Below are 144179 nucleotides of genomic sequence, written 5' to 3'. Positions count from 1 at the left end.
TCCCCAAACAGCACATGATGCAAAGAAAAAAAGAGGCGCAATGAGGTAGCTGTGTGACTAAGCTAAGCGACACAAGTGGCCGACACAAACACCTGGCACATCTAGGAGTGGCACTGCAGTGTCAGACAGGATGGCACTTCTAAAAATAGTCCCCAAACAGCACATGATGCAAAGAAAAAAAGAGGCGCAATGAGGTAGCTGTGTGACTAAGCTAAGCGACACAAGTGGCCGACACAAACACCTGGCCCATCTAGGAGTGGCACTGCAGTGTCAGACAGGATGGCACTTCAAAAAAATAGTCCCCAAACAGCACATGATGCAAAGAAAAAAAGAGGCGCAATGAGGTAGCTGTGTGACTAAGCTAAGCGACACAAGTGGCCGACACAAACACCTGGCACATCTAGGAGTGGCACTGCAGTGTCAGACAGGATGGCACTTCTAAAAATAGTCCCCAAACAGCACATGATGCAAAGAAAAATGAAAGAAAAAAGAGGTGCAGGCATCGCAACCGACACAATTGGACTCTCCTTGGGGATTTGTGATTTAGAAGAACGCACAGTTCTTTGCTGTGCTTTTGCCATCTTAACTCTTTTAAGTTTTCTAGCAGGAAGATGAGTGCTTCCATCCTCATGTGAAGCTGAAACACTAGCCTTGAACATAGGCCAGGCCCTCAGCCGTTTCTTGCCACTCCGTGTCGTAAATGGCACATTGGCAAGTTTACGCTACTCCTCAGACGATTTTGATTTAGATTTTTGGGTCATTTTACTGAGCTTTATTTTTTTGGATTTTACATGCTCTCTACTATGACATTGGGCCACGGCCTTGGCAGACGACGTTGATGGCATTTCATCGTCTCGGCCATGACTAGTCGCAGCAGCTTCAGCACGAGGTGGAAGTGGATCATGATCTTTCCCTATTTTACCCTCCCCATTTTTGTTCTCCATTTTTTAATGTGTGGAATTATATGCCAGTAATATATCAATAGCAATGGCCTACTACTATATATACTGCGCACAACTGAAATGCACCACAGGTATGGATGGATAGTATACTTGACGACACAGAGGTAGGTAGAGCAGTGGCCTATTGTACCGTACTGCTATATAGTATATACTGGTGGTCAGCAAACTGTGCAAAACTGAAATGCACCACAGGTATGGATGGATAGTATACTTGACGACACAGAGGTAGGTAGAGCAGTGGCCTACTGTACCATACTGCTATATATTATATACTGGTGGTCAGCAAACTGTGGAAAACTGAAATGCACCACAGGTATGGATGGATAGTATACTTGACGACACAGAGGTAGGTAGAGCAGTGGCCTACTGTACCGTACTGCTCTATATTATATACTGGTGGTCAGCAAACTGTGCAAAACTGAAATGCACCACAGGTATGGATGGATAGTATACTTGACGACACAGAGGTAGGTAGAGCAGTGGCCTACTGTACCATACTGCTATATAGTATATACTGGTGGTCAGCAAACTGTGCAAAACTGAAATGCACCACAGGTATGGATGGATAGTATACTTGACGACACAGAGGTAGGTAGAGCAGTGGCCTACTGTACCGTACTGCTATATATTATACACTGGTGGTCAGCAAACTGTGCAAAACTGAAATGCACCACAGGTATGGATGGATAGTATACTTGACGACACAGAGGTAGGTAGAGCAGTGGCCTTCTGTACCGTACTGCTATATAGTATATACTGGTGGTCAGCAAACTGTGCAAAACTGAAATGCACCACAGGTACGAATGGATAGTATACTTGACGACACAGAGGTAGGTAGAGCAGTGGACTGCTGTACCGTACTGCTATATATATAGTTATACTGGTGGCCAGCAAAATTCTGCACTGTCCTCCTACTATATACTACAATGCAGCACAGATATGGAGCGTTTTTCAGGCAGAGAACGTATAATACTGGTGGTCACTGGTCACTGGTCAGCAAAACTCTGCACTGTCCTCCTACTATATAATACTGCTGGTCCCCAGTCCCCACAATAAATTAATTAGCACACTGAGCACAGATATTTGCAGCACACTGAGCACAGTCAGATATGGAGCGTTTTTCAGGCAGAGAACGTAGATATTTGCACTTGCAGCACACTGATCACAGATATTTGCAGCACACTGAGCACAGATATTTGCAGCACAATTTGCAGCCCACTAAACATAGAAACTGAGAGGACGCAAGCCACGTCCTCTCACGATCATCTCCAATGCACGAGTGAAAAATGGCAGCGACGCGCGGCTCCTTATATAGAATACGAATCTCACAAGAATCCGACCGCGGGATGATGACGTTTGGGCGCGCTCGGGTTAACCGAGCAAGGCGGGAGGATCCGAGTCTGCCTCGGACCCATGTAAAATGGGTGAAGTTCGGGGGGGTTCGGATCCCAAGGATCCTAACCCGCTCATCACTACTTTTGTGGAACTGCAAGTACAAGCAGATGACCTAACAGTAGATTTTAGGGAATAGCAGGTGTGTCTACATATACAACAAAATCAGTGTAAATTGTTTATTATCACGGCAAGAGCTGTTAGCAAGACATTAAGTGCATCAGACATAGGGGTTAATTCAGACTGGATCGCTGCAGCGGCAGCGACCGCAGTTTGAATTTTTTTGTGAAATGCGCATGCGCACCCCGGGAGTCCAGTGAGATGCTAAAAGCATCTCTGGGCTGCGATCGCCTCTGCCTGATTGACAGGCAGAGGAGGACACAGGGTGGGAGGGGGCGTGCCAATGGCGTTAGAACGCCGTTGGCGGGGCACGGTCTGGACAATGGAGGCGTGTCCAGATCATTGGGAGGTGGGCCGTGGCGACTGCGTGATGTCATAAGCAGCCGCTGCGACCCGGGACGCGGTGAGTAGTGACCTATCAGTGCACAGGAGCTGTGCTGGCAGGGAGCTACTCACCAGGTACAAAAGCATCGCCGTTGTGTGATGCTTTTGTACCTGTGCGGTGGGGTAGGGCCTGACATGCGGGGTGGACTAACCCTGTACCGGGCATTCCCCTGAGTAAGTGATCGTAGATGTGCTAAATTTAGCACATCTACAATCAGATCTGAATGACCCCCACAATTGCTTTTTGTGTTAGAAATTAAATAAGTTTTAATTCCATTAATATAATGAATCAATATTGTTTTATGTTTGTAATTTAAAAAAAAAACTGAATCTAATTTTTGAATAATTTGTTTTGAAGAATGGACTTAATGAGAGGAGGGGGAAAAAGTTAAAAAAAATATGGAACAAGGGGGAAAGGGGGATTCCAAAAACATTTGCAAATCACAAATTTGAAACATTATTTTTTTATGATATTGCTATTTATTAAAATGTAATTGTTTTTTAGTCAATGCTTATTAAATTGTTCACTCATTTGTTGCAATGTATCTATTATGCACATTTCTGCTTTAGCTTTTACAATGCTATTGAAAATGTATAGCATTTGAGATCTAACATTATGGTAATTGATATCATTAGCATTAGACATTCACAGATTGGCATCAAATTTGTTTAAATTATGATCATGAGAGTAATCTGAAAATCAAATTTTTCATAAAATAAAATATTTTTTTTTTCCAGTGTACATTTATTACATAGTGTTTAGTCAGAACAATTTATCAGTAAGGCATATTATGTATGTGTTTTCAGTAGTAATTATGAATTTGAATACATTCAAGTCCTTAATCAATCATGTGCATTTGCTATTTATTTCCAATTGTGCGTGCATATATTATTTTTCTAGAGATGAGCGGGTTCGGATGTAACGCCAAAATGAATGCCAGTTCGGGTTTTATCCGGATTTTTCTTATTGGCTATCCAAAACACGTGACATCCGTGAGCCAATAAGAAGCCGTTTTGAACACCGAGTAAATCCGAGTAAAACCGAACCCACTCATCTCTATATTTTTCATCACAGTTATGTTTATTGTATTTTTTTTCCAATTGACTTGATGTTATACATAGGAAAAAAAGTTTTTTATTAACTAATTTTATTCTTTAACATAATTCTTTGGGTCTGTTTTCTTCTCTCTATTTTTGAAGTGAAAAAGTGGAGTACCCCTATATAAATTATAACCAGTTAAAGCCCTGAAAAGGCAGGGTCTTAAGCTTGTAAGCTAGGAAAATATGGAGAAAGAAATGTGAATTCTCACTAACTCCTTGGAGCACCACCAACCTATTTTATTTGGTACAGTTTTGAAAACAAAACTAAATGAAAAAACAGCACTTAATATTTTAATTAATGCATATTTTTAATACTGAAACAAAATTCATGTACCAGTAAAATTACATATGCTAAAATTCATGGAAAATGGATATGGGCAACTGGGCAGGCAAATTAACAGTCACAAATTCCATATACCCCCAGGATGTAAGTAGATAATATCACTATTTCTGGAGAACCAGCCTTGGTTTGGAGGGCAAGGGGTGTGTTATAGTGAATTAGTTAAAGTCAATTCTGATGTTCCAGTATGCAGTTAATAATTAATATTAAATGACCAGTTTGTAGAAAAAATAGATCATATAAGTCATTTAGCAAACAGTCCTTACCATATACAGTATGTCTGATGGTATTCTATAACTGGTATAAGATGAAGAAACTCCTGCACTGGTCCAGATGGTCAATGGCATAAATTACATTTGTTGTCACAGTTGTGCTGAGCTTGATATATTTCACTGAGACATCAGCTTCCTCAGAAACTATTATTGTTCTCATATGTACTACCTCTTAAACACATTGAAACTTAGGACCTGATAATGAATTATTTTGTTATTTTTAAGCTAGGAAAAGAAGCAAGAATAACAAGAGGTGGTAACTGCCTTACCTCAGTAGCAAACCTGTATGACATGCATGGATTCCACACAATCTAGGCTGGCACCATGACTTTGTGCAAAACCTTGGGACTACCACATGATCAAAAGTGTCAGCCTAATTCATTTTAGGAGAGTGGAACTTCATTGTACCATTGTTACATGGGTAATTATGTGGGCTATTAAATGCTATGCTGATTGCATAAGTAGAAAGGATGGCATACAAAAATGTGTGGTCCCCTGTAGTAATTATAACCAACCCGAGCACTTATAAGCACTGGCACTCTTCGAAGCTATCCTGTTATAGTGAAGGAAAGGAAAAAAGGACTCACACGAGGGTGACCACTGTGCAATGAGCAAGGTCTATAAGATTTCTGACCCATTCCATGAAGTATGTCACGTGTCGGGCGCTTGCTTGGTGGGTATATAAGGTGTGCAATAGGCCGCCTGCACACATATCACTCGTTGCTATCATGGGTCAAAGGGGTGATTTATCCAAGTTGCAAAAATGGATGATTATCAGATTTCAAGCCAAGGGTGGCAGTATTTCTGAAACAGCGCAGTTTAACTGACGTGGAAACTGCAGAGCCCCACGTGCCACTGATATGAGAGGTGAACGTCGGCTTTGATGGTGTGTGAGGGCCAACCAACATGCTAATATGGAAAAGCTCACCATCAAAATGAACCTGGGGGTTACCAGATGTGTGTCTAAAACAACAGTTCAGCCCATCTAGCTGTGGTTACTCTGGCTATTAGCTGGTGGTCATAATAATGTGGCTCAAGACTCAGGCGATTGACAGTCTCAGCAAATAGCAGACATAGGGGTCTATTCAATTGATTCGATAAGTCATAAAAACTGCATTTTCAGACTTTTTTAGGTCGGATCTGGATTTGACCTATTCAAGTCAGTTGCCATTTTTCCAACCTGTCGGTTTTGCTGACATTTTCAACAGGTTTTTGGCCCATTTTCGACAATGCCGATTTGGCTTTAAAAAAAACCTTGCTAAACCTGCCCAGAAATCCAATAATGCAGTGTTGGATCCTCTCCATCGGAGAGGATCCAACAACAAATGAATAAACCCTATAATCATAGTAACATAGTATCTGAGGTTGAAAAAAGACAATTGTCCATTGACTTCAACCTGTTAGTGATCGCCTACACTGTAATATTTTTAAGACTAATGTTAGCTATGGTGAATGTTTAGACATTATGTCAAGTACTATTTTTTTATTATTATATTTTCTTTTATTACTATAGTGCATGATTTACCCACCATATCCCTGTGGGTGTGGTTCGTTTTATCGACAGTGTCTAGGTCGACAATGTTTAGGTCGACCACTATAGGTCGACAGTCACTAGGTCGACATGGATGGAAGGTCGACAGGGTTTCTAGGTCGACATGTGCTAGGTCGACAGGTCTAAAGGTCGACATGAGGTTTTTGTGGGTTTTTTGTGTCGTTTTCTTCGTAGAGTGACCGGGATCGCAAATTAGTGCACCGCGTCCCCTCGCATGGCTCGCTTCGCTCACCATGCTTCGGGCATGGTGCCTTCGCTCCGCTACCGCTTCGCTCGGCACACTTTACCGTTCCAATCGTAGTCCACGTGGATCGTTAAGTATGAAAAAATCCACACAAAAAAAAATAATTAAAAAACTCATGTCGACCTTTAGACCTGTCGACCTAGCACATGTCGACCTAGAAACCCTGTCGACCTTCCATCCATGTCGACCTAGTGACTGTCGACCTATAGTGGTCGACCTAAACATTGTCGACCTAGACACTGTCGATCTTCAGACCGGATCCCATCCCTGTATATCCTTATCCATTAGGAATTTATCTAGCCCATTCTTAAAAGTAATAACCGAATCTGCCATTACTACAGTACTCTCTTAGGCAGGGAATTCCAAATACGCATTGTCCTTACTGTAAAGATACCTTTCCATCTCTGTGTGCGAAATCTCCTCTCCTCTAACCTAAGCGGGTGTCCACGTGTCCTTTCTGATGATCTTACCAAAAACATATCCCCTGCTAACTCTGTGTATTGACCCCTTACTGTATATATTTGTAAATGTTAATCATGTCCCCTCTTAATCTCCTTTTTTCCAGTGTAAACATGCCTAGCCTATCAATCCTTTCCTCGTATTCTAGCGTCTCAATCCCCATAATCAATTTGGTTGTCCGTCTCTGCACCTTTTCTAGCTACAGGATATCCTTTTCGTAGTAAGGTGCCCATAGTGGTGCGCAGTTTTAGAGATGTGGCCTCACTAATGATTTATATAATGGGAGTATAACACTCTCATCCCTTGCATCAATTCCCCGCTTTATACATGCTAATATCTTGTTTGCCTTTTTTGCTGCATTCCTACATTGGGTACTACTGCTAAGTTTTGTTATCTAATACATTGATGCTGTGAAATATTTGTGACACATACTTTGATTACTTATACCCATAAAGTGTGATAGAAGGATCACAAACTTGGAAATCCCTGAACTAAACTTTATGTTTGATTCTAAGTATAATTTAGAACATAACCTTATTATTTGTACTGTTCGAAAAGAAGTATCTTTATAAGCAGTTTTACATTTGGGAAGTTTATGAACCGTATATAATTATCTACTGAATTAGATATTAAATACTGTATCTCTTTGTTTCTGGGTCAGCATACTCAATATTATGAAAAAAATCACCAAGCCCAATGTTTGTATTTAAATAAGTTTTTCAATTTTATTTTATTTTATTTTGCCAGTGTTGAAACTCAAATCTGCTTCTATCTTGCCAATAAAGAAATATTTTTTAATGCATACTGTACTAATTAAAGGTTATATTTGAAATACACTTTTGAGCACATCTGACCTTAGACACTTTGAAAGGTGCCCCCAGAAAAGAGTCTTCTTTTTCTCCAGTGTATATAGAGATAATACCCGCAACATTTTTGTCCATCCCATGTGGCAAATAATATTTGAGAAGCTTTTATTAATGTTATTACATGTTTTGATATTTTTTTTCATCAAGTATATTTCATTAGATTTTGTATAATGGTTAAAAACTATATAATACGTTTTGCAAAAGACCTTGTACCACCACAATACCTGTCATGTTAATCAAAATATCAATATATATTAATAACAAAAGAGGGGGGATGGGGGCGCCAGCGACCAACGGTGTCCAGTGGTTTTTTTATATAAAATATGAAGAAGTGGCTGGATACGTTCAGATTAAATTATAAAATTCAATTTAATTTATAAAAGAAAAGGGTGGGATAAAAGTTTACAAGCATAAGGCATTATTTAATAATACATCATAAAAAAATAAAATAAAAATGGATACACAAAATATGAGAATAAAAAACATCAATATTCTAAAAAGATAAAAAACACAATGCTTATCTTTTAAAATGGAGGGTCAGTTTTGGGTGTACCTCTAAACTGACCCTCCATTTTAAAAGATAAGCATTGTGTTTTTTATCTTTTTAGAATATTGATGTTTTTTATTCTCATATTTTGTGTATCCATTTTTTAAAAACATTTTTATGATGTATTCTTAAATAATGCCTTATGCTTGTAAACTTTTATCCCACCCTTTTCTTTTATAAATTAAATTGAATTTTATAATTTAATCTGAACGTATCCAGCCACTTCTTCATATTTTATATAAAAAACCACTGGACACCATTGGTCGCTGGCGCCCCCATCCCCCCTCTTTTTTTATCTCTAAATCTTAGGCAGTTTATCCCTGCCTAATCTGTTTGGAGGCTAGCTGACACCTTTACCTATAAAGGAGTGTCTACGTTTGGGTCTATTGTTATAACCCTATATATAATCCACCTACATAAACCTGTGGCACCGTACTACCACTATTTCATATATTAATAACAGTTTAAATTCATTTAAAACATTTTATTACTTTAATAAGTATTTTATTAAATAATGAGAGCTTTTAAATATTTGTTACATAAATATTTTTAAATAAATGTAATCGGCACCTGCTTAGCTTTTGATATCAGGAGCGTGTGAATGAAGTGCAGCGAGGGAGTACTGGGCAGATGAAAAACATTTCATATGTGTACCTGCCTTCTAAATAAAAAGAACTGATCCCTATTATTGATATATTGCCAGTACACACAGGCCTTTTTATGTGAGAAAAACATATTTTATATATATATATATATTAGAGATGAGCGGGTTCGGTTCCTCGGAATCCGAACCCGCCCGAACTTCAGTTTTTTTTACACGGGTCCGAGCGACTCGGATCTTCCCGCCTTGCTCGGTTAACCCGAGCGCGCCCGAACGTCATCATCACGCTGTCGGATTCTCGCGAGGCTCGGATTCTATCGCGAGACTCGGATTCTATATAAGGAGCCGCGCGTCGCCGCCATTTTTCACACGTGCATTGAGATTCATAGGGAGAGGACGTGGCTGGCGTCCTCTCCGTTTATAGAGATTCGAGAAGAGAGTGAGACAGAGAGAGACACAGTAGTAATTTGGGGAGCATTAGGAGGAGTACTACTACTACTAGTACTTGCTGAAGTGATAGAGAGAGATAGTGTGACTGTATTATCTGACTTGTGGGGGAGACACTGACAGTGGGGAGCAGTTAGAGTCTGAGAGCAGGACTCAGGACTCAGGAGTACATATAACGTACAGTGCACACTTTTGCTGCCAGAGTGCCAGCCACACTGCCATTGTTTGTGACCACACTGACCACCAGTATAATATATATTGTGATTGTCTGCTTAGGACTCAGGAGTACTACTTGCAAGTTGCTGATAGTGTGACCAGTGACCTGACCACCAGTTTAATAATCACCACCAGTTTATGAGTTTAATATATATATATATATATATATAATTGTATATAATATATATATAATATTGTATACCACCTAGCACCTACCCGTGTTTTTTTTTTTTTTCTTCTTTATACATACTACTATAGTAGCTTACTGTAGCAGTCTGCGGTGCTGCTGAGCTGACAGTGTCCAGCATGTCCGTCATCAGTCATTACATAATAAATATATAATATATACCTGTCCGGCTGCAGTACTAGTGATATTATATATACATATATATTGATTTCATCTCATTATCATCCAGTCTATATTATCAGCAGACACAGTACGTTAGTCCACGGCTGTAGCTACCTCTGTGTCGGCACTCGGCAGTCCATCCATAATTGTATACCACCTACCCGTGGTTGTTTTTTTTTTCTTTCTTCTTTATACATACTACTATAGTAGCTTACTGTAGCAGTCTGCGGTGCTGCTGAGCTGACAGTGTCCAGCAGGTCCGTCATCAGTCATTACATAATAAATATATAATATATACCTGTCCGGCTGCAGTACTAGTGATATTATATATACATATATATTGATTTCATCTCATTATCATCCAGTCTATATTATCAGCAGACACAGTACGTTAGTCCACGGCTGTAGCTACCTCTGTGTCGGCACTCGGCAGTCCATCCATAATTGTATACTACCTACCCGTGGTTGTTTTTTTTTCTTTCTTCTTTATACATACTACTATAGTAGCTTACTGTAGCAGTCTGCGGTGCTGCTGAGCTGACAGTGTCCAGCAGGTCCGTCATCAGTCATTACATAATAAATATATAATATATACCTGTCCGGCTGCAGTACTAGTGATATTATATATACATATATATTGATTTCATCTCATTATCATCCAGTCTATATTAGCAGCAGACACAGTACGGTAGTCCACGGCTGTAGCTACCTCTGTGTCGGCACTCGGCAGTCCATCCATAATTGTATACCACCTACCCGTGGTTGTTTTTTTTTTTCTTTCTTCTTTATACATACTACTATAGTAGCTTACTGTAGCAGTCTGCGGTGCTGCTGAGCTGACAGTGTCCAGCAGGTCCGTCATCAGTCATTACATAATAAATATATAATATATACCTGTCCGGCTGCAGTACTAGTGATATTATATATACATATATATTGATTTCATCTCATTATCATCCAGTCTATATTAGCAGCAGACACAGTACGGTAGTCCACGGCTGTAGCTACCTCTGTGTCGGCACTCGGCAGTCCATCCATAAGTATACTAGTATCCATCCATCTCCATTGTTTACCTGAGGTGCCTTTTAGTTGTGCCTATTAAAATATGGAGAACAAAAATGTTGAGGTTCCAAAATTAGGGAAAGATCAAGATCTACTTCCACCTCGTGCTGAAGCTGCTGCCACTAGTCATGGCCGAGACGATGAAATGCCAGCAACATCGTCTGCCAAGGCCGATGCCCAATGTCATAGTACAGAGCATGTAAAATCCAAAACACCAAATATCAGTAAAAAAAGGACTCCAAAACCTAAAATAAAATTGTCGGAGGAGAAGCATAAACTTGCCAATATGCCATTTACCACACGGAGTGGCAAGGAACAGCTGAGGCCCTGGCCTATGTTCATGGCTAGTGGTTCAGCTTCACATGAGGATGGAAGCACTCAGCCTCTCGCTAGAAAAATGAAAAGACTCAAGCTGGCAAAAGCACCGCAAAGAACTGTGCGTTCTTCGAAATCCCAAATACACAAGGAGAGTCCAATTGTGTCGGTTGCGATGCCTGACCTTCCCAACACTGGACGTGAAGAGCATGCGCCTTCCACCATTTGCACGCCCCCTGCAAGTGCTGGAAGGAGCACCCGCAGTCCAGTTCCTGATAGTCAGATTGAAGATGTCAGTGTTGAAGTACACCAGGATGAGGAGGATATGGGTGTTGCTGGCGCTGGGGAGGAAATTGACCAAGAGGATTCTGATGGTGAGGTGGTTTGTTTAAGTCAGGCACCTGGGGAGACACCTGTTGTCCGTGGGAGGAATATGGCCATTGACATGCCTGGTGAAAATACCAAAAAAATCAGCTCTTCGGTGTGGAAGTATTTCAACAGAAATGCGGACAACAGGTGTCAAGCCGTGTGTTGCCTTTGTCAAGCTGTAATAAGTAGGGGTAAGGACGTTAACCACCTCGGAACATCCTCCCTTATACGTCACCTGCAGCGCATTCATAATAAGTCAGTGACAAGTTCAAAAACTTTGGGTGACAGCGGAAGCAGTCCACTGACCAGTAAATCCCTTCCTCTTGTAACCAAGCTCACGCAAACCACCCCACCAACTCCCTCAGTGTCAATTTCCTCCTTACCCAGGAATGCCAATAGTCCTGCAGGCCATGTCACTGGCAATTCTGACGAGTCCTCTCCTGCCTGGGATTCCTCCGATGCATCCTTGAGTGTAATGCCTACTGCTGCTGGCGCTGCTGTTGTTGCTGCTGGGAGTCGATGGTCATCCCAGAGGGGAAGTCGTAAGCCCACTTGTACTACTTCCAGTAAGCAATTGACTGTCCAACAGTCCTTTGCGAGGAAGATGAAATATCACAGCAGTCATCCTGTTGCAAAGCGGATAACTGAGGCCTTGACAACTATGTTGGTGTTAGACGTGCGTCCGGTATCCGCCGTTAGTTCACAGGGAACTAGACAATTTCTTGAGGTAGTGTGCCCCCGTTACCAAATACCATCTAGGTTCCACTTCTCTAGGCAGGCGATACCGAGAATGTACACGGACGTCAGAAAAAGACTCACCAGTGTCCTAAAAAATGCAGTTGTACCCAATGTCCACTTAACCACGGACATGTGGACAAGTGGAGCAGGGCAGGGTCAGGACTATATGACTGTGACAGCCCACTGGGTAGATGTATGGACTCCCACCGCAAGAACAGCAGCGGCGGCACCAGTAGCAGCATCTCGCAAACGCCAACTCTTTCCTAGGCAGGCTACGCTTTGTATCACCGCTTTCCAGAATACGCACACAGCTGAAAACCTCTTACGGCAACTGAGGAAGATCATCGCGGAATGGCTTACCCCAATTGGACTCTCCTGTGGATTTGTGGCATCGGACAACGCCAGCAATATTGTGTGTGCATTAAATATGGGCAAATTCCAGCACGTCCCATGTTTTGCACATACCTTGAATTTGGTGGTGCAGAATTTTTTTAAAAACGACAGGGGTGTGCAAGAGATGCTGTCGGTGGCCAGAAGAATTGCGGGACACTTTCGGCGTACAGGCACCACGTACAGAAGACTGGAGCACCACCAAAAACAACTGAACCTGCCCTGCCATCATCTGAAGCAAGAAGTGGTAACGAGGTGGAATTCAACCCACTATATGCTTCAGAGGTTGGAGGAGCAGCAAAAGGCCATTCAAGCCTATACAATTCAGCACGATATAGGAGGTGGAATGCACCTGTCTCAAGCGCAGTGGAGAATGATTTCAACATTGTGCAAGGTTCTGATGCCCTTTGAACTTGCCACACGTGAAGTCAGTTCAGACACTGCCAGCCTGAGTCAGGTCATTCCCCTCATCAGGCTTTTGCAGAAGAAGCTGGAGACATTGAAGGAGGAGCTAACACAGAGAGATTCCGCAAGGCATGTGGGACTTGTGGATGGAGCCCTTAATTCGCTTAACAAGGATTCACGGGTGGTCAATCTGTTGAAATCAGAGCACTACATTTTGGCCACCATGCTCGATCCTAGATTTAAAGCCTACCTTGGATCTCTCTTTCCGGCAGAAACAAGTCTGCTGGGGTTCAAAGACCTGCTGGTGAGAAAATTGTCAAGTCAAGCGGAACGCGACCTGTCAACATCTCCTCCTTCACATTCTCCCGCAACTGGGGGTGCGAGGAAAAGGCTCAGAATTCCGAGCCCACCCGCTGGCGGTGATGCAGGGCAGTCTGGAGCGACTGCTGATGCTGACATCTGGTCCGGACTGAAGGACCTGACAACGATTACGGACATGTCGTCTACTGTCACTGCATATGATTCTCTCACCATTGAAAGAATGGTGGAGGATTATATGAGTGACCGCATCCAAGTAGGCACGTCACACAGTCCGTACTTATACTGGCAGGAAAAAGAGGCAATTTGGAGGCCCTTGCACAAACTGGCTTTATTCTACCTAAGTTGCCCTCCCACAAGTTTGTACTCCGAAAGAGTGTTTAGTGCCGCCGCTCACCTTGTCAGCAATCGGCGTACAAGGTTACATCCAGAAAATGTGGAGAAGATGATGTTCATTAAAATGAATTATAATCAATTCCTCCGTGGAGACATTGACCAGCAGCAATTGCCTCCACAAAGTACACAGGGAGCTGAGATGGTGGATTCCAGTGGGGACGAATTGATAATCTGTGAGGAGGGGGATGTACACGGTGATATATCGGAGGATGATGATGAGGTGGACATCTTGCCTCTGTAGAGCCAGTTTGTGCAAGGAGAGATTAATTGCTTCTTTTTAGGTGGGGGTCCAAACCAACCCGTCATTTCAGTCACAGTCGTGTGGCAGACCCTGTCACTGAAATGATGGGTTGGTTAAAGTGTGCATGTCCTGTTTATACAACATAAGGGTGGGTGGGAGGGCCCAAGGACAATTCCATCTTGCACCTCTTTTTTCTTTCATTTTTCTTTGCGTCATGTGCTGTTTGGGGAGTATTTTTTGGAAGGGCCATCCTGCGTGACACTGCAGTGCCACTCCTAGATGGGCCCGGTGTTTGTGTCGGCCACTAGGGTCGCTTATCTTACTCACACAGCTACCTCATTGCGCCTCTTTTTTTCTTTGCGTCATGTGCTGTTTGGGGAGGGTTTTTTGGAAGGGACATCCTGCGTGACACTGCAGTGCCACTCCTAGATGGGCCCGGTGTTTGTGTCGGCCACTAGGGTCGCTTATCTTACTCACACAGCTACCTCATTGCGCCTCTTTTTTTCTTTGTGTCATGTGCTGTTTGGGGAGGGTTTTTTGGAAGGGCCATCCTGCGTGACACTGCAGTGCCACTCCTAGATGGGCCCGGTGTTTGTGTCGGCCACTAGGGTCGCTTATCTTACTCACACAGCTACCTCATTGCGCCTCTTTTTTTCTTTGCGTCATGTGCTGTTTGGGGAGGGTTTTTTTGGAAGGGACATCCTGCGTGACACTGCAGTGCCACTCCTAGATGGGCCCGGTGTTTGTGTCGGCCACTAGGGTCGCTTATCTTACTCACACAGCTACCTCATTGCGCCTCTTTTTTTCTTTGCATCATGTGCTGTTTGGGGAGGGTTTTTTGGAAGGGCCATCCTGCGTGACACTGCAGTGCCACTCCTAGATGGGCCCGGTGTTTGTGTCGGCCACTAGGGTCGCTTATCTTACTCACACAGCTACCTCATTGCGCCTCTTTTTTTCTTTGCGTCATGTGCTGTTTGGGGAGGGTTTTTCGGAAGGGACATCCTGCGTGACACTGCAGTGCCACTCCTAGATGGGCCCGGTGTTTGTGTCGGCCACTAGGGTCGCTTAGCTTACTCACACAGCTACCTCATTGCGCCTCTTTTTTTCTTTGCGTCATGTGCTGTTTGGGGAGGGTTTTTTGGAAGGGACATCCTGCGTGACACTGCAGTGCCACTCCTAGATGGGCCCGGTGTTTGTGTCGGCCACTAGGGTCGCTTATCTTACTCACACAGCTACCTCATTGCGCCTCTTTTTTTCTTTGCGTCATGTGCTGTTTGGGGAGGGTTTTTTGGAAGGGACATCCTGCGTGACACTGCAGTGCCACTCCTAGATGGGCCCGGTGTTTGTGTCGGCCACTAGGGTCGCTTATCTTACTCACACAGCTACCTCATTGCGCCTCTTTTTTTCTTTGCGTCATGTGCTGATTGGGGAGGGTTTTTTGGAAGGGACATCCTGCGTGACACTGCAGTGCCACTCCTAGATGGGCCCGGTGTTTGTGTCGGCCACTAGGGTCGCTTATCTTACTCACACAGCTACTTCATTGCGCCTCTTTTTTTCTTTGCGTCATGTGCTGTTTGGGGAGGGTTTTTTGGAAGGGCCATCCTGCGTGACACTGCAGTGCCACTCCTAGATGGGCCAGGTGTTTGTGTCGGCCACTAGGGTCGCTTATCTTACTCACACAGCTACCTCTTTGCGCCTCTTTTTTTCTTTGCGTCATGTGCTGTTTGGGGAGTGTTTTTTGGAAGGGCCATCCTGCGTGACACTGCAGTGCCACTCCTAGATGGGCCAGGTGTTTGTGTCGGCCACTAGGGTCGCTTAGCTTAGTCATCCAGCGACCTCGGTGCAAATTTTAGGACTAAAAATAATATTGTGAGGTGTGAGGTATTCAGAATAGACTGAAAATGAGTGGAAATTATGGTTTTTGAGGTTAATAATACTTTGGGGTCAAAATGACCCCCGAATTCTATGATTTAAGCTGTTTTTTAGTGTTTTTTGAAAAAAACACCCGAATCCAAAACACACCCGAATCCGACAAAAAAAATTCGGTGAGGTTTTGCCAAAACGCGGTCGAACCCAAAACACGGCCGCGGAACCGAACCCAAAACCAAAACACAAAACCCGAAAAATTTCAAGTGCACATCTCTATATATATCTCAAGATAAGCTTCTGTTAAACTGGGTGCAATGACGCCCAGGGGTTCTGCTGGGCAATTTACAAGGGTGCCACAGGTCATTGCCCAGGACAAAATCAAATATGTATGGTCAATTTAGTAGGCAAAACCAGATTTGGTGGTTGCCAATCATAAAATATATGGACAACCACAAGCACAATCCTGTCCACCAAGACATTACTGAACCTAATGCTAGTCATACAGTACATCAGGAAGATATGGTTCCAACCAGCCAACTAGTTGTCTGTTTGGAAGTGTGTGGTAGCAGATGATAATCACTCATTTGCATAGGTGTGCACAGGGGGGGTGCCTGGTGCGCACAGGCACCCCCTAATGTCTGGCACCCTGATCTCACATGCCTGATGCAGTGATCGCCAAGCAGGCTGATTACTGTCCCCTCTGTGTTGCACCCTGTCAGGACTGTATTACTGACCGGACACCTGGGTTAATCAAGGGTGCCACTGACACCGGCTTTCAAATTCCCAGCTCCACATCCATGTACAAAAACAGCGTGATGTGACGTGATTACGTCATGCTGCTCGCATGCCCACCCGCCACATACACAGTTCTCTCCTTCTATGCTATGCCAACGCCAGCCACTGATGAGGATCAGCATGCAGCCAGCGTTCCTCTTAGGAAGACAAATGTAATACTGGCAGATGGCCGGCAGTAGCATTGACACGTCACTCATTTTTCCAGCAGCAGCAGTACTAGTCTGCGACTGTCAGTGTCAGTGAGTGAGTGACTTGTAAGTAAGCTGCTGCAGCTTGCAGGGGAAAGAGAGGGGGAGCCAGACCAGGCTGAGGAGGAGCAGTGTAATTGCAGTGAGTGCCATCAGGGGTGTTTGTTTGGTGCACACCACAACATCTGACAATGTATCTGCTTTATTAGAATTGGTACAAAGGTGGATATTTTATATGTGTTGACCATCAGTAGATGGTGCTAGACACGCCCAAAAGGCGGTTCTAGACACACCCCTCCAACGGTGCACCCCCTAATAAAATGTTCTGCGCACGCCAGTGCTCATTTGACCCCAAAAAAACCATCCAAAAATAGTTGTTCCATTTGGTTGTGAAAATCAAACATGTTTTGATTTCGCAACTAATCATTATAGTGTAGGGAGAAAGGTTCCAACATTCCTCCAACTGAACTATAAGTATCTGGTCACTGGCTGGCAGTGTCCAACTACTTTTTGATACTTTGCTCTTTTCCATCTCCTCCATCTTACCCTATCAGCCCGGGATTCCTGGCACCGGTGACGGTGGTGGTGGCATCCGGAGGAGCTGGAGGAGGCTCGGAATGATCATTAGAAGAAGGAAGATCAGATTTGGTGCTGCTGGTGAATGAGCGGCAGAGCACTGCCCCCAGGTGGCCTAGTGGGAGGAGGATATCTGTGCAGCTGCTGGAGCATCTCTGCTACTGCTGCATGTCCCCTCTGTTCCTAGCACTGACCCAAACCACCGTCACCTCTATACTCTGACCCCAGCTGGGTTCCCTGGGCACATTCCACTCCATCCTCTGGGCTCATACCACTGCTTGCTGAAACTGTGCTGCATAAGGAAATCTCCTTACGCAACAAGCAAGCTACATTATGCACAGTATGACAATGCGTGTCCCATCACAAAGTTTACAGACTATAAAAAAAGTACTCAAAATGAAAAAAACAATGCAAAAAAAATATATAAATTTATGAATGCTACTAATATCCACCAGCCTGGCTGCAAAGCTTGCCCATTACAGTCTAGTCTGCTTAGATAATTATACATAAGTGACATCTGCTCTATTTCATGGCAATATTTGAATTGTACAAATAAAGAAGATAATATTTATGGATGAAAGAAGTGGGTATAAATGCAGCCATATAAAACTTTTGCTACTCTTAGCATGTTGTATAAGGAAACTGAGGCAGGCATGTTCTGTTCTATACCACCCAGGTAAATACAGGATTTCTCACTATCCATAGTTTTAATGCAGAAGTGATAAATATTTTTGTGTAAATTTAAAGCGTGAAAATTAATATTTACACAAGAATTTACTATTACACTTATGCCAGGAGACAGGCTCTGATTAGAAACAAATATAATAAGACTGCGCTGGTGAAGGAGTGATATTTAATTAACCAAAAAAAAAAAGATATTAAAACCATTAATATGATAAATCACCAGCCAGTATTTTCACAGACAAACAATACATAAAATCAATCAAAAACTGGATACAATTAGCTCCTATGTGTCCTCAACATACTGACCAGAACATAAGTATCGATATGGACATGTTTATCAGGAATAGCAGTCCATTTAGTTGTTTTCTTGTTCGTGTTGGGTGAGGGTGACCGGCGGTTGGGATAACGCTGGTCACCATACCCAGTGGTGTTGATAGAGGGGGGAGGGTGTACAGGTTACCAGGGCCCAGGCATGCCGGAGTCATTTTGTTGGTGGGATAATTTATTTTCTTTATTATAAATCAGTGGGCAGGCATGCGAGCGCTGGGTCAGACTGCCAGGAGAGGGGATGTATGTGTGTGTCACCTGGTTGTTTATCCCTTATCATGGATGTCCCTCACAGCCACTTCCAGCTGTCGCACCACTGCTAGGATCTCGTGAGGTAATATCATCATCTCACGAGTCAATCTCTGCAGCCGGCTCTGGATGGTCTCTTCAGAATCAGCAAGCTCTGGGAGGTGGGCAGGGACTGGGAGAGGGAAGGCATGCAGTTGGCTGGGTGTGGCCCATGTGTTTAAAAAGTGGCTCTGCTCAGCTCAGCTGTAAGAATCAGCAGCAGGGCTGTCACCTCGTCGGTAGCTAGTTTGTTAGGCTGCAAAACTGTGAGCTGAGAACTGTGCGTGACAGACAGCACTGTGGCTTATAAATTCTATATAAATATTCTATAATACATGCATCCATACATTACCACTAGTGTTAATATTTTATATATATATATATATATCCAACTCAGCAAAATCCCTGGCACTCCGGTCTTACATGCACCTTGCTCCGGTGCCCTCCCTGCAGCACATTGTCCATCTATATTCTCCTTTGAACGGGCGGCACTCAGAGACTTGAAAACAATCGTTAAAGTGCAAAAAAAGCCCCACCGGGCTGCTTTAATAGTGACGTTTCGGGGTATTACTCTGAGGAAGGGGAGTAATACCCCGAAACGTCACTATTAAAGCAGCCCGGTGGGGCTTTTTTTGCACTTTAACGATTGTTTTCAAGTCTCTGAGTGCCGCCCGTTCAAAGGAGAATATATATATATATATATATATATTAGATATATATTTCTAGATAGATCTATATATTTACAAGAATATATACAGCTATATATATTTACAAGAAAAGAACCAATTTCGCTCAGTGTATAGCCTTGTGAAATACTTGAATTAAAAAAAATTCTGATTTTTATGTATAGTCAATGAATATTCTCCAAAGGTGTGGGTTTTTGTAAATGATGTCACCTGTAAGTATACCCTCACACCAGAAGTACACCTGAAAAGAATGGCCAATGGCCTAGTTAGACATGATACCAAACTTATTTATTAAAAAGTACATGATAAAACTTCATACATTCACATGAACATCATAAAAGAATACATCAAGATATAGCCAGGGAATACTGTCAGTTTCAACAGTTGGAAAGGTCCACTCTCACCATTGTGGGTGTGAGCTCAACAGGGTGTGGTGACAAACTGAACTGGAGACCGTAGCTGATTCAACCCAAAGCATTTCGTCAGAATGACTTCCTCAGGTGTTTATATATGGTATCACTATAAAATAAGACGGGTGGTAAGATAATACTGAAAGCGTTTACATACAAAGGGAGCAGGAGGAAAAAAATACATACCAGAGAAAAGAAGAAAGAAGGAAAACCTTCATAAATGAGGACATCCATATTCCATATATAATAAAATATTTCAATTAGAAAGTTAAATGGTCCACCCAGAGTAGTTATAGGGCAATGTAACCTATAAATATTATTAAAGTTAATGTTTAGACATATTTTTACTGGGCGCTATCAGATACGGTGTCCCTTAGATAATTTATACATACCAAGCATAAACAACTTTCTTTATAACTATTCGGCTCTTTGCACTGAACCTGATTGCAATCACAGATATTCTCTCCGGACAGTGTCTTTATAATAGTGCAAAAGATTATAATATAAAAAATATATATATAAATTGAATGAGTATATAATACTTATTAGTAATGAGAAATAAGTTGTATCATAATCTATGTACAATACAATTAATTAAGAGTGTATAATAAATAAACATGTTACATACATACAGTAAACTATACCAAATACATAAGGTTTTGAACCGTGCATCCAAAACGGAGAGTATACTTATTGCAGCCATTAGGAAAAAACTCATGCAGCAACCAGGTTCAGATTAATCAAACAGGAACCTGTGGCTGATATTTATTTACCCCAGCACTGACCTCACTTCCTGTAATTAGAGGTCTAATTAGAGTGTTTTCTAAACAGAAAATACTCTTAATGGAACCCTGTTTAGATTTCTAAAGGGCAGAATTAATGTTTATTTATTTAAATAGAGATCTGATACACAGTGATATCTATTATACTATAGATCAAGGCTTAAATATCCATTATATAATTAACAGGTGCACAGAGATCTATTTCCTGTATGTGCTCCACCTCTTATTAGGTGGAACACATACCGACAGGGAAGAATCATCCACACAAACATAGGAAGCTATGAGCACATTTTGTGTAAAAGAACAAGCATATCTATCCGTATGGATTACAGGGCTCAAAACCCCATATAACACATTACATCAAATACTTTTTCTATAGTATATACAGATCAATAATTTAAAGTTATAATTCACAAAAAACTATGTAAGCTATTTGTAAGATATCAATAAACATATCACATGATATTATTGGATCCTGATATTATTATTTAGTAGTATCAGAAAGTAGAAAATACATAATAAAAATACATAAAGAGGGCCTTCTCTTAGGTAAAAACCTAACAGGACCCAAGCAGACAAAAGGAGGAAGGAGAACAAAGGAACAATAAAAAAGCATTATAAAAAAAAGAAACCATATCAATATTCTCATTTAGCCCTTTTGGTGCTAGAGTATTTAGACTATAAATCCAATATGTCTCTATTTCCTCCTCTATCTCCTAATTTTACACACTCCAAAATCGTGACTGAGAATCCTTTCAGATCAGAATTGTGACATTCGATAAAGTGTTTAGGCAGATTATGACTTAACACTTTATTCTTAATACTATGCATATGTTCTTGAAATCTCAGTTTGGCAATATGTTTCGTCTTACCAATATAAGACAAATTACAGGTGCAATTAATTCTGTAGATCACAAACTCTGAGTTACAGTTCACCATATCCCTTAGTCTATATTCGGATCCGTCATCCAATGTCCACACAAATGTTTTTTTTCCATGTGTTTGCCACAAATGCAATGTCCACAGGGAAAGCAGCCTCCTCTTTTTCTCAATGAGAGAAAAGTATTCGGCTCAGGAATTGATGTTTCAATAGGTCTGCATTTACTCGGGGCCAGGATACTTTTTAGGTTTTTCGCTCTTTTGAAGATACAGTAACTATTGGTTTTAGAGGAAGACTCAGTTCTAAGACCGGGTCCTTCAATAAAATATCCCAATGTTTCTCTAATGTCTTTCTTACTATCCAATTTTCTTTATTATATTGGGTAATGAAAGGCCAGCATTTGAATTGTTTATCAGATTTCTCTCTAGGTTTATTTAATAGAAGAGACGATCTATTCTGTTCTAATGCTTTGCTAATCGCCTACTCTATTTTCAAAGCATCATAGCCTCTTGACAGAAAATGTTTCTTAAGTACTTCAGTTTGATCTAAAAAGTCCATCACATCACTACAGTTTTTTTCGATGCCGTAAAAATTGTGCATAGGGAACACTATTAATCCAATTTCGATGGTGGCAACTGGTAGATGGTATAAAGCTATTAGTGTCCACCTCTTTGAAAAAGGTTGAGGTCTTAATGTATTCATTGATGGTACTTTCCAATTTGATGTCTAGATAGTCCATTACAGAGTTATCTGTCTTGTAAGTAAACTTCAGATTAAACTGATTTTGGTGAATGGTTTCCACAAAAGAAGTTATACTTTGTAAATCACCATTCCACATAAATATCAAGTCATCGATATATCATTTATAGAATCTAATGTTTTATGAAAAAAATGGGGTACCATAAACAAAAAGGTCCTTTCACTCCCCCATCAGCAGGTTCGCTTATGATGGGGAAAATTTTGATATGATACAACGTATTTCTCATCACTAATAAGTATGATATATTCATTCAATTTACGTATATTTTTTGCATTGTGAAATATTATTAACCATTATGTTGGAAATATGCACTTTAATGTCTAGCTATTCTGGATACTATATAAAAGTAGTGTGTGAATGTAAATGGATGTATTACACATTAAATCCAGGATATGACAGTTTTTTTATATATTTTTTTACATATTATAATCTTTTGCACTGTTAATTATATAAGAATAATGGGGTATATTTACTAAGATCCCGATTTTGACCGAGATGCCGTTTTTTCTTCAAAGTGTCATCTCGGTAATTTACTAAACTCAAATCACGGCAGTGATGAGGCCATTCGTATTTTTTTGGAAGTCCAAGAAAAAAATTACGAATGAATACACCATCGGTCAAAACGCGGCTGTTTAAGTATGAATCTCGGTCATTTACTAAGAAGTGCAAAGCAAAAAAAAAAAAAAAACACTGCCGTGAAAAATTACAACTCGTAAAAAAGTGCTAAAAAAAACAGACCTGCTTTTTTTTACCGTGATTGGATAGGCATGCACGGATCCATGAGATCCGTGCATGTATATCAGTGGGAAGGGGTGGGAAAGTGGTTATTTCCCAAAAAAAAAAATGCGTGGGGTCCCCCCTCCTAAGCATAACCAGCCTCGGGCTCTTTGAGCCGATCCTGGTTGCAGAAATATGGGAAAAAAATTGACAGGGGTTCCCCCATATTTAAGCAACCAGCATCGGGCTCTGCGCCTGGTCCTGGTTCCAAAAATACGGGGGACAAAAAGAGTAGGGGTCCCCCGTATTTTTAAAACCAGCACCGGGCTCCACTAGCTGGACAGATAATGCCACAGCCGGGGGTCACTTTTATATAGTGCCCTGTGGCCGTGGCATCAAAAATCCAACTAGTCACCCCTGGCCGGGGTACCCTGGGGGAGTGGGGACCCCTTCAATCAAGGGGTCGTCCCCCCCAGCCACCCAAGGGCCAGGGGTGAAGCCCGAGGCTGTCCCCCCCATCCAATTGACTGCGGATGGGGGGCTGATAGCCTTTTGTGAAAATGAAAAGATATTGTTTTTAGTAGCAGTACTACAAGGCCCAGCAAGCCTCCACCGCATGCTGGTACTTGGAGAACCACAAGTACCAGCATGCGGCGGAAAAACGGGCCCGCTGGTACCTGTAGTACTACTACTAAAAAAATACCCAAAAAAAGACAAGACACTTTCTGCTCAGCGGTGAGGTCACTTTCGGTCAACCACAGGGCAGAAAGTTCCCACCATTGGTTACAATGGAGCGCATAGGCGCTACATTGTAACACTGCCATGTGCTGCCTGTCAGTCAGTACAGGAGCACACAGCCGATCAGGAGGGTGCCACAACGTGGCGCTCCCTGATTGGCTGAAGAAACCCACTTAGACAGAAGTCAGAGTGGGTTTCTGGCAGTCGGGGAAAGGGGACCCATGTGAAAACATGGGTCCCCTTTCAGTGCGTGGCTCGGGTGTCCGTTTTTTTATTTTAATCAAGTACGTGGATTACAAATGGATTCGCCGAGGAGCCTGGGACCCTGGAGCTGGTGAAGAGGACCGACCTGCGTGGGGCCATAGGTAAGTATGTATGTATGTTTGTGTGGATGTATGTAATAAATCTTTACTTTCAAGGTGTGTGTGTCTTGTCTCTTTTTGGGTATTTTTTTAGTAGTAGTACTACTACAGGTACCAGCGGGCCCGTTTTTCCTCCGCATGCTGGTACTTGTGGTTCTCCAAGTACCAGCATGCGGGGGAGGCTTGCTGGGCCTTGTAGTACTGCTACTAAAAACAATATCTTTTCATTTTCACAAAAGGCTATCAGCCCCCCATCCGCAGCCAATTGGATGGGGGGGACAGCCTCGGGCTTCACCCCTGGCCCTTGGGTGTCTGGGGGGGGACCCCTTGATTGAAGGGGTCCCCACTCCCCCAGGGTACCCCAGCCAGGGGTGACTAGTTGGATTTTTGATGCCACGGCCGCAGGGCACTATATAAAAGTGACCCCCGGCTGTGGCATTATCTGTCCAGCTAGTGGAGCCCGGTGCTGGTTTTAAAAATACGGGGGACCCCTACTCTTTTTGTCCCCCGTATTTTTGGAACCAGGACCAGGCGCAGAGCCCGATGCTGGTTGCTTAAATATGGGGGAACCCCTGTCATTTTTTTCCCCATATTTCTGCAACCAGGGTCGGCTCAAAGAGCCCGAGGCTGGTTATGCTTAGGAGGGGGGACCCCACGTATTTTTTATCTCCGTTTTACAGTGTTTATTTAAAAAAAAAAAATGAACCCCAGCACGGATCACACAGATCCGGCCGAGATTCATTTTGAAAAAGTCGGCAGTGTTTTGCTAATCACTGCCGTAAAAAAGGTAAAAAAAACACGAATGACATCGACATCGGAACAAATGAAAATGCAGAATACGACAGCTTAGTAAATTAGTCGTAATAAATTCAAAAAGTTGCAATTTTACACTTTCGATGTCATTCGTGATTGAACTTTGACCTTTTTTTCCGAAAATTACGAATGTTAGTAAATTTACCCCAATGTGTAGTAGAATACTTATAATACAGGCTTTTTTACCCACCAATAATTATGCAAGCTTATAGCCTTTAAAGATGAAAAGAGGTTTAAAGTTTATTTTATTTTTCTTTAAAGAAAAAGGTTTCTTTATAATTAAAAATGCATTGGAAATCATACTGAGCAGTGACATATCAAAGGGAAAATAAGGGTTCAAATTCTAATGACATAATAATGAAAGTCATATCCAAATTAGAAATCTTTACACAATTCCTGAAAAATATAAAAGCTTGACGAGTGAGCCCACCCTCATATCCTGCATTACACGTTGAAGTTGTAACCTGTTATTTAGGTAGACAATAGTTTTTACTTTTTATTTTTTTTCTGTTGTTTACAATTTTATCAAGTGGTAATTTCTGTATAAACATAATTAGACAATGTCCGAAAATGCTAACCTACCTGTACCCATGTGTACCCATGTGGTATGCAGCACCGGAAACACAATATTAGTGAGTGCTTTAAATTCATCTTAGACTGCCTCTGGTGAGAAGTGACTAACAAGTGACTAGCACAGTGGTTCCCAAACTGGGTGCCTCAGGACACTTGTAGGGGTGCCTTGCATTGGTGGTCCAGGACCAATTAAAATTATTTATGGTAAATGTAATAGGCAAAACCAGTGCTACACTGGTTTTGCCTATTACATTTACCATAAATAATTTATCTTGTCTCTTACTACACAATTGAACTTATGGATGACATATAAACACAATTTACTTCATTTAATATTTCTTTTTAAATTTCTCAATGAGAAGCATTTGGCCTGGAGGTGCCGTGAAAAAAATTCTGATGCTCTAGGGCACCATGATTCCAAAAAGTTTGGGAACCACTGGACTAGCAAGCGTCACTGTAAACTTATTTAATTCATGAGAGGCAAGCTCAGGGCAAGGGAGATCCATTCCAGGTCTCACTATTGTTTAGTGCAGGCATTACCAACCATGGTCCTCAAGGCACACTAACAGTGCAGGTTTTAGTGATATCCAGGCTGCAGCACAGATGGTTAAATCAAAATAACTGAGGTGCTAATTAAGTCACCTGTGCTCAAGCCTGGATATCACTAAAACCTGCACTGTTAGTGTGCCTTGAGGACTGTGGTTGGGAATGCCTGGTTTAGTGAGCTATTGCTAACTGGTGTGATCACTGCCAATATGGTTCCCTTGTTAAATTAAAAATATAAAAGCTGACAAAATGTAGCCCAAAATGTTTGTTTTTCAAGAGAGAACAGAATCTGATTGTTATGATATTATTTCATTTTTTTTTTTTTTTTTTGCAGAGCTGTTGTCATTAGTTTCTTTCAATTAAAGCTGCATCAAATAAGCTGGAAAGTCAGCCAGCCAGTGATTGACTGTTCATGTTTAGCAGTGGTGGTGCACACACAACATTGTGGCTACCATATTTTAATGATGTTTATAAACATATTTTGCAGAATATTTACAACAATAAAAAAAAGAATAGCACATAAAATAAATGTATATCTGAAGCCAATGTCATTTTCCTGGCCTAGACCCCTGTGTGTGCTACTAATACCTGACTTTAGCTTTGATCTCACAATCTGTCAGTGTCTCCTTTAAATAGACATTCCATACTTTCCCTTTAAATTGGAACACTTAAGAATTCCACAGGTTCTGTGGATGGCTGACTTCAAGCCTGAATTTTACCTGGTTGTAATCAGCCACAGAACCTGTGTAATTCATGAGTGATCGTTCCCCTTTTAATTTGATTGGTAGTGTTCATTGCTATGCTAATGTAAGTTTTGCATTGTGTCACTTAGCTGGGCATTGTTAGACATACAGTAGGTATGCAGGCAATGAGCTAATTAGAATTTAGCAGACGGATTGTTCTAACAGCTGAAGCTTGTGTGGGAGAGGTTTTGGGGAAATCTCAATTCCTTTGCTCACCGGGGAGTTGATTGTTCCAACTAGTAATCTGTTGGAGAAACACTGTGCCCTCTGCTTGTTGGAAAACCTGCTGCAATCAGTATTGTTATCTAGACAGCAGCTGAGCAGGCTCCAAATAACTTATTTGTGTCTTCATGCAAAGTATTTATGTGCCTGGCAGACTGCGGCTTATTGCAATTGTAGTCACCCAGCCTAGCTGTGGGAATGTTTCACACACTGCTCTAACAAATCATCAGAGTTCTTATTATAAAAATGCTGACAATATGCATGTTATATGATAATAGAAATATAGTGAGTATTATTGCAGTGCCAGAACTAAGTTTTGCGCTGGAACAGGCGGCTTTGCAGAGGTATGCTTATTGCTTATATTATCTATATGTTTTCATTTTATATGTAAATTTGCATTAATCAGAACTTAAAGTCATAGAGCTCACAATAAAATTTAACTTCAAGATGTTTAAAAAGGTTCGCTCTCCGTGAATGCTACAGGCCAGATGGAGAAGTATAAAATAACCTTGATTGATAACGTCAAATGTTATATGCACTATGGGGCTAATTCAGACCTGATAGCTGCCTTGCGTTTTCACACAGTGGGCAATCAGGTCTGAACTGTGCATGTGCCAGCGCCGCAGTGTGCCTGCGCATGCCAGAGATTGGCATCTCTGCCCAGCGATCGCCTCTGCCTGATTAACATGGATCTGTATCTGTACAAAGAGAAAAAGTATGACTCTTGTTTGGGCGCACTCTTATTAAATTTTCTTAAATGATGATCAGTAAGTGATAAGTCTACAGAGTAATGATGTCGTCTTTAGCTAGTACCCTTCTCCACACATAAAAAATCCAGAACAAGATACATTCAACATAAGTACTATGATTATACAGTGTGGGAAATATGAATGGAAAAAGGAGTTTTATAGTTTCAAAATGTATGTAAAATGTTCAGATCTTAATTATACCTGGATAAATGCATATAGGAAAAGTAGCTACATCTCAAGCTGCCTCCGTCTGCCAAAGATCTGTACAAACTTTGTTTGTATTAATGCGGCCCTAAGTGGGGTTAAATGCGCGAATGGGAGAACCCACACACCGTTTAACAATTCTAATAGTCTGCCACTATCATTGATAAATAAATCGTCACAATTAGAGAATGAAGAAGTAGTGGGATTGAGTATAAGTGGTGATACTGCTGTTGGCGTTTTTACTATAGGGAAGGAAAACTTCCTACTTCACCAGGTATTCCCTAGCAGTCGCCTGTCTAGGTACTGACCCAGCCCACCTTCGTTTAGCTTCCAAGATCGGACGAGATTGGGCGTGAACGTAGGGGTATGGTCGTAGGGAGAACTTTCCCCATATCACCAATGAGAGTGCACCGAAACGGAAGGATTGAATCCTTCTTCGGAGAGAGAATGAGTGTACAAAGTGTATTGTAGGATAGGGTAGGAAGGGGTAGACGGATAGGTGTGAATCTGCTGTCCACGTTAGACTGGAGAAACGTGTCCTTGAGGGAACACGTTCTCCAGAATCATGGATGAGAGTTCACAGAAGCTCCTAGACGTTAGAGGCTAGAGTATTTAATGGAACCAGTCACTGACAGGCGGCTGCTGTGCTGTCTGCCTATAGGGGGAGCTGCAGCGAAAGTGCGCAGCTCCTCTCAGGCAGAACATTGGGCTTTATGACAGAGCCTGGTGAGGCAGGCAGTAGCTGTCTCTACTATTATCAGCCACTCTGCACTGCAGCAGCCAGGTGAAAGAGGGGCCAGTAGTCTACATGATGTCCCAATTACTGTGAGTAGCATGTGGATGGGTGGAGGAGCTGTGATTTCTGTTAATGGTGTGTTTGTAAACTCTATGCATGTATGCTGTATGTGTATGTTTGGCATGTATGTGTGCATGTATAGTGTGTGTGTGTGTGTGTGTGTGTGTGTGTGTGTGTGTGTGTGTGTGTGTGTGTGTGTGCTGTGTACATGTATACTGTGTCTGTGTCTGTGTGCATGTATACTGTGTGTGTCTGTGTGCTGTGTGAAAAAGTAATGGTAAAGCTGAAGAAAATAATATTATTAGTGGCACCTGTAAAGAAAAAGTTTGTTAGATAAATGTTTACAGCCCTTTTAGGGTAATGTGGAAGGAGCCTATCACTGACCTGGTTTGGAAGTGTTGTGGACTCGGGGTTTCTTCCGGTGACCGGGAAGAGGAACCGCCACTGGGTCGCAGTAGAGATGGCCGAATGTAGGTTTTCCTCATGCAGGATTAGGACGGTAGGCAGAAGGCACGGGTGGACGCTTGAAGGTCTCTTGAAAGACAAGACTTGCAAAGGTGCTGATGAATTGGTAAAGAATACCATAAGCTCACTGAGAGCGATACTGAGGTGCTAGAGGCACTGAGGTGCTAGAGGCATTGAGGTGCTTGAAGGCGCTGAAGCGCTTGAAGGCGCTAAAGCGCTTGGAGATGCTGAGGTGCTTGGAGGCACGGAGGTGCTTGGAGGCACGGAGGCGCTGGAGGCACGGAGGCGCTGGAGGCACGGAGGTGCTTGGAGGCACAGAGGTGCTGGAGGCACAGAGGTACTGGAGGTTCGTCTGGAAGTGCTGACGCCACAGGGATACGGGAGCTCTGGAGATCACAACTACAGCAGCAGTAACGATGATACTCAAGCGTCGGAGCTCTGCCCGGCGTTTGAATTTGTACTTCCCACCAGCACCTGATTGGGGAAGCGCCGATGACGTCACCCATCTCCCAGTGGACGCCGGGCGCACCCGCGACTTCCACACTACGAGCGCCGGACGGAGCGCCGGGTGCCGGAGACCGCCAGAGAGGACGGCCGCCCGTAGAGACAGTACCCCCGGAGAGGCAAGTACGGCGGCCGCGACGGTGGCATGACAGTACCCCCTCCTCTAGGAGTGGCCCCTGGACACTTTCCTGGTTTCGTAGGGTGTCTAGAATGGAAAATCCGGATTAGTCGAGGAGCCGAAACCTCAGAAGCCTTTATCCAACTTCTCTTCTCAGGACCATACCCTTTCCATTCCACCAGATACTGCAGATTCTTGTGAAGGTAACGAGAGTCCAGAATAGTTTTGATCTCGAAGTCTGTTCATGTTTCAGTTTCCACTGAGGTGGGACTAGAGGACTTTGAATGAAAGCGATTAAGGACGAGAGGACGAAGAAGAGAAACATGGAAAGCATTTGGTATACGTAGGTGAGAAGGTAAACCCAATTTACAGACCACAGGATTCAGGACTTGTAGCACAGGGTAAGGACCGATGAATCTTGGAGCAAACTTCATAGTGGGCACCTTCAACCGGAGATTACGTGTGGACAGCCATACCCTATCACCAACCTTGTATTGAGGAGCGGCTCGCCATTTCTTATCTGCGAAGAACTTGTATCGGACTGAAACCTTGTTAAGACTAGCATGAATCTTACTCCAAATTTGTCTGTAGTGTAGTAGATTGGACGTTACAGCTGGAACCTCTTCTGTCGGAAGACTTGGTAATTCCGGAACTCGTGGGTGGAACCCATAGTTGACGAAGAACGGAGACTCACCAGTGGAAGAATGAAATGAATGGTTATGGGCAAACTCCGCCCAAGGCAACAACTCCACCCAGTTGTCCTGTGAAGGGGAGAGATAAAGGCGGAGGAAAGTCTCTAGATCTTGATTGACTCGTTCCGTTTGTCCATTCGTTTGGGGATGATAAGCAGACGAAAACTTAAGTTTAATCTGTAAGGCCGAGCAGAGAGCTTTCCAAAACCTTGCGGTGAACTGTACCCCTCGATCAGAGACTATTTCCTGAGGCAACCCATGCAATCGAAAATGTTCTCGGATGAATAATAGAGCTAGTTTAGGAGCTGTCGGCAGACCAGTCAATGGAACGAAGTGCACCATCTTCGAAAAACGGTCGACGATCACCCAGACAGTGTTGCAACCTTTGGAACAGGGCAAGTCAGTGATGAAGTCCATGGAAATGTGAGTCCAGGGTTTCATAGGAATGGGCAGAGGACGAAGCAACCCAGCAGGAGGCAGGCGAGGAGATTTAGGTTGTGTACACTGTGGACAAGAATTAATGTAATCCTGTACATCCTTCCTCATGGTGTCCCACCAGTAAGATCTTTGCAGAAACTTGTACATCTTCTGGGCGCCGGGATGACCGGAAAACTTGGAGATATGGGCCCACTGTAGTATTCTCAGCCGGAATTTAGCTGGTACGGACATTCTTCCGGGGGGAGGAGCTAGAGTAGTTGAGGCAGCAGAGACAGAAATTGGATTTAGAATTAAACTCTGCTCGAAAGAATCATCTTCGTCTGTGGAAGTTTGTGAACGGGACAGCGCATCCGCTTTAGTATTGAAAGTCCCGGCCCGGTACTTGATAACAAAAGAAAATAGAGTGAAGAAGAGTGCCCATCTAGCTTGGCGAGGATTCAAGCATTGTGCGGTTTTGATGTACAACAAATTTTTGTGATCAGTGTAAATGGTAATCACATGTTTGGCCCCTTTTAAGAGATATCTCCACTCTTCCAAGGCAGATTTAATTGCCAAAAGTTCCTGGTCTCCAATAGTGTAATTTCGTTCAGCCGGAGAGAATTTATGAGAGTGGAAGCCACACGGATGTAATTTCTTATCTGAGGAGTACTGAGAGAGAACGGCCCCAACTCTGACCGAAAATGCGTCAACTTCTAGGAAGAAAGGTTCTTCGAAATTTGGTTGTTGGAGTACTGGAGCGGACATGAAAGCTGATTTCAAGTGGGAAAAAGCCTCAATGGCTTCGGGAGGCCACAAACTCGGGTTAGAGCCCTTTCTCGTCAAGGCAGTAATGGGCGCAACAATGGTGGAGAAACCCCTAACGAATTTCCTGTAGTAATTCGCAAAGCCCAGGAATCTTTGTATTGCTTTCAAAGAGAGAGGCTGAGTCCAGTCACGAATGGCAGAGAGCTTCTCCGGATCCATGCGAAGCTCCATCCCCGAGATGATATAACCGAGGAACGGAACCAATGTCACTTCGAAGGTACACTTGGAGAACTTAGCTTAAAGACAATTCCTTCGTTAACGGTGGAGCACCTTTTTGACCTGAGTCCTGTGTTCAACAAGATCTTTGGAAAAAATCAGTATGTCGTCTAAATATACCACAACACTTAGATATAACATGTCTCGGAAGATTTCGTTGACGAATCCCTGGAAGACGGCAGGAGCGTTATTAAGGCCAAACGGCATCACCAGGTATTCGTAATGCCCATCCCGGGTATTGAAGGCGATCTTCCATTCATCCCCTTCTCAGATGCGTATTAGATTGTAAGCTCCCCTCAAATCGAGCTTGGAGAAAACGCGGGCGCCACGAACCTTATCAAATAACTCTGTGATTAGTGGCAAGGGGTATTTATTCTTGATGGTGATATCGTTTAAGCCGCGGTAGTCGATACATGGTCTCAACCCCCCGTCCTTCTTCACGAAAAAGAAGCCTGCTCCAGCAGGGGAGGAAGAGGGGCGAATGAATCCCTTGAGCAGATTGGACTTAATATAGTCCGACATAGCTTGAGTCTCGGGAAGTGACAAAGGATATGTGCGGCCACGGGGCAGCATCTTCCCTGGGATAAGGTCAATAGGGCAGTCCCAAGGCCTATGAGGAGGTAACTGTTCAGCCGCCTGTTCCGAAAACACATCCTTGAACCCCTGATACGCCTCCGGAATATGCTCTTCATCCGAATTAGAAGAGACACAGAGCGGACAAACGGGAGTGAGACAGTTAGCGTGACAAAAAGAACTCCAAGACAGAATTTGAGAAGACTTCCAGTCAATGTGGGGATTATGAATTTTGAGCCAAGGCATTCCGAGGACCAGATCATGATGCATTTCCGGAATCACCAAGAATTCCAGACATTCTTGATGTAGAGCCCCGACCTGCAGCTTAACTGGCTCCGTGAGCCACGTTATGAGACCCTTGGAAATTCTAGTACCATTGATAGCAGTCAACGAAATAGGCCGCTCGATAGGCCGTACCTTTAAATCCATGCTTTGGACACAGGAAGAAGAAACGAAGTTCCCCGCAGCTCCGGAATCCAACAGGGCCTCACAATACTTGGAGACTGACTTGGTGATTAAAGACACAGGAAGTAAACAATCCAAAATCGGAGAAGATTTAGTCGTGACCCCCAACTTGACTCCTCCAGAACAAGCTAGGCCTGCCCGTTTCCCGGACGAGATTTACAAAACTTGAGGAAATGATCTGTGGCTCCACAGTAAAGGCAAAGTTTTCCCTCACGACGACGCTGTCGTTCCTCCGGAGACAGTCGGGACCGGTTTGATTTGCATGGGTTCGTCCGAGCTGGGCACAGCCGCTGGCCTAGGAGGAGGATGCCGGAACCTGGAACGATCTGAACGACTACGTTCTCCTCCACGCTCCTGCATCCGAAGATCCACCTTGACGCAAAGGGAGATCAACTCTTCTAATGGATCCGGCAGAACCCTAGTGACCAACTCAACTTTCAGCCGGTCGGAGAGACCATTCCAGAAGGCAGCCCTCAGGGCGTCATTATTCCAGCGAAGTTCAGAGGCAATGGTCTGGAAATTAACCACGTACTGACCCACGGAGCGGGAGCCCTGACGAACACGGAGCAAGTCAGAAGAAGCAGTGGTCATCCTGCCGGGCTTGTCGAAGATTCTTCGAAAGGACGTAATGAAGTTGCTGTAGTTGGAAACCATGGGATCAGATCGTTCCCATAATGGAGACACCCAATCCAACGCTGACCCTTCAAGCAGGGAAATGATATACGCTACATTAGACCGATCCGTAGGGAAATTATGAGAGAGAAGCTCGAAGTGCACCTCGCATTGGTTTAGAAAACCACGGCAATTCTTTGGATTCCCATTATAGCGGGAAGGAGTAGGAAGCTGAAGGCGTGACCTGGTACCGGCCGGAGGTTGGACGTTACTGGAAACGGCAACTGGAGCAGTTACGGGAACTGAAACCGGAATTACGGAAGCTAAAGATGCTTGAATTTGATCCAATCGGCCGGACAATTCCTGGAGATATTGCATCACCTGGCCCTGTGTCGCCTCCTGAGTCTTAACTCGGGAAGCCAAACTTTGGATGGCGCTCGACTCTGTGTTCCGATCCCCCGGGTCCATGTGGCCTGAGTATACTATCACTGACCTGGTTTGGAAGTGTTGTGGACTCGGGGTTTCTTCCGGTGACCGGGAAGAGGAACCGCCACTGGGTCGGAGTAGAGATGGCCGAATGTAGGTTTTCCTCATGCAGGATTAGGACGGTAGGCAGAAGGCAAGGGTGGACGCTTGAAGGTCTCCTGAAAGACAAGACTTGCAAAGGTGCTGATGAATTGGTGAAGAATACCATAAGCTCACTGAGAGCGATACTGAGGTGCTAGAGGCACTGAGGTGCTAGAGGCATTGAGGTGCTAGAGGCATTGGGGTGCTTGAAGGCGCTAAAGCGCTTGGAGACGCTGAGGCGCTTGGAGGCACGGAGGTACTGGAGGCACGGAGGTGCTTGGAGGCACGGAGGTGCTTGGAGGCACGGAGGTGCTTGGAGGCACGGAGGTACTGGAGGTTCATCTGGAAGCGCTGACGCCACAGGGATACGGGAGCTCTGGAGATCACAACTACAGCAGCAGTAACGATGATACTCAGGCGCCGGAGCTCTGCCCGGCGTCTGAATTTGTACTTCCCGCCAGCACCTGATTGGGGAAGCGCCGATGACGTCACCCGTCCCCCAGTGGACGCCGGGCGCACCCGCGACTTCCACACTATGAGCGCCAGACGGAGCGCCGGGTGCCGGAGACCGCCAGAGAGGACGGCCGCCCGGAGAGCCAGTACCCCCGGAGAGGCAAGTACGGCGGCCGCGACGGCGGCATGACAGAGCCGGTATACCAGAGTTTGATAGTGGTTCAGGTTACCTGTCCCTACCTTACCCTCAGGGCCAGATTAACAATGGGGCAGATGGAGCTACAGCTACAGGCCTCCACATAAAAATAGGCCCATCATCATAGCAGTATGATGTTCACTAAGCACCAACTGGCTATAAATCATAACTATTATGATGGCATTTCTATCTTTCTCATGAAATTATGCAATTGTTTTATATTTTTACATATTTAGGGACACATCGGAGCTGATAGTGTAGGGTATGTACACGCCCACATGTCTCTGGCCACACCCACTGATTACACCTCCCCCATTTGTCAAAATAGGCCCTTGAATATTTTCAGCTCCAGGCCCATGAAGCCCTTAATCTGGCCCTGCTTACCCTAATGGGGACCTTTTCCTCCGCTGTCCGTTAATGCATTGTCTTCAGGTGCATCTAGCCGTGATCGGCAGTTGTTGATGATGTCACCTGCTGGTCCCGTGAATCTGCTCCATGTCGCGGCTTGGCAGTTGCCGGACGCCTTCCATGCTGCGTGTGTATGTTTGCTGTGTGCATGTATAGTCTGTGTGTGTGTGTGTGTGTGTGTGTGTGTGCTGTGTGCATGTACACTGTGTGTGTAAGTATGCTGTGTGCATGTATACTGTGTGTATGTATGTGTACTGTGTGCATGTATACTGGATGTATGTTTTGTGCTGTGTGCATGTACACTGTGTGTGCATCTATATTGTGTGTGTGTGTGTGTGTATGCTGTGTGCATGTACACCGTATGTATGTATGTATGTATGTATGTATGTATGTATGTATGCTGTGTGTGTTTGTAAGTATGCTAATGTATGTGTGTACGGCACTCCTTTGACATACAAAATGATACTCAGGTGCACTCTGTATTTTTATTTGAATCCAAGTAAAAAAGGCAGGGGCCTGTAGTCCCGACACGTTGGTATGCTGTGATCTTGCATCATTATTGTTTTTTTTATAAAATCCTAAAGGCCCCTGGCTTTTTTTACCAGGAAAATATATGTATGTATATTTACAGTTATAGTTACCCCAGTATGTATATTTACATACATGTACGGAAACCCCCCCATGAAAATTCTGCGTTTGCCACTGGACTGTGAGCGATAACGCAGGACTTGTTCTACACATGCACAGAACATGTCCTGTACATGCACAGACCTCAGAAATGTACACAAAGGATTGGGTTTACATACATCTTTGAAGCAGTTCCAAAGACTGGATTATCTCACATTTGCGCCTTGCTAGCCATGCTAGTCTAGAGTACAGACCTTTTTAAGTACTTAAAGGGTTACTACTTGTGATGTTAGTGTAATAGAATGCTTAATATTTGTAGACACTCCCTTACTAACATGTGTAAGCCTGAATCTTCAGTGATGGTCCCTGGGACCAGGGGGATGCTGGGAAGTGGGTTGTCCAGTGTGCAGTGTGCCTGGAGTTGGTGATGGAATAAACAGCACAGCAGTGAACTCACATGTCTCTGTGTCCTGATGACTGGATTTACAAACATATGAACAAAACACTACTGATTGCAAAATGTACACTGGGAAATGGCAACATGACGAATTCCATATAATTTTGACTGTATTATAGTTATGTGTAGTTATGGGTACTGCTATTTGTCTTGTCTGTGTTTTTTTTATTCTGTCAGAAATGATGCTAATGCTATTCTGATACAATCATAGGATTCCCTAGTGCAAATGTCCCATATGCATAAATAAACGCTTGCTCTGCAAGGAAAAAATAACATTTGCTTGCAGCAGTATGGTACATAGTTGTTTATATTCAATGTAATAACACACAGAGTATAGACAGAACTCTTTGAAGAGTTGTATCAAAACCTGGTCTAGTGGAAAAAAGAAATTAGAATTCTAGCGATGCTATTTCTGTGCAATGCAGCATTTCCTCTTACTGCAAATTACAAGTAGTGACTTCAGGCAATGCTATACAGCTCCTGATGCACTGAGAGGCCTAATTCTTTACAGTTGTATACTCTACATTATCTATCTTGAGATTTACGCAAAAAGAGATCTAAATTATGTCATGACAATAGGTCTCATTCCCTCTAATATGGAAAAGCGTATCTATTATTATTTAAATTAATATCAACATTTATATGTAAAGCACTTGCATATTCCTTAACACTTTGCAATTAGGAACAAACACAGTAATAATATAATACTTGGTATTAACAGGCAGTGGTGTCGAGAGAGGGGGGGAGAGGGTACAAATTACCCAGGCCCTGGTCTTATGGAGGGGCTCAGTGAGGCCCTGGGCCCCCTCCCCCTTACCTGGCAGCAGCAGCTTTTATCCTCAGCCCATCACAAGCTGCTGTGTGCTGGGCCGCAGTGTGGCCATGGAGGTGCTTTAAATACCATTTTTTTCAGTATTACTTTCTAAGGGTGCATGGTCACGCCTGCTGTGATTAGGCCATACATCCTGAAAAGAACCTGGGCCCGGCCAGGCTCTCTACTGCCCTGTTAAGAGACCGTAAGAGGTCACTGTTTGTGAGCTTAAAATCTGTTGAGATCCAAGGGGAAAAAGTGACACAGCAATGTTGGGAAGAGATGTATGTTGGTGCAGTTTGTTAATGGGGAGGCAATTACGTGACCGGCGGTCAGGAGACCGCCAGTCACAATACTGATGCCGGAATCCCGCCCCTTACAGTCCCAACAGTCGGCATGCTGACTAACAGGGACAATTTCCACTCGTGGGTGTCCACAACACCCATAGAGTGGAAATATAACCTGTGGCAGCTTGCCACTGAGCCCGCAGCATGGCAAACAACGCGAGCCCGCAGGGGGCTTCGTTCCGCTTGCCCCCCACACACACACACACACACCCCAACCAGCCATATAAAAGACGGGATTCCCGCATCGTAAGGTGACCAGCGGTCTCATTAACGCTGGTCACGCATACCAAACCCTGTTAATGGCCTTGTATGATACAGTAGTAGAGGCCGTGGGGTATTTATAATGGGTGCAGTGTGTGCAGTGGTCCCCCCGGGATCCAGGGAGGCCCACACTGCATACCCTGCATCCAATATTTTTAATACTTACCCTTTGGAGTCTCACGTTGGCAGCAGCAGTGCTGCAGGAATCACCAGGAAAATGGTGTGGTGGCCATTTAGCCGGCATTTGGTGCATGCGCAGTAAGAAAGTGGCCGCCACACCATTTTTCCGGAGACTTGCGCATGCATCTTAGACTCTGGAACAGTGCTGCCAGGGACATGCGGTGAGGTAAATGGTTCAGGAGGCACTGCCAAGTACCAGAGCCATATTTACACACAATGGGGTAAATTTACTAAGCTCCCGATTTTGACCGAGATGCCGTTTTTTCATCAAAGTGTCATCTCGGTAATTTACTAAACACTAATCACGGCAGAGATGAGGGCATTCGTAATTTTTTGCAAGTCCAAGTAAAAAATTACGAATGAATACACCATCGGTCAAAACGCGGCTGTTTAAGTATGAATCTCGGTCATTTACTAAGAAGTGCAAAGCAAAAAAAAAACAAACACTGCCGTGAAAAATTACAACTCGTAAAAAAGTGCTAAAAAAAAACAGACCTTATTTTTTTTCCCGTGATTAGATAGGCATGCACGGATCCGTGCATGTATATCAGTGGGAAGGGGTGGGAAAGTGCTTATTTTTTCAAAAAAAATTGCGTGGGGTCCCCCCTCCTAAGCATAACCAGCCTCGGGCTCTTTGAGCCGATCCTGGTTGCAAAAATATGGGGGGAAAAATGACAGGGGTTCCCCCATATTTAAGCAACCAGCATCGGGCTCTGCGCCTGGTCCTGGTCCCAAAAATACGGGGGACAAAAAGAGTAGGGGTCCCCCGTATTTTTAAAACCAGCACCGGGCTCCACTAGCTGGACAGATAATGCCACAGCCGGGGGTCACTTTTATATAGTGCCCTGCGGCCGTGGCATCAAAAATCCAACTAGTCACTCCTGGCCGGGGTACCCTGGGGGAGTGGGGACCCCTTCAATCAAGGGGTCCCCCCCCCAGCCACCCAAGGGCCAGGGGTGAAGCCCGAGGCTGTCCCCCCCCCATCCAATGGGCTGCGGATGGGGGGGCTGATAGCCTTTGTTGTAAAAGAAAAGATATTGTTTTTAGTAGCAGTACTACAAGTCCCAGCAAGCCTCCCCCGCATGCTGGTACTTGGAGAACCACAAGTACCAGCATGCGGCGGAAAAACTGGCCCGCTGGTACCTGTAGTACTACTACTAAAAAAATACCCAAAAAAAGACAAGACACACACACCGTGAAAGTATAATTTTATTACATACATACACACATACATACATACATACTTACCTTAAGTTCCCACGCAGGTCGGTCCTCTTCTCCAGTAGAATCCAAGGGGTACCTGTTGAAGAAATTATACTCACGAGATCCAGGGGTCCAGGCTCCTCGGGAAATCCAGGGGTAATCCACGTACTTGAAAAAAATAACAAAACGGTGTCCCGACCACGAACTGAAAGGGGACCCAGGTGATCTGATTGGGAGAGACTGCATTGAGCCGGTTTTTGATCTCTTGGATACTGCAGATCCTGAGATTGATACAGCACCTGGAAAGATCGAGAGGATCCCTGGTATAAGTAATATGCTGTTTAGGGTGGACATTTCATGACACCCCACGGAATCCGGTACGCATTTTAACCCAGTCTTTTGTGGATTGCTGTATATGCATTTAAGTTCATTTTAACCAATTGTGGGAAATCTATAAATTTTAAAATTTCTTGAATAAAAACAATATTACACTATATTTTCCTCTTTCTTCTGTTTTTGGGTTCCATATGAAATTGGTTGCCCTTTTTTGGAGAAAAGCGAGATTAAGAGAACAAGAATTTGGCCATTTTGAAGTTGGAATCCACTCGTGGAAATTATATTTGGACTATATTGCCATAATACCCCAGCAAACTAAGGGGAGAGCGGGACATTGTGGATAATTTTTGATGTAATTTTATACCTGTTAATCCCGTTACCCATCTCGGTTACCAAGAGGGTGCGCAGGGTGGTCCACATTTGTTGTTATTTGTCTTGAACGTATTTTGGTGAGTGGGATCACCGGGACCACCATTGCTGCACTTTTGAGTTGGGGCGCTGTTTTTAACAAACTTGTATTGAAAGGGGACCCATGTTTGCACATGGGTCACCTTTCCACGAATGCCAGAAACCCACTTTGACTTCTGTCTAAGTGGGTTTCTTCAGCCAATCAGGGAGTGCCACGTTGTAGCACTCTCCTGATCGGCTGTGTGCTCCTGTACTGAGTGACAGGCGGCACACGGCAGTGTTACAATGTAGCGCCTATGCGCTCCATTGTAACCAATGCTGGGAACTTTCTGCCCTGCGGTTGACCTAAAGTGACGTCACCGCTGAGCAGAAAGTTCCCAGCATTGGTTACAATGGAGCGCATAGGCGCTACATTGTAACACTGCCGTGTGCCGCCTGTCACTCAGTACAGGAGCACACAGCCGATCAGGAGAGTGCTACAACGTGGCACTCCCTGATTGGCTGAAGAAACCCACTTAGACATCAGTCAGAGTGGGTTTCTGGCAGTCGGGAAAAGGGGATCCATGTGCAAACATGGGTCCCCTTTTAGTGCGTGGCTCGGGTGTCCGTTTTGTTATTTTTTTCAAGTACGTGGATTACACCTGGATTCCCCGAGGACCCTGGACCCCTGGATCTCGTGAGTATAATTTCTTCAACAGGTACCCCTTGGATTCTACTGGAGAAGAGGACCGACCTGCGTGGGAACATAAGGTAAGTATGTATGTATGTGTGTATGTATGTAATAAAATTATACTTTCACGGTGTGTGTGTCTTGTGTTTTTTTGGGTATTTTTTTAGTAGTAGTACTACAGGTACCAGCGGGCCCGTTTTTCCGCCGCATGCTGGTACTTGTGGTTCTCCAAGTACCAGCATGCGGGGGAGGCTTGCTGGGACTTGTAGTACTGCTACTAAAAACAATATCTTTTCTTTTACAACAAAGGCTATCAGCCCCCCCATCCGCAGCCCATTGGATGGGGGGGGGACAGCCTCGGGCTTCACCCCTGGCCCTTGGGTGGCTGGGGGGGGGGACCCCTTGATTGAAGGGGTCCCCACTCCCCCAGGGTACCCCGGCCAGGGGTGACTAGTTGGATTTTTGATGCCACGGCCGCAGGGCACTATATCAAAGTGACCCCCGGCTGTGGCATTATCTGTCCAGCTAGTGGAGCCCGGTGCTGGTTTTAAAAATACGGGGGACCCCTACTCTTTTTGTCCCCCGTATTTTTGGAACCAGGACCAGGCGCAGAGCCCGATGCTGGTTGCTTAAATATGGGGGAACCCCTGTCATTTTTTTTACCATATTTCTGCAACCAGGATCGGCTCAAAGAGCCCGAGGCTGGTTATGCTTAGGAGGGGGGACCCCACGCAATTTTTTTTAAAATATTTGACAGTGTTTAATTTAAAAAAAACAAAAAAAATGAACCCCAGCACGGATCACACAGATCCGGCCGAGATTCATTGTAAAAAAGTCGGCAGTGTTTTGCTAATCACTGCCGTAAAAATAGAAAAAAAACCACGAATGACATCGACATCGGAACAAAAGAAAAACCCGAATACGACAGCTTAGTAAATTAGTCGTAATCAATTCAAAAAGTTGCAGTTTTACACTTTCGATGTCATTCGTGATTGAACTTTGACCTGAAACGGGAAAATACGAATCTTAGTAAATTTACCCCAATGTATGAGCCAAAGGGTACATGTGGACATTATATAAGGTGCAGCAGTATATACTGCTGGAAATTTGGGGAGTTTTGATCAGAGATGTTTGGAAAAGGTAGACAGGGGAGACACTGCCTCAACTCTCATAGACTTTTTACTCCAGAGTTTTGACTATAAAAATTACTAGAATAATACAAAGAAGATATATGTAATATGTTCTTTGTATTTTTCATATACTTTATACAAAAAAAACTCTGGCATACACGTAAGTATGGCAGGAAAGGCTCTACCTCACCTACCTCACCTCATCACATGTCATTGATGCTAGGGTACCTAGTGACCCTAGTGCCCAGAGTCTACAGCACTGCCGACAAGAGAGGAGAGGGCCCAGACAGTTCCTGCACACAGGCCTCCTCCTCTCTTGAAGACTTGATTAAGTACAGTGAGTGTAGTGACTGACAAAGCAGAGTAACTGTAGCAGAATATTGTAAACAACAATTACTGTAGCTGCTGCATTCAAATAGATTCGAAGGGAAGACCAGTAAGGAAGGAATTGCAATTGTCAATATGTTAAGAAACAAGTGGATGAAACAGGATGCGGTTATGTGACCAATACCGATGCTGGGATCCCACGCGATGAATAGCCCGCCTGTCAGCATGCCAACCAACAGGGACTATTTCCACTCATGGGTGTCCACGATAGAGATGTGCGGCGGGCACTTTTCGTATTTTGTGTTTTGGTTCTGGTTCCATGCTTGTGTTTTGGATCTGGATTGGTTTTGCCAAAACCACCCTTTCGAATTTTGGTTTTGGTTTTGGATCTGGGTGATTATTAAAAAAAACATAAAAACAGCTAAAATCACACAATTTTGGGGGTAATTTCTAGGGATGAGCGGGTTCGGTTCCTCGGAATCCGAACCCGCCCAAACTTCATGTTTTTTTACACGGGGCCAAGCGACTCGGATCTTCCCGCCTTGCTCGGTTAACCCGAGCGCGCCCGAACGTCATCATCCCGCTGTCGGATTCTCGCGAGGCTCGGATTCTATCGCGAGACTCGGATTCTATATAAGGAGCCGCGCGTCGCCGCCATTTTCACACGTGCATTGAGATTCATAGGGAGAGGACGTGGCTGGCGTCCTCTCCGTCTATAGAGAAGAGAGTGAGACAGTAGAGAGAGACACAGTAGTAATTTTGGGGAGCATTAGGAGGAGTACTAGTTACTTGCTGAAGTGATAGATAGTGTGACTGTATATATCTGACTTGTGGGGGAGACACTGACAGTGGGGAGCAGTTAGAGTCTGAGAGCAGGACTCAGGAGTACATATAACGTACAGTGCACACTTTTGCTGCCAGAGTGCCACACTGCCATTGTGACCACACTGACCACCAGTATAATATATATTGTGATTGTCTGCTTAGGAGTACTACTTGCAAGTTGCTGATAGTGTGACCAGTGACCTGACCACCAGTTTAATATATATATATATATATATAATTGTATATAATATATATATAATATTGTATACCACCTACCCGTGGTTTTTTTTTTTCTTTCTTCTTTATACATACTACTATAGTAGCTTACTGTAGCAGTCTGCGGTGCTGCTGAGCTGACTGTGTCCAGCAGGTCCGTCATCAGTCATTACATAATATATATACCTGTCCGGCTGCAGTACTAGTGATATTATATATATATATATATATTGATTTCATCTCATTATCATCCAGTCTATATTAGCAGCAGACACAGTACGGTAGTCCACGGCTGTAGCTACCTCTGTGTCGGCAGTCGCTCGTCCATCCATAATTGTATACCACCTACCCGTGGTTTTTTTTTTTTTCTTTCTTCTTTATACATACTACTATAGTAGCTTACTGTAGCAGTCTGCGGTGCTGCTGAGCTGACAGTGTCCAGCAGGTCCGTCATCAGTCATTACATAATAAATATATATACCTGTCCGGCTGCAGTACTAGTGATATTATATATATATATATATATATATTGATTTAATCTCATTATCATCCAGTCTATATTAGCAGCAGACACAGTATGGTAGTCCACGGCTGTAGCTACCTCTGTGTCGGCAGTCGCTCGTCCATCCATAATTGTATACCACCTACCCGTGGTTTTTTTTTTTTTCTTTCTTCTTTATACATACTACTATAGTAGCTTACTGTAGCAGTCTGCGGTGCTGCTGAGCTGACTGTGTCCAGCAGGTCCGTCATCAGTCATTACATAATAAATATATATACCTGTCCGGCTGCAGTACTAGTGATATTATATATATATATTGATTTCATCTCATTATCATCCAGTCTATATTAGCAGCAGACACAGTACGGTAGTCCACGGCTGTAGCTACCTCTGTGTCGGCAGTCGCTCGTCCATCCATAATTGTATACCACCTACCCGTGTTTTTTTTTTTTTTTTTTCTTCTTTATACATACTACTATAGTAGCTTACTGTAGCAGTCTGCGGTGCTGCTGAGCTGACAGTGTCCAGCAGGTCCGTCATCAGTCATTACAAAATAAATATATATACCTGTCCGGCTGCAGTACTAGTGATATTATATATATATATATATATTGATTTCATCTCATTATCATCCAGTCTATATTAACAGCAGACACAGTACGGTAGTCCACGGCTGTAGCTACCTCTGTGTCGGCAGTCGCTCGTCCATCCATAATTGTATACCACCTACCCATGGTTTTTTTTTTTCTTTCTTCTTTATACATACTACTATAGTAGCTTACTGTAGCAGTCTGCGGTGCTGCTGAGCTGACAGTGTCCAGCAGGTCCGTCATCAGTCATTACATAATAAATATATATACCTGTCCGGCTGCAGTACTAGTGATATTATATATATATATATATATATATATATATATATATATTAATTTCATCTCCTTATCATCCAGTCTATATTAGCAGCAGACACAGTACGGTAGTCCACGGCTGTAGCTACCTCTGTGTCGGCAGTCGCTCGTCCATCCATAAGTATACTAGTATCCATCCATCTCCATTGTTTATCTGAGGTGCCTTTTAGTTGTGCCTATTAAAATATGGAGAACAAAAATGTTGAGGTTCCAAAATTAGGGAAAGATCAAGATCCACTTCCACCTCGTGCTGAAGCTGCTGCCACTAGTCATGGCCGAGACGATGAAATGCCAGCAAAGTCGTCTGCCAAGGCCGATGCCCAATGTCATAGTACAGAGCATGTAAAATCCAAAACACCAAATATCAGTAAAAAAAGGACTCCAAAATCTAAAATAAAATTGTGGGAGGAGAAGCGTAAACTTGCCAATATGCCATTTTCCACACGGAGTGGCAAGGAACGGCTGAGGCCCTGGCCTATGTTCATGGCTAGTGGTTCAGCTTCACATGAGGATGGAAGCACTCAGCCTCTCGCTAGAAAACTGAAAAGACTCAAGCTGGCAAAAGCACCGCAAAGAACTGTGCGTTCTTCGAAATCCCAAATCCACAAGGAGAGTCCAATTGTGTCGGTGTTAGGGTCTCCTGCCCTGTGCTGCCACGTCGTCATGGCAACCGGGAGACAAGTGCTAGTGGAGTAACCTGAGCGCAGCTGATACTCCGGTTCGGGTCTTTTGCTGTGCAGTGGTTATAGGCTCTGTGCACGGCAGGGGATCCGGTGCTGGTTTTTGTGCTCACAGTCTGTGAGGTCTGAGTGGGGCGTGGACAGCACCTGCTTTATAAGGCCTCTTTTCAGGGTAAGCAGATGCTGCTGAATCTTTGTTGGTTAGTCAGTTCATGAAAGTTAGCCAGTACTGTGTAGCTTTGTATTTGTTTGTTGCTTACTGCAAATAGGCCTGGGGATTTGGTATTACACTCTGCCAATCCAGACCTAGCAGTAAGACTGGAGTCAGTCGTTTAGCTTGCTGGGGTTCTGTTACTACTCTGTGAACTTAGCAAGTTTGCGGCTGTATTCTAAGACTTGCCTGTCTAATCCTGTCTCACTGTGCTAGGTGTCAGGGGTCAGTTTAGTGGCAGTAAGCTAAAACCTGTGCACTGCAAGTGAGAATCAGGATTGTGGAGTCTCTCCTTGTGTCTATCATTCCATCTCTGACCAAGGAGTTTACTGCCACACCCGTTGGTAACCCTTTAGGGTTTTGCTGTTGCCCTTAGCAACAGCATTTCGGGTTCTCTACGTATTAAAACACAACATCTTGCTATTTCCATCTGAGCAGTTCTAATACAAGGGAGATACCCAGTTCCTTAGCCTCTGGGCTTCTCTGTTCACTTTGTGTGTATTTTGTTACCCTATCACCTTCTGTGTACGTTATGTCATATTCCCCAGTTTGTCTGTGAGTCCATTTGTTTTGCATAACAGTTCAAACACCAGTACATTCCTGCAGACACTGGAGTGCATAACAGTTCTGACACCAGTACTTTCCTGCAGGCACTGGTGTGCATAACATATTCAGCAGCCTAATACTCCTGTTGAAATTTTGTGGGAATATGGAGCATACCCCTCAAAATACATTGCAACAGGTTGTCGATCAGGTGCAGGTCCTGACTCGACAATTTAATGATTTGTCCATTAAAATGCACACCTCCCAGGCTGCTGGCGGAGCTCCCGCAGCAGCAGCACCTGCAGGGGTTAAGGAGCCGAAAGTAAATCTCCCGGATCGTTTTTCTGGAGATCGCTCGCTGTTCTTTTGTTTCAAGGAGAGCTGCAAGCTATACTTCCGGCTTAGGCCTCAGTCTTCTGGGTCGGAGATTCAGCGGGTGGGCATAGTGATTTCCTTGCTACAAGGAGACCCACAGGTCTGGGCATATGGGTTGCAGCCTGACTGTCCGTCGCTTAAAAGTGTTGATGCTTTTTTTACGGCACTGGGCATGTTGTATGATGACCCTGACAAGACGGCCTCAGCCGAGGCTCAGATTTCGATCCTTAAGCAAGGGCGAAGGCCAGTTGAGGTTTACTGTACGGAGTTTCGGAGGTTGGCCCATGATACCCAGTGGAATGACCCAGCCCTGAGACACCAGTACCGAAGAGGTCTTTCTAACCAGATAAAGGACCAACTGGTACAATATCCCTTGCCTGATAGCTTGGATCAGCTCATGCAGTTATCCATCCGGGTGGATAGACGGCTGAGAGAGCGTAGGCTTGAAAGGGAGACTGAGATTTCCTTCCTTCCCAAGGGAACCTCAGACTCTGAGGAATTTTCTGAGGAGCCTATGCAGATTGGGGCTACCCGCCTCTCCTCGCGTGAGAAGACGCGGAGGAGACAGCAGGGCTTGTGTTTGTACTGTGGGAATAAAGGTCATGTGGTAGTATCATGCCCAGAAAAGCCAGAAAACTTCAGGGCCTGAGGGTGATGGGAAATATCCTGTCAGGCCAGAAGTCAGAATTTCCCAAGAAGACTTTTATCATTCCGGTGACCTTGAAGATCCTCGGTCAAACTGTCAAGACTGAGGCCTTTGTGGACAGTGGGGCCGACGGGGTTTTTATGGACCGCCAATTCGCCCTGAAACACTCTGTTCCCTTAGTACCCTTGGCATCGGAAATTGAGATTTGTGGGTTAAACGGGGAACCATTATCCCAAGGTAAAATTACCTCTTGCACTAGCCAGATTTCTTTGTTTATTGGAGCCACACACTCTGAAAAATTGTCCTTTTATGTGACTGTCTGTACTTTTGCCCCATTGGTGTTGGGGTTACCCTGGTTAAGGGCCCACAATCCTCAATTTGACTGGGTCTCTGGGGAGATTCTTAGTTGGGGTACTGATTGTTTCAGGAGTTGCTTGAGCCTTCCAGTCAGGCTCTCGCAGCTAAGTTTGCCAGGATTGCCAGGGTGTTATGCAGATTTTGCGGACGTGTTCTCCAAAAAAGTTGCAGAGGTACTACCTCCCCATCGCCCCTATGACTGTGCCATTGATTTGTTGCCAAATGCTAAGCTTCCCAAGAGCAGGTTGTACTCCCTGTCACGTCCTGAGACTCAGGCTATGGCAGAGTACATTCAGGAGAACTTGGCTAAGGGATTTATCAGACCTTCACAGTCTCCAGTTGGGTCGGGGTTCTTCTTCGTGGGTAAAAAGGACGGTTCGTTGCGACCCTGCATCGACTTCAGGGAATTGAACCGTATCACGATTAAAAACTCATACCCACTGCCTCTCATTTCGGTCTTGTTTGACCAGCTTCGTACTGCCACCATTTTTTCTAAGATTGACCTACGCGGTGCGTACAATCTAATCCGAATAAGAGAGGGGGATGAATGGAAGACTGCCTTTAATACCCACTCAGGGCATTATGAATATTTGGTGATGCCTTTTGGGCTCTGTAATGCCCCGGCAGTCTTCCAGGATTTCATGAATGATGTGCTCAGGGAATATTTGGATAGATTCTTAGTTGTATACTTAGATGACATCCTAATCTTCTCCCATTCCCTGGAGGAACATCGGAAGCATGTACGCTTAGTCCTCCAGAAACTCAGAGACCACCGGCTTGGGGCGAAGCTGGAGAAGTGCGAATTTGAAGTTCAGCAAATCGCATTTCTAGGATATATTATCTCCCCAGAAGGTTTCCAAATGGAGGGTTCCAAGGTACAGGCAGTCCTGGATTGGGTGCAGCCCACTAGTTTGAAGGCGCTTCAGCGTTTCCTGGGCTTTGCAAATTTTTATAGACGATTTATCGCTGGATTTTCGTCTATAGTGGCGCCCTTGGTGGCACTCACTAAGAAAGGGGCGGATGTTGCTCACTGGTCTTGTGAGGCTAAAGCGGCTTTTGCCCGTCTCAAAAGGGCATTTGTTTCGGCCAAGGTGCTGCGACACCCAGATCCAGAGCATCCTTTTGTGGTGGAGGTGGATGCCTCTGAGATGGGTATTGGGGCAGTGCTTTCTCAGATGGGAGTGTCTGATAATCGCCTTCATCCCTGTGCTTACTTTTCCCGTAAATTTTCGCCTGCCGAGATGAATTATGACGTGGGTAACCGGGAATTGTTGGCTATTAAGGATGCACTCGAGGAGTGGAGACACTGGCTTGAGGGGGCTAAGTTTGTGGTCTCAATTCTCACTGACCATAAGAATCTGGCATATTTAGAGTCAGCGAAGCGTCTCAATGCCAGGCAGGCACGATGGGCTTTGTTTTTTGCTCGCTTTAATTTTTTGATAACATATCGCCCTGGGTCAAAAAACATCAAGGCTGATGCGCTCTCGCTGAGTTTTGCTCCAATCCAGGAGACCACCGAGGAGCCGTTGCCCATTGTTTCCCCATCATGTATTAAAGTGGGCATTACCCAGGACCTCTTATCATTAGTCCTTAGAGCACAGGAGCAGGCTCCTCCAGACCTTCCGGTAGGTCTTTTGTTTGTGCCTCCTAGGTTAAGACAGCGAGTGTTCCTGGAATTCCATGCCAAGAAGTCGGCAGGTCACCCGGGTATTGCCAGAACTCGGGAGTTGCTATCTAGGGCGGTGTGGTGGCCCTCGGTGGCTAAGGATGTGGATCAGTGGGTTCGGGCATGTGACATCTGTGCCCGAAATAAGACTCCTAGAGGGGTTCCTGTTGGCCCATTACATCCACTCTCTATCCCATCTAAGCCATGGACCCACATTTCAATGGATTTTGTGGTGGACTTGCCCAAATCCTCGGGGATGACAGCCATCTGGGTTGTCGTTGACAGGTTTTCGAAGATGGCGCACTTCGTTCCACTGGTTGGGCTGCCATCAGCCAGACGCCTGTCTGAATTATTTATGCTGCATGTTGTGCGTCTCCACGGGTTGCCACTTGATGTGGTCTCTGACCGCGGATCCCAGTTTGTGGCCAAATTCTGGAGGGCATTTTGTTCCGATCTCCAGATTTCTGTCAGCTTGTCGTCAGGCTACCATCCGCAGTCTAATGGGCAGACTGAAAGGGTGAACCAGTCCTTGGAGCAGTTCCTCAGGTGTTATGTCTCCAAGTGTCAGACTGACTGGGTTGCTCATCTGTCCATGGCGGAGTTTGCCTATAACAACGCGGCTCACTCTGCTACAGGGATCTCTCCCTTCCTTTGTGTGTATGGGCATCATCCTAAGGCCAATTCTTTTGACCCCCTGGACTCCACGCCTGGTGGTTCCTCTGTGGTTTCGGTCCTTAGAGGTATTTGGCGGAAAGTGAAGAAAGCCCTTGTGTCTGTGTCATTAGTGACCAAAAGGGTTTTTGATAAGCGGAAAAGACCCTGCAGCTTCAAATTAGGAGACTTCGTCTGGTTGTCAACCAAGAATTTGAAGTTGAGACAGCCATCTCATAAGTTAGGCCCCCGGTTCATCGGCCCTTATAAGATCACCAGGGTTATCAATCCGGTGGCATTTCAGTTAGATCTGCCCCGTTCTTTGGGTATCAATAAAACATTTCATTGTTCCCTTTTAAAACGGGCGATTAGTAATCCTTCTTCCAGTGGAAGACCTTCCCCTCTTCTGATATGTGGCCAGAGGGAGTTTGTTGTTGAAAGGATTCTTGACTCCAAGGTGGTTCGGGGTCGGCTGTCATTTTTGGTGCACTGGAAGGGGTATGGCCCGGAGGAGCGGTCGTGGGTGCGCAGTTGTGATCTTCATGCCCCCAGACTGATACGCTCTTTCTTCTTGCAGTTCCCCGATAAACCCGGTGGTAGGGGTTCTTTGACCCCTCGTCAGAGGGGGGGTACTGTTAGGGTCTCCTGCCCTGTGCTGCCACGTCGTCATGGCAACCGGGAGACAAGTGCTAGTGGAGTAACCTGAGCGCAGCTGATACTCCGGTTCGGGTCTTTTGCTGTGCAGTGGTTATAGGCTCTGTGCACGGCAGGGGATCCGGTGCTGGTTTTTGTGCTCACAGTCTGTGAGGTCTGAGTGGGGCGTGGACAGCACCTGCTTTATAAGGCCTCTTTTCAGGGTAAGCAGATGCTGCTGAATCTTTGTTGGTTAGTCAGTTCATGAAAGTTAGCCAGTACTGTGTAGCTTTGTATTTGTTTGTTGCTTACTGCAAATAGGCCTGGGGATTTGGTATTACACTCTGCCAATCCAGACCTAGCAGTAAGACTGGAGTCAGTCGTTTAGCTTGCTGGGGTTCTGTTACTACTCTGTGAACTTAGCAAGTTTGCGGCTGTATTCTAAGACTTGCCTGTCTAATCCTGTCTCACTGTGCTAGGTGTCAGGGGTCAGTTTAGTGGCAGTAAGCTAAAACCTGTGCACTGCAAGTGAGAATCAGGATTGTGGAGTCTCTCCTTGTGTCTATCATTCCATCTCTGACCAAGGAGTTTACTGCCACACCCGTTGGTAACCCTTTAGGGTTTTGCTGTTGCCCTTAGCAACAGCATTTCGGGTTCTCTACGTATTAAAACACAACATCTTGCTATTTCCATCTGAGCAGTTCTAATACAAGGGAGATACCCAGTTCCTTAGCCTCTGGGCTTCTCTGTTCACTTTGTGTGTATTTTGTTACCCTATCACCTTCTGTGTACGTTATGTCATATTCCCCAGTTTGTCTGTGAGTCCATTTGTTTTGCATAACAGTTCAAACACCAGTACATTCCTGCAGACACTGGAGTGCATAACAGTTCTGACACCAGTACTTTCCTGCAGGCACTGGTGTGCATAACAGTCGGTTGCGATGCCTGACCTTCCCAACACAGGACGTGAAGAGCATGCGCCTTCCACCATTTGCACGGCCCCTGCAAGTGCTGGAAGGAGCACCCGCAGTCCAGTTCCTGATAGTCAGATTGAAGATGTCAGTGTTGAAGTACACCAGGATGAGGAGGATATGGGTGTTGCTGGCGCTGGGGAGGAAATTGACAAGGAGGATTCTGATGGTGAGGTGGTTTGTTTAAGTCAGGCACCCGGGGAGACACCTGTTGTCCGTGGGAGGAATAGGGCCGTTGACATGCCTGGTGAAAATACCAAAAAAATCAGCTCTTCGGTGTGGAAGTATTTCACCAGAAATGCGGACAACATTTGTCAAGCCGTGTGTTGCCTTTGTCAAGCTGTAATAAGTAGGGGTAAGGACGTTAACCACCTCGGAACATCCTCCCTTATACGTCACCTGCAGCGCATTCATAATAAGTCAGTGACAAGTTCAAAAACTTTGGGCGACAGCGGAAGCAGTCCACTGACCAGTAAATCCCTTCCTCTTGTAACCAAGCTCACGCAAACCACCCCACCAACTCCCTCAGTGTCAATTTCCTCCTTCCCCAGGAATGCCAATAGTCCTGCATGCCATGTCACTGGCAATTCTGACGAGTCCTCTCCTGCCTGGGATTCCTCCAATGCATCCATGCGTGTAACGCCTACTGCTGCTGGCGCTGCTGTTGTTGCTGCTGGGAGTCGATGGTCATCCCAGAGGGGAAGTCGTAAGCCCACTTTTACTACTTCCACCAAGCAATTGACTGTCCAACAGTCCTTTGCGAGGAAGATGAAATATCACAGCAGTCATCCTGTTGCAAAGCGGATAACTGAGGCCTTGACAACTATGTTGGTGTTAGACGTGCGTCCGGTATCCGCCGTTAGTTCACAGGGAACTAGACAATTTCTTGAGGCAGTGTGCCCCCGTTACCAAATACCATCTAGGTTCCACTTCTCTAGGCAGGTGATACCGAGAATGTACACGGACGTCAGAAAAAGACTCACCAGTGTCCTAAAAAATGCAGTTGTACCCAATGTCCACTTAACCACGGACATGTGGACAAGTGGAGCAGGGCAGGGTCAGGACTATATGACTGTGACAGCCCACTGGGTAGATGTATGGACTCCCGCCGCAAGAACAGCAGCGGCGGCACCAGTAGCAGCATCTCGCAAACGCCAACTCTTTCCTAGGCAGGCTACGCTTTGTATCACCGGTTTCCAGAAAACGCACACAGCTGAAAACCTCTTACGGCAACTGAGGAAGATCATCGCGGAATGGCTTACCCCAATTGGACTCTCCTGTGGATTTGTGGCATCGGACAACGCCAGCAATATTGTGTGTGCATTAAATATGGACAAATTCCAGCACGTCCCATGTTTTGCACATACATTGAATTTGGTGGTGCAGAATTTTTTTAAAAACGACAGGGGTGTGCAAGAGATGCTGTCGGTGGCCAGAAGAATTGCGGGACACTTTCGGCGTACAGGCACCACGTACAGAAGACTGGAGCACCACCAAAAACTACTGAACCTGCCCTGCCATCATCTGAAGCAAGAAGTGGTAACGAGGTGGAATTCAACCCTCTATATGCTTCAGAGGTTGGAGGAGCAGCAAAAGGCCATTCAAGCCTATACAATTGAGCACGATATAGGAGGTGGAATGTACCGGTCTCAAGCGCAGTGGAGAATGATTTCAACGTTGTGCAAGGTTCTGCAACCTTTTGAACTTGCCACACGTGAAGTCAGTTCAGACACTGCCAGCCTGAGTCAGGTCATTCCCCTCATCAGGCTTTTGCAGAAGAAGCTGGAGGCATTGAAGGAGGAGCTAAAAGGGAGCGATTCCGCTAGGCATGTGGGACTTGTGGATGGAGCCCTTAATTCGCTTAACAAGGATTCACGGGTGGTCAATCTGTTGAAATCAGAGCACTACATTTTGGCCACCGTGCTCGATCCTAGATTTAAAACCTACCTTGGATCTCTCTTTCCGGCAAACACAAGTCTGCTGTGGTTCAAAGACCTGCTGGTGACAAAATTGTCAAGTCAAGCGGAACGCGACCTGTCAACATCTCCTCCTTCACATTCTCCCGCAACTGGGGGTGCGAGGAAAAGGCTCAGAATTCCGAGCCCACCCGCTGGCGGTGATGCAGGGCAGTCTGGAGCGACTGCTGATGCTGACATCTGGTCCGGACTGAAGGACCTGACAACGATTACGGACATGTCGTCTACTGTCACTGCATATGATTCTCTCACCATTGAAAGAATGGTGGAGGATTATATGAGTGACCGCATCCAAGTAGGCACGTCAGACAGTCCGTACTTATACTGGCAGGAAAAAGAGGCAATTTGGAGGCCCTTGCACAAACTGGCTTTATTCTACCTAAGTTGCCCTCCCACAAGTGTGTACTCCGAAAGAGTGTTTAGTGCCGCCGCTCACCTTGTCAGCAATCTGCGTACGAGGTTACTTCCAGAAAATGTGGAGAAGATGATGTTCATTAAAATGAATTATAATCAATTCCTCCGTGGAGACATTGACCAGCAGCAATTGCCTCCACAAAGTACACAGGGAGCTGAGATGGTGGATTCCAGTGGGGACGAATTGATAATCTGTGAGGAGCGGGATGTACACGGTGATATATCGGAGGATGATGATGAGGTGGACATCTTGCCTCTGTAGAGCCAGTTTGTGCAAGGAGAGATTAATTGCTTCTTTTTCGGTGGGGGTCCAAACCAACCCGTCATTTCAGTCACAGTCGTGTGGCAGACCCTGTCACTGAAATGATGGGTTGGTTAAAGTGTGCATGTCCTGTTTATACAACATAAGGGTGGGTGGGAGGGCCCAAGGACAATTCCATCTTGCACCTCTTTTTTCTTTCATTTTTATTTGCGTCATGTGCTGTTTGGGGAGTGTTTTTTGGAAGGGCCATCCTGCGTGACACTGCAGTGCCACTCCTAGATGGGCCAGGTGTTTGTGTCGGCCACTAGGGTCGCTTAGCTTACTCACACAGCTACCTCATTGCGCCTCTTTTTTTCTTCTTTGCGTCATGTGCTGTTTGGGGAGTGTTTTTTGGAAGGGCCATCCTGCGTGACACTGCAGTGCCACTCCTAGATGGGCCAGGTGTTTGTGTCGGCCACTAGGGTCGCTTAGCTTACTCACACAGCTACCTCATTACGCCTCTTTTTTTCTTCTTTGCGTCATGTGCTGTTTGGGGAGTGTTTTTTGGAAGGGCCATCCTGCGTGACACTGCAGTGCCACTCCTAGATGGGCCAGGTGTTTGTGTCGGCCACTAGGGTCGCTTAGCTTACTCACACAGCTACCTCATTGCGCCTCTTTTTTTCTTCTTTGCGTCATGTGCTGTTTGGGGAGTGTTTTTTGGAAGGGCCATCCTGCGTGACACTGCAGTGACACTCCTAGATGGGCCAGGTGTTTGTGTCGGCCACTAGGGTCGCTTAGCTTAGTCATCCAGCGACCTCGGTGCAAATTTTAGGACTAAAAATTATATTGTGAGGTGTGAGGTATTCAGAATAGACTGAAAATGAGTGGAAATTATGGTTTTTGAGGTTAATAATACTTTGGGATCAAAATGACCCCCAAATTCTATGATTTAAGCTGTTTTTTAGGGTTTTTTGAAAAAAACACCCGAATCCAAAACACACCCGAATCCGACAAAAAAAAATTCGGTGAGGTTTTGCCAAAACGCGGTCGAACCCAAAACACGGCCGCGGAACCGAACCCAAAACCAAAACACAAAACCCGAAAAATTTCAAGTGCACATCCCTAGTAATTTCGATCCTACGGTATTATTAACCTCAATAACATTCATTTCCACTCATTTCCAGTCTATTCTGAACACCTCACAATATTGTTTTTAGGCCAAAAGGTTGCACTGATGTGGCTGTATGACTAAGCTAAGCGACACAAGTGGGCGGCACAAACACCTGGCCCATCTAGGAGTGGCACTGCAGTGGCAGATAGGATGGTAGATTTAAAAATAGGCCCCAAACAGTACATGATGCCAAGAAGAAAAAGAGGTGCAATGAGGTAGCTGGATAGCTAAGCTTAGCAACATAAGTGTGTGGCACAAACACCTGGCCCATCTAGGAGTGGCACTGCAGTGGCAAACAGGATGGCACTTAAAAAAAATAGTCCCCAAACAGCACATCATGCAAAGAAGTAAAAAAGGTGCAATGAGGGGGGGCGTGGCCTAACCTGCAGCCTGAGAAGACGTGCCTTCCATGAGCTCCTGCCGGCCCTGCATTTAAAGTGGATCTACCTCCGGTTTTCCCCCCTGATTCTCTCCCCCGGCGGGTGCCCATCACGTCCGAGACCCGGGGAGGCTGGAGTGGTGCCCTCTGGCACTTTTTTAGAGCTGAGGCCTACGTCCCGTCCCGAGGCCGGCACCTCGAGTTTGGGGCCGGCGCGGGCTCCGGGACCGGAACTCGGCCGCACCGGGACCCCTGGCGGCTCCCCCCTGCCTCCAAACCAGCCCATCCACTGCCCCTTACCTTCCCCAGACCATCGGGGACGGCGGCGGGGATCAGACTCCCGCTCCCTGCCCTCCAGAGCCGCGGCTGCGGCCTCCTTGCTCCTGCACCCCTCACGGTGGCGGCCATCTTGCTACACCCGCCCACCAGTCGGCTGCATTCCCCCGCTCCCACGGGCGTAGCCTGTTCCTCCTGAGCCCCCCTGCCACATAAATACCCCCTCCATAGGGAAAACGAGGGGTCTACTGCTTTTTTGAGGCCCCAGGGAGTTGAGGCCTACACCAGATCCGGGATCCGGGGCCTAAATTAGCTGCACACACCCGTCTGATTTGCCCTGCCAGTGTGGTGGCCTGTTAATAGCCACCTACCCCCCCTTGCAGCTGTGGATGGACTGGCTTCTTCTCTGGGCTCCCCCTCATGCTCTTTGACCCTGCACAGTAACGCGGGAATTTCCCTGGAGGGGAGAGTGATTGCCCAGGGAGGCACGGTCTGCCCGACCCCTGTGACGCTGTGCTGCTACCTGTTTTCTGGGTGCCTGGCTCCCCCTCTCCCTTGCTCGCTGGAGACCTGCCCCATGGGCACTGCTGGAGGGTAATGACCGGATGCCGGGCCTCTGGTGATGCCGTTCTTCTGATGTAGTCCACACCATGATGTGTAGTTTACACACCACCACCTTTGGCCTCTATGCTTATCTAACCTTTCGCCTTATATTCTCCGGGATCCGTGGTCTCTTCAGCGCTCTTGCCTAGCCTACGGAATAACATCTCTTCAGAATGCCTCCGAAAAAGGTTAAAGAGGTGCTGCCTCCTAGAGTATCTTTTCCATCTCAGAAAGCGGCTCCTGCCCCCTCTACTGCACGGAAGTCCCCTGTGGCCACTTATGCGACAGACCCTCCCTGCAGCCCTGCTTCTGTACCGGGTTTTGACCCGGAATCCAACGCCTCTCTCACGGTCAAAACTCTGTATCAGGCTCTATCAGCGTTTAAAACAGAGTTGACTCAAGATCTCACAGCGGCTGTCCGAGAGGTTAAGACGGAATTGCATGCTATAGGGGAACGTACCGACCATCTGGAACGGAAAGTCGAGGAATTGGTCTCGTCTCACAACGACCTCATAACGGCCCATGATCAACAGCAGAGTGACCTTGAGGCGTTTAAACTTAAGATTGCGGATAACGAGGACAGATCTCAGCGTAATAATATCAAGGTCCGAGGCATTCCCGACTCCGTGCAAAATTCTGAGCTGGAGGACTACGCCACCGCGTTATTTAGGAAGCTTTTGCCCTGTGCTGACCCCAGGGAGCTGCTTATAGACAGAATCCATAGACTACCTAAACAGCGCTCTGTTCCTCCCTCGCTCCCGCGAGACACGCTCATGAGAGTGCACTTCTTCACGACGAAAGAACGCATCCTGAAGGCAGCAAGAGACTCGGATTCTGACATGCTTGGTGGATTACAACTTTTTCCGGATTTCTCTGCTTTGACTTTGGCTAAAAGACGATCGTTTATCCCTGTTACCCTGGCGCTTCGTGACCAAGAGATCACTTATCGATGGGGTTTTCCGGTAAAGCTCATCATCTCGTATGAAAATAAATCCTACACAGTTGCCTCGTTGGAAGCTGGAGTCAAGCTGCTATCGGAGTGGGATATTCCTGTCACGATGCCGCCTGGATCCAAGAAACAGTCAACTCTTCAATCGGAGTGGTTCGTCGCCTGAAGTCGTCACTTTGAATTTGGACTTTGAATATGGACGTTACTTTGTACCGTTCTAACGGATGGGTCTCAGCTATTCGTTTTGATGCGGTCACGTGAGTTACCCTGTTAGTAGTTATATTGCTGGAGTCCCGGCTCCGTGCTCATGGTTTAGTTCATGCGTATATGTTCTCTGTTTTCTTTACATGGTTGGTAGGCATATTTGTATCTGTACATGTCTCTTCTTTTTTTTCCTCATCTAGGTTCATAGGTGGTGGTGGCGTTAGGCCACATGTTCCCCCCTGTTAATGTACTACTGCATTTTTTTGCTTTCCTTGCAGTAGTTATACCGACCCGATGTACTGGGTCGTTTTGGTTTGTTCTTACCCATTCTTCCCCCGTTATTCCCTACCTCCCCCCCCCCCTCTCGTAACACTGTAACTAACTGTATGAGACAAAAAAACATTTTCTTGTTTGTATACCAAAATGTCTTACCACTCATGGCGTGCTTTAGACCGTCTCGATGCTCCAGGTTCTGTCCATGAACGTTAAGGGGTTAAACTCCCCAAACAAGCGAAGGTTAGCATTGGGCTATTTTGCTAGGCACAAGGCGGATGTTGTTGCGCTGCAGGAGACACACGTTTCATCCTTAGCGCCCCCTGTGTTTAAAGACCGCAGGTTCCCTATCGGTTATTTTGTAAACGGCCCTTTTAAGAGTAATGGTGTAGCTATATTTTTTAAAAACTCTGTCTCCTTCACTTTACACTCCCAGGTTGCCGATAAAAATGGCCGCTATCTTATCTTGAGTGGCCTTTTAGATGACATACCGGTTACCCTGGTTTCAGCTTATGCCCCTAACTCAAATCAAGTGGCTTTTTTACGTAAACTATGTTTAGTTATCCAGAGGAACCGTACAGGCTCGCTCCTCCTCATGGGGGACTTTAATTTGGTCCTTGACCCCAGGTTGGACAATTCCCCAGGCCCTTTTCTTCCCCTTTAGCCTCCTCTAACGCCTCATGCTTAGCCTTCCGCAATCTCCTGGCTGAATTTGACCTCTACGATATTTGGCGAGTGCAAAACCCTACAGGCCGTGAGTACACATACTATTCTCCCGTTCAAAACTCCTATTCCCGTATTGATTTTTTGTTTTCTAATAAATGGACCCTCCAATTTGCTAGATCCGCGGATATGCTTCCAATAACTTGGTCAGATCACGCCCCGCTGATTCTTAAATGGGATATTAATAGTCAGCATGCCCCGCCCCGACCTTGGAGACTCTCTCCTCACTTACTGTCCAACCCCATATCTAAAAAATTATAGTAGACAGCATCATGTCCTACTTGGAATTTAATTCTCCTTCGGACACGTCCACTCTGAATTTCTGGTGCGCACTGAAAGCCGTTGCTAGAGGGGCGGCAATACAGACAGGAGCCCACCTTAAGAAACTACATCAACAACGTTTGAATGATTTGGAGCATAAATTAAAGGAACTGGAGGAGAAAAATCAAGCTCGACCCTCGAGATCCCTCCAGAAACAGTTAGCTGACATTAGGTCCCAGCTTCAGACATTGCTTATGGTGCGCACCCAGGCTTCATTAAACAGGATGCGTCAGAAATTTTACCTGGCGGGGAATAGACCGGGAAAATTGCTTGCTCGTAAGCTTAGAGCACAACAAGCTAGGAACAGAATTACGCTTATTATGTCCCCAACAGGCGCCAAAATATCTAACCCTTTGGAGATATCAAATCAGTTTGCTGACTTCTATTCCCAACTTTATAATCTCTCAACTGACCCTTCTACCCCGCAGCCTACTCTTTCCTCTATCAACTCCTTTCTCGCTGATTTGAAACTTCCTTCCATTACCGACGACCAATTAGAAATGCTGAATGCCCCCTGGTCCACCACGGACATGCTAAGGGCGATTAAATCCCTCCCTAAAGATAAGGCGCCAGGCCCAGATGGCTTTATTAATGATATCTATGTTTCACTCCAGCACCTCCTGGCTCCATCTCTGGTAACAGTTTATAATGAAATCACTTCTCAGGGCACTCTCCGAACGGAGATGCTGGAGGCTCGCATTGTCACGATCCCCAAACCAGGTAAGGACTTGACTTCTTGCCAAAACTACCGCCCCATTGCGCTGTTAAACGGAGACATTAAAATATATGCTAAATTAATAGCTTACCGATTGAACGCCCTCCTTCCCTCCTTGATACACCCCGACCAGGTCGGATTTATCCCTGGTCGACAAGCGTCTGATAATACCCGTAGGGTATTCAACCTCGTAGACTCCATAGCGCGTGAAAAGGGCCTTCTCCTGTTATCCTTAGATGCGGAGAAGGCTTTTGACCGCATAAACTGGACCTACATACAGGAAGTATTATTGAAATTTGGCTTCCGCGACCGAATCCTGTCATCCATACTAGCCTTGTATAGCTCGCCCTCGGCCCAGGTCTTTAGTAATGGTTTTCTGTCTTCCCCCTTCCCAATTTACAATGGCACGCGTCAGGGCTGCCCCCTCTCCCCTCTCATTTTTGTCCTGGCGATTGAACCTTTGGCAGCTAAGATTTGGGCGGACCCACAGTTCCCAGGACTCTGACTCGGTACCGTCTCCCATAAACTATGTTTATTTGCCGATGATGTTCTTTTATTTGTAACCGACCCCTGCACCTCACTCCCTCATTTAAACAATATTTTAGATAGGTACTCTGCAGCGTCCTATTACAAATTAAACACAACTAAAACTGATGCCCTGCCTATTAATCTCACTCACTCCATGGTCCCTTTGCATGCTAAATACCCCTACAATTGGCAATCGACCTCAATATGGTATTTGGGTATCTATATCCCCCCATCCTCCTCTTCTGTATTTGACGTTAACCTCCCCCCTTTACTGACCGCGCTACAATTGTCCACCAAATCGTGGCTTAACTATGAGATATCATGGCTGGGACGTCTGGCCGCCTTTAAAATGTCGTTGCCTCCCAAATTAATGTTTCTGTTTCGCACAACCTCCTTTGTCTTCCCCAATAAATATTTAGATAAGGCTACTACTATCCTCACCAATTATGTCTGGTCTTCGCGACCGCCTAAATTGTCCCGCGCCAGGATGTCATTGCCTAGGAGAGTTGGTGGCCTCGACATGCCTAATCTTTCCCTATACCAAGAAGCCTGCCTCTTAGCCCAGATTAATGCTCTTTCTAGTGATGCCCATACGGAGTGGACGTGTTTGGAGGGACTAGCCTGCCCTAGGTTCCCCCTGAGGGATCTTTTTCGGCTACCCAAATCTATGTGACCTTCAGATCTACGCCTTCTCCCCTCAACCCGAGCCACCCTACAGGTCTGGGACAGACTGACCATGGGCTTATCTTCTCCCTTTCATACCTTGCCTCAAATTTCTCTACGCACAGTAGCCACCCTAGTCCCTAATCTCAATTTGGCAGGTTGGCGTTCTAGGGGGATTGGTCTACTGGGAGACCTGTTCAATGGGCCCGTGCTTAGCTCCTTCTCTGCCATTCAAGAACGCTTTGCTTTACCTGACTCTGAGAGGCTCAGATACTACCAAATACAACATTGGTGGAACAGCCTCCACCTTGCCCCCTCCCCATTGCACCCTCCTATGTCTCAGGTCCTGGGTCGTCTTTCTAAGGATGCTTCTGCAGGTGAGATCTCCTTCTGGTACAAAACACTACTAGCATTGGTTCCCGTTCTTAAAACTAGAGCCCAAATCAGGTGGGAGGTGGATATTGGCTGTACCCTTACCAACCCCAAATGGCAACACATTTTTACGTCATCCTTTACTATGTCTAAATGCTTAAATCATTCTGAGATGCATGTCAAGTTACTTCATAGGTTATATCTCACACCCGATAGTTTGCACACGATTTGGCCTGCATACTCGAAGTTTTGCTGGCGCCTCTGCGGCGAGGTGGGCCATCTTTATCATATTTTTTGGACCTGTCCCTCTATTAAGTTGCACTGGGTCGAGGTGTTTGGGCTGATTAATAAAGTACTTGGACTCACTCTGTCCCCCACCCCCCTCATTGCTTTACTAAATGTCTACCCGCGCACCGTAGGTGCTAATTTACAGTACGTTTTAGGTCATATTTGCCTTGCAGCTCGTGCAGCCTTAGCCCAGAATTGGAAACAATCCATACCCCCCCCCCTTAATGAAAGTCATACATAAAATTCAGAAGCAATTCTTGATGGAGACTGAGTATATGCCTTGCTCCCTTTCTGTCAAGTCCCCTCTAGTGCGTTGGAAGCCTTGGCTGCTCTTTGCCACGGAGGGCGAGGGAGCCAATTTAGTACTGCGATCCTCCTCCCCGGACATTCACCCTCACACCCATCCCCTAGATGGAGACCCCTCCTCTTCCTGAGTCTGGGATCGCTCTGTGCTCATGGTTGCAATTTGCATTATTGTGGACTCAGTGTCTTTTTTTTTTTCATAAAAAACCCCTTACTACATTACGTCCACTGTAGTTCTTCTGATATACATACAACTCAAAATCAATCAAACATGTGTAAGTATACATATTGTCTCATCTATGTATTTACTGCTTTCCCCCCCCCCCCCCCTCCCTACCTTTTCTTCTTTCTGTACCCCTGTTTTGCATAACAAAAAATTGAATAAAAATTATTGATGATAAAAAAAAAGTGCGATGAGGTAGCTGTATGACTAAGCTAAGCGACACAAATGTGCGGCACAAACACCTGGCCCATATAGGGTTGGCATTGCAGTAACATTGCACTAATGGCGGATACCGGACGCACGTCTAACACCAACATAGCTGTCAAGGCCTCAGTTATCCGCTTTGCAACAGGATGACTACTGTCATATTTCATCTTCCTCGCAAAGGACTGTTGGACAGTCATTTGCTTAGTTGAAGTAGTACAAGCGGTCTTCCGACTTCCCCTCTGGGATAACGATCGACTCCAGCAGCAACAACAGCAGCAGCAGTAGGAGGAAGTGGTTCTTGATCTTTCCCTATTTTATCCTCCAAATTTTTGTTCTCCATTATTTTTCTGGAGTTATATAACAAAATGCAGCAAAGGATAGCATACCTCTACACCAGACAGGGAAAACCCTGTAAAAATTATTTGGATTAAAATATTAATAACCCCTTTATTTGTAGTAAATAATATACAGCACAGTACAGCACCACTGAATTTATATGGCAGCACTACTGGACTTATACGGCAGTACCACTGGACTGGATTTATACGCCAATACCACTGGATTTATAAGCCAGTACCAAAGGACATATACAGCAGTATCACTGGATTTATATGGCAGTACCACTAAACATATATGGCAGTATCACTGGATTTATACGGCAGTATCACTGGACTTATACGGCAGTATCACTGGACTGGATTTATACGCCAGTACTGTTATGAACCACAAGCAGTGGTTCATTCCTGTTCATGTATTTTATGTTTTAGTTCTCTTGCAGGCCAGGATTTCCCTTTGCTCTGGTTTAGAAGACTCTTGTTTGATGCCAGTGGTGAGTCTGTGTAATTGCAGCCTGTTTCCATGTGTTTAGCCTCACCTGTCTGTTAATTGCACCTGTCAGTTGTGCAGCAGGGCAGCTGCACAACATAATTAATTAGGTTCTCTGCAGCTATTGGAGGGCTGCCTGTTATATTCTGTCTCAGTGCATTACACAGAAGCCGGTGATAGCTTCTGTCTAGCCTTGAAGCATTCCTGTCCAGGAGTCCTGTGTCTGATCCAGTGTCTGATCCCATATCCTGTTCCTTGGTGTCCACTGCTCAGTCGTTGCAACTCTGCCTGTCCTCCGGTCCTGAGAGCCTTTGTCAGCTACATTGGGGGTTCCTGTCCGGTTGCCAGTATTTGTACCGGTTTCGTGAGTAGCGGCTTTGCCGCGTTCGTCGGCCAATGCTGCTGTATTCTTTAGTTATACTAGTTACTGGTGTTTTGCTGAGGGTTCTGCATATGCTGTCACCGCCGGTACACAACAGTATTGTGTCGGCGTGTGGACAGCATTTCCTTTGTTGTTGTTTATCCTGGTGGCTGTGCCGCATATACGTTTAGTTTTAGGTCTCTTTGTAGCGCCTAGCTCTCAGTTTGGTTTAGTTAGAGGTCCCCTTGTTATCATCCCGTCTCGGTTTACGCCTTGTCTCACATTAAGACCTGGGGGCATTGGAGTTGGGCAGACCTAATCTGCCCTTCAAACGCGGCTGCCGTAGGCCCAAGAAACCACAGTCTCGCAGGCGTAAACTGACCACGCGGGTGAAACAACTGAGGTAGGTAGGTAGGAGGTAGGCTATTACTACACCTTGCCATCATTTCAGCGTCACATTCTTGTGCTCTGGACTTACTACGCAATACCTCTTTCGTTCTGAGCACCAAGAACATAACAAGTACCACTGGATTTATACGGCAGTACCACTGGACTTATACGGCAGTATCACTGGACTGGATTTATACGGCAGTACCACTGGAATTATACGGCAGTACCACTGGATTTATACGGCAGAACCACTGGAATTATACAGCAGTACCACTGGAGTTATATGGCAGTAACACTGGAATTATAAAGCAGTATCACTGGAATTATATGGCAGTATCACTGGAATTATATGGCAGTATCACTGGAATTATATGGCAGTATCACTGGAATTATATGCCAGTACCACTGGAATTATATGCCAGTACCACTGGAAGTATATGGCAGTATCACTGGAATTATACGGCAGTACTACTGGACTTATTCGGCAGTACCACTGGAATTATACGGCAGTATCACTGGACTAGATTTATACGGCAGTATCACTGGAATTATACGGCAGTACCACTGGACATATACAGCAGTACCACTGGACATATGTGGCAGTATCACTGGACATAAATGGCAGTATCACTGGACTGGATTTATACGCAAGTATCACTGGATTTATATGGCAGTACCACTGGACATATACGGCAGTATCACTGGAATTACATGCCAGTACCACTGGACATATACGGCAGTATCACTGGATTTATACGGCAGTATAACTGGACATATATGGCAGTATCACTGGAGTTAAACAGCAGCACAGGGACACCACCACTGGACTGATGCAGGACAATACTACACCACTGCAATGGACTGGACCTATAGAGCAGCACTGTGTCATGAACCGATCACTCACCGCTTCGGGTTCTGGGGTCCGTCCATTGCCAGTGCAGTTGCTCGCGGTGCTGTGTGGCTGTGTGGGGACGCGGCGTGGTTGGCGGCAGAGATGATGCAGGTTCTGGGAGTCGGGAGTGCGGGGACCGAATGTCCAGAGGCACCTCTGTGTGTCTGCAGTTCAGGAGGTGGCCATGTTGGAGACCAAATGCCGCACCAGTGGGTAAGTGTCCTCCAATCTCATGTTTGTGCTGCCTATAAGTAGGCTGGGATTATTTCACTCTTGACCGGTGCTTTGTTGTAGCTACTCTATACCCTAGCTCTGTGCTCTCCCTGTGGATTCTGTGTGATTCCACTGGTCCTGATATCGCCTCCACTACCAAAGGCCTGCCTGCAGCCTTTACCATAAGAGATCCACCAGCTCCCTGCTGTGCTGTCAGTGAATTGCTCTCCAAGTGGCAACAAGTGGATTCCTGAAGGCCCGTGAGAGGTTACCCTGTTTGTTCAGTGACTGCCTTGCTTCAATCACACAGCCTATGGAAGTTTCTACTTAATCCTGGTTCTCATTTACTCAGCTCTCAGCTTAACCCATTCCTCACCACTGTAGTCTGCTACAGCTTTTAGCTGTTACGAGTATTAACTTCACAACCTGCAAGTATTCCTTTCTGAATTGTATCTTCATTTTTGCATCATTCAAAGACAGCTCTACACAGTTCTTCAGTACAGCCTTTAAGCATCGATAACAAGTCTTCTCAGTTATTCATCTATGTCTACAATTTCCAGTTAACACTTCTTACAGTTTGGCACCAATCATTGCTTTATATTGGACAATTTTTCATTAATCTTCAGGCACGTTTTATCTTATTCATATGAACATTTCTTCAATGCATCTTTAATGCTGATCCTGCATTTCTTTATGCCAGTCATTACAATACGTCAGTTTATATATGGTGACTAATGATTGTCATTTAACTCCTTATTGGAACTGTTGTCTATTAATAAATATATTAGACGGAACTATCTTTGTCCTCCCTGTTTTCACCATACTCCAGCACCTACACTTTCGGTTGGTCTACGGTTAATGGATCCACAACATCAGTCAGTCCTGACAGTAAGAACTGGCCCCATGGATCTGTTGGGTGACCAATTCGCAGGAGGCGGTGCTAGGGCAAATATTCTTTCCCATCTGGATAATCAGGAGTCCATACAGACACAAATAGTTCAGTTCATGCAAACTATGGTGGATCATCTGGAAGCTCTTCATACAGCTATGACACCACCAGTTCAAGTTCCAACTCCAGTGGTCTCTGCTTCCGCAGTGGTTCCTCCAGTGATGGCGCCTATGTCTTATCTACAGTTACCTTTGCCAAGCAAGTTTGACGGGACTCCAAAGCTTTGCAGAGGATTTCTGAATCAATGCGAGATTCAGTTTGAACTGTTGTCTGCTAGTTTTCCATCAGCCCATTCTAAGATCGCATATATCATTGCCCTCCTGACCTGTCCGGCTTTGGAGTGGGCGTCGCCACTTTGGGAGAGGGGAGACCCTATTCTTTCTAATTATAATGAATTCATATCATCTTTCCAGAAAATCTTTGATGAACTGGGAAGAACCACCTCACTGTCTTTGGAGATTCTTCGTTTACGTCAAGGCTGACGTCCTGTTAGTCAATATATTATCCAATTTCGCACTTTGTCTTCAGAATTAAACTGAACAATGAGGAGGCCCTGGTCTCAGCATTCTGGAATGGACTTTCAGATAGAATCAAGGATGATTTAACCATTCGTGATGTGCCAACTAAACTGGACGAATTAATTTCCATCTGCAATAAACTTGATCTACGTTACAGAGAGCGTTGTTTAGAGAAATCCAAGGTTGAGCGATCTGACCCATGTCTTCAACCCAGACCTCGGCAACACAGACCTCAGTCTCCTGTGATGACAGAAGAGCCTATGCAGATCAGACGCTCTGGCCTAACAGAAGAAGAACAAATTCATTGTCGACAGGGTAACCTCTGCATGTACTGTGGGTCCTTCGAACATTTCTTTAAGTCTTGCAAACTCCGGCCAGGAAACTCTCGCTGCTAGCTTATACAAGAGAGGTTAAGCTAGGAGTTACCATGGAATCATGTTAGGGAAAGGAGCCAACATTGTCTGTTTGTTTAGAAGTTCCGACTTCTACAGCTACTGTTTCAGCTCTCTCAGATTCTGGTGCAGCCGAGAACTTCATCACTTCAGCCTTTGTCATACGGTCTAAAGTACAAACCCTGCCTTTGGAGGTTGCAGTTTCCGTTACAGCAGTGGAGGGAAGTCGAATTCCTGAGGGCATAGTTACTCATTGAACCGTATGTTTTAAGATGAAAGTTGGTGTCATTCGGAATACATTTCTTTCCTTGTGATTCCCAAACTCTCATGATGTGATACTTGGATTACAATGGTTGCAGAAACATAATCCACAGCTCATTTGGCGAACCATGGAGATTCTTTCATGGGGTGAATCTTGTACCAAGGATTGTTTAGCTTCAGTTTAACCCCTCTGGTCAGTCGGTCTTCCTGAGTTACATTTGGTCTACCAATCTTTTGTGGATGTCTTCAGTAAACAAGCAGCTGACACCTTGCCCCCTCATCGCGAATGGGACTGCCTAATCGATTTGGTGCCGGGCAAAATACCTCCTAGGGGTCAAATTTATCCGCTGTCCTTTCCAGAGGCACAAGCTATGTCTGATTATATACAAGAGACCTTATCCAAAGGGTTTATTAGACCATCTTAATCATCTGCAGGAGCCGGATTATTTTTTATTAAGAAGAAAGACGGTGGCTTACGACCGTGCATAGATTATTGCGGACATAATGAGATCACTGTGAAGAACAGGTACCCACTGCCCTTAATTTCAAAACTATTTGACCGGGTAAAGGGAGCTACAGTTTTTACGAAATTAGATCTTCATGGAGCCTACAGTTTAATTTGTATCTGTGCAGGGGAAGAATGGAAGATAGTCTTTAATACCCAGGATGGGCATTATGAATACCTTGTAACGCCTTTTGGTCTTTGTAATGCCCCTGCAGTTTTCCAAAGCTATGTGAACGAACTTTTTCGAGATCTTCTTTACAAGTGTCTAGTAGTGTACTTGGATGATATCTTAATATTCTCCAAGAATCTGAAGTCTCACCGTCTCTAAGTTAAAGAGGTACTGACCCATCTGAGGAAGTATCAACTACATTGTAAGTTGGAGAAGTGTACCTTTAAAGTGTCTTCTATACTGTTCCTGGGATATATAATTTCCGGATCAGAGCTACGTATGGATCCTGTTAAGGTACAAGTTATCCAAGACAGGTCTGCTCCTACGACTCTTAAGGGGATTCAGCGATTCCTTGGTTTTGACAATTTCTATAGGAAATTCATAAAAAATTATTCTACGTTGGTTGCTCCCATCACAGCTTTGACACGTAAGGGAGCAAATCCTTCAAATTGGTCTCCTGAAGCAACTAAAGCCTTTTCTGATTTAAAGCTGTTAGGGTCTCCTGCTCTGTGCTGCCACGTCGTCATGGCAACCAGGAGACAAGTGCTAGCGGAGTAACCTGAGCGTAGCTGATACTCCGGTTCGGGTCTTTTGCTGTGCAGTGGTTACAGGCTCTGTGCACGGCAGGGGATCCGGTGCTGGTTTTTGTGCTCACAGTCTGTGAGGTCTGAGTGGGGCGTGGACAGCACCTGCTATATAAACCCTCTTCTCAGGTTAGGCAGATGCTGCTGAATCTTTGTTGGTTAGTCAGTTCCTGAAAGCTAGCTAGTACTGTGTAAACTTTGTATTTGTTTGTTGCTTACTGCAAATAGGCCTTGGGATTTGGTATTACACTCTGCCAATCCAGACCTAGCAGTAAGACTGGAGTCAGTCGTTTAACCTGCTGGGGTTCTTTTGCTACTCTGTGAACCTAGCAAGTTTGCGGCTGTATTCTCAGACTTGCCTGCCAAAATCCTTTCTCACTGTGCAAGGTGTTCAGGTGTCAGTTTAGTGGCAGTAAGCTGAACCAGTGCACTGCAAGTGAGGACTAGGATTGTGGAGACTCTCCTTGTGTCTATTATTCCATCTCTGACCAAGGAGTTTACTGCCACACCCGTTGGTAACCCTTTAGGGTTTTGCTGTTGCCCTTAGCAACAGCATTTCGGGTTCTCTACGTATTAAATCACAACATCTCGCTTCTTTCCATCTGAGCATTCCTAATACTAGGGAGACACCCAGTTTCTTAGCCTTTGGGCTTCTCTGTTCACTTTGTGTTTATTTTGTTACCCTTTCACCTTCTATGTATGTAATGCCATATTCCCCAGTCTGTCTGTGAGTTAATTTGTTTTGCATCCCTCTCCGTTCAGACACCAGTACATTCCTGCTGGCACTGGTGTGCATAACATATTCAGCAGCCTAATACTCCTGTTGAAATTTTGTGGGAATATGGAGCATACCCCTCAAAATACTTTGCAGCAGGTGGTCGATCAGGTGCAGGTCCTGACTCGACAATTTAATGATTTGTCCATTAAAATGCATACCTCGCAAGCCGCTGGCGGAGCTCCCGCAGCAGCAGTGCCTTCAGGGGTTAAGGAGCCGAAAGTAAATCTCCCGGATCGTTTTTCTGGAGATCGCTCGCAGTTCTTTTGTTTCAAGGAGAGCTGCAAGCTATATTTCCAGCTTAGGCCTCAGTCTTCTGGGTCGGAGATTCAGCGGGTGGGCATAGTGATTTCCTTGCTACAAGGAGACCCACAGGTCTGGGCATATGGGTTGCAGCCTGACTGTCCGTCACTTAAAAGTGTTGATGCTTTTTTTACGGCACTGGGCATGTTGTATGATGACCCTGACAAGACGGCCTCAGCCGAGGCTCAGATTTCGATCCTTAAGCAAGGGCGAAGGCCAGTTGAGGTTTATTGTACGGAGTTTCGGAGGTTGGCCCATGATACCCAGTGGAATGACCCAGCCCTGAGACACCAGTACCGAAGAGGTCTTTCTAACCAGTTAAAAGACCAACTGGTACAATATCCCTTGCCTGATAGCTTGGATCAGCTCATGCAGTTATCCATTCGGGTGGATAGACGGCTGAGAGAGCGCAGGCTTGAAAGGGAGACCGAGGTTTCCTTCTTTCCCAAGGGAACCTCAGACTCTGAGGAATTTTCCGAGGAGCCTATGCAGATTGGGGCTACCCGCCTCTCCTCGCGTGAGAAGACGCGGAGGAGACAGCAGGGGTTATGTTTGTACTGTGGGAATAAAGGTCATGTGGTAGTATCATGCCCAGAAAAGCTGGAAAACTTCAGGGCCTGAGGGTGATGGGAAATATCCTGTCAGGCCAGAAGTCAGAATTTCCCAAGAAGACTTTTATCATTCCGGTGACCTTGAAGATCCTCGGTCAAACTGTCAAGACTGAGGCCTTTGTGGACAGTGGGGCCGACGGGGTTTTTATGGACCGCCAATTCGCCCTGAAACACTCTGTTCCCTTAGTACCCTTGGCATCGGAAATTGAGATTTGTGGGCTAAACAGGGAACCATTATCCCAGGGTAAAATTACCTCTTGTACTAGTCAGATTTCTTTGTTTATTATAGCCACACACTCTGAAAAATTGTCCTTTTATGTGACTGTCTGTACTTTTGCCCCATTGGTGTTGGGGTTACCCTGGTTAAGGGCCCACAATCCTCAATTTGACTGGGTCTCTGGGGAAATTCTTAGTTGGGGTACTGATTGTTTCAGGAGTTGCTTGAGCCTTCCAGTCAGGCTTTCGCAGCTAAGTTTGCCAGGATTGCCAGGAAGTTATGCAGATTTTGCGGACGTGTTCTCCAAAAGAGTTGCAGAGGTACTACCTCCCCATCGCCCCTATGACTGTGCCATTGATTTGTTGCCGAATGCTAAGCTTCCCAAGAGCAGGTTGTACTCCCTGTCACGTCCTGAGACTCAGGCTATGGCAGAGTACATTCAGGAGAACTTGGCTAAGGGATTTATCAGACCTTCACAGTCTCCAGTTGGGTCGGGGTTCTTCTTCGTGGGTAAAAAGGACGGTTCGTTGCGACCCTGCATCGACTTCAGGGAATTGAACCGTATCACGATTAAAAACTCATACCCACTGCCTCTCATTTCGGTCTTGTTTGACCCCCAGGACTCCACGTCTGGTGGTTCCTCTGTGGTTTCGGTCCTTAGAGGTATTTGGAGGAAAGTGAAGAAAGCCCTTGTGTCTGTGTCATTAGTGACCAAAAGGGTTTTTGATAAGCGGAAAAGACCCTGCAGCTTCAAATTAGGAGACTTCGTCTGGTTGTCTACCAAGAATTTGAAGTTGAGACAGCCATCTCATAAATTAGGCCCCCGGTTCATCGGTCCTTATAAGATCACTAGGGTTATCAATCCGGTGGCATTTCAGTTAGATCTACCCCGTTTATTGGGTATCAATAAAACATTTCATTGTTCCCTTTTAAAACGGGCGATTAGTAATCCTTCTTCCAGTGGAAGACCTTCCCCTCTTCTCATACGTGGCCAGAGGGAGTTTGTTGTTGAAAGGATTCTTGACTCCAAGATGGTTCGGGGTCGGCTGTCATTTTTGGTGCACTGGAAGGGGTATGGCCCGGAGGAGCGGTCGTGGGTGCGCAGTTGTGATCTTCATGCCCCCAGACTGTTACGCTCTTTCTTCTCGCAGTTCCCCGATAAACCCGGTGGTAGGGGTTCTTTGACCCCTCGTCAGAGGGGGGGTACTGTTAGGGTCTCCTGCTCTGTGCTGCCACGTCATCATGGCAACCGGGAGACAAGTGCTAGCGGAGTAACCTGAGCGTAGCTGATACTCCGGTCCGGGTCTTTTGCTGTGCAGTGGTTACAGGCTCTGTGCACGGCAGGGGATCCGGTGCTGGTTTTTGTGCTCACAGTCTGTGAGGTCTGAGTGGGGCGTGGACAGCACCTGCTATATAAACCCTCTTCTCAGGTTAGGCAGATGCTGCTGAATCTTTGTTGGTTAGTCAGTTCCTGAAAGCTAGCTAGTACTGTGTAAACTTTGTATTTGTTTGTTGCTTACTGCAAATAGGCCTTGGGATTTGGTATTACACTCTGCCAATCCAGACCTAGCAGTAAGACTGGAGTCAGTCGTTTAACCTGCTGGGGTTCTTTTGCTACTCTGTGAACCTAGCAAGTTTGCGGCTGTATTCTCAGACTTGCCTGCCAAAATCCTTTCTCACTGTGCAAGGTGTTCAGGTGTCAGTTTAGTGGCAGTAAGCTGAACCAGTGCTCTGCAAGTGAGGACTAGGATTGTGGAGACTCTCCTTGTGTCTATTATTCCATCTCTGACCAAGGAGTTTACTGCCACACCCGTTGGTAACCCTTTAGGGTTTTGCTGTTGCCCTTAGCAACAGCATTTCGGGTTCTCTACGTATTAAATCACAACATCTCGCTTCTTTCCATCTGAGCATTCCTAATACTAGGGAGACACCCAGTTTCTTAGCCTTTGGGCTTCTCTGTTCACTTTGTGTTTATTTTGTTACCCTTTCACCTTCTATGTATGTAATGTCATATTCCCCAGTCTGTCTGTGAGTTCATTTGTTTTGCATCCCTCTCCGTTCAGACACCAGTACATTCCTGCTGGCACTGGTGTGCATAACAAAAGCAAGCTTTGTGTCAGCTCCCATTCTTCAACAGCCAGATTTGAACTGTCCCTTTCTCGTGGAGGTAGACGCATCCACGGAAGCAGTGGGAGCCGTGTTGTCGCAAGTCTTTGAAGATAAAAAAGTCCATCCCTGCGGATATTTCTCCTGTAAGTTTCTACCGGCTGAACGTAATTATGCTATTGGGGAGCAAGAATTACTTGCTATCAAATTGGCGTTTGAGGAGTGGAGGTACCTTTTAGAGGGAAGCACAACATCCCATCACAGTATGTACTGACATAAGAATCTTCATTATCTGCAGTCGGCTCAGTGTTTGAATCCACGACAAGCTCGATGGGCCCTTTTCTTCACCCGATTTAATTTTAAGCTCACCTATCATCCAGGGTCTCAAAACAAAAAAGCGGATCGGTCCTTCAATTCTTCTGAATCAAATTATGCTACCACGAATCAAACCATTGTGAGTCCTCCGTCCTTTTTAATTACTCAAACTTCTCCGTTCCCGGTCCCTCCGCCTGGCAAATTTTTATCGCCCCAAATCTTCAAAAACCACTACATACTTGGGCTACCTCTTCGTCTTTCATGGGTCATCCTGGGGTCCTAAAGACTCTTAAATATATTCAACGGTCCTACTGGTGGCCACGTCTTAAAGCTGACATTCAGGAGTTTATAGCAGCATGCCCCAAATGCGCCCAACATAAGAATCCAAAAGGTTCTCCTCCAGGGTTGTTACATCTATTATCTATACCCAAACGACCTTGGACTCATATCTCAATGGATTTTGTGACCGAGTTACCTCCATCAAAAGGGCACAATACCATTTGGGTGGTAGTGGATCGAGTTTCAAAAAATGACGCAATTATTCCATTAACAGGATTACCATCAGCTCCTTCACTAGCCAGATTATTCATTTCTGAGATCTTTAAGTTGCATGGCCTTCCTCAAGAGATTGTTTCTGATCATGCAACATAATTTGTAGTCAAGTTTAGGAGGTCACTTTGTTCTTCATTAGATTTTAAGTTGAATTTCTCTTCTGCATATCATCCCCAGATAGATGGACAAACTGAAGGAGTAATCAAGATCTTGAAACTTTCCTCTGGGTATACATATTAGAGATGAGCGGGTTCGGTTCCTCGGAATCCGAACCCGCCCGAACTTCAGCTTTTTTTACACGGATCCGAGCGACTCGGATCTTCCCGCCTTGCTCGGTTAACCCGAGCGCGCCCGAACGTCATCATGACGCTGTCGGATTCTCGCGAGGCTCGGATTCTATCGCGAGACTCGGATTCTATATAAGGAGCCGCGCGTCGCCGCCATTTTACACGTGCATTGAGATTGATAGTGAGAGGACGTGGCTGGCGTCCTCTCCGTTTAGAGAAGAAATAGATAGGAGAGTGAGAGTGAGACAGTGACACTTCATTTACTGGAGCTTAGGAGGAGTACTCAGACAGAGAGTGCAGAATTTTGCTGATAGTATTAGTTAGTTATACTAGTGACAGAGTGAGACAGTGACACTTCATTTACTGGAGCTTAGGAGGAGTACTCAGACAGAGAGTGCAGAATTTTGCTGATAGTACTAGTTAGTTATACTAGTGACTGACCAGTGACCACCAGTGCAGTTTTATATTATTTAATATAATCCGTTCTCTGCCTGAAAAAACGATACACAGTGACTCAGTCACATACCATATCTGTGCTCAGCCCAGTGTGCTGCTGCATCATCTATGTATAATATCTGACTGTGCTCACACAGCTTAATTGTGGGGGAGACTGGGGAGCAGTTAGGTTATAGCAGGAGCCAGGAGTACATATTAAAAAATTAAACAGTGCACACTTTTTTTCTGCAGGAGTGCCACTGCCAGTGTGACTGACCAGTGACCTGACCACCAGTATATAGTATACTATATTGTATTGTGAATGTCTGCCTGTAAAAGTTAAACACACGTCGTGTGACTTGTGTGGTGTTTTTTTATTCTATAAAATAAAAAACTCATTCTGCTGACAGACAGTGTCCAGCAGGTCCGTCATTATATAATATATACCTGTCCGGCTGCAGTAGTGATATATATATATTTTTTATATCATTATTTATCATCCAGTCGCAGCAGACACAGTACGGTAGTTCACGGCTGTAGCTACCTCTGTGTCGGCACTCGGCAGTCCATCCATAATTGTATACCACCTACCCGTGGTTTTTTTTTCTTTCTTCTTTATACATACTACATCTCATTATCATCCAGTCTATATTAGCAGCAGACACAGTACAGTACGGTAGTCCACGGCTGTAGCTACCTCTGTGTCGGCACTCGGCAGTCCGTCCATAATTGTATACCACCTACCCGTGGTTTTTTTTTTCTTTCTTCTTTATACATACTACATCTCATTATCAACCAGTCTATATTAGCAGCAGACACAGTACGGTAGTCCACGGCTGTAGCTACCTCTGTGTCGGCACTCGGCAGTCCGTCCATAATTGTATACCACCTACCCGTGGTTTTTTTTTTCTTTCTTCTTTATACATACTACATCTCATTATCATCCAGTCTATATTAGCAGCAGACACAGTACAGTACGGTAGTCCACGGCTGTAGCTACCTCTGTGTCGGCACTCGGCAGTCCGTCCATAATTGTATACCACCTACCCGTGGTTTTATTTTCTTTCTTCTTTATACATACTATCATCTCATTATCATCCAGTCTATATTAGCAGCAGACACAGTACAGTACGGTAGTCCACGGCTGTAGCTACCTCTGTGTCGGCACTCGGCAGTCCGTCCATAATTGTATACCACCTACCCGTGGTTTTTTTTTTCTTTCTTCTTTATACATACTACATCTCATTATCATCCAGTCTATATTAGCAGCAGACACAGTACAGTACGGTAGTCCACGGCTGTAGCTACCTCTGTGTCGGCACTCGGCAGTCCATCCATAATTGTATACCACCTACCCGTGGTTTTTTTTTCTTTCTTCTTTATACATACTACATCTCATTATCATCCAGTCTATATTAGCAGCAGACACAGTACAGTACAATAGTCCACGGCTGTAGCTACCTCTGTGTCGGCACTCGGCAGTCCATCCATAATTGTATACTAGTATCCATCCATCTCCATTGTTTACCTGAGGTGCCTTTTAGTTGTGCCTATTAAAATATGGAGAACAAAAATGTTGAGGTTCCAAAATTAGGGAAAGATCAAGATCCACTTCCACCTCGTGCTGAAGCTGCTGCCACTAGTCATGGCCGAGACGATGAAATGCCAGCAACGTCGTCTGCCAAGGCCGATGCCCAATGTCATAGTACAGAGCATGTCAAATCCAAAACACCAAATATCAGTAAAAAAAGGACTCCAAAACCTAAAATAAAATTGTCGGAGGAGAAGCGTAAACTTGCCAATATGCCATTTACCACACGGAGTGGCAAGGAACGGCTGAGGCCCTGGCCTATGTTCATGGCTAGTGGTTCAGCTTCACATGAGGATGGAAGCACTCAGCCTCTCGCTAGAAAACTGAAAAGACTCAAGCTGGCAAAAGCACCGCAAAGAACTGTGCGTTCTTCGAAATCCCAAATCCACAAGGAGAGTCCAATTGTGTCGGTTGCGATGCCTGACCTTCCCAACACTGGACGTGAAGAGCATGCGCCTTCCACCATTTGCACGCCCCCTGCAAGTGCTGGAAGGAGCACCCGCAGTCCAGTTCCTGATAGTCAGATTGAAGATGAAGATGTTGAAGTACACCAGGATGAGGAGGATATGGGTGTTGCTGGCGCTGGGGAGGAAATTGACCAGGAGGATTCTGATGGTGAGGTGGTTTGTTTAAGTCAGGCACCCGGGGAGACACCTGTTGTCCGTGGGAGGAATATGGCCGTTGACATGCCTGGTGAAAATACCAAAAAAATCAGCTCTTCAGTGTGGAGGTATTTCAACAGAAAAGCGGACAACAGGTGTCAAGCCGTGTGTTGCCTTTGTCAAGCTGTAATAAGTAGGGGTAAGGACGTTAACCACCTCGGAACATCCTCCCTTATACGTCACCTGCAGCGCATTCATAATAAGTCAGTGACAAGTTCAAAAACTTTGGGCGACAGCGGAAGCAGTCCACTGACCAGTAAATCCCTTCCTCTTGTAACCAAGCTCACGCAAACCACCCCACCAACTCCCTCAGTGTCAATTTCCTCCTTCCCCAGGAATGCCAATAGTCCTGCAGGCCATGTCACTGGCAATTCTGACGAGTCCTCTCCTGCCTGGGATTCCTCCGATGCATCCTTGCGTGTAACGCCTACTGCTGCTGGCGGTGCTGTTGTTGCTGCTGGGAGTCGATGGTCATCCCAGAGGGGAAGTCGTAAGCCCACTTGTACTACTTCCAGTAAGCAATTGACTGTCCAACAGTCCTTTGCGAGGAAGATGAAATATCACAGCAGTCATCCTGCTGCAAAGCGGATAACTGAGGCCTTGACAACTATGTTGGTGTTAGACGTGCGTCCGGTATCCGCCGTTAGTTCACAGGGAACTAGACAATTTATTGAGGCAGTGTGCCCCCGTTACCAAATACCATCTAGGTTCCACTTCTCTAGGCAGGCGATACCGAGAATGTACACGGACGTCAGAAAAAGACTCACCAGTGTCCTAAAAAATGCAGTTGTACCCAATGTCCACTTAACCACGGACATGTGGACAAGTGGAGCAGGGCAGGGTCAGGACTATATGACTGTGACAGCCCACTGGGTAGATGTATGGACTCCCGCCGCAAGAACAGCAGCGGCGGCACCAGTAGCAGCATCTCGCAAACGCCAACTCTTTCCTAGGCAGGCTACGCTTTGTATCACCGCTTTCCAGAATACGCACACAGCTGAAAACCTCTTACGGCAACTGAGGAAGATCATCGCGGAATGGCTTACCCCAATTGGACTCTCCTGTGGATTTGTGGCATCGGACAACGCCAGCAATATTGTGTGTGCATTAAATATGGGCAAATTCCAGCACGTCCCATGTTTTGCACATACCTTGAATTTGGTGGTGCAGAATTTTTTTAAAAACGACAGGGGCGTGCAAGAGATGCTGTCGGTGGCCAGAAGAATTGCGGGACACTTTCGGCGTACAGGCACCACGTACAGAAGACTGGAGCACCACCAAAAACTACTGAACCTCCCTGCCATCATCTGAAGCAAGAAGTGGTAACGAGGTGGAATTCAACCCTCTATATGCTTCAGAGGTTGGAGGAGCAGCAAAAGGCCATTCAAGCCTATACAATTGAGCACGATATAGGAGGTGGAATGCACCTGTCTCAAGCGCAGTGGAGAATGATTTCAACGTTGTGCAAGGTTCTGATGCCCTTTGAACTTGCCACACGTGAAGTCAGTTCAGACACTGCCAGCCTGAGTCAGGTCATTCCCCTCATCAGGCTTTTGCAGAAGAAGCTGGAGACATTGAAGGAGGAGCTAACACGGAGCGATTCCGCTAGGCATGTGGGACTTGTGGATGGAGCCCTTAATTCGCTTAACAAGGATTCACGGGTGGTCAATCTGTTGAAATCAGAGCACTACATTTTGGCCACCGTGCTCGATCCTAGATTTAAAGCCTACCTTGGATCTCTCTTTCCGGCAGACACAAGTCTGCTGGGGTTGAAAGACCTGCTGGTGAGAAAATTGTCAAGTCAAGCGGAACGCGACCTGTCAACATCTCCTCCTTCACATTCTCCCGCAACTGGGGGTGCGAGGAAAAGGCTCAGAATTCCGAGCCCACCCGCTGGCGGTGATGCAGGGCAGTCTGGAGCGACTGCTGATGCTGACATCTGGTCCGGACTGAAGGACCTGACAACGATTACGGACATGTCGTCTACTGTCACTGCATATGATTCTCTCACCATTGAAAGAATGGTGGAGGATTATATGAGTGACCGCATCCAAGTAGGCACGTCACACAGTCCGTACTTATTCTGGCAGGAAAAAGAGGCAATTTGGAGGCCCTTGCACAAACTGGCTTTATTCTACCTAAGTTGCCCTCCCACAAGTGTGTACTCCGAAAGAGTGTTTAGTGCCGCCGCTCACCTTGTCAGCAATTGGCGTAAGAGGTTACATCCAGAAAATGTGGAGAAGATGATGTTCATTAAAATTAATTATAATCAATTCCTCCGTGGAGACATTGACCAGCAGCAATTGCCTCCACAAAGTACACAGGGAGCTGAGATGGTGGATTCCAGTGGGGACGAATTGATAATCTGTGAGGAGGGGGATGTACACGGTGATATATCGGAGGATGATGATGAGGTGGACATCTTGCCTCTGTAGAGCCAGTTTGTGCAAGGAGAGATTAATTGCTTCTTTTTTGGTGGGGGTCCAAACCAACCCGTCATTTCAGTCACAGTCGTGTGGCAGACCCTGTCACTGAAATGATGGGTTGGTTAAAGTGTGCATGTCCTGTTTATACAACATAAGGGTGGGTGGGAGGGCCCAAGGACAATTCCATCTTGCACCTCTTTTTTCTTTAATTTTTCTTTGCGTCATGTGCTGTTTGGGGAGGGTTTTTTGGAAGGGCCATCCTGCGTGACACTGCAGTGCCACTCCTAGATGGGCCCGGTGTTTGTGTCGGCCACTAGGGTCGCTTATCTTACTCACACAGTCAGCTACCTCATTGCGCCTCTTTTTTTCTTTGCGTCATGTGCTGTTTGGGGAGGGTTTTTTGGAAGGGCCATCCTGCGTGACACTGCAGTGCCACTCCTAGATGGGCCCGGTGTTTGTGTCGGCCACTAGGGTCGCTTATCTTACTCACACAGTCAGCTACCTCATTGCGCCTCTTTTTTTCTTTGCGTCATGTGCTGTTTGGGGAGGGTTTTTTGGAAGGGCCATCCTGCGTGACACTGCAGTGCCACTCCTAGATGGGCCCGGTGTTTGTGTCGGCCACTAGGGTCGCTTATCTTACTCACACAGTCAGCTACCTCATTGCGCCTCTTTTTTTCTTTGCGTCATGTGCTGTTTGGGGAGGGTTTTTTGGAAGGGCCATCCTGCGTGACACTGCAGTGCCACTCCTAGATGGGCCCGGTGTTTGTGTCGGCCACTAGGGTCGCTTATCTTACTCACACAGTCAGCTACCTCATTGCGCCTCTTTTTTTCTTTGCGTCATGTGCTGTTTGGGGAGGGTTTTTTGGAAGGGCCATCCTGCGTGACACTGCAGTGCCACTCCTAGATGGGCCCGGTGTTTGTGTCGGCCACTAGGGTCGCTTATCTTACTCACACAGTCAGCTACCTCATTGTGCCTCTTTTTTTCTTTGCGTCATGTGCTGTTTGGGGAGGGTTTTTTGGAAGGGCCATCCTGCGTGACACTGCAGTGCCACTCCTAGATGGGCCCGGTGTTTGTGTCGGCCACTAGGGTCGCTTATCTTACTCACACAGCGACCTCGGTGCAAATTTTAGGACTAAAAATAATATTGTGAGGTGTGAGGTATTCAGAATAGACTGAAAATGAGTGTAAATTATGGTTTTTGAGGTTAATAATACTTTGGGATCAAAATGACCCCCAAATTCTATGATTTAAGCTGTTTTTTAGGGTTTTTTTGAAAAAAACACCCGAATCCAAAACACACCCGAATCCGACAAAAAAAATTCGGTGAGGTTTTGCCAAAACGCGGTCGAACCCAAAACACGGCCGCGGAACCGAACCCAAAACCAAAACACAAAACCCGAAAAATTTCCGGCGCTCATCTCTAATACATATCTTCCTCACAGGATGATTGGATAGACTACCTTCCATTGGCAGAAATTGCTCATAATAATCTATTTAATTCATCTTCAGAGTCTACACCATTTTATACTAACTTTGGTTATCACCCTTGTGTGCCAGAGTTCCATCCTTTGCCAGCTCAGGAGGTCCCAGCGGCAGATCAAGTGCTTCAACATTTGTCTAAAATCTGGAGTTGTGTGCGCAAATCATTGATTGAATCTTCTGCTCGTTATAAATCTTTTGCAGATAGAAAATGTAAGGTTTTACCTGACTAGGAGACCAAGTTTGGATTTCTACTTGCAATCTCAAGTTCACAGTTCCTTCTAAGAAGTTTGCTCCCAAGTTTATTGGTCCATTTCCCATAGAAAAGGTACTCAATCCTGTAGCATACAAAGTCAGGTTGCCACCTTCTTTTAAAATTCCTAACGCTTTTCATATATCTCTGCTGAAATCTTTGATCCTCAATAAGTTTTGTGCTGCCCTGCCCAAACCTCCTATTCACTCTTTGCAGGATGAGGAATTTGAGGTTAAGGAGATTGTGGGCTCACGTTGTCGATATGGACGTCTGCAGTTTCTTGTTGATTGGAAAGGTTATGGTCCGGAGGAGAGGTCCTGGGTTTTTGCCGAAGATGTTCATGCTCCAAGACTGGTTCAAAAATTCTACTCCAAGAATCCTGACAAAGTTCAAAGGTGTCCTGAGTCCACCCTTACAGGAGGAAGTACTGTCACGAACCAATCACTCACCACTGCAAGTTCTGGGGTCCGTTCGTTGCCGGCGCGGTTGCTTGCGGTGCTGTGTGGCAGTATGGGGATGCGGTGCGGTCGGTGGCAGAGGTGATGCAGGTTCTGGGAGTTGGGAGTGCGGGGGCCGAATGGCCAGAGGCGCCTCTGTGTGTCTGTAGTTCAGGAGGTGGCCATGTTGGAGACCAAATGCAGCACCTGTGGGTAAGTGTCAGCCAATCCCGTGCTTGTGATGCCTATAAGTAGGCTTGGATTATTTCACTCATGGCCAGTGCTTTGTTGTAGCTACTCTGTACCCTAGCTCTGTGCTCTCCCTGTGGATTCTGTGTGATTCCAGTGGTCCTGATATTGCCTCTGCTCCCAGAGGCCTGCCTGCAGCCTTCACCGCAAGAGATCCACCAGCTCCCTGCTGTGCTGTCAGTGAATTGCTCTCCAAGTGGCAACAAGTGGATTCCTGGAGGTCCGTGAGAGGTTACCCTGTTTGTTCAGTGACTGCCTTGCTTCAATCACACAGCCTATGGAAGTTTCTACTTAATCTTGATCCTTGTTACATCAGCTCTGAGCTTAACCCATTCCTCACCATTGTAGTGTGCTGCAGCTTTTCACTGTGTTACGAGTATTATCTTCACAACCTGCAAGTATTCCTTTCTGAATTGTATCTTCATTTTTGCATCATTAAAAGACAGCTCTACACAGTTCTTCAGTTCAGCCTTTAAGCATCGGTAACAAGTCTTCTCAGTTATTCATCTATGTCTACAATATCCAGTTAACACTTCTTACAGTTTGGCACCAATCATTGCTTTATATTGGACAATTTTTCATTAATCTTCAGGCATGTTTTATCTTATTCATATCAGGGCAGAAACTATGATTTTTGGCACCCGGGGCAAAGCAGTAATTTGGTGCCCCCCATGCACACACACACTCTTTGAAACCATGTTAAAAACACAGTAATAAACTGTTGGCAAAGTGACAATCAGCACCGTCAGGGTGCATCCAGCACACATTCCCTAGGAAAATGGATAGGAACACCAAAAAAAAACTAATCTCAGATACAGTATTATGGAGGACTCTGACTGGCCAACTGCTGTAGGACTACAAAGCCCAGCATGCCAGTCAGGACCTAGGGCCAATTCAAGAGGAGGGGTACCAACTTTCTGGGGAGGGGGCACACACAATGTGGGTTATCCTGGCTGCAGAGAGGAGTCCCTAGGACTGGCTGGTGTAATATATCTGATATAAGCCATGCAATCAATGTATCACACACACTGGGGGGGAGGGGCGCCAACTGCTGTAGGACTACAAAGCCCTGCATGCCAGTAGGTACCAAGGACCACTCTTTGGGAGGCAACAGCTGTCCTGGCGAATAGAGACCTCATCTCAGTGCCCATACTAATTATCAGCTGCTGCTGTTTCCTCTCGCCCTGTACTCCTCTGGTGGAGGTGTCGTGCAGGAAGGGGGAGGCCCTGAGGAACATGGCCGAGGGCAGACATAGTTTACACAGGCACAGGAGTGTGTGAGTGGCCATGGACCAGCGCTTGGGAAATGAAAGGGGGCAGCCCTTAGGTCTGAAAGGAAGGAGGGGAGGCAGAGTGCCCATCTCTACGCCCTCTCAGATTCTGCACCTGGGGTGCATGCCCCCTTAGCCCCCCCCCCCCCCCACCCCCAGTTGCGGCCATGTTCATATGAACATTTTCGTCAATGCATCTTTAATACTGATCCTGCTTATCTTTAAGCCATTCACTGCAAAATGTCAGTTTATATATGGTGACTGATTGTCATTTAACTCCCTATTGGAACTGTTGTCTATTAATAAATACATGAGACGGAACTATCTTCGTCCTCCCTGTTTTCACCATACTCCAGCAACTACACCTTCGTTTGGTCTAAGGTTAACGGATACACAAATCAGTTGGTCCTGACACACTGGATATATAGCAGCAGAGGACACCACCACTATGACTGGACTGATGCAGCACAACACAGCACCACTAACAGGAGCACTGGACATATAGCAGCAGAGGACACCACCACTGTGACTGGACTGATGCAGCACAACACAGCACCACTAACAGGAGCACTGGACATATGGCAGCAGAGGACACCACCACTGTGACTGGACTGATGCAGCACAAGACACTACCACTGTACTGATGCAGGAAAACACAGCACCACTGCAATGGACTTATACAGCTACGCTGGACATATGGCAGCAGAGGACACCACCACTGTGACTGGACTGATCAGCACAAGATAGCACTGGAATCGCCACCCCACTTTCACTCCCGCACAGACACTGAGGATGGAGACACAGCCTCTCGCTACACTCTCCAATGCCGGAGTGAAAATGGCGGCGATGCGCAGCTACTTATATGGTATCCTAAACTCGCGAGAAACCGACAGCGGGATGATGATGTTTTGCCTCATTCTGGTTTTCCGAGTCAGGTGGGAAAACCCGAACCAGGTTCGGATCTGGGCTGGGGTAGTGAAGTTCCGGGGGGTTCGGTTCTCAGGGAACTGAACCCGCTCATCTCTAATCCACAACACCCATAGAGTGGGAATAGAACCTGTAGAGAGCGCAGCAAGCCACCGAGCCCGCTGCGTTGCACCACACGGTCACACGAACCCAACCCAATGAAACAGCTACTATGTTGTTAAGTTAATCTTGTTACTAATATAATCCAATGTAGCAAGTTTGCTAAATGTAAATCAGGAATGTGTATACTAAATAACTACCATAATATTGAAAATATTGTCAAGCTAGTCCTATATGTCTGTATTCTAGGCTCAAGTTATATACGTTTTCTATACATTGATACATTCAGTGTAAATGTCTCTCTATGGCGGAGATGTACTAAGCAGTGAAAAGAGTGGAGAAGTGAGCCAGTGGAGAAGCTGCCCATGGCAACCAATCAGCTGATCTGTATAATTTTATAGTATGCAAATTATAAATGTTACTTCAATGCTGATTGGTTGCCATGGGCAAACTTCTCCACTGGCTCACTTCTCCACTCTTTTCACTGCTTACCACATCCCCTTCTATACATAGTCCCCCTGCAGGTGCACTGTTAGGGCTGGTATAACACTGATGGTACATTCCCTGTAATTAGTATTTTCCTGATATGCTAGACAAAAAGTAATGCTACACTTGCGTACATAGGGGGTCATTCCGAGTTGTTCGCTCGGTATTTTTTTCTCACAATGGAGCGATTAGTCGCTAATGCGCATGTGCAATGTCCGCAGTGCGACTGCGCCAAGTAAATTTGCTATGCAGTTAGGTATTTTACTCACGGCATTACGAGGTTTTTTCTTCGTTCTGGTGATCGTAATGTGATTGACAGGAAGTGGGTGTTTCTGGGCGGAAACAGGCCGTTTTATGGGTGTGTGCGAAAAAACGCTACAGTTTCTGGGAAAAACGCGGGAGTGGCTGGAGAAACGGAGGAGTGTCTGGCCGAACGCTGGGTGTGTTTGTGATGTCAAACCAGGAACGACAAGCACTGAACTGATCGCAGATGCTGAGTAAGTGTGGAGCTACTCAGAAACTGCTAAGAAGTGTCTATTCGCTATTTTGCTAATCTTTCGTTCGCAATTTTGATAAGCTAAGATTCACACCCAGTAGGTGGCGGCTTAGCGTGTGCAAAGCTGCTAAAAGCAGCTTGCGAGTGAACAACTCGGAATGACCCCCATAATGCACAATTCACACACATACATTATCATAAAACATACAGTTAGTACATTAGAGTGAAGCAGTGCAGGCAGCGAATGCCAACACACATTACTCTAGTCTGCTTTATCAAGGTTTAACGAGGTGAGTGACAAAGTTGGTAGTGGCAATGTTTTAAGCTCCAAATCACAGAGCTATTGTCACAACTGCTACATCATCATCATCATCATCATCCTCATCATCATCATTATATTTATTGTCACTGTTGGGCTGCATAGTTAGGGATATTTCAGGAGGATTTTCAGATTCATAGCATAATTATTCCCTTTCATAGCTTCCTATATGGGATGAGAATCAGGATGCATCATGAATTGACATTCACTAGGATTTCAGTAGTCCCCAGTTAGTGGTCTTGAATGTTCCATAAGATAATTATTGATGGGCTTTTGTTATTTCATCAAGTTGCACAGCCATATTGGAAGTGCTTTTCCAGCTGGGGATCTGTTTTCGGTTTATACAGTAACTATTTGCACCTAATCAGATGTGATACTCTGCATGATAATAACTGAGGCAGAATGTAATTCCAGGGCAGGACCTGCCATAAATGGACAGAACAGGTAGATTTGAAGATTCTGCAGAAAAAGGCTTCTGATTTATTGACATACAGGTAGCAAGACACATATAGTAACAACAGCATATCTGTATATCTAAAGGTCAAACCAAAAATATGTAGTCAGCAAGGCAGGAGTTAAATGAAAAACAAGGCACAGACATCAGGTTAGATGGAGGCACGAAAAATACAATGATAGGGAAGGGAAAGGTTGTGCTAATCAATACACAGCTGAATAACAAAGTCCCTGCTCTCTGTTGCCTATATCAGCTGCCTTTCTCCTTGGGACTGCTCTTTGATGCTCTCATGATTTTAAATGTCATGAGGGATAATAGAATTACAGCAGTGCAAACTGATATCAGCAGGACCATAACAGCAAGATAGCAACAGTAATAGGACAAGTGAGACTAAGGAGGGTAAATAGCGAAACTGGGCAAACTCGTATACACATGGGGGGTCATTCCGAGTTGATCGCTCGCTGCCGATTTTTTGCAGCGCAGCGATCAGGTAAAAAAATGGCAAAACTGTGCATGTGTATGCACCGCAATGCACAGGCGCGTCGTACAGGTACATAGAGGATCGGTGCTGGGCGATGGATTTAGCAAAGATTCCATTCGCACAGCCGATCGCAAGGAGATTGACAGGAAGAAGGCGTTTATGGGTGTCAACTGACCGTTTTCTGGGAGTGTTTGGAAAAACGCAGGCATGTCCAAGCATTTGCAGGGCAGGTGTCTGACGTCAGACCTACTCTGAAACTGCACAAAATGTTTTTGTACTGTTCGGCTGCAAAGGTGTTCGCACACTTGCAAAGCGAAAATACACTCCCCCGTGGGCAGCGACTATGCATTTGCATGGCTGCTAAAAGTAGCTAGCGAGCAATCAACTCGGAATGAGGGCCCTGACACAGAAGAACTGACACAAGGGGGTAAATTTACTAAGATTCGTATTTTCCCGTTTCAGGTCAAAGTTCAATCACGAATGACATCGAAAGTGTAAAACTGCAACTTTTTGAATTTGTTACGATGGATTTACTAAGCTGTCGTATTCGGGTTTTTCTTTTCTTCCGATGTCGATGTCATTCGTGTTTTTTTTGTGTTTTTTACGGCAGTGATTAGCAAAACACTGCCGACTTTTTTACAATTAATCTCGGCCGGATCTGTGTGATCCGTGCTGGGGTTCTATTTTTTTTTTTTTTTTTTTAATTAAACACTGTAAAATTTAAAAAAAAAATTGCGTGGGGTCCCCCCTCCTAAGCATAACCAGCCTCGGGCTCTTTGAGCCGATCCTGGTTGCCGAAATATGGGAAAAAAAATGACAGGGGTTCCCCCATATTTAAGCAACCAGCATCGGGCTCTGCGCCTGGTCCTGGTTCCAAAAATACGGGGGACAAAAAGAGTAGGGGTCCCCCGTATTTTTAAAACCAGCACCGGGCTCCACTAGCTGGACAGATAATGCCACAGCCGGGGGTCACTTTTATATAGTGCCCTGCGGCCGTGGCATCAAAAATCCATCTAGTCACCCCTGGCCGGGGTACCCTGGGGGAGTGGGGACCCCTTCAATCAAGGGGTCGTCCCCCCAGCCACCCAAGGGCCAGGGGTGAAGCCCGAGGCTGTCCCCCCCCCATCCAATGGGCTGCGGATGGGGAGGCTGATAGCCTTTGTTGTAAAAGAAAAGATATTGTTTTTAGTAGCAGTACTACAAGGCCCAGCAAGCCTCCCCCGCATGCTGGTACTTGGAGAACCACAAGTACCAGCATGCGACGGAAAAACGGGCCCGCTGGTACCTGTAGTACTACTACTAAAAAAATACCCAAAAAAAGACAAGACACACACACCGTGAAAGTATAATTTTATTACATACATACACACATACATACATACTTACCTTAAGTTCCCACGCAGGTCAGTCCTCTTCTCCAGTAGAATCCAAGGGGTACCTGTTGAAGAAATTATACTCACGAGATCCAGGGGTCCAGGCTCCTCGGGAAATCCAGGGGTAATCCACGTACTTGAAAAAAATAACAAAACGGTGTCCCGACCACGAACTGAAAGGGGACCCATGTTTGCACATGGGTCACCTTTCCACGAATGCCAGAAACCCACTTTGACTTCTGTCTAAGTGGGTTTCTTCAGCCAATCAGGGAGCGCCACGTTGTAGCACTCTCCTGATCAGCTGTGTGCTCCTGTCCTCACTGACAGGCAGCACACGGCAGTGTTACAATGTAGCGCCTATGCGCTACATTGTAACCAATGCTGGGAACTTTCTGCTCAGCGGTGACGTCACTTTAGGTCAACCGCAGGGCAGAAAGTTCCCATCATTGGTTACAATGTAGCGCATAGGCGCTACATTGTAACACTGCCGTGTGCTGCCTGTCAGTGAGGACAGGAGCACACAGCTGATCAGGAGAGTGCTACAACGTGGCGCTCCCTGATTGGCTGAAGAAACCCACTTAGACAGAAGTCAAAGTGGGTTTCTGGCATTCGTGGAAAGGTGACCCATGTGCAAACATGGGTCCCCTTTCAGTTCGTGGTCGGGACACCGTTTTGTTATTTTTTTCAAGTACGTGGATTACCCCTGGATTTCCCGAGGAGCCTGGACCCCTGGATCTCGTGAGTATAATTTCTTCAACAGGTACCCCTTGGATTCTACTGGAGAAGAGGACCGACCTGCGTGGGAACTTAAGGTAAGTATGTATGTATGTGTGTATGTATGTAATAAAATTATACTTTCACGGTGTGTGTGTCTTGTCTTTTTTTGGGTATTTTTTTAGTAGTAGTACTACAGGTACCAGCGGGCCCGTTTTTCCGTCGCATGCTGGTACTTGTGGTTCTCCAAGTACCAGCATGCGGGGGAGGCTTGCTGGGCCTTGTAGTACTGCTACTAAAAACAATATCTTTTCTTTTACAACAAAGGCTATCAGCCTCCCCATCCGCAGCCCATTGGATGGGGGGGGACAGCCTCGGGCTTCACCCCTGGCCCTTGGGTGGCTGGGGGGGGGGACCCCTTGATTGAAGGGGTCCCCACTCCCCCAGGGTACCCCGGCCAGGAGTGACTAGTTGGATTTTTGATGCCACGGCCGCAGGGCACTATATAAAAGTGACCCCCGGCTGTGGCATTATCTGTCCAGCTAGTGGAGCCCGGTGCTGGTTTTAAAAATACGGGGGACCCCTACTCTTTTTGTCCCCCGTATTTTTGGGACCAGGACCAGGCGCAGAGCCCGATGCTGGTTGCTTAAATATGGGGGAACCCCTGTCATTTTTTTCCCCATATTTCGGCAACCAGGATCGGCTCAAAGAGCCCGAGGCTGGTTATGCTTAGGAGGGGGGACCCCACGCAATTTTTTTTGAAAAAATAAGCACTTTCCCACCCCTTCCCACTGATATACATGCACGGATCTCATGGATCCGTGCATGCCTATCCAATCACGAATAAAAAAAAAAGGTCTGGTTTTTTTTAGCACTTTTTTACGAGTTGTAATTTTTCACGGCAGTGTTTGTTTTTTTTTTGCTTTGCACTTCTTAGTAAATGACCGAGATTCATACTTAAACAGCCGCGTTTTGACCGATGGTGTATTCATTCGTAATTATTTACTTGGACTTGCAAAAAATTACGAATGCCCTCATCTCTGCCGTGATTAGTGTTTAGTAAATTACCGAGATGACACTTTGATGAAAAAACGGCATCTCGGTCAAAATCGGGAGCTTAGTAAATTTCCCCCAAGGATGCAACAATCTTAGAGCAAAACATTCAATGAGAATCTGGACACAGTGACAGACACAAAATGTATTATACCTGAGTTTACTGTATAAGAGCAAACAGTTTAGGGAGAATGGACCACAGGAGCACACTGGGATGATATGGACTTCATCCTGACATCTGACAGATATTGACATTTGGATGCTTACCAGTATTAGCATAAGGAAGAAAAATATTGCTGCCATGGATGTCCACACATGCAGCCAAGTCTAGATGCTTGCTGACAGCATCAAAACAGCAGATGCATCACATTAATTTTAATCACACTTACCTACTCTCCCGGAAGCTGCGGGAAGGCTCCCGATTTTTGGGGTAGCCACCAACACCCCCGTAAGAGTGGGCAGGTCTCCTGCATCTTGCTCGCACCCTAGTGATGCGGGCATGATGGAGAGATAATCTCCCATATTTGCGGGTCCGTCGGGTGGAGAAGGGGTTAAAATGACGCAAATCGCGTCATTTTAGCTCCACCCCCTTCCCGCTGACCCGCAAATCGTGGCATTTTCCGATGTGGGGGCGGGGCCCTGCCCCTCGAAGACTCCTGCAGCGTCTCCTCTCCGGGCTTCTCCCTAAGAGGAGAAATATCATGTAGGCAAGTATGATTTTAATGCTTAAATATTAGTCACTGACTGTAAGGGGTGGATTTAGCAAGGTGAGAACTGGGTCCTGGGAAACAATAGCATACATTGGCCAATAGAGAACGTTAGTTGTTTTAAGGGGAGTTTTCCAAAAAGTTCATTAATGGGTTCAATGATGTGAGACAGGTAGGTGGAGGTGTGTAGGGTGATGGGAGAGGAGTTTTTGAACTTGCATATGGGAGCCAAAAAGTGTTTATTCAGTTTACAGACATTTTTCTGTTCCATAGAATGCAGGAAAGATTTAATATGATGCAAAACACTTGCATGCTATCATTGGGGGTAATTCAGACCTGATCGTAAATGTGCATAAAAATTAGAGTTGTGCACCGGAAATTTTGCGGGTTTTGTGTTTTGGATTTGGTTCCGCGGCCGTGTTTTGGATTCGGATGCGTTTTGGCAAAACCTCCCTGAAATTTTTTTGTCGGATTCGGGTGTGTTTTGGATTCGGGTGTTTTTTTTTAAAAAAAACTCAAAAACAGCTTAAATCATAGAATTTGGGGGTCATTTTGATCCTATAGTATTATTAACCTCAATAACCATAATTTCCACTCATTTCCAGTCTATTCTGAACACCTCACAATATTATTTTTAGTCCTAAAATTTGCACCGAGGTCGCTGGATGACTAAGCTAAGCGACCCAAGAGGGCGGCACAAATACCTGGCCCATCTAGGAGTGGCACAGCAGTGTCAGACAGGATGGCACTTAAAAAAATTGGTCCCAAACAGCACATGATGCAAAGAAAAGAGAAAAAGAGGTGCACTTTGGTCGCTGGACGGCTAAGCAAAGCGACACAAACACCTCAATATCACAGGAATTATTTGTTCTAATCAATGGTATTATTGGTCCAAATCACTGGAAGAAAATGACAAAATCACTGGAATTAAATGGCAGTAATGTCAGGAATTATATCAAATGGCCGTACCACTGGACAGTGGACATATACGGAAGTGTCAGACAGGATGGCACTTAAAAAAATTGGCCCCAAACAGCACAGGATGCAAAGAAAAGAGAAAAAGAGGTGCACTGTGGTCGCTGGACGGCTAAGCTAAGCGACACAAACACCTCAATATCACAGGAATTATTCGTTCTCATTAATGGTATTATTGGTCCATATCACTGGAAGAAAATGACAAATAATCACAGGAATTATTCGTTCTAATCAATGGTATTATTGGTCCAAATCACTGGAAGAAAATGACAAAATCACAGGAATTATTCGTTCTAAACAATGGTATTATTGGTCCAAGTCACTGGAAGAAAATGACAAAGTCATAGGAATTATTTGTATTAATCAATGGTATTATTGGTCCAAATCACTGGAAGAAAATGACAAAACCACAGGAATTATTTGTTCTAATCAATGGTATTATTGGTCCAAATCACTGGAAGAAAATGACAAAATCACTTTAATCATTTGGCAAGATCACTGTAATTAATAATTAATTATAAATCACTGATATTAATTGGTAAAATCTCGCTATCGCCTGCCTAGTGAAGTGGAATCTAGATGGGATTTTGTACCGGGGACACAATAACTTCATCAATTGTCTAAATCCCAATGCACTAATGGCGGAAAACGGGCGCACGTCTAATAGCGCACTGATTATACTGAGAACTGATTACACTGATCAATCACTGATTATACTGAGCACTGATGATACTACGGAGAACTGACACTGAGCAGCGAGAACAGCACTGGACTATTGTACTGTAGTATACTGGTCACCACAATGCTGCACTGTACTACTATATATACTGCTCACAACAATGCAGCACAGATATGAATACTTGCAGTGACACGGAGCTGCAAGATATAGCAATGACCTACTGTACTGTACAACTATATACTGTTGGTCACCAAAATGCTGCACTGTACTACTATATATACTGCTCACAAAAATGCAGCACAGATATGGAATGGATACTTGCAGTGACACGGAGCTGCAAGATACAGCAATGGCCTAATGTACTGTACAACTATATACTGTTGGTCACCAAAATGCTGCACTGTACTACTATATATACTGCTCACAAAAATGCAGCACAGATATGGAATGGATACTTGCAGTGACACGGAGCTGCAAGATACAGCAATGGCCTACTGTACTGTACAACTATATACTGTTGGTCACCAAAATGCTGCACTGTACTACTATATATACTGCTCACAAAAATGCAGCACAGATATGGAATGGATACTTGCAGTGACACAGAGCTACAAGATACAGCAATGGCCTACTGTACTGTACAACTATATACTGTTGGTCACCAAAATGCAGCATACTGAGCACAGATATTTGTAGCACACTGAGCACAGATATTTGCAGCACACTGAGCACAGATATGGAGCTTTTCAGGCAGAGAACGTAGATATTTGCAGCACCCTGAGCACAGATATTTGCAGCACACTGAGCACAGATATGGAGCTTTTCAGGCAGAGACCGTAGCCACGTCCAGGCCCAGCGCTACCCGCTCAGCGAAGGGATGCAGTGCAGGGAGGCGCTGGGACGGATAGGCGCTTCCACTGCTCTGCATCCCTTCCCTGCTGCGCCGTCCTGTCCCCCCTGCTGCTGCTGCCACTGCTGTGTCTGTCACTGTATGACAGGCACTGGCAGCGGGCACCTGCAGCATGATGCGCCTCCTCCCTCCCCTCACCTCATCTCATCTGTGTGACTATGAGAGCGCCGAGTACGGGACAGAAGGGGGCGGAGCTACACGGGACGGTAGGGGGCGTGGCTAAACGGGCCATAAGGGGGCGGAGCTACACGGACCTGGCTGCTGTACAGAGGGAGACTGGATTAGGTAAGTGGAGGGTGAGAGAGAAGTGTGTGTGTGTGTGTGTGTGTGTGTGTGTGTATATATGTGTGAAGTGTGTGTGTGTGTGTGTGTGTGGTATGTCTGTGCGCGCGCTCTATGGACGCCACTACTGGGGGGGCATTACGTATAAGGACGCTATTACTACAGGGGGGCATTACGTGTAACAACGCTACTACTGGGGGGGCCATTACGTGTAAGGACGCTAATACTACTGGGGGTGCACTACGCATAAGGACGCTACTACTATTGGGGGGTATTACGTATAAGGACGCGTTTACTACTGGGGGTGCACTACGTATAAGGACGCTACTACTACTGTGGGTGCATTATGTATAAGGATGCTACTACTACTCGGGGGGCATTATGTATAAGGATGCTACTACTACTGGAGGGGCATTATGTATAAGGATGCTACTACTACTGGGGTGCATTACATATAAGGACGCTACTACTACGGGTGGGGCATTACGTATAAGGACGCTACTACTACGGGTGGGGCATTACGTATAAGATTAATAAGATTGTGCTACATTGTGGCGTAATTTTAAATGGGGGTACTACTGTGTGGCCATGCTCCTTACTTGTGAGACCACACCCCTTTTCCCGGCGCACGCCAAAGGAATATGGGAGGGCGCAAATTTATAGTTTGCAGGGGGGCGCCGAACACCATAGCACCGGCCCTGGCCACGTCCTCTCCGTTCAATCTCCAATGCACGAGTGAAAATGGCGGCGACGCGCGGCTCTTTATATAGAATACGAATCTCGCGAGAATCCGACAGAGGGATGATGACGTTCAGCCGCGTTCGGGTTAACCGAGCAAGGCGGGAAGATCCAAGGCTGCCTCGGACCCGTGTAAAATAGGTGAAGTTCGGGGGGGTTCGGATCTCAACGAACCGAACCCGCTCATCTCTAATAAAATTCTTTGACGTGCGGGGGGCCCATTGTACCACCATTAATTGCAAGTGCAAAACTCATCCATTTGACACCTCCAGGACTTTCCTTATGGCCACTAACAGCCTTGTATATGATTCTTCTATCTCAGTTGCCACTTTATGGGGGTCCAGGATGCAGTGGCGTGCGGTGAGGTCAGTGGCTGGTGAGGCACTGCAGCCATAATGTCCGCCGAGTCCCACCAACCACCCCTACCGCCATCGAGCCAATGTACGCTACCGCCCTTGAGCCGATGCCCACTAAAATGGCTAAAACACAGTTGGAGAAAGAACCTCTGACGTCACCAGCGCCGAACAGGGAACCCGAAATGTACCCTTGCTGGCTCACTTAATTTGCCGTGCTTTGGGCACTGTGGCTCGCTCTGCTCGCCACCAGGTTACTAAAGGGAGTAGTTGATGGCGTGCATAGTGAAAGAGCTGTCCCGCTGGCCTAGCTCCTCCCCCTGACATCAGAGGTCCTTTAGAACACTTGGTTCTAGCATCTACAATGCCCACTACTGCCACTGTCCCTGCATGTGTGAAAGGCACACAAGCTCTCGGAAAACAGGGCGTAGTCTTGCAATGAGGATGTAACCAAACAACAAGTCCTCAATGGGAATGCTGTATCCATATGACGAAGGAGAAGGTGATGCCTTGGAAAGGCAGAGGGTGACGAGAGATGGTGATGGGTAGACAGTGATGCAGGGGAGATGCAGTGGGTGACGGAGAGAGGCAGTGGGTGACGGGGAGAGGGTGACAGGTAAAAGGGTGATGGAGAGAGGCAGTGGGTGACAGGAAGAGGGTGATGCCAGGGTGCTGGTGACAGGGAAAGGGCGACAGCAGTCGGTGCCAACTGCAGGTGACAGGAAGAGGGTGACGCCAGGGATAGGGTGATGCTAGGGAGAGGGTGACAGCAGTGGGTGACAACGGAGTTTGCTGCGCTATTTAAGAAACTGTTAATAAATAAATACTATGGAGAGCACATTACTATCCCACTCTGTTCCCAGTATAGCATGGAATATAAGCAGTACAGCCCGGTCCCCGGTGAGCTTAGACCATGTCAAATTAAAGTATCCGCCACTCTCCCACGCAAATCCTGGCCAGCCGCTGCTGCAGCTGGTAACAGAGATAGGAAACAACAAACCTGCTCCCTGTGGTGGGGCTGCTCTTCCTCCAGCACTTCCTAGCTCCACAGGTACAGGGCCGTGTCTGGGAGCAGGGCTGGTGAATGGTGGCACTGCGCCCTAGGATACATTTTAGCCTACCACCCACCCTTCCTCAAAAACCCGCACAAGTGACTTTTGGGAAAAGCTGGCGAGTAGACTCTAGGACAGCACCAGAGTCTACTCATACCCCTTTCAGACCACCACCTATGAACACGGGTTATTGGCACATGAACGCACATAACCCGTGTTCAGGTGCGGTGTGAAAGGTGCAAGGGTTAAAATACTGGGTCGAGCGACTCGGTATTTTAAACTTGGTTGCAAGCAGGGTTGAACTCGTGTTCAACCCGGCTCACTGTGCGGTATGAACGAGAGCCAGGTCGATGCGATCTGTTTCTCGTTCACTGTGTGTGTATATGGGCTGCGTTTGGAGATCATGTGATCTCCAAGCGCCGCCCCTGCAGCGTCACCACTGACATCACCAACCCAGCAATATGCCGGGTTGCAGACAGCAGTGGCGAGGGGCCTGCAGCGGGTTGCACACTGTGAGCTCCTGTATCAGGCTCTCGTGTGCGACCCGCCTCAGGCGGTCAGAAAGTGGTATTACTTGTACCGCTGGCTAGATAAGGGGGCCCGGATAAAGACGGCACATTGACCCCTCTTTGCTGAAAACACCTGGCTGTGTGTGTGCGCAGATTAAAATAAAACCAAATCCCACAAAACAACACTACACCCCCCCCCCCCATACACACACACACTACATTACACCATCCCCAAATAACTTCAATATACAGGTACTATAATACAAGATAGTACACAACCCCATGATGGTGATACAACCCCCACCCCACCCAATATTATTTACCAAACTACTCCCCTAAAGATAATACTAACACAAAACCCCTATATAATATTAATATATTATATTAGAGATGAGCGCCTGAAATTTTTCGGGTTTTGTGTTTTGGTTTTGGGTTCGGTTCCGCGGCCGTGTTTTGGGTTCGAACGCGTTTTGGCAAAACCTCACCGAATTTTTTTTGTCGGATTCGGGTGTGTTTTGGATTCGGGTGTTTTTTTCAAAAAACACTAAAAAACAGCTTAAATCATAGAATTTGGGGGTCATTTTGATCCCAAAGTATTATTAACCTCAAAAACCATAATTTACACTCATTTTCAGTCTATTCTGAATACCTCACACCTCACAATATTATTTTTAGTCCTAAAATTTGCACCGAGGTCGCTGTGTGAGTAAGATAAGCGACCCTAGTGGCCGACACAAACACCGGGCCCATCTAGGAGTGGCACTGCAGTGTCACGCAGGATGTCCCTTCCAAAAAACCCTCCCCAAACAGCACATGACGCAAAGAAAAAAAGAGGCGCAATGAGGTAGCTGTGTGAGTAAGATTAGCGACCCTAGTGGCCGACACAAACACCGGGCCCATCTAGGAGTGGCACTGCAGTGTCACGCAGGATGGCCCTTCCAAAAAACCCTCCCCAAACAGCACATGACGCAAAGAAAAAAAGAGGCGCAATGAGGTAGCTGTGTGAGTAAGATTAGCGACCCTAGTGGCCGACACAAACACCGGGCCCATCTAGGAGTGGCACTGCAGTGTCACGCAGGATGTCCCTTCCAAAAAACCCTCCCCAAACAGCACATGACGCAAAGAAAAAAAGAGGCGCAATGAGGTAGCTGACTGTGTGAGTAAGATTAGCGACCCTAGTGGCCGACACAAACACCGGGCCCATTTAGGAGTGGCACTGCAGTGTCACGCAGGATGTCCCTTCCAAAAAACCCTCCCCAATCAGCACATGATGCAAAGAAAAAGAAAAGAAAAAAGAGGTGCAAGATGGAATTGTCCTTGGGCCCTCCCACCCACCCTTATGTTGTATAAACAAAACAGGACATGCACACTTTAACCAACCCATCATTTCAGTGACAGGGTCTGCCACACGACTGTGACTGATATGACGGGTTGGTTTGGACCCCCCCCAAAAAAGAAGCAATTAATCTCTCCTTGCACAAACTGGCTCTACAGAGGCAAGATGTCCACCTCATCATCACCCTCCGATATATCACCGTGTACATCCCCCTCCTCACAGATTATCTTCACGTCCAGTGTTGGGAAGGTCAGGCATCGCAACCGACACAATTGGACTCTCCTTGTGGATTTGGGATTTCGAAGAATGCACAGTTCTTTGCTGTGCTGCTTTTGCCAGCTTGAGTCTTTTCATTTTTCTAGCGAGAGGCTGAGTGCTTCCATCCTCATGTGAAGCTGAACCACTAGCCATGAACATAGGCCAGGGCCTCAGCCGTTCCTTGCCACTCCGTGTCGTAAATGGCATATTGGCAAGTTTACGCTTCTCCTCCGACAATTTTATTTTAGGTTTTGGAGTCCTTTTTTTTCTGATATTTGGTGTTTTGGATTTGACATGCTCTGTACTATGACATTGGGCATCGGCCTTGGCAGACGACGTTGCTGGCATTTCATCGTCTCGGCCATGACTAGTGGCAGCAGCTTCAGCACGAGGTGGAAGTGGATCTTGATCTTTCCCTAATTTTGGAACCTCAACATTTTTGTTCTCCATATTTTAATAGGCACAACTAAAAGGCACCTCAGGTAAACAATGGAGATGGATACTAGTATACAATTATGGACTGCCTGCCGAGTGCAGACACAGAGGTAGCCACAGCCGTGAACTACCGTACTGTACTGTGTCTGCTGCTAATATAGACTGGTTGATAAAGAAATGTCTATGTAACTATGTATGTATAAAGAAGAAAGAAAAAAAAACCACGGTTAGGTGGTATACAATTATGGACGGACTGCCTGCCGAGTGCAGACACAGAGGTAGCCACAGCCGTGAACTACCGTACTGTACTGTGTCTGCTGCTAATAATATAGACTGGTTGATAAAGAGATGTCGTAGTAGTATGTATGTATAAAGAAGAAAGAAAAAAAAACCACGGTTAGGTGGTATACAATTATGGACGGACTGCCTGCCGAGTGCAGACACAGAGGTAGCCACAGCCGTGAACTACCGTACTGTACTGTGTCTGCTGCTAATATAGACTGGTTGATAAAGAGATGTCTATGTAACTATGTATGTATAAAGAAGAAAGAAAAAAAAACCACGGTTAGGTGGTATACAATTATGGACGGACTGCCTGCCGAGTGCAGACACAGAGGTAGCCACAGCCGTGAACTACCGTACTGTACTGTGTCTGCTGCTAATATAGACTGGTTGATAAAGAGATGTCTATGTAACTATGTATGTATAAAGAAGAAAGAAAAAAAAACCACGGTTAGGTGGTATACAATTATGGACGGACTGCCTGCCGAGTGCAGACACAGAGGTAGCCACAGCCGTGAACTACCGTACTGTACTGTGTCTGCTGCTAATATAGACTGGTTGATAAAGAGATGTCTATGTAACTATGTATGTATAAAGAAGAAAGAAAAAAAAACCACGGTTAGGTGGTATACAATTATGGACGGACTGCCTGCCGAGTGCAGACACAGAGGTAGCCACAGCCGTGAACTACCGTACTGTACTGTGTCTGCTGCTAATATAGACTGGTTGATAAAGAGATGTCTATGTAACTATGTATGTATAAAGAAGAAAGAAAAAAAAACCACGGTTAGGTGGTATACAATTATGGACGGACTGCCTGCCGAGTGCAGACACAGAGGTAGCCACAGCCGTGAACTACCGTACTGTACTGTGTCTGCTGCTAATATAGACTGGTTGATAAAGAGATGTCGTAGTAGTATGTATGTATAAAGAAGAAGAAAAAACCACGGTTAGGTGGTATACAATTATGGACGGACTGCCTGCCGAGTGCAGACACAGAGGTAGCCACAGCCGTGAACTACCGTACTGTGTCTGCTGCGACTGGATGATAAATGATATAAAAAATATATATATATCACTACTGCAGCCGGACAGGTATATATTATATATTATATAATGACGGACCTGCTGGACACTGTCTGTCAGCAGAATGAGTTTTATTTTTATAGAATAAAAAAAACAACAACACACAAGTGAAGTCACACGACGAGTGTTTAACTTTTTCAGGCAATCACAATATAAGTATACTACTAACTATACTGGTGGTCAGTGTGGTCAGGTCACTGGTCAGTCACACTGGCAGTGGCACTCCTGCAGCAAAAGTGTGCACTGTTTAATTTTAATATAATATTATGTACTCCTGGCTCCTGCTATAACCTATAACTGGCACTGCAGTGCTCCCCAGTCTCCCCCACAATTATAAGCTGTGTGAGCTGAGCAGTCAGACAGATATATAATATATATAGATGATGCAGCACACTGGGCTGAGCCTGAGCAGTGCACACAGATATGGTATGTGACTGAGTCACTGTGTGTATCGCTTTTTTCAGGCAGAGAACGGATATATTAAATAAACTGCACTGTCTGGTGGTCACTCACTATATAATATTATGTACTCCTGGCTCCTGCTATAACCTATAACTGGCACTGCAGTGCTCCCCAGTCTCCCCCACAATTATAAGCTGTGTGAGCTGAGCAGTCAGACAGATATATAATATATATAGATGATGCAGCACACTGGGCTGAGCCTGAGCAGTGCACACAGATATGGTATGTGACTGAGTCACTGTGTGTATCGCTTTTTTCAGGCAGAGAACGGATATATTAAATAAACTGCACTGTCTGGTGGTCACTCACTAGTAAACTCTCTGCACTCTCTACACTTCTACAGTACTCCTCCTAGTCCTAAGCTCCAGTAAATCTCTCTCTCTTATAATCTAAATGGAGAGGACGCCAGCCACGTCCTCTCCCTATCAATCTCAATGCACGTGTGAAAATGGCGGCGACGCGCGGCTCCTTATATAGAATCCGAGTCTCGCGAGAATCCGACAGCGTCATGATGACGTTCGGGCGCGCTCGGGTTAACCGAGCAAGGCGGGAGGATCCGAGTCTGCTCGGACCCGTGAAAAAAACCATGAAGTTCGGGCGGGTTCGGATTCAGAGAAACCGAACCCGCTCATCTCTATATTATATACCCCAACCCCCATATATATATATAAAAAACACCCAACTTCTCTCTCTCCTCCTCCCCCCCCCCCCCCCAAACACCTCACAGATCCTCACCTTTGATTGTGGGAGGTTCAGCTGCAGTCTCTATATATTCCCTCCCTTATTTGTCCCACGGAGCTGGCTGGGGAGAAATCATATCTTCCCAGGTAGAGCCAGAAAGGGGCGTGGCCTCCGCCGTGAGGGCGCGGGGCCTCAGGAGGGGGAATGAGAATGGATGTATTGCTGCAGCCTGCAGTAGAGAGTGGTTGCTGGTGCAGGGGGAGGGAGTGGCCATGCAAAGAGGGTAGGGGGGAGCAGGCATTGGGCACTGCTGCTGCTGCCTGTGCTGCAGCAGACATGTCAGACTGTGACATGTCTGCATTATCAGACAGCAGCTGAAAGGGGTGTATGCGCGTGGGGGAGGGGGGCAGCGGCCGCAGCTTACAGTGTCCGCTGCTTATGTTCAGACAATAGGGGAGGAGGCCACTTACATCTGCCTGTGACGGGGGCGTGCTTTCATATGAGCTGAAAGCACGCCCCAGTCTAAAGTGGCACTTCTGCAAGGTGCCGCTTCTGCTGGGGGGGGTTTACGGGCTTTCACTGCCCAGCGCTTGGCCCCGACCCCCTCTTCCTGCTCTCTTACACTGACAGCTGGAGGCACCGACATCGGTGCCTCTGAAACACATGTAAAACAGGTTTTTTACAAGGAAAAAATGATTAAAATAATATCAACGCTAAAGCAGATACTTGTGACACAGATTATGTGTCATAAGTATCTCTTTGTATTATTTTAATCATTAATGACAGGGGAGGCACTGCCTCCCCTGCCTCCCCTGACTGCACGTCCCTGCCAGGATGGTTTCTCCACTTTTTGCTTCACTTCTCCAGATTTGCTTTTTGTAGAGAAGTTGTGCAACCTGGCATTTCTAATTGAATCTCACATTTCTTGGTTGCTTACATCCACATAATGTATACGAGTTTCATGAAACAAACTCATTTTTGCAAACTGTATGGGGTGTTATTTTTAACTACTTTTTGATGCGATTTTGTTCATGTATAACTCCATTTTGTATATGTATATTTTCTTTGCTTTAAATATTGTGTTTGGCTTTGACATAGTAGACAAATGGCGTTTCCCTTGAAGAAGGTGCTGTTTCACCGAAACAGCCGTAGGAGTTGCCACCCGCTGTACCATTCGCCATGATGCATTGAAAATGCTAAGTATTACAATTTTTTGTATGGAACTATGATCATTGCCATTGTTTGCACGATGCACTTTAAGGAAATTAAAATGGATTAATATTTTGCTACCTATAGTGGTATGCTGGTTCATATGTGGACTTCTACATATTGTTGAGCCTCTGTGGTGGCTGGCCAGCCCCCTCTGGAGACTGGCCCCACGCACTGCATTCCCCCACAGTGGGCCCTTCATACCCCACTCGAACACTGGATGAATCGCAGGTTGGACTGGAGATGGAGTGTTGCAAGCAAGTATGTGCAGTATGCAAGTTGCAGTGCTGATAGATGTTACATAGCAGTTATGAAGTTCACTGAAAGCTGGCAGATGCAGGGTATCTAGATATAGTGGAGATGTAGCATATGCAGATATGCTGAAGGTGATTGCAGGTACAGGGTATGCAGATATACTGAGGATACTTGTTGAAGCAGGATATGCAGATATACTAGAGATGTTGGCAGATGCAGGGTATCCTGATATTATGGAGATGTGCAAAGAGACTGGAGATACTTAAACAGGTAGAGGAGATGCAGATAGCCTGGAGATGTACGCAGATGCTGGGAATCCGGATATGCTGGAAATGTAGCAGCTGCAGATAATCCAGATATGATGAAAATATAGCAGCACTGATCAGTACACACTCTAGTTCGAGACAGTGCTGTGCAGGATATCAGGAGTAGCTGGCAGTGCTGAATAGGGCACATGGAAGTGCTGGACAGAACACATGGAAGATCTGAAGGTAGGAACACACTGACACTGGAGAGGGACAGCAATATAGCACTAGCAGCATTTAGGTAACAGAAGGCCTAATTCAGACTTAATCTTAGATGTGCAAAGAAACGAATATCTACAATCAAAATCTCTGACATGCGGGGGGACGCCCAGCACAGGGCTATTCCGCCCCGCATGCCAGGGCCTACCCGCCCCCCCCACAGACGTGCAAAAGCATTGCACAGCGATAATGCTGTTGTACCTGCTAAGTAGCTCCATGCCTACGCAGCCACCACGGCTCGGACACGCCTGCGCTCCCCCAATGCCGCCGCAACGCCGTCCCAATGCCATTAACACGTCCGCAACCGTCCCGCGACCGCCTCTGTCTGTCAATCAGGCCGAGACAATCTCACAATGAGATGCCTTTCCAACTCACTGTGTGTACACGTGTAGTGCGGCTGCTGTGCGTGGGCACATGGCACAGGGGTTCAGCCTGCGATTGCTACAGTGACCAGGTCTGAATTAGGCCCATAGACCTGTGATTAGAAACTATCCCAAAGGGAAGTATCACTCAAATGTATTAAAGGGCTTTTGGAGCAGTTTTCGTGAAAAACTGCTCCAAACCCTTTCATTGTAATTTTTTTAGTAACCCACATCACATTGCCCATACTTATAATGGGAAATGCGATATGACTGAATTTACTAAAAAATATATATGAAAAAACACCGCAGTGTGCCCTGTGATAATAACGCCAGCTCCAGCTGGCGTAATCATAGGACAGCACTGTGATAAGCAGCCTTTTGCACAGCTTTGCGGAAACAGGCTCCGGTGATCAGCTCTGTGTGTTTGATGGACACACAAGCTGATCACCTTTAAAAAAAAATGTTTACTTACCAGTTCCAGGAGCCAGGATCGGTGCTCTGGTGAGCGCTGGTGGGTACCGGGTCCTCCATGTGCTGCGCTGTTACCCAGAGCCGGATTAAGGCTCTGGGGGGCCCGGGGCACTTCAGAGAGAAAGGCCCCTAATTAAAAGGCAGGCAGATGAGATAGATAGATATATATATATATATATATATATATATATACAGTATACACACACACACACACGTATACATACATACACATATAAATACAAATACATATATACACATGCATATACAGTATGTTTACATATACTGTATATGCACACACAGATATATACACAGATACAGATATATGCAGAGATATATATAGACAGATAGATAGAGATATATATATATATATAGATATATATAAATATATATATATACTAACAAACATTTATGCACATATGTATAGACACAAACGTGACGTCAGCCATAATAATACAGCCAGCCAGCCTTACTTTTGCTGGCAGGCTGCTGTAGCACAGGAGACAGGAGAGTGAGTGTTCGTTCCTCTCCTTCTCCTTCTCCTTCTCCTCCAAACACCGCTCCGTACCTGCTGCCATTCCCTACACTACATTCTCTCATACAGCCTGCGCGCTCAGACGGTGACAGAGCCGCAGGCTGTTACATTACACACTTTTAGATAGAGATGAGCGCCGGAAATTTTTCGGGTTTTGTGTTTTGGTTTTGGGTTCGGTTCCGCGGCCGTGTTTTGGGTTCGACCGCGTTTTGGCAAAACCTCACCGAATTTTTTTTGTCGGATTCGGGTGTGTTTTGGATTCGGGTGTTTTTTTCAAAAAACCCTAAAAAACAGCTTAAATCATAGAATTTGGGGGTAATTTTGATCCCAAAGTATTATTAACCTCAAAAAACATAATTTACACTCATTTTCAGCCTATTCTGAACACATCACACCTCACAATATTATTTTTAGTCCTAAAATTTGCACCGAGGTCGCTGTGTGAGTAAGATAAGCGACCCTAGTGGCCGACACAAACACCGGGCCCATCTAGGAGTGGCACTGCAGTGTCACGCAGGATGGCCCTTCCAAAAAACCCTCCCCAAACAGCACATGACGCAAAGAAAAAAAGAGGCGCAATGAGGTAGCTGACTGTGTGAGTAAGATTAGCGACCCTAGTGGCCGACACAAACACCGGGCCCATCTAGGAGTGGCACTGCAGTGTCACGCAGGATGTCCCTTCCAAAAAACCCTCCCCAAACAGCACATGACGCAAAGAAAAAAAGAGGCGCAATGAGGTAGCTGACTGTGTGAGTAAGATTAGCGACCCTAGTGGCCGACACAAACACCGGGCCCATCTAGGAGTGGCACTGCAGTGTCACGCAGGATGTCCCTTCCAAAAAACCCTCCCCAATCAGCACATGATGCAAAGAAAAAGAAAAGAAAAAAGAGGTGCAAGATGGAATTATCCTTGGGCCCTCCCACCCACCCTTATGTTGTATAAACAAAACAGGACATGCACACTTTAACCAACCCATCATTTCAGTGACAGGGTCTGCCACACGACTGTGACTGATATGACGGGTTGGTTTGGACCCCCCCCAAAAAAGAAGCAATTAATCTCTCCTTGCACAAACTGGCTCTACAGAGGCAAGATGTCCACCTCATCTTCACCCTCCGATATATCACCGTGTACATCCCCCTCCTCACAGATTATCAATTCGTCCCCACTGGAATCCACCATCTCAGCTCCCTGTGTACTTTGTGGAGGCAATTGCTGCTGGTCAATGTCTCCGCGGAGGAATTGATTATAATTCATTTTAATGAACATCATCTTCTCCACATTTTCTGGATGTAACCTCGTACGCCGATTGCTGACAAGGTGAGCGGCGGCACTAAACACTCTTTCGGAGTACACACTTGTGGGAGGGCAACTTAGGTAGAATAAAGCCAGTTTGTGCAAGGGCCTCCAAATTGCCTCTTTTTCCTGCCAGTATAAGTACGGACTGTGTGACGTGCCTACTTGGATGCGGTCACTCATATAATCCTCCACCATTCTATCAATGTTGAGAGAATCATATGCAGTGACAGTAGACGACATGTCCGTAATCGTTGTCAGGTCCTTCAGTCCGGACCAGATGTCAGCATCAGCAGTCGCTCCAGACTGCCCTGCATCACCGCCAGCGGGTGGGCTCGGAATTCTGAGCCTTTTCCTCGCACCCCCAGTTGCGGGAGAATGTGAAGGAGGAGATGTTGACAGGTCGCGTTCCGCTTGACTTGACAATTTTGTCACCAGCAGGTCTTTCAACCCCAGCAGACCTGTGTCTGCCGGAAAGAGAGATCCAAGGTAGGCTTTAAATCTAGGATCGAGCACGGTGGCCAAAATGTAGTGCTCTGATTTCAACAGATTGACCACCCGTGAATCCTTGTTAAGCGAATTAAGGGCTGCATCCACAAGTCCCACATGCCTAGCGGAATCGCTCCGTGTTAGCTCCTTCTTCAATGCCTCCAGCTTCTTCTGCAAAAGCCTGATGAGGGGAATGACCTGACTCAGGCTGGCAGTGTCTGAACTGACTTCACGTGTGGCAAGTTCAAAGGGCATCAGAACCTTGCACAACGTTGAAATCATTCTCCACTGCACTTGAGACAGGTGCATTCCATCTCCTATATCGTGCTCAATTGTATAGGCTTGAATGGCCTTTTGCTGCTCCTCCAACCTCTGAAGCATATAGAGGGTTGAATTCCACCTCGTTACCACTTCTTGCTTCAGATGATGGCAGGGCAGGTTCAGTAGTTTTTGGTGGTGCTCCAGTCTTCTGTACGTGGTGCCTGTACGCCGAAAGTGTCCCGCAATTTTTCTGGCCACCGACAGCATCTCTTGCACGCCCCTGTCGTTTTTTAAAAAATTCTGCACCACCAAATTCAAGGTATGTGCAAAACATGGGACGTGCTGGAATTTGCCCATATTTAATGCACACACAATATTGCTGGCGTTGTCCGATGCCACAAATCCACAGGAGAGTCCAATTGGGGTAAGCCATTCCGCGATGATCTTCCTCAGTTGCCGTAAGAGGTTTTCAGCTGTGTGCGTATTCTGGAAAGCGGTGATACAAAGCGTAGCCTGCCTAGGAAAGAGTTGGCGTTTGCGAGATGCTGCTACTGGTGCCGCCGCTGCTGTTCTTGCGGCGGGAGTCCATACATCTACCCAGTGGGCTGTCACAGTCATATAGTCCTGACCCTGCCCTGCTCCACTTGTCCACATGTCCGTGGTTAAGTGGACATTGGGTACAACTGCATTTTTTAGGACACTGGTGAGTCTTTTTCTGACGTCCGTGTACATTCTCGGTATCGCCTGCCTAGAGAAGTGGAACCTAGATGGTATTTGGTAACGGGGGCACACTGCCTCAATAAATTGTCTAGTTCCCTGTGAACTAACGGCGGATACCGGACGCACGTCTAACACCAACATAGTTGTCAAGGACTCAGTTATCCGCTTTGCAGTAGGATGACTGCTGTGATATTTCATCTTCCTCGCAAAGGACTGTTGAACAGTCAATTGCTTACTGGAAGTAGTACAAGTGGGCTTACGACTTCCCCTCTGGGATGACCATCGACTCCCAGCGGCAACAACAGCAGCGCCAGCAGCAGTAGGCGTTACACGCAAGGATGCATCGGAGGAATCCCAGGCAGGAAAGGACTCGTCAGACTTGCCAGTGACATGGCCTGCAGGACTATTGGCATTCCTGGGGAAGGAGGAAATTGACACTGAGGGAGTTGGTGGGGTGGTTTGCGTGAGCTTGGTTACAAGAGGAAGGGATTTACTGGTCAGTGGACTGCTTCCGCTGTCACCCAAAGTTTTTGAACTTGTCACTGACTTATTATGAATGCGCTGCAGGTGACGTATAAGGGAGGATGTTCCGAGGTGGTTAACGTCCTTACCCCTACTTATTACAGCTTGACAAAGGGAACACACGGCTTGACACCTGTTGTCCGCATTTCTGGTGAAATACCTCCACACCGAAGAGCTGATTTTTTTGGTATTTTCACCTGGCATGTCAACGGCCATATTCCTCCCACGGACAACAGGTGTCTCCCCGGGTGCCTGACTTAAACAAACCACCTCACCATCAGAATCCTCCTGGTCAATTTCCTCCCCAGCGCCAGCAACACCCATATCCTCCTCATCCTGGTGTACTTCAACACTGACATCTTCAATCTGACTATCAGGAACTGGACTGCGGGTGCTCCTTCCAGCACTTGCAGGGGGCATGCAAATAGTGGAAGGCGCATGCTCTTCACGTCCAGTGTTGGGAAGGTCAGGCATCGCAAACGACACAATTGGACTCTCCTTGTGGATTTGGGATTTCAAAGAACGCACAGTTCTTTGCGGTGCTTTTGCCAGCTTGAGTCTTTTCAGTTTTCTAGCGAGAGGCTGAGTGCTTCCATCCTCATGTGAAGCTGAACCACTAGCCATGAACATAGGCCAGGGCCTCAGCCGTTCCTTGCCACTCCGTGTGGTAAATGGCATATTGGCAAGTTTACGCTTCTCCTCCGACAATTTTATTTTAGGTTTTGGAGTCCTTTTTTTTCTGATATTTGGTGTTTTGGATTTGACATGCTCTGTACTATGACATTGGGCATCGGCCTTGGCAGACGACGTTGCTGGCATTTCATCGTCTCGGCCATGACTAGTGGCAGCAGCTTCAGCACGAGGTGGAAGTGGATCTTGATCTTTCCCTAATTTTGGAACCTCAACTTTTTTGTTCTCCATATTTTATAGGCAGAACTAAAAGGCACCTCAGGTAAACAATGGAGATGGATGGATTGGATACTAGTATACAATTATGGACGGACTGCCACGGTTAGGTGGTATAAAAAAACCACGGTTAGGTGGTATATATTATAATAATAATACAATTATGGATGGACGGACTGCCTGCCGACTGCCGACACAGAGGTAGCCACAGCCGTGAACTACCGCACTGTACACTGGTTGATAAAGAGATAGTAGTATACTCGTAACAACTAGTATGACACTATGACGACGGTATAAAGAATGGAAAAAAAACCACGGTTAGGTGGTATATATTATAATAATAATACAATTATGGATGGACGGACTGCCTGCCGACTGCCGACACAGAGGTAGCCACAGCCGTGAACTACCGCACTGTACACTGGTTGATAAAGAGATAGTAGTATACTCGTAACAACTAGTATGACACTATGACGACGGTATAAAGAATGAAAAAAAAACCACGGTTAGGTGGTATATATTATAATAATAATACAATTATGGATGGACGGACTGCCTGCCGACTGCCGACACAGAGGTAGCCACAGCCGTGAACTACCGCACTGTACACTGGTTGATAAAGAGATAGTAGTATACTCGTAACAACTAGTATGACACTATGACGACGGTATAAAGAATGAAAAAAAAACCACGGTTAGGTGGTATATATTATAATAATAATACAATTATGGATGGACGGACTGCCTGCCGACTGCCGACACAGAGGTAGCCACAGCCGTGAACTACCGCACTGTACACTGGTTGATAAAGAGATAGTAGTATACTCGTAACAATTAGGATGACACTATGACGGTATAAAGAATGAAAAAAAAAACCACGGTTAGGTGGTAGGTATATAATAATAAATAATACAATTCTGGTCGGACGGACTGCCTGCCGTGTGCCGACACAGAGGTAGCCACAGCCGTGAACTACCGCACTGTACACTGGTTGATAAAGAGATAGTAGTATACTCGTAACAATTAGGATGACACTATGACGGTATAAAGAATGAAAAAAAAAACCACGGTTAGGTGGTAGGTATATAATAATAAATAATACAATTCTGGTCGGACGGACTGCCTGCCGTGTGCCGACACAGAGGTAGCCACAGCCGTGAACTACCGCACTGTACACTGGTTGATAAAGAGATAGTAGTATACTCGTAACAATTAGGATGACACTATGACGGTATAAAGAATGAAAAAAAAAACCACGGTTAGGTGGTAGGTATATAATAATAAATAATACAATTCTGGTCGGACGGACTGCCTGCCGTGTGCCGACACAGAGGTAGCCACAGCCGTGAACTACCGCACTGTACACTGGTTGATAAAGAGATAGTAGTATACTCATAACAATTAGGATGACACTATGACGGTATAAAGAATGAAAAAAAAAACCACGGTTAGGTGGTAGGTATATAATAATAAATAATACAATTCTGGTCGGACGGACTGCCTGCCGTGTGCCGACACAGAGGTAGCCACAGCCGTGAACTACCGCACTGTACACTGGTTGATAAAGAGATAGTAGTATACTCGTAACAATTAGGATGACACTATGACGGTATAAAGAATGAAAAAAAAACCACGGTTAGGTGGTAGGTATATAATAATAAATAATACAATTCTGGTCGGACGGACTGCCTGCCGTGTGCCGACACAGAGGTAGCCACAGCCGTGAACTACCGCACTGTACACTGGTTGATAAAGAGATAGTAGTATACTCGTAACAATTAGGATGACACTATGACGGTATAAAGAATGAAAAAAAAACCACGGTTAGGTGGTAGGTATATAATAATAAATAATACAATTCTGGTCGGACGGACTGCCTGCCGTGTGCCGACACAGAGGTAGCCACAGCCGTGAACTACCGCACTGTACACTGGTTGATAAAGAGATAGTAGTATACTCGTAACAATTAGGATGACACTATGACGGTATAAAGAATGAAAAAAAAAACCACGGTTAGGTGGTAGGTATATAATAATAAATAATACAATTCTGGTCGGACGGACTGCCTGCCGTGTGCCGACACAGAGGTAGCCACAGCCGTGAACTACCGCACTGTACACTGGTTGATAAAGAGATAGTAGTATACTCGTAACAATTAGGATGACACTATGACGGTATAAAGAATGAAAAAAAAAACCACGGTTAGGTGGTAGGTATATAATAATAAATAATACAATTCTGGTCGGACGGACTGCCTGCCGTGTGCCGACACAGAGGTAGCCACAGCCGTGAACTACCGCACTGTACACTGGTTGATAAAGAGATAGTAGTATACTCGTAACAATTAGGATGACACTATGACGGTATAAAGAATGAAAAAAAAACCACGGTTAGGTGGTAGGTATATAATAATAAATAATACAATTCTGGTCGGACGGACTGCCTGCCGTGTGCCGACACAGAGGTAGCCACAGCCGTGAACTACCGCACTGTACTGTGTCTGCTGCTAATATAGACTGGTTGATATTTAAAGAGATATTAGTAGTATACAACAATACTATACTGGTGGTCAGGCACTGGTCACCACTCCTGCAGCAAAAGTGTGCACTGTTAATTAATATAATTGTACTCCTGGCTCCTGCTAACAACCTGCAGTGCTCCCCAGTCTCCCCCACAATTAATTATAAGCTTTTAATTTATACATTGATGACTGTGCAGCACACTGGGCTGAGCTGAGTGCACACAGACTGAGTCACACTGTGTGACTGACTGTGCTGTGTATCGTTTTTTTTTTCAGGCAGAGAACGGATATAGCAGAGAGAAGTGAACGGATATATTATATTAAATAAAAGTTAACTAGCAACTGCACTGGTCACTGACTGTGGTAAACTAACTCTGTCTGCGACTCTGCACAATCTCTCTCTCTCTATCTAATCTATCTCTATTCTAATGGAGAGGACGCCAGACACGTCCTCTCCCTATCAATCTCAATGCACGAGTGAAAATGGCGGCGACGCGCGGCTCCTTATATAGAATCCGAGTCTCGCGATAGAATCCGAGCCTCGCGAGAATCCGACAGCGTCATGATGACGTTCGGGCGCGCTCGGGTTAACCGAGCAAGGCGGGAAGATCCGAGTCGCTCGGACCCGTGAAAAAAAACATGAAGTTCGGGCGGGTTCGGATTCCGAGGAACCGAACCCGCTCATCTCTACTTTTAGACAGCTGAGCCATCGCTCAGCTGTCCTGTACTGATAGGCGGCGCCGGCGCCACGGCTCAGATGTTAGGTTGCCAGGGCTACCAAACGGGAGCCGGGAATGCAGCGCCCCCCCCCTTAATCCGGCTCTGCTGTTACCCCTTTGCAGTAAAGTGACTCTGCAAAGTGGCAGCTCACTTTACAGCACCGGGGGTCACAGCACAGAAGCAGGATCTGGCACTCGGCAGCCTCCTTGAAGTAGAGGATACCAGCTTCTGGTACTGGTAAGTATACATCCCCGGGGGAAAGCTGTTTGCAGCACGGGGGTAGTCATGACGGGGGGATCCAAGCAGTGTTGGTAGCGACGGATGGCGTCGCATGTGCAGCAAGACATTGGGGTATTTTTAATTAAAAATACCCTGATGATGCTGTGGAGAGACATCGCAGGGACAGAGCTTTCTCGCAAGTGCTGTCCCTGCAAGCAATAATTGATACATCAATGTGATGTACTCAATTATCGCATTGCGAGTTTGGACAAAATTATCACCTGTCATCTGCATCACCAGATGTAGATGGTGATAAATCGGCCCCTTAGTTTGCTGGCAGTCTCAGGTTTAATGAAGAACAGGAGGAAGTCCATGGTGGATGAAGTCAGATGGCCGCTGCTGCACTGAGGTTGGATGAATGAATCACATGACAGAGTCCAAAATGTCTACAGGGGACGTGGTTATGTGATACCGGAATCCCGCCCGGGTGAAATCCACTACACCCATAGAGTGGGCTTCGTTGTGTTCAAACCCCCCCCCCCCCCCCTCCCCCTCCCTCGCTGGCAGCCTAAACTCCGGGGTATAGTATAGGGGAGAGATATAGAGAACCAGTCTCTTGGTAGTATGCCAATTCCAAGCTCCCAGCGCTAATCAAAATAATATAGAGAATCTGTATTACAGATTAAAAAAAAAATTCTACTATATAAACACACTGCAGCATATGTTTTAAGACTTGGTTAAAGTCTAGAGCACAGGTTCTCAAACTCGGTCCTCAGGACCCCGGCCCACACAGGGCATGTTTTGCAGGTCTCCTCACAAAATCACAAGTGAAATAATTAGCTTCACCTGTGGGCCTTTTAAAATGTGTCAGTGAGTAATTAATACACCTGTGCATGTGCTGGGTTACCTGCAAAACATGCACTGTGTGGGGTCCTGAGGACCGAGTTTGAGAACCTATGGTCTAGAGCAGGCATTCCCAACCACGGTCCTCAAGGCACACCAACAGTGCAGGTTTTAGTGATATCCAGGCTTCAGCACAGATGGTTAAATCAAAATAACTGAGCTACTAATTAAATCACCTGTGCTGAAGCCTGGATATCACTAAAACCTGCACTGTTAGTGTGCCTTGAGGACCGTGGTTGGGAATGCCTGGTCTAGAGCATAAAAGGGTACAGGAATATTTGAAACACTGCGCTGTGTATTGCTAGTTTTTAATAAAATATGTATTTTGTATATAAAATAAAATAAAAAAAAAATTTTTAATTAAAGTGGCTCTGTATATACCAGTGATAAAATCGGGAGACTTCCGCAAATATAATAAAATATAATATTTATTGACTAACACATACAAACACATAAACTATCCACTAATAATATATACGTGCAAATACACATTCAAGAAAGGGAAAAGTTCCCTAATAAGCATATAATACATATAGCTGTTTAAAATAGTTGCATCCTGTCAAAGTCAGAAAAATATCACGCTGCACGTTGCCATATATTCACCTCATGCGCGTGCCTGCTGCACGTGCACATTCTCTCCCGTGCGTGCGGATACTCGCAGCCGCGCATGGCGCCTCGGCCATGCGCTCGAGCGCGTGGTATGTGCATTTACGGTAGACTTTGTGTGCGTCTAGCAGGCGACTCAATCGTTAGATAATAAATCCATATAGCAGGTTTCATTGGTAATGTTCCCCTTAATGATAACTGTAAGTTTGGTTAATGTGACTTGTTCACGGACTTGGGAATCCCTCTTTTTGTTGTACAAAGGGTCTGATTAAGGTTGAACAGTGGTGTCTGGTACCTAACCGAAGAGTATTTTTATAGCAATAATCCGGTGTTGGTTAGGTAAAGATTAATCGCTCCTGCGTGTAGTTATGGCCATTAGTAGTTTCTGGACATATTCTATATTTGCAGTTCATTATCCATGCGGCGGGAATCCGGAGATTCCCACCAACCTGAGCTGTTTGAAATAGTCACAGCCCACCTGTTCAAACTAACCTATGACCTTTTGACATGATGCGAGGAGACATTCCTGTGTCCAATGAACAATGAGATTGTAGGTCCCTTTGTAGTATACTGTACTCAGTGTATATAAGATCAGCCAGCCTGAACAGCTCTCTCACTCTCCACAAACGGTTTTCATATTGATTAACTCGGAGCTGGTACCAGGCTGCGCTGCGATCGTTCCCAGTGTGTGTAAGTAATTCTCTGTAATCATCTCGCTCTTTGTCTGTATTGGCCACATTCTCTCTCTCTCTGTTTAGTTTAAGATTGTAACGTTATTGTATATTTCTGTCTAGATATTCTGTTAGAATTATATGTTAGTATGTAGTGTATGACTTGTGACTGTTTTACCCCTTTTCGATATAACTAAAAGCTTGCTAGTAAAGGTGTTGGATCCTTAGCACGGTATTGTGTGTTCATTACATTGCAGAGAGTAATATGAGCGTCTCGATCGCTCAAACAGCTTTAGTGTTAACAAGGTTAAGCAGCGTTATATCGTTACAGTGTTTCAGTACAAGGTTTACAGTATATGAATATCCTTTCTGTGTGTTACATTCAAGGTTTACTGATTGTCATCTTGTGAGCGTCTGCGCTGCTCGTGATCTCCTCGTGGACTCGAGCGTCCGCTACGCTGATAGCGTAGCATTACGGTTGTCGCTCGCCTATAGCGTGCTCGACACCACGCATTAAGCTGTGAGCAAGCGTGCCGCATGTGCGTCTCGATCACGGCCTAGCGTATGCTACGCTAAATACGTACCCTTACGGTACCCCATACGCCAATTGCGTACTGTGTCTCTTACCCATTATTGTGAAGTTATAAGGTAATCTAAATCAGCATTATCAATTGGCCGCTCGTCCGTCCTCCACATATCCGCACTAGCGAAAACAAACGTTATCTGTCAGCAAGGGCGGGAAGGCAGTATCCCTTCGTACCGGGATACAGGAGTGCTGACTAGATAAGCGTCTGTTTCGCTAGATTGAAGGAGTGCTGGTGGGATCCGGAACCGGAGGTAAGAACAATACGCTATTGTTTTTTTGTTTTTTTTAAACTGTTTATTTCTGTTTTGCGTACACACGCACGCACACACACAACTGTATCTTTTTTTCATTTGTGTATTTTCACATATCACCTTCCTGTTTGCCATTTCACAATTGATAACGTGCTGAGAAAGATTTGTTGCTATTGGTAGTTAAAAGTTAATATTAATACGTAAGGAAGTAATTTGTAAAACACGCACACGGCTTGCCTAAAATACAAGGGAGTTCTGTGTGGTGTTCAGTAGATGATTACAATTAAAGGTCATTTACATTGATAAACGTGTTAGTTGTGTTACTGTGGACATACCTGGCTTACGTACACGTGTCTCTAACAACGAGTGTACGCGACGCAAGGGTCGACGCACGGAGCGTATATTACGCAACGGAGCATCTGGGTACGCCCACATAATACAAATCACACGATAGTATTATTTTAAATAGGCGAAAAGGAGGCAACGCGATAATAGCGCAAGTCAATTTCAGTGTCCAAAATTTTAAGCTAATAGATCCTTCTCTAATTTGCAATTCATCTGGACTGAACTGGGTTACTGAATGAAAGGGATTTCTGCGCAGAAACGAAAGTAAAGTGTATATGAGGTGAAAGAGTGTGTATACATATATATATATAAGTTTCTAATTTTTGGGGTTGAACCAAAGGAAATCGAGTTCTCGTGAAGGTACATACGTGTAAGTGACTGCATGGTGGCTTGGGAGGCATCCCTTGTTAAACATTTAAAAAAGAGCATTAGAGTATAGCAGACCAGGAGGTCTACTGTAGCACAGAGCAGGAGGTCCAGACAGACCAGGAGGTCCAGGTACAGCAGACTAAGAAGTCCGCTATAGATAAAGAGTAGCACAACACCAGAAAGGGTTGGTGCGATACCCATATAGGCCATTAAGCTCAGGCTGAAGGAATTTGCAGCTACAATTTTCGATTCCACTGGTCGCTCCGCACATAAGATTAGTTGCTTATGTGCAGAACGATTGTACCGCACGTAATTGTGTGCATTAGTTAGTAACTTGACCCAGTACCATTTGCGTACGTTAGAGGGGTCATAAACACTATTTGTACATTCTAGCGTGATTTGTGTAATATTTTTTTTATTTTAAGGGAAGTTCGCTAGTCACTTGGGAACTATCCAACAACCAATAGTTACTGGAAAGGGTTAAGTGCTCTTCGGATCACACCCACATGTTCCAGTAAATAGAGGTTCAGGTCGCAGGGGCCCTAGGTTGAGTACGCCAGCGCTAAGGCAGTGTGTGGGCGTATTGGTCGACGTGGGCGAGTGAGTGGAGTACTCTGTAAACTTCGCCGCCGGCCTGCCCAGGACATCTTGGTTTTGTAAGGGTTTGCTGAAGACCCTGATTTGAAGGTCAGAGGTAGTGAAAGCAACACCTGCAAGGATGGGGGCCAGTTGTTCAGGTAGGGGGCGATCAACCTCGGTTCGGGTTGACTTAGTAAACCGACCAATCGGGTCGGCAAGGTATGTAATGTGTGAGAAATACGGATCACACACAGAGGTTTTGTGCGATGAATGGGAAAGAATGACTGTGCACGATGGGGAAAAGTTCCCACGGGTAGGCAGTTTTAGCCCAGATGTGTTGCAAAATCTAAGGAGAAGGATATGTCTCATTAAATCTGCAAAGAGACAAATCAAACATTATGACTATTTACAGTTATGGCAGCAGGAGGGTGAAATACAGAGAGGATTGGCTCAGGCGGCTGGATCTAACCCTATCAAGAAACTGATAGCCACGGCGCCACCGCCACCATACATAACGGGAGAGCAGGTGGTCACAGAGAATGGCACACTGGTGAATGATAAACATGTACTTAGTAACTGTATAAATGTTAAAAATAATGTTACTAAGATTATTGATGCAAATACTAACCCATGCAAGCTATACCCTGTTTTAAACTTTCCCCAGGAGTGTGATCAAGAGGATGAGCCAACAACAATATCGGCACTCTCTCTAGCAGCCACCATAGCAGAAACAACAGTGGGCACGGCCCAACCCGTAAGATTAACGTCAAAGCCTCCTAGCGGAGGGACAGGTGAGGTCGTATCATCTGGTAAGTATGGCACCATACACTATGCTGAAACCATTTCACCACATATTGTAGAATCTACTCAGAAGGATGTTATTGGACTTAATCCCGTTAGGGTAATAGCAGTGCCAAATGGGAAAACTGACACTTCAGGAATCACTCCTGTCAGAAACATCGCCATGCACTGCCCCTTTACCCGAATGGAATTAAGAACAATGGTGTCTGAATTCCCTGATCCTAGGAAAGATCTAGCTGCTAGTCAGAAATACATTAGAGATCTAGGAAATACTGTGGAGCCCAATAACAAAGACTGGCAGATATTGCTGAGGGCATGTTTACCCTCCAATGTCGACTCAGCAAGATTTTTAGCTGACTGTAAATTAGATGAAGGTGTACCCCTTACGGATGTGTACAACCAAGATAATGTAAAGAGAATAAATTTACAGTTAAAAGAGTATTTTCCAGCTGTTGCCAAATGGAATAAAAAATTTTCCATCAAACAAAAAGAGGGAGAAACAGCTGCTGATTATTTTCATCGGGCACTACAGGAAATGGCTAAGTATACAGGCATAGAAGACATTTCGACAAATGTAAATCATAGAGCAGTAGCAGTATCTGTGTTAATGGAAGGTTTAAAAGAAGTATTAAAGACAAGGGTACAGACCACCCAACCATGTTGGCGAGGTCTGTCGGTGGCTACTTTGAGAGAGGCTGCTGTTGATCATGAATGGAATATCACCAGACACAGGGAGTCACAAAGTGATAAGTTAATGGACGTAAGTATACAGGCCCTGACCACAAGGCCATCTCTGTATAAATATCCGACCCCTGTGGGTAAGTCAAATGTGGTAACTTGTTATTACTGTCATAAAGAGGGACATTTTGCACGAGACTGTAAATCAAAGAATGCACAAAGATCATACCAACCCCCTAGACAACGACATGACACACGAAATTGGGAGCAAGGACCGCAGAGACGGAGTTATGAGCCACACGCAGGGGAAACAAAAAGGTATCCCCCAAAAAGAGACTGGCAAGTCACTGATAGATCCCATTTACCCCCTTCACAGGTAATAGCTGCCAGCGCAATACAGGGAGGCCACCACGCACCATAGGGGCGAGGCCACACCTGTAATCTGCAGCCAGTGAAATTAATTGCGAACCTTGGAAGTGAACCCGAGGTCACAATTGATGTAGCTGGTAAATCTCTAAATTTCCTTGTAGATACGGGGGCGGCCAAGTCAGTGATAAATTCGACCGTGGGCATGAGAACCAATGGTAAAACAATTCCAGCCATGGGAGTAACAGGAGTAGTACAGCACTACCCTTTAAGCAAACCCGCAGAGATTACGATAGGGCCTTTGCATACCAAGCATTCTTTCCTGCTGGCTGCATCGGCTCCGACTAATCTCTTAGGGAGAGATTTACTGTGCAAAATGGGATGCGTCATATACTGTACTCCTGAAGGTGTGTTCTTGGACATACCCGAAAACCACGCTCAGGAAGCACAGGATATGCTAGACTCCCCAACAAGATTAATGTCACACACTGTTATTGTAAATAGGTGTCCGTCCAAGGTAGAAGAAATGATTTCCCAAATACCGGAGTCACTTTGGACCAAAGATGGACAAGACACTGGATTGATGGCAAATGTAGCCCCAGTAGTTGTGCAAGTAAAAGATGGTAGGATAGCTCCAAAAATCCCACAATATCCTCTGAAGCCAGAGGTGGAGTTAGGAGTTTACCCTGTAATAGAGCGCTTGCTACAACAGGGCATTCTGGTAAGGACGTCCAGCACTGCAAATAGTCCCATCTTCCCTGTTAAAAAGAGTGGGGGGAGGGGTTACCGATTAGTGCAGGATCTAAGAGGGATCAACAAAATAGTTGAGAGTCAATTCCCCGTAGTGCCAAATCCAGCTGTCATCCTAATGCAAATCCCTCCTACTGCCAAATTTTTCACTGTGATTGACCTCTGCTCCGCTTTCTTCTCGGTACCTCTACACCCTGACAGCCAATACTTATTTGCATTTACATACAGAGGAGTTCAATATACATGGACTCGCTTACCCCAAGGGTTCATAGACAGTCCAAGTATTTTCTCACAAGCTCTGCATGATTGTTTACAGTCTTTCCAACCAGTGAGTGGATCAGTATTGATACAGTACGTGGACGATTTACTACTGTGTTCAGATTCATTGGAAGCGTCCCTGAGAGATACGAAACAGCTCCTGTCTCATCTTTCAGACACAGGACACAAGGTTTCCAAAGACAAGTTACAATTATGCCAGACTCGTGTGAAGTATTTGGGACACTGTCTAACACAAGGACTGAGACACCTTACCGCTGATAGAATTCAAGCAATTCGTGACATGACCCTGCCACAAACCCAGCAACAGATCAGAACGTTTTTAGGAATGTGTGGGTATTGCCGTAACTGGATCCCAGGTTTTTCCATACTGGCCTTACCTTTGCAGGAGATGGTCTCATCAAGCAAACCTGATCGGATTTCGCACACAGACGAATCCGAGATGGCATTTGAGAGACTTAAACAGTGCCTAACGCAGGCACCAGCATTAGGTATGCCAGACTATGGGAAACCCTTTGAGCTGTACGGAACAGAGAGTGCTGGTTGCGCAGCAGGTGTCCTAACCCAGAAGCATGGTGATGCCAGCAGGCCGGTAGCCTACTACAGCACCCAGCTTGACACGGTAGCGCGATCCCTCCCCACATGCTTGCGAAGCGTTGCAGCAATAGCATTGCTAGTCACGAAAAGCGAAGATGTAGTGCTAGGACACAACCTCACAATTCATACACCACATGCAGTGTCAACCTTACTAAATTCTGCCCAAACCAGACACGTCTCATCAGCGCGGTTTACAAGATGGGAATTGGCATTGATGGCCCCTGTAAACATTACCATAAGGAGATGCAGCGCATTAAATCCTGCAACGTATCTCCCAGGTGTGCCTGGACAGGCACAAAGGGTGGGGGATGAGAATAATGGTGAAGGAGGATTTAATACAGAGGATGACACACATGATTGTATGGAATATTTGACCCAAAATTTCACGGCAAGGCCTGACATCAGTGACAACCCACTGGAAGATGTAGATTTTACTTTCTACACTGACGGTAGTTGTCACAGACAGACGGACTCGGGAGACTTGTGTACTGGATATGCAGTCGTAGATGACCAAGGTACCATAGAAGCAGAACCGCTAGGCCCACCTCACTCAGCACAAGTTGCTGAACTGGTTGCCCTAACCAGAGCATGTGAATTGGCTAAGGGCAAGTCAGCCAATATCTACACAGATTCTAGGTACGCATTCGGAGTAGTCCATGATTTCGGAGCCCTATGGCGCCTCAGAAATTTCATGACGGCAGCTGGCACACCCGTAGCGCATGCAGCCCACATCAAAAGTCTTCTAACAGCGATACAGGAACCCGACAGAGTGGCTGTTATCAAGTGTAAAGCTCACACGTATAGCCAAGACCCGGTATCACTTGGTAACAGCCGAGCAAACGAAGCTGCTAAATCAGCAACTAGTAACCCCATACAAACAGATAGTACACGACTGATGGTATTTAATACCATAAACACACAGAAGTTGTGTGAAATGCAAAATTTGTGTTCCACACAGGAAAAGGCAGTTTGGAAGTCAAAAGGATATGACCAGGAGTCCTCAGGACTCTGGACAGATGGACATGGTAAACCAGTGGCACCCAGAGCATACCTTCCAAGTCTAGCGGAAGCAGCACATGGGCTGACTCATCTAGGCAAAGAAGGGATGTGCAAGCTAGTAAGAGCTTATTGGTGCGCCCCAGGATTTTCTTCCCATGCGGGTAAAAGAGCGATGACATGCCTTACCTGCTTGAGGAAGAATATCGGAAAGGCAATACCGACAGAGCCATCTCATATCCCTCCAACAGATGGCCCTTTCCAGGTGATACAAATTGATTTCATACAATTGCCACCTTGTAGAAATTTAAAGTATGTCTGTATTGATGTATTCTCAAATTGGGTTGAAGCATTTCCTGCGGCCACAAATACCGCTGTATTTACTGCAAAGAAAATTGTGCAGGAATTTGTGTGTAGGTACGGTATCCATAGAATAATTGAAAGTGATAGGGGTACCCATTTCACAGGTGAAGTCTTTCAAACAATGTGTAAGTTGATGGGAATTAATAGTAAGCTGCATACTCCGTACCGCCCCCCAGGCGAGCGCGAAGGTGGAAAGAGTAAACAGCACTATTAAAAATAAATTGAGCAAGGTAATGACTGAAACAGGACTGTTATGGCCGGAAGCTTTGCCAATTGTATTATACAGCATCAGAACCACTCCCAGGTCCCCTCTTAATCTGTCTCCTTTTGAAATTCTGTTTGGTCGACAACCCCATGTTATGATTAACCCCCAGGATGATTTGAAATGTAACAATGAAGTAACCGTAAAGTACTTGGTTAAGATGAGTAAGCAATTGAGGAATCAGAATGATAATCTAAAGTTGGTGATTCCTGATTTGCCAGACAGTAATTGTCATGACATTGAACCTGGGGATTATGTAATGATACGGAATTTTCTACGCTCAGGTTGCCTTATTGACAGATGGGAAGGACTATATCAAGTCTTATTGACCAGCACAACTGCTTTGAAGGTTGCCGAGAGAGAGACTTGGGTCCATTCGTCTCATTGTAAAAAGGTCACTGACCCAGAGAGGTCCCGTGATAAAGAACAGACGGTAGAGGTTGTATCACTAGAGTGTCTGTTCAGGGAAGATTGAGACGACACCTGAGCGCTGAGAATAACAAGACCGGAAGCTTGTCGAGCTAGATTTCTTTTTCCCATTTGTTATTTTCTCCAGCTCCCACCTCCCTCCTATTTCCTTTCCCCCTTCTTAGTTTTCTCCTTTTACTCCTCTAAGATGGACTTGCCCCAAGAGACTGTGATCCGGATTTTCCTGTTGACCCTGATGTTGACCAGAGCAGTCTGTTTCGGTGAGAGTACCATGGAGGTCGAGAGAGGATCAGGAATGGGTTCTGATGACCAGGATGCAGGCGTAGATTTCCAAGAACAACATAATCTCTGAGTAAAGGCGAGTATCAGAAAACGATCTGGTAGCATTGACAATAGAAGGAATTGTGAAGGATTGTTAGCTGAAGAGAACTGCATCTGTAGGCATTATGACAATATAGTTGAGGATGGGTGCATAAAGAAATGTCAGTCCAGTTTTAATGTCCACATGGACCGGCATCCATTGAGTGACTATCACTCCTTAGTGGGTAAAGTGTTAAATCAGACAGACTGTTGGGTATGCTCTCAAGTACCTCAAGGCCATAGCAAATCAGGACTAGTACCATTCCCTTTAACGGTAGGAGAGGTACTTGAGCTAAGTGGTGGGAGGCCGGTGGACAAGAGGTTTAATATCTCTAGTCCTCCTAGTTTGAAGCTCCACCAATATCATGTGGATAGGTCCTTAGTGTGCTTTAACATTTCCAATCCCCGAAAGCCGGGAAATTGGGAAGTGTCATGGAGTAATCAAACCATGACATTCTCACATAGAGCCGACAGATTGCCCATAGACACAGAACTTATACGCCAGATAGCCGACCATAGGAAATTCTTTCGGTATAGGTACACCTTAGGAAGTAGGATCATGCGAGTTGGAGAAGTATCACCAGGATACTGTGCACAGATCGTACAAACTGATACGTGTACTAAACAGATGGAAGAATTAGGGTTAGGAGAGTTCACATGGAAAATCTGTAATATGGCTATGTCACACTCCGTCCCATATGTTCTCCCCGATGATGAATACTTCATATACGGGAGGAAGGCGTATAAGTGGCTTGCCCCAAACTCAGAAGGGTTATGTTATATTGGAAAAGTACTGCCTGAGGTAATGACTGTATCCCACACTAAAATGAAAGATATTCACCGTGGTGCCCAAGCTCCTTATACTCACACTCATTACGAGCACATCGTTAAACGGCACCTGATAGAAAGAACAGAGCATTCAGCCTCTGACCTGATCCATGAATCCACCGGGATTCAATTCCTACTCGCGTTAGATATCACTCGTACCGCTAGAGGAGTGATAAATTATAAATATATATCTGCGCTCGCAAATTTATTAGACAATATCACCGAAATGTATGACGACACCTTCAAGTACACTGGGAAAGAGTTACAAGCCTACAAAACGGAACTGGTTCAGCATAGGATGATTCTCAATTACCTCACAGCTGTGACAGGCGGGTATTGTGTAACCCTGGCAACTCAATATGGAATCAAGTGCTGCACGTACATTACAAACAGCACGGAGGACCCAGCCGAGGGTCATAGACCAAAAGATGGATGACATTTTACAATTAAAATGGGAGTTCCGAAGGAAACACAATCTCACCCTTGCTGCTGTGGGTAATGAGCTGACCAGTTGGGTGTCATGGTTGAACCCACGAAATTGGTTCTCTGGTTTAGGAGAATGGGCCAAAGGTATTATCATGGATGTAGGGAAATTTCTTTTGTGTATTCTGGGAGTCATCATATTGGTCGGTCTGATATTTAGATGCGTTCGGGTTTTAGCGAAGCGTAAATGTAATACCAGGGTGATGAGTCTAAGGAACGAGGACACTGTATTAACGATTAATTTGATGTATGACCCAACAATAGAGACAATGTTGTGATGAAAATGTGATTCCACGGTCCGTTTCTTTCACCCGTTTCTCCTTTGTTTTCCTCCAAGGTACAAAGATATCCGCTTGGAAGAAGAATTTGACAACCTTTTACACAGACCATTGATGGACAATGCCATAGACCCCCCATTTTCCCTAGTGACTCTAAAATTTTACGATAGCCCAACACTTCAAAGATTGTAAGTCTATGGACATTGAGAAAGCTTTTTGCTCAAGCAATTATAGCAAAAGCATCGGGAGACTACAGTCAACATGTACATCGAGACAAGACATCAGACAAGACCTCAATCGGCAAATGTACATTAAACTCACATAGTTTATGACTGCATTTACCATAATTGCTTCTTATCCTCATCTCTACAACCTTCAGGTAATGACACACATAGTCGATAGGGAATACAGGCACAGATATCAGCACTCACATATCCCCCCCATTCATGTATCATCAACTAAAATGTGCTCCCCCATTTTGTTGCAACCAAAAGCCGAAAAGAGCTCGGTAAAGTTTGACAGACCATCCACAGACCCATAATACGGGATAAGAAGGAATTCAAATGTATACTTCGCAATACCTCGAAGCTTGATTTAAAACACGTACGGCACGATGATACATGACCCCTCAAACATGGACTCATACATACATGCTTCTACTATCTCACCAGGTCATACCTTTTTCCCACCTTCTTCTCTTCTCCCTTACCCAATCATAGAAATGTATTTTTACATGACATATATTTTTTTCTTTTTGAACTGTTTTTAGGAAGTGGCAGTTATTGATGACTGCCAAAGGGTGGACTGTCAAAGTCAGAAAAATATCACGCTGCACGTTGCCATATATTCACCTCATGCGCGTGCCTGCTGCACGTGCACATTCTCTCCCGTGCGTGCGGATACTCGCAGCCGCGCATGGCGCCTCGGCCATGCGCTCGAGCGCGTGGTATGTGCATTTACGGTAGACTTTGTGTGCGTCTAGCGGGCGACTCAATCATTAGATAATAAATCCATATAGCAGGTTTTATTGGTAATGTTCCCCTTAATGATAACTGTAAGTTTGGTTAATGTGACTTGTTCACGGACTTGGGAATCCCTCTTTTTGTTGTACAAAGGGTCTGATTAAGGTTGAACAGTGGTGTCTGGTACCTAACCGAAGAGTATTTTTATAGCAATAATCCGGTGTTGGTTAGGTAAAGATTAATCGCTCCTGCGTGTAGTTATGGCCATTAGTAGTTTCTGGACATATTCTATATTTGCAGTTCATTATCCATGCGGCGGGAATCCGGAGATTCCCACCCACCTGAGCTGTTTGAAATAGTCACAGCCCACCTGTTCAAACTAACCTATGACCTTTTGATATGATGCGAGGAGACATTCCTGTGTCCAATGAACAATGAGATTGTAGGTCCCTTTGTAGTATACTGTACTCAGTGTATATAAGATCAGCCAGCCTGAACAGCTCTCTCACTCTCCACAAACGGTTTTCATATTGATTAACTCGGAGCTGGTACCAGGCTGCGCTGCGATCGTTCCCAGTGTGTGTAAGTAATTCTCTGTAATCATCTCGCTCTTTGTTTGTATTGGCCACATTCTCTCTCTCTCTGTTTAGTTTAAGATTGTAACGTTATTGTATATTTCTGTCTAGATATTCTGTTAGAATTATATGTTAGTATGTAGTGTATGACTTGTAACTGTTTTACCCCTTTTCGATATAACTAAAAGCTTGCTAGTAAAGGTGTTGGATCCTTAGCACGGTATTGTGTGTTTATTACATTGCAGAGAGTAATAGGAGCGTCTCGATCGCTCAAACAGCTTTAGTGTTAACAAGGTTAAGCAGCGTTATATCGCTACAGTGTTTCAGTACAAGGTTTACAGTATAAGAATATCCTTTCTGTGTGTTACATTCAAGGTTTACTGATTGTCATCTTGTGAGCGTCTGCGCTGCTCGTGATCTCCTCGTGGTCTCGAGCGTCCGCTACGCTGATAGCGTAGCATTACGGTTGTCGCTCGCCTATAGCGTGCTCGACACCACGCATTAAGCTGTGAGCGAGCGTGCCGCATGTGCGTCTCGATCACGGCCTAGCGTATGCTACAGTAAATACGTACCCTTACGGTACCCCATACGCCAATTGCGTACTGTGTCTTTTACCCATTATTGTGAAGTTATAAGGTAATCTAAATCAGCATTATCAATCCACAGCAAGTTGTAGAGATATAATGCTGGAGTCCTTAATGAGCAGTGTGTAATACTGTAGCAAACAATTAGGTGCACTGGATCCACACTCAGGAACAGTTACTTTGTATGCCGGCGTCCCGGCTGCAATGTGAAAGCAGTTCAATGAAACACTGAAAGCGGTGTGTATATTTACCACTGATCCTCCCTGCTAAGCCCGTGTCCGTCCCTTCTTTCACCCGGTGGTGAGGCCGTCACCGCCCGTGTGATGTGCACCGGGAAGTGATGTCCAAATAAGGAACTGCAGGCTTCCAATTAGGGAGTGATCACCGTGGCTCTGATCGTCTTGTGAATGAATCGGCCAAGTAGTGTGATGCTGAAGTTACCTGCGGCTCTTGGGAGCACGCCGCCTCTCTCAGATGTATGAGGCAGCGGAGTAGTTTGTCGATAATAATAAGCGCTTTCAGTTCCCGTGATGGTTATAACAGTGCACGATTTCAGGAGTGCGGCATCAACGCGTTTTGTCCCACAATGCCTTGGGACTTCCTCAAGCATGTATTATATGCTTACTAGGGAACTTTTCCCTTTCTTGAATGTGTATTTGCACCTATATATTATTAGTGGATAGTTTATGTGTTTGTATGTGTTAGTCAATAAATATTATATTTTATTATATTTGCGGAAGTCTCCCGATTTTATCACTGGTATATACAGAGCCACTTTAATTAAAAAAAAATTATTTTATATACAAAATACATATTTTAAATAACTAGCAATACACAGCGCAATGTTTCAAATATTCCGGGGTATAGTATCCCAACTGCTGGTCACCCATACCCAACCTGGCTGCAGAGAGCATGTTGGATGTTTAGAGGTAAATAATAGATCAGGATTTCAGATCACTGCCATAGACATAGGAATGTATTAACCAGCGGCTTGCAATTAGTAGCGGCAGTCTTGGAATCACAGTAAAAGAGAACAAGAGAAATGTAGACTTTTTATGCAATGCCTCCGAACTTCGAGGAAAGCAGCAGACAACAATGTAGTTGATGAGACTCCTAGAAGCGCTCCAGTATTTAGTAGTGTACAATCATTGGAAAAGCTGTTGCTCGAGTAAAACGATCTCTGCCAACAAGTGATTAAGCGCTTGGCAAAAAGGTTTAATATTCATGCCTCACCTGAGAGAAAACGTGAAAGGCCTGATCTCTTTCTGGATTTTGAAATAATGGAGAAAGTATATAATTTCTTCTTGCGTGATGATATTAACCACTGTTGCCCTGGCAGAAAAGAATACATTACTGTATTATGGAAACAACAAATGGAAATGAGAAAATAGAGCGTCGATATCTTGTGAAGACTGTCATGGAGAGTAATTAACTTTTTAAGAAGAAACAGCCAACAATGAAAATTGGAAAATAAAAGTTTTTTGAGCTGTGCCCAAACTTCTGCCTGTCAATATCTCAGACTGCAGCTAACCTCTGTGTTTGCAGCTACCATTTTCTTAGTTGTCTGATTGGTCATTTTCTTTCTGCTTCAACTGAGTATCAGATGTAATAATTTCTGCCTGTCTGAATCCAGCAATAAATGTAGAATTTGTAACAGACTTTCACGAATCAGAAACTTACACCCGCCTCTGGGTAATGTGGCTTTCTACCTTTCTCATCATGTGTAAATGTATGATGCCATTCTTCATCCAACGTATTTATGGTACAATACATCCTTTGAGAAATGCATGCAGGTGTTCTGTGTTCCGAAGTTGTATCACAGTAGCATTGCAATCAGTAGCATTGCATACAGTCAAGAACAGAAACAATATTTTGTGTACCAAATTATTCATTTTAGTACCATTTTCACCCCAACAGTTGGTAAATGCAGTCACCATTCTCGTGGAGCATCAGTAGAACCAACACCATGGAAATATAAAACACCTCCCATATATGCACGTGAATAACACATTTAACATAAATTCCTATCACACGTACCCCTCCCCTGCTCCAGTGAAGATTAATGAAGTCTTAAATCATTCTAGTGACATACAATACAGAGTGCATCTTAGTGACAAATATACAATACAGAGATAATTTCAGTACCTTTATATAATCCAGAAAGCATTGTAGTGCAAAATACAGACTGCATCGTAATGACTGACATACAATACAGATAGCACCCTGGTGACTATTACACAATAACGAGAACATCCTAGTGACCGCCATATATCTGGATATTTTGTTGATTGCTGTACAATATCATTCCCTCATCAACATGGGTTCTTTACAGTAAACTATTCAATGCACTATAAAACTATTGAATCAGTGGTATGAATCATTGCAATAGGATATTATGACAAATAGTGCTGCATTTCCCTGAAACAGTACTGAGATAGTTTTGTGCATTGAATGGAGTATGTATTTCTTCCTTCTACAGTACATGAGAGAGTGGAGACTGCAGAAACCTGGGGATGCAGCATCTGACAGCTGTTTTCTGGTAATACACAAAGTAGTCCCAGTAGGTAGCACACATCATTACTTCATTCTTCTATTCATCCCTGATCTCCAACAGAGAAAAAACAAAGTGCTGAAAAATGCAAAGATCCTTAGGCCACATCAGAGAGGTAGAAACAAAATGAATGAAAAAATACACATAAGAAAAGTCTTGTCCTACAGTATTTAGCAGAATACAAAGGGGGAGGTATAAGAAGAGGTAGTAAGTGCCAAATGCACTATAACCAGCGCAATTTGACACTAGTGGTATGTATGAAAGTAGATAATGTAAACAAAAGTCACTTTTCTCTACATTATTTGCAAACATCTATCATTCAGAAGTTATGCCAAAATCGATAAGCATATCATTGTAGCATATAGTTTTTTTTCCCAAATTGGTAGGAATACCTTCCAGTATGCATACTAACCTGCGGCGGCTTCTTTGGGGTCCAGGCTGCACATGAGATCTTGTGACGTTTGGGAGATCTCATGCATGCGCAATGGGGTTGGCTAGGAGGTTAGACACAGTGCATCAGCACTAAACTGAAGCACTGTAAGTCTTGAATGGATTGCCAGAGGGGGAGTTTTCTTTTCCTCATTCCAGAACCAAAGATGTTAATACATCTTGGCGTTATTGATCCCTGCTTTGTCCCGATAAGAGGGGAAGCAGGAAGAGCTATAGCGGCACAATAAATGCCACTATAGTACCTCTCCCCAAAACCTTTAACTGCTTCTTACACAGCATAGACAATGTCACAGGAAAGCGGACATCTGATCCTTGGTGAGATATACAGTAGCTTCAGTCCTTTTCTGAGATGAAGACCAAAGCTTTCCATAAATCTCCGTCTTCAGATGTTGCATGGTTTCAAGCTCTACTGGACTTTCTGCAATAACCGATACATGTGTGTCTGCCTCTTTAGGCTGGAGCTGGCCCCTGGTAAGGTCAGAGAGCCAAAGAGCATCAGCTTCACAATGCCACCCCCCACCCCCACCCCCGCACACCCTTTACCGTAAACCTCTGCTGTACTACCAGCGACCTCTTGAGAAATACACAAAGTTTCATAAGGAACACTGTTGTGAAAATACGAGGGAGGCCTGGACTACACATTCTATTACTAGAGATATTAAGAGGTGCTATCATGCTGAGGCTTCTAATACTATGCTGGAGGAAGAGAGATTATGATACACACTACTAGCACTAAGAACACTGATAATGAAAACTATTTAGATACAATTAACATGGTGTATAAGTGAATTTCTTAGCACACATTTGCACAAATATGCGGGCCCATGTATTACAACCAGGTGACTTCATAACATGTGTAGCCACTATACACATGTCTACATATATTAATATTCTGGAAAGTGACACCATTACATATTCACGGTATAGGGTAATTAAAGTAGATAATTAATAGCGTGTAAATGTGTATAGGTATAATAATTACATTACATTGTACATATGCTATGAAAAGATTGGACATATATATGTGCATAGTAGATAATTGATATGCATATATTGTATGGATTGCATAGATTATTATAATATGACAGGTTGTTGTATGTAGTATAAGCCTGCCCTGGTGGGGAAGTAGAGGAAGAAGGCTTTAGAAACCCACGTGCAGATGTTAAGGGCCCAGGGCCTGAGACAGGAGAAGGGTTGAAAAAGGTGCACGAGTCGGCTGATGGAGAGGATATAAGAAGCAGCTGCGGGGAAAAGAGGCAGTTATAGGCAGTTAATTTACCGGCAGAGGCACAGGAGGTACAACAGCAGGACTGGCAGTGTTAAAGCAGCGACTGAGAGATACAGCGATACCACGCCAGATGCGGTCAGCGCTTCCAGACGCCCAGGGTGCTTAGGTGCTTATGCGGTGTTGAGAGGTGAAACCCGGAGCGACCTAGCGAATGATGATCTAGGAGAGAGGCGGGCTCCTGCTCCGAGGTGGAGCTTAGGCGGATGACACCAGAGGAGGAATTCACCCTACTGGCCTGATGGATACCTGTCAGTAAAGTGAGTGCTGTGGGACAGACAATTAAATGAACACTACAGAGCACCCCATAGACATTGATAGTAGAGCTATATCAATATACACATATATATTGCCAAAGTGAGTACTGGTAGACAGGCAGTAGAAGGATAAAAACAGGCAGTAAAAGCACCCTGAACCAGACGATAATTAATATAAAAAGGGTCATTGAGCATATGAAGGTGTCAGTGTTACCTTAAAAAAAAGCAGCCTTCAGAGGAGACAGACTACTGGCTTACTATCTTGAAATCGTGTCAGCCATCGCATCGTATGGTATCCATAGCCAGAGACTGTGCGACTGTGCTAGAGGCTGAGCCACTCTACTCCCCTATTGATGTAAGTCGGGGGTGAGCTATTCCATGTCACTAAGAGGAGGATAGTAAGCTGTATACCTACAGAAAAGTATCATTTATTTGTAAAACAAGGGTGAAGTCCTATATAAAGTTGAGAGAAACAGCAGAGCAGTGACTGATAAGACAGGAGCTAAGCTGGTGTGTAAATGACTGTCTCTGGGCTGTGATATAAGGATACAGTGTTGCTCAGGAAAGTTACAGCATTATTTAAAACTTTGAGGAAAACACTAGACAGCTGAAAATTGAAACCGTGTTTCTAGATAAAATACACAACTATACAGTTCAACAAAGGAGGTTTAGGATTTCCACAGCAAGTAGGTATTGAATACTCTAATGAAGAGACTACCAGTTATGTACAATTCCAGCGCACTTCAATATGGGCCCCAATGGCATATGCATATGTAACTGCAGTTTACCTAAACTTTATTACCCGGGTAATTAGATACTTTGGATGTTGAGGTATTTTTTTTGACAAGCAGGGTCTTATTCATACTAATTTTTTTGTATTGCATGCAATGATATCTGTATAGTTATCTTCTTAATATATTTAGTGATCAATTTAGCAATTTTATCAATCGGAATTGAATTATAATGAAATGTCTGAATATTGCTACATTAGCCAATTTTATTAAACATTCTGGTACTTACCTGTAAGACGTTTCGTACATGTTCCAGCTCGATCTGAAGATCCTAGAAGAGGAGTAAATGTATAATTATATGCTTGATTCAAACAATAGTAATATATTTACACATTCATACCCATCACACATTAACGCTAGGCTTTCCCAAGCAAGCCTGTATATATATATATATATATATATATATATCTTGGGTGGAGGCACTTTAGTTACCCTCAGAGTAGGGGAGGGTTACACATGTGTCCCTGACATCTCTAACACTATCACATTATATAAATTTATCAAGGTCTTACCTTCCAATAGAGCCCTTATTAATGTGTGATCTGAAATACGGAAACATTTTGCTAATTATAACACCTGGGGGTAAATGGGAGGGGTGTCAATGCCAGAGTGAGGGGCTCTATTGGAAGGTAAGACCTTGATAAATTTATATAATGAGATGTTAGGGACCCATGTTATGATGTCACCTGGTCGCGGTACGTGGACCTACATATTTGAGCAAATGTGTGCTAAGAACTTTACTTATACTCCATGTTAATTGTGAGGATTTATCTAAATTATTTTTATTATCAGTGTTCTTAGTGCTAGGAGTGTGCATCATAATTTCTCTTCCTCCAGCACTGTTGTGAAAACGTCAGAACTTACTAATTAATAGAGATGAGCGGGTTCGGTTCTCAGAGATCCGAACCCTACCGAACTTTGCCTTCCGAGCCCAGATCCGGTTTTCCCGCCTGACTCGGAAACCGAACGCGGCAAAACGTTATCATCTCACTGTCAGATTCTCGCAGGATTTGGATTCCATATAAGGAGCCGCGCGTCCCCGCCATTTTCACTCCAGTCTCGGAGAGTGTAGTGAGAGGACGTGTCTCTGTCCTCCAGTGTCTGTGTGGGGGCAGGAAAGTGAGGTGGCAAGTCATGTGCTGTGTTGTGCTGCTCAGTCCAGTCCAGTGTAGTCACAGTGTATTCTTCTGCATCAGTCCAGGCAGTCACAGTGTTGGTGTCCTCTCCTGCCAGTGTAGCTGTATAAAGTGTTGTTGACTGTGTTGTGCTGCATCAGACCAGTGGTAGTGTCCTGTCTCATCAGTCATTCCAGTGACGATATATGCTGCTGCTATATGTCAACTGCTGCCGTATAATAATAACAACCACAAGTCTCTTACAGTATTGTTGTGTTACAGTATTGTTGTGTTGTGTTGCATCAGACCAGTGGTAGTGTCCTGTCTCATCAGTCATTCCAGTGACGATATACGCTGCTGCTATATGTCCACTGCTGCTGTATAATAATTAATAATAATAACAACCACAAGTCTCTTACAGTATTGTTGTGTTGTGCTGCATCAGACCAGTGGTAGTGTCCTGTCACATCAGTCATTCCAGTGACGATATACGCTGCTGCTATATGTCCACTGCTGCCGTATAATAATAATAATAACAACAACAACAACCAAAAGTCTCTTACAGTATTGTTGTGTTGTGCTGCATCAGACCAGTGGTAGTGTCCTGTCTCATCAGTCATTCTAGTCATTCCTGTGCCACATATTGTCTCATATAACTCCCAAAAAATGATAAAGAACAAAAATTTTGAGGATAAAATAGGGAAAGATCAAGAAGAACCACTTCCTCCTAGTGCTGAAGCTGCTGCCACTAGCCATGACATAGACGATGAAATACCATCAACGTCATCTGCCAAGGCTGATGCCCAATGTGATAGTAGAGGGCATGTAAAATCCAAAAAGCCAAAGCTCAGTAAAAAGAACCATAAAAGGAAATTTAAATCGTCTGAGGAGAAACGTAAACTTGCCAATATGCCATTTACAACACGGAGTGGCAAGGAACGGCTGAGGCCCTGGCCTATGTTCATGGCTAGTGGTTCAGCTTCACATGACGATGGAAGCCCTCATCCTCCAGCTAGAAAAAATTAAAAGAGTTAGGCTGGAAAGAGCACAGAAAAGAACTGTGCATTCTGAGATGGTATCACAAATCCCCAAAGAGAGTCCAAGTGTGTCGGCGGTTGCGATGCCTGACCTTCCCAACACTGGATGGGAAGAGGTGGCTCCTTCCACCATTTGCACGTCCCCTGCAAGCACCCACAGTCCAGTTCCTGATATTCAAATTGAAGATGTCACTGTTGAAGTACACCAGGATGAGGATATGGGTGTTGCTGGCACTGAGGAGGAAGTTGACGATGAGGATTCTGATGGTGATGTGGTTTGTTTAAGTCAGGCACCGGGGGAGACACCTGTTGTCCTTGGGATGAAGAAGCCCATTGTGATGCATGGGCAAATGACAAAAAATGGCACCTCTTCGGTGTGGAATTATTTCTCCACAAATCCGGACAACAGGTATCAAGCCATCTGTTGCCTCTGTCAATCTGTAATAAGTAGGGGTAAGGATGTTAACCACCTAGGAACATCCTCCCTTATATGTCACCTGCTGCACATTCATCAGAAGTCAGTGTCAAGTTGTGAAACTTTGGGTAAGAGCGTAAGCAATCCACTGACACCTAAATCCCTTCTTCCTCCTGTACCCAAGCTCCTGCAAGACACACCACCAACTCCCTCAACGTCAACTTCCTCCTCAGTCAGGAACGTCCGTAGTCCTGCAGGCCATGTCACTGTCAAGACTGAGGAGTCCTCTCCTAACCGGGATTCCTCCAGAGGAACCTGGAGTGGTACGCCTGCTGTTGCTGCAACTGCTGTTGTTGCTGAGTCGATCATCATCCCAGAGGGGAAGTCGGAAGATCACTTGTACTACTTCCAGTAAGCAGTTGACTGTCCAACAGTCCTTTGTGAGGAAGATGAAATATGACAGCAGTCATCCTTTTGCAAAGCGGATAACTGAGGCCTTGACAGCTATGTTGGTCTTAGAGGTGCGTCCGGTATCCACCATTAGTTCAGTGGGACTTAGAGAATTGATGGAGATAGTGTGTCCACGGTATCAAACCCCATCTAGGTTCCACTTCTCTAGGCAGGCGATACAGAGAATGTACACAGACGTCAGAAAAAGAGTCACCAGTGTCCTACAAAATGCGGTTGAATCCAGTGTCCACTTAACCACGGACATGTGGACAAGTGGAACAGGGCAGACTAAGGACTATATGACTGTAACAGCCACTGGGTAGATGTATGGCCTCCCGCAGCAACTACAGCAGCAGCGGCACCAGTAGCAGCGTCTCGCAAATGCAAACTTATCCCTAGGCAGGCTACGCTATGTATCACCGCTTTCCATAAGAGGCACACAGCTGACAACCTCTTACAGAAACTGAGGAACATCATCGCAGAATGGCTTACCCCAATTGGACTCTCCTGGGGATTTGTTATATCAGACAACACCACCAATATTGTGCGTGCATTACATCTGGGCAAATTCCAGCATGTCCCATGTTTTGCACATACAATTAATTTGGTGTTGCAGAATTTTTTGAGAAATGACAGGGTTGTGCACAAGATGCTGTCAGTGGCCCACTTTCGGCATTTTGCCACTGCGTGCCGAAGCCTGGAGCACCAGTAAACACTACTGAACCTGCCCCGCCGTCAACTGAAGCAAGAGGTGGTAACGAGGTGGAATTCAACACTCTATATGCTTCAGAGGGTGGAGGAGCAGCAAAAGGCCATTCAAGCCTATACATCCACCTACGATATAGGCAAAGGAGGGGTAATGCACCTGACTCAAGCGCAGTGGAGAATGATTTCCATCTTGTGCAATGATCTCCAACCCTTCGAACTTGCCACACGTGAAGTCAGTTCAGACACTGCCAGCTTAAGTCAGGTCATTCCCCTCATCAGGCTTTTGCAGAAGCAGATTAATAAATTGAAGGAGGAGCTAAGATGGAGCGATTCCACAAAGTATGTGGGACTTGTGGATGGAGCCCAGGATTCACTGGTGGTCAGTCTGTTGAAATCAGAGAACTACATTTTGGCCACCGTGCTCGATCCTAGGTTTAAAGCCTCCGTTGTATCTCTCTTTCCAGCAGACACAAGTGTGCAGAGGTGCAAAGACCTGCTGGTTAGTAAATTGTCAACTCAAGCGGAACATGACCCTTCAACAGCTCCTCCTTCAATTTCTCCCGCCACTGGTGCTGCCAGGAAAAGGATAACATTTCCTAGCCCACCCGCTGGCGATGATGCAGGGAAGTCAGGAGCAAAAGCTGACATCTGGTCTGGACTTGCCAATGATTACTGACATGCAAAGAAAAATATTGTATTAATTGCTTAATACAGGTTCTGGTGCTATAACTGTGCTGGTTCTCTAAGCTGCTGTGAAGTGAGAGATAGTCAATCTCTCATGAAACTGGAAGTTGCAACATATGAAAAAAAAACTGCGCTAAAAATGAATCTAAGAACAGGTGTTTTCATAAAAATGAATCACATTGATTTAATAATGCTAAAACATAAAAAAAAGATTAATCACAAATAAAACCATAAATGTTGGAGCCTCTATAGCCAGTCTCTGACCACCAACAAATGATGTGTGTGAGCACACCCAGTGATAATAATGTCCCTGTGACCGGTCACAATATCAACAGGATCCTTGTTTTAAATTAAGCAGATGCGTCCAATCTTGTAGGTATAATTACCAGCTGTTTCATAAATTAGCCGGGTATCCCACCTAGCGAGGGTCCAGAGGCTGTCTCCGATCCGACGCAGATGTTTGGTGGTTCTCCCTGTATTAATTTTCCACGTCCATAAGTTGGAATATCCAAGATGACAGTGACTGCAAGAAGTGTCCTGAGGGTGGCTTTAAGGTGTCAGGTTCAAAGGCTGGTCCCCTTACGCGTTTCGCTGGTGTTTGGCAGCTTTATCAAAGGTGCTAGTGCTGGGCTCATATGGCTCTTATATAGGGATATCAATTATCCATACAAAAACACCTGTTCAGACTTGATTATATTTATAAACACAAAATGATTTTGTCTATACATATATAGCAGCAGAAAGGCAGACTTCCTTAATAGTAATAATTTAACTCAAAAACGAGATGTATAAAAGTACTACAACACAATTTTTATTCAATATAGAACTAGGTCCGATCACATGACCCGTGTCACATGGTGTAAGTTTTTTTCTCTTATCAGGTATCGCATTGGTCAATGACATAAACAACTTGGTTGCCATGGCAACCGCCCACACTATTCCCCTGTCACATGACTGTACGGCCAAATCAGTGTTGAGCTGTATTCTGATATCCTAGTTCACATGACTGTCGCGGCTTCCTAGTAAGGACTTCCGGTTCCACTGCGTCACAGTCACATGACCTGTCTTTAGACTGTGACAGATCCCTGCTCCTCCCGCTATAATGACGCGTCTCATGACCCGGTCATGTGACAGCATTCATCCCGTAGTTGTGTTTTAAACATAGAAACATTCCTTTTGATTTCAGCCATATAGACGCGTCATTAATTCCTGGTCACGTGGTTTTGTTTAGGGGGGTGGGAGGAGGGGAAAAAAAGGGGGGCAATGGGAAGAACCTACAATAAATTCTTTGTAGAGCTATAATGATTTATGGACACACACATATATATATATATATATATATATATACTTGTGTATATACATATGTACACACATTTGTGTACATATCCTTAAATCAACACTAGAGATTATGTACGCGAAAATGAGAGAAGGAGGTGATGCATAAAGAAAGAACAATATATATGCTGATGTTGAATATATATCTTTAGAAGGGGAATCAGGGTGGTATCTTTAGATTTTGATATCATAATATTGACTTTAACTCCATTGCCTCATTAAGACCCTGTGGATGGAGTGAATTTAATTTAAAAATTCAAAATATCTTCTGTTTGCACAGTTTACTGTACCTATCCCCTCCTCTTCTAGTCTGTGTGATGTGTTCAAGACCAATCAGTTTTAATGTACTTGGATCTCCTTGGTGATGATCCAAGAAATGTCTTGGTACACTATTATCTATCCTCTTATTTACAATATTACAACGGTGTTCCATAAATCTTATCTTCAGGTTACGTTTTGTCCTTCCTATATATCTTAAGTTACATCCACATTGCAGTAGATAGATGACCCAATTTGTGTCACAATTGGTGAAACTTTTTATATTTTATGTGTTCCCGTCCTTATCTATATCTACAGTTTTTGTTCGATTCATCACATGTTTACATGTTGTGCATCGGGTTTTCCCACATTTATAGAATCCATTAGGTTTTGTGGACAGCTACTCTCCTTCTGGCTTTCTATCGTCTGTATTTAATTGACTCTTCAACATACTGGGTGCTAATAGTGTTTTGAGGGATCTGTTCTTTTTAAAAATGACTTTCGGTTGAAATGGAAGTTCATTTTTCAACAAAGGGTCTTGTTTTAAGATATTATAATTACGGTTAAATACCTGTTTAATTTCTCCTGACTTGTTATTAAATTTAGAGATAAATGCTAGATCACTGGAGAATGTGTTGGGCTTCTTCTTTTCCCCATTAATCAGAGACTCTCTAGCTACCTTTCTAACTTCATCATAGGCTTTTGAAAGTAGTTTCTTAGGATATCCTTGAGAATGAATTGATTCAATCATGCACTGTGCTTGGTCAGAGAACAGTTCTTTTTTAGAGCAGTTGCGTTAATGCGCAACAGCTGTCCCTTAGGAATATTCTCCTTCCAAGGAGCATGGTGTGCACTGCTAAAGTGCAAATAGGCATTGCTACTAGTTTCTTTTATATAACTGGTAGTTTGAATCTTATTATCGACGATATCCAAAGTGAGGTCCAAATTTAATTTTGTATCTGTCAAAAGTGTGAGTGAAGGATAAATTAAAAGTGTTGGTGTTGAGTGAAGTGACAAATTGTGAGGCTGTGTTAAAATCCCCATCCCAAATGAAAAACAAATCATCAATGTAACGGCCATAGAGGACCAGGTGGGCGCCGAGGTCCCCCCCCCCCCCCAAATGTGCTGGTCTTCGACCTGGCCCATGTAGAGGTTGGCATAACTCGGTGCGAACCTGGTCCCCATGGCCGTCCCCATCACCTGTAAATAAAAATGATCCAAAAACAAAAAATAATTGTGCCTGAGGATAAAAGTGATGGAGTCTATTATAAAGTTCCTGTGTGCCTCTGTTAGGTCTCCATCTCTAGTTAACTGTTGGCAAATTGCCTCTACTCCCAGTGTGTGTGAGATGTTGGTATATAGGCTCTGGACGTCCAGAGTGAGGAAAGCATAAGTTGGTTTCCAAACAAAGAACTGAATAAGTTTAAAAGAATGAGTGGTATCCCGTATATGGGACCTTAACAGAGGCACACGTGGTTGTAAGTGACTACTAACATAAAAAGACAAGTTGGACGTGAGGGAATCGATTCCTGAAATTATAGGGTGACCTGGGGGTGCTGTGAGGGATTTGTGAATTTTTGGAGGGTGATAATAAATGGGTGTGATCAGATGGTGAGGGAATAAAAACAAAAATTCCTCCTTGGAGATGATACCCTCTGCTTGTGCCCCTTCCAGTAATAATTGTAACTCTAATTTATATTCTACCGTGGGATCTCTAGGTAGTTTTTCGTAAAATCTTCTATCATCTAGTTGGTGTGAGGCTTCTTTTATATAATCAGCCCTATACTGTATGACTAGGCTTCCGCCTTTGTCGGCTTGTTTTATTATAAGTGAGGTATCTTTCAGTAAGTTATTCAAGGATTTTTTCTCCCATTTGTTAAGATTCTGAGTTCTCCTAGTTTTTCCCTCCTTTTTACAACAAATTGTTTTGAAGTCATCCAAAGTGGATTTGTAAAAGCTTTCAATACAACTGCTTTTGTATTTTATTGGAAAAAAATCGGACCTGCGTTTGAATAGAGATTTATTCGCATCAAATATCTTTTTTGTTGTTATATCTAGAGAGTCGGTTCCCTCATACTGCAGCTCTGTTAACATTTGTATAGCTGGTTCATCCTCAGAGTCTAAGAGGATGGGTATTGCAGGATCATTATTCCTATCTAATGTTTTTTTTTTAGCAAAGTATCGCTTTCTGCATAGAAACCTGATAAATCTATTGAGCTCTACAAACAGATAGAAAATATTCGGATCTGTGGTGGGAGAAAAGTTTAGGCCTCTATTCAGAAGATATAGTTCGCTAGATGACAATGATTTGGACGAAAGATTGAAAATAACATTATTGGTTGATCTTTTAGCTAGAGTTTTTAGTCTCTTACATTTCTCCTTTTTCCCCCCTCTCTTTCCTCTGCACTTAAATTGCGGCCTCTTTTTGGTGTAAGTGGCATTCTTTCTCTGCTGGAGAACCGTTCTCTCTGGCTGTTCTCTGATATACAAAAACCTCTCTATTTTCCTCTCTTCTATCCTCATATTTGTTCGAAACCTTTGGTCGTGCTCCTAACTGGGTTTCAACTGAATGTTTAGGGAATCTTTCTAACCGATTCGGACTACCCCTGATGCCTGCCTCTGGACGTGGTAGGCGGTCAGAGTGGAACATATGTCCCGTCGGCCGTCGTGCAGCGGCAGGTGATCTTGAATGGCCATCATATCTCTTTTGGCCGTCCTTTACCGAGGTGGTCCTAAATCTACCATTTCTTTGATTTCTATTGTTGAACCTCCGTTTACTGTATGTGTGTACTTCTCCCCTCCTATAATCCTCCAGATCCCTTTGAAATTTTTTGCATTTTGTTTCAGTAATCAGTTCTTCTCTGTCACTCTAAGATCTCTTTCCTTAAATTCAGGTTCATTACTATGTATCTCTAATTTCTTTTTCAATGCATCAATCTCCTTCTCTAAAATCCTAACTTTCTCATCCCTAAATTTAATTATAACGTCTATAAGTTGTAGGGAACATCTGTCTAGAATGGTTTCCCATTCATTCTGATAATCGCTCCCTTCCTCAAAGATGGAAGGTTTTTGTTATACGTAAGCCTCTTGGAATCATTTTTTTATCGAGATACATTTGTAGGTTGATCCCATCTAACCAATTTTTTGTTTTGGATCTTAATAATTCTTCTATTTTATAATAATCATCCCTTAATTGTGCGTCTTCCTCCTTCCTATCATTATATCCTGTTGTCTCCCATTTAGACAGGTATGTTTGCCTTCTGCTGCTTCTATTATCATAGTTAGAGAAACAGCTCATGTCAGCCGCCTGAACAGTGGACTATGTGCTATGCAAAGAAAAATATTGTATTTATTGCTTAATACAGGTTCTGGCGCTATGACTGTGCTGGTTCTCTAAGCTGCTGTGAAGTGAAAGATAGTCAATCTCTCATGAAACAGGAAGTTGCAAAATATGAAAAAAAACAGCTCTAAAAATGAATCTAAGAACAGGTGTTTTCATAAAAATTAATCACATTGATTTAATAATGCTAAAACATAAAAAAGATTAATCACAAATAAAACCATAAATGTTGGAGCCTCTATAGCCAGTCTCTGACTACCGACAAATGATGTGTGTGAGCACACCCAGTGATAATAATGTCCCTGTGACCGGTCACAATATCTACAGGATCCTTATTTTAAATTAAGCAGATGCGTCCAATCTTGTAGGTATAATTACCAGCTGTTTCGTGGATTAGCCGGGTATCCCACCTAGCGAGGGTCCAGAGGCTGTCTCCGATCCGACGCAGATGTTTGGTGGTTCTCCCTGTATTAATTTTCCACGTCCATAAGTTGGAATATCCAAGATGACAGTGACTGCAAGAAGTGTCCTGAGGGTGGTTTTGAGGTGTCAGGTTCAAAGTCTGGTCCCCTTTTATGGAACACCGTCGTAATATTGTAAATAAGAGGATAGATCATAGTGTACCAAGACATTTCTTGGATCATCACCAAGGAGATCCAAGTACATTAAAACTGATTGGTCTTGAACACATCACACAGACTAGAAGAGGAGGGGATAGGTACAGTAAACAGTGCAAACAGGAGATATTTTGGATTTTTAAATTAAATTCACTCCATCCACAGGGTCTTAATGAGGCCATGGAGTTAAAGTCAATATTATGATATCAAAATCTAAAGATACCGCCCTGATTCCCCCTCTAAAGATATATATTCAACATCAGCATATATATTGTTCTTTCTTTATGCATCACCTCCTTCTCTCATTTTCACGTACATAAGCTCTAGTGTTGATTTTTAGATATGTACACAAATGTGTGTACATATGTATATACACAAGTGTATATATATATATATATATATATATATATATATATAGAAAAACACAATAGTATCTTTATCTCGCGCCAACCTGGGAGCAGCACAACGGGAGAGATCTGTGTTGGGAGACCTCAAAAGCATACAAGGAAAAACACAAAAATTCCCAAGTGCGCTAAAGTGAAACGTAATTACACAATTCTTCTAATGTTCATAGGAATGTAGACTGGAGGATGTTTAACTCTGGGGACCTGTAACAGACACCCCTCACCAAATAGTCACCCAAACAAGAGGCCAACAGGCCAATTAGTAAAAAGTTGTTTTAATAACATACATTTGAACATGTACATTTTTTTTACAGTTCAAAATTAAAATTGTGTCAATAAGTACAACCAAAAAAATATACAACCAACACGTTTGTTAGATGGATTTTAGATACTCCCTCACCTTTTACAAGGTGTGAGCTCGAAAGGGAGTATCTTCACAAATTAGGTTGCGATTTTCTGACTGACAAACCCAACGCGTTTTGTCTTATCGACTTCATCAGGGGTGGCAAATATGAAAAAAGTAATTTGCTCTTGATGAGTTTATATACAGAGGGTCATGACCTCAAATGTGAAGTTGATCAGAATCTCCTATATCGAGACTTAGTAGATGGAACTCTTATATTGGGGCTCCTAATTGGAGCTTGAATGATGATCCCACTTGAAAGTGTATTCTGTTAAAATTGGTGTCTTTTGCAAACTACCTAAGGTGTGGTATCCAACTCTTATAGTGAAGACTATTTCTAGTTCAAATGTTGATCCATGGGAAAATAAAACTCAGGAATGATGTAGCTGGTTTGATAATCACAGAGATATAAATGACGTAACTTCCTCAGTAAGTCTCAGAATAAATCCTGGGAGAGATTTGGCTATGTGTGGAAGTCACAGTTATGAAGTCACAGCTGCGACTTCCACACATAGCCAAATCTCTCCCAGGATTTATTCTGAGACTTACTGAGGAAGTTACATCATTTATATCTCTGTGATTATCAAACCAGCTACATAATTCCTGAGTTTTATTTTCCCATGGATCAACATTTGAACTAGAAATAGTCTTCACTATAAGAGTTGGATACCACACCTTAGGAAGTTTGCAAAAGACACCAATTTTAACAAAACACACTTTCAATTGGGATTATCATTCAAGCTCCAATTAGGAGCCCCAATATAAGAGTTCCATCTACTAAGTCTCGATATAGGAGATTCTGATCAACTTCACATTTGAGGTCATGACCCTCTGTATATAAACTCATCAAGAGCAAATTAGTTCTTTTTTCATATTTGCCACCGCTGATGAAGTCGATAAGACGAAACGCGTTGGGTTTGTCAGTCAGAAAATCGCAACCTAATTTGTGAAGATACTCCCTTTCGAGCTCACAACTTGTAAAAGGTGAGGGAGTATCTAAAGTCCATCTAACAAACGTGTTGGTTGTATATTTTTTTGGTTGTACTTATTGACACAATTTTAATTTTGAACTGTAAAAAAAATTTATATGTTCAAATGTCTGTTATTAAAACAACTTTTTACTAATTGGCCTGTTGGCCTCTCGTTTGGGTGACTATTTGGTGAGGGGTGTCTGTTACGGGTCCCCAGAGTTAAACATCCTCCAGTCTACATTCCTATGAAAATTAGAAGAATTGTGTAATTACGTTTCACTTTAGCGCACTTGGGAATTTTTGTGTCTTTCCATATATATATATATATATATATGTGTGTGTGTGTCCATAAATCATTATGGCTCTGCAAAGAATTTATTGTTGGTTCTTCTTCCCATTGCCCCCCCCCCCTTTTTTTTTCCTCTTCCCACTCCCCTCCCCTCTTCCCCCTTCCATCTTCCTCCTGTCCTCGCAGTTTCCATTTGCATTGATTAATGTGAGTAAATAAGAATTTAATCTATAGAAATACTTACCATAATTTGGAAATTAATAATGCAGGAAGACAATTAGAAGGTCACATAATTAGTAATAAGGAATATATGGGAAAGGTAAAAATCCCATTATGCAACCATAAGAGAGATGTACTGTTGGTTTAAGAAAAGGTAAACAAAACCACGTGACCCGTAATTAATGACGCGTCTATATGGCTGAAATTGAAGGGAATGTTTCTATGTTTAAAACACAACTACGGGATGAATGCGGTCACATGACCGGGTCATAAGACGCGTCATTAGAGTGGGAGGAGCAGGGATCTGTCACAGTCTAAAGACAGGTCATGTGACTGTGACGCAGTGGAACCGGAAGTCCTTACTAGGAAGCCGCGACAGTCATGTGTACTAGGATATCAGAATACAGCTCAACACTGATTGGGCCATACAGTCATGTGACAGGGGAATAGTGTGGGTGATTGCCATGGCAACCAAGTTGTTTATGTCATTGACCAATGCGATACCTGATAAGAGAAAAAAACTTACACCATGTGACACGGGTCATGTGACCGAACCTAGTTCTATAGTGAATAAAAATTGTGTTTTAGTACTTTTATACATCTCGTTTTTGAGTTAAATTATTACTATTAAGGAAGTCTGCCTTTCTGCTGCTATATATGTATAGACAAAATAATTTTGTGTTTATAAATATAATCAAGTCTGGACAGGTGTTTTTTGTATGGATAATTGATATCCCTATATAAGAGCCATATGAGCCCAGCACTAGCACCTTTGATAAAGCTGCCAAACGCCAGCGAAACGCGTAAGGAGACCAGCCTTTGAACCTGACACCTTAAAGCCACCCTCAGGATATTTAAACTTATGGACGTGGAAAATTAATACAGGGAGAACCACCAAACATCTGCGTCAGATCGGAGACAGCCTCTGGACCCTCGCTAGGTGGGATACCCAGCTAATCCATGAAACAGGTGGTAATTATACCTACAAGATTGGACGCATCTGCTTAATTTAAAATAAGGATGCTGTTGATATTGTGACCAGTCACAGGGACATTATTATCACTGGGTGTGCTCACACACATCATTTGTCGGTGGTCAGAGACTGGCTATAGAGGCTCCAACATTTATGGTTTTATTTGTGATTAATCTTTTTTTATGTTTTAGCATTATTAAATCAATGTTTTCATTTTTATGGAAACACCTGTTCTTAGATTCATTTTTAGCGCTGTTTTTTTTCATATGTTGCAACTTCCAATGACTACTGACATATCTACTGTCACTGCATATGATTCTGTCACCATTGAAAGAATGGTGGAGGATTATATGAGTGACAGCATCCAAGTAGGCACGTCAGACAGTCCGTACGTATACTGGCAGGAAAAAGAGGCAATTTGGAGGCCCTAGCACAAACTGGCTTTATTTTACCTAACTAGACAATTGTGTGCTCACACTCTCAGTAGCGCTTCACATGTGTTTAGCAATGAGTACAATGTACAAGCCTGAATTAAATCAGAAAAATGTCTCTTGTATCCGATCTTATTCTTCTCCAATAGACTGCTGGTTCTTGAACCTCCGTGTAGGAGAAATATGTAAAACAAGAAATATATATAGAGCGTCTCAGTTTTTGTTCTCTGTATATCTCAAAGGTGTGGATATAGCTGGGAGATCCAGTTTCTTTCCCACTATGGGTAGTGATGAGAAACTTATGGGTTCACCTTCGTGTCAAATATTCACTAGATGCTCACACTGTTCTTACACTGTATATATGAATGATATGCTCATAAAGGTATCTTTTAATTCACTTCAGAAAATTATGTATACTGTGCTCACTTGTATGCTTACACAAATAAAGGGGCTTTCATACACATAAAGGTATCTTTTGGTCCTCCTTCTGAATCTCTCGTTCTCAACTCGTAGTGTTTGCAGTTAATATTGCATATAAGGTAAAGAATACACTATCAGTCTGATGCAAAACCAACATGTTAGTCTCGCCTGGATACACCTTCCAGATCAATGGTGTGTGTGGTATCAATACATTTATGGGATCACCTTTTCTGTGTAGGTTAGAATATAACACTCACATGTATGCTTACATGTAAATCACTATTGCCATACGTATAATAGTATCTTTACCAATGACCCAAATCAAAATGTAAAAACATAGTCGTTCTTAATGCGCTCACTTGTATGCTTACATGCACTATGCTGATTCCTGCTTATAAAGGTATCTTTTCACTACTGCGAATTCAGGGTGATGCAGTGTTATGTTCCCAACGAAATCTGGACAATCTGCTTATTTAAAACCAGTTCTTTAGTATTTATTCCACAATAAAATGTGACATAAAAAACTTTGTGACATAAATCCGTCACTAGATACCCTCCAGACTGAAAGCACAGATGGAAAAACAACAAGCTTTAGGAGAAGAGAAAAAAACCCGGGTTTCTCA

General features: G+C 44.8%; 1 pseudogene; it reads right to left on the bottom strand.

Moving 5' to 3' along the window:
• Positions 1-28257: 28257 nt before the first annotated feature.
• On the bottom strand, positions 28258-28376 carry LOC134946221 (5S ribosomal RNA; annotated as a pseudogene).
• Positions 28377-144179: the final 115803 nt, after the last annotated feature.

This window comes from Pseudophryne corroboree, chromosome 7 (genome assembly GCF_028390025.1).
Source record: "Pseudophryne corroboree isolate aPseCor3 chromosome 7, aPseCor3.hap2, whole genome shotgun sequence".
Classification (NCBI taxonomy): Eukaryota; Metazoa; Chordata; class Amphibia; order Anura; family Myobatrachidae; genus Pseudophryne; species Pseudophryne corroboree.
Note: the sequence above shows the minus strand (reverse complement) of the source record. Positions and strands in the feature narration are given on the sequence as shown.